General features: G+C 39.8%; 3 protein-coding genes and 2 pseudogenes across 5 annotated transcripts; 1 reads left to right on the forward strand and 4 right to left on the reverse strand.

The window, feature by feature from the left end:
• Window positions 1-238: 238 nt before the first annotated feature.
• On the reverse strand, window positions 239-55,330 carry LOC140462949 (syntaxin-7-like). 3 transcript variants are annotated; one of them, XM_072556485.1, is made up of 10 exons: window positions 55,197-55,330; window positions 39,282-39,483; window positions 33,218-33,287; window positions 26,035-26,125; window positions 25,430-25,567; window positions 12,862-12,911; window positions 11,305-11,398; window positions 5,049-5,121; window positions 1,822-1,904; window positions 239-1,172 (listed from the first exon to the last, which is right to left on the reverse strand). In XM_072556485.1, the coding sequence occupies exons 2-10, from the start codon at window positions 39,388-39,390 to the stop codon at window positions 1,077-1,079; spliced, it is 804 nt and encodes a 267-aa protein (XP_072412586.1). In that variant the 5' UTR covers window positions 39,391-39,483; window positions 55,197-55,330; the 3' UTR covers window positions 239-1,076. The 3 variants fall into 3 exon arrangements, with proteins under 3 accessions (XP_072412586.1, XP_072412605.1, XP_072412596.1); XM_072556504.1 differs by lacking the exon at window positions 55,197-55,330 and adding an exon at window positions 54,800-55,136; XM_072556495.1 differs by lacking the exon at window positions 55,197-55,330 and adding an exon at window positions 54,603-54,719.
• LOC140462944 (trace amine-associated receptor 4-like) lies at window positions 54,671-64,891 on the forward strand (annotated as a pseudogene).
• Window positions 64,892-96,005: 31,114 nt separating this feature from the next.
• Window positions 96,006-96,918, reverse strand: LOC140454171 (trace amine-associated receptor 4-like). The gene is given in 2 exon segments (XM_072549040.1): window positions 96,006-96,615; window positions 96,617-96,918. Coding segments are annotated over 2 exon segments (912 nt in total).
• Window positions 96,919-104,665: 7,747 nt separating this feature from the next.
• On the reverse strand, window positions 104,666-122,094 carry LOC140462957 (trace amine-associated receptor 4-like). Its single transcript, XM_072556518.1, has 2 exons — window positions 121,910-122,094; window positions 104,666-105,888 (listed from the first exon to the last, which is right to left on the reverse strand). Exon 2 carries the CDS (start codon window positions 105,762-105,764, stop codon window positions 104,727-104,729), a length of 1,038 nt encoding a protein of 345 aa, XP_072412619.1. The 5' UTR covers window positions 105,765-105,888; window positions 121,910-122,094; the 3' UTR covers window positions 104,666-104,726.
• Window positions 122,095-123,458: 1,364 nt separating this feature from the next.
• Window positions 123,459-133,454, reverse strand: LOC140454187 (trace amine-associated receptor 4-like; annotated as a pseudogene).
• Between the last annotated feature and the right edge of the window lie 10,725 nt (window positions 133,455-144,179).

The following is a 144,179-nucleotide window of genomic DNA, read 5'->3' on the forward strand; positions in this document are numbered from 1 at the left end:
TCAGTTACTTATCGATTAGCTTGTGTTTAAGAAACAATTCTTTTCACCGTTCCTTCCAAATTTCCTTACTGTAGGCTGTGCAACTGGCCTGAGCCACATGACTTGAATTTAAATATTCAAATGAATATCAATTTGCATTTTTTTTTAAACGTATCAACTTTTGAATAAATTGTGATTTATTTAACGCACTAACTGGTACATCATCTAAAGTTGTCTGGAAACAAGGATAACACAACAATATTGACAAATAGTTTATTTAAGCAGCATTTTTGCATTTTGTTCTACAGTCTAGTCTAATTTTTTAATCCAAATCTGAAAAATCATATGCAAGCATACAATCTCAAAATGGCACAATTTGTATTAAAATGCATAATACGTCCCCGGGAATATAAATATAGTCCTTTCTGCATTGTTCATTAAGATTACACACAATACAAAGGGGCGTATGTGTTACAAAGTCAGACTAAATCTATTCAGTGCAAATGTTGCAAACACCAGACAATTGCAAGTTACTTTTTAAGAAAGGAGTCTATAGATACTATTGATGTAACTGAGTGCATTCTAACTTCATTTAGTGATTATGAGCAGGCACAAAGCCAAAGGTGTCAGCAGTTGACCAGGAATAGAAAACAGGTTAAACTGGCACCATTTTAAAAAATGAACAAAAATTCAGCACTGGACCAGGCATACCTCTATCAATCGGAATGCCTTTTGCCTGGAAATTAGGTAAAACTAAAATAAAATCAACAATCGTCAGCAGAACCTGAATATTAAGATTATGGCAACCTGGTACAGAGGAAAAAAAATTCCTAAGACATTTTGTTACAAGCATCAAGAGACTTAAGATATGTATTATTAAATTGGTGACATTTGAATTTGCAAAGCACAGCATTTTAATTTATAATTTACATTTTATGATTATATTGCTAGAAAGCATACTTTGAATATCTTGTTTAATTTTCTAAATTATTTATTGGACTAAAGTATTAGGCATCAGTAAATAACCCCTCACTCTATTGACGTTTAATGTTATGCCAGAACTTCCGAGTGCAATGTCTATACTAAACCATCTGAATTTATTTTTTCACAGAAGCCCAGATAATGACTCCTAGTATCGCAGCTAAAATTACCAATACCACGATTAGGATGAACATCTTCTTACGAGATTTGCGCTGTGGGGGAAAAAAATGTAGTCAGTCAATCTAATTATTTCTAAACAATGAAGGAAAAGAAAAACATACTTTAAGTGCATCAACAGATAGATCTCAAGTAGAGAGAAAGGCAACTCTATTATCTTTACATGTCACGTGATAATTAAACAATAATTCAACAATTCAATTTAATCAACTATGAAGTGAACTACAAAAATCTATGTGAATATAGATTTTAAGTTGTGAAACAATCAAAGGCACTTATCAGAAGTAACAGAAGTCAAAATATGATGCTAAATCACATAAGGAGATATTACACCAGAAACAAAAAGCTGGTTAAAAAAGGTCTCTTAAAGGAAGAAAACACTGCATTAGAGAAGGATAGGGAGGATACGTCAGATTTGAAGGCAATTGAAGGCATAGCCACTAATGGCTGATCAATTAAATTTGGTGATGAACAAGAGGCTAGAATTAGAGGAGCATAGATATCTCTGAGGATTGTGTGACTGAAGATTATGAGAAATAGAAAGGGACAAGGTCATGAATGGATTTTAAAACAAGAAGAATTTTAAAAGTAAGATGTTGTTTGACCTGCAACCATTGTGAGTAAGCTCAAGGAAGAAAATGAAAACCGAACTCATGTAACTTTCTATTTAGCTTAACAAAATACCTGGTATTCGGCTGCTCTGCTAAGTTGCTGGTTTGCTTGCTGAACTTGTACTTCAGCAGTTTCCACATTGGCTTCTATGCTATCTACAGAAACATGCAACATTGAAGTATCAATTCAATAAAAAAAATTCCCGTACGTACAGAAAGAACTAACCTCTAGATAAATGTCTCAATATCTTCCAAGTTAGGACTGAGATTTTCTTACCTTAATCATACAAACAAAATGAAGTTAACAGTTTCAAATGTGTACAAAAAGGGAAAAGGCATACGTGAATTCAATTTATTATGGTGATCAGTCAGTCAGTGGTGGGGGGGGGGTCGATAAACAATAACGCAGGATACAATGACTTAGTCCCATGGAAAAATGTGGGCTAATTCAGAAACTGTCAGCATGAGTTTAATAAGGGAAAACTCAAGTCCAACCAACTTGTTAAGAGATTTTTGATGGGGTAACAGAGCTGGCTGATGAGGGGAAAGCTATTGATACGGTGTAAATGGATTTCCAAATGCCAACTGACAGATTTGAGAGGAAATTTATGGTCACAAGATGAAATGTACAATAGCAACAAGGATACCAAATTAGCTGAAGTAAAAGAAGCAGAAAGTAATATTTAATTGTTTTTTTTAAGAAGGGAAGGAGATTTGTAGTAAAGTTTCCCCAAGGGCTGATACTGGGGCCCCTGCTTTTCCTGATGCATGTAAGGATCCAGATCTTGATGTGCAGGGGACAACTCCATAGTTTGCAGACAACATAAAACTTGAGAAATGTGAACTGAGAAGACAGCAGTCTCAAAAAGACTGAAATGGCGGAGTAGGCTGATACATGGCAGATCAAGTTTAATACAAAAGTGTGAGGTGTTTCGCTTTGGTTCAAAAACAAAAAGAATTGTACTATTCTAAAGTGTGCGCAGGAGCAAAAAGACTTGGGTATATATGAATGTGAGTCATTAAAAGTGGTACAGCAGGTATAGGGAGCTGTCAATAATGCATTCAGCATTCTAGGATTCATTATCAGAAGCATACAAGATGATGATTTTTCATAAGACACTGGTTCTGGATGCCACATTTTCAGAAGGATGTGTATGAGAATGATTCCAGGGAAGAGACACTTCAGTTATGAGGAAAAATTGGAGAAGCTGGGACTGTTTTCCTCGGACACAAAGCTAGGACGAGAATTGATAGGAATTTTCAAAATCGTGAGAAGTCTGGACAGGTGAGGTTAGGATCAACTGTTCCCGCTTGTCAAAAGTATCAAGAATCAGATGACACAGTTCAGTGTTTTGTGAAAGAAGCAAAATGGGGTGAGTTTTAAAAAAAAACTTTTTCATGAACAAGTTGCTAGGATTTGGAATTGATCGCTAGGAAGTATGGTGGGGACAGATTCAAATAAGGCATTAAATGAAGGATTACAAGGAAAAGGCAAAGATATTTACATTGGTTAGGGATTTAGTGCAGACATGAAGAGCTGAATAGCCTCCATCTGCACAATAACAAATCTGTGATCAGCCTAAAATAATGAGGCCTCTGTAGAGCTACGTGTTAATTCAAAACTCATTGGTGTTAACAACCCACTGAACATAGTGTTAAGTCCCAGGATTTCTCATCAACTCCTTGGACAATATTTTTCCTTTAACCAGCACAAACACAAATTTCACTTAACCTAACAGTCACTTGTTATTTTGCGGTTTTTGGAAAAAAACTCTAGGCACATACATTGTGTGCACTTTAGTGGCACATCCTGCACCACTGGAGCACTAATTCAAAATATTGTGTCATAGTTTAATAAAAACAAAAATTTTAAACAAAGGCTGTGGAAGTTGAAGATACTCAGCCGATTTCAGCAACTTGCTGCATACCACCACCAACAACTGTTTTCTATCCTGAGATCAATTCAGCAAATTCACTGAAGCCTCCCCTTTACTAAAGGACATTATGGAAGCTGGTGTGCAACTTTTAAGTAAATTACTGTCTTTAGAGAAGTCAACAAGAATGAATGGACAGTACCATATTTGGAAGTCTCTTTAAAGTTGCACTAGGTTCAGCTTCCAATGGCACTGAAAAGAGCTGACATCAGCTAAAGTTTGAATTAATACTAACTGAGGGAAACTATTGCAGACTGGAGATAACACAACTGGTTTATCAAATGCAAAGGTCTTCAGAAAATATTTCAGAAAGCAAAAAAACAAATCTTGAACTCACATGAATGAAATTTCTTAAAGAGACAGTATCCTTAGGGTAATTTGGCGCTACTCCAATGTAACAATAATTGCTTACTGGAACTTAAATGTTGAACAAAAGAAGAATTCAACTTCCATCATCTGATTGTTTGCAAATTTGTCAGCTGCTAGCTAACAACTCAGAAAAAACCTGCCTAGGAGGCATAATGTGAGGCGGCAGGCTATATTAGTGCAGAGAGGGGCATTTACCCCTCAATGACAGGAAGGTCTAACCTGTGGAGGTACTAGCCATCCAAAACTGTAATAGATTTAAAAACTTTGACAAGGCATTATTTTGGGGAAAATAAGTAATAAATTTGTTTACAATATGCGTACAAACCACCACGTGAATAAACATTCACCAAGAATTGTCTGTTTATATTTTACACAGCTAGCTTCCTCCTATCATGACTTTGACAATATTTACTATTATAATGCACCAAACCAGTATTTTCCATTTAATTTTGCTAGGTTACTTGTCAAAAGCATTTGCAATCTCTGGGCATGAAGAAATGATTGATCAAGTTTCTTAAGCCTCTGTTAACTCAGTTATCACATTGTCTATACAAAAACAGCTTTCTACTCATCAACTAACCACACTTTTCCTATTTTTAGGATTCAAAAGAATATCTAATCCTATTTTAACAAGCTAAAATTATGTAGCTAATGGAAACTGTAGCAGGGAAGCTATGCTGGAATTGCATAAAACGTTAGGACACAGCTCAAGTATTTTGTGGCAGTTATAAAATTCAAATCAATTCAATCTACTAATTTATACAACAGGAAGAAAACCTTTATGTATTATTTCTGAAAGCACGTACATCGCACCACAATTATACATTTAATTAACTTCTGAAAAGTCAATAAACTATTCACTCATCTCAAAATTTCTGAGAGAAAGTTTTAATCTCAACAGCATATTGAAGTTTTAAAATCTCAATAAAATTGAAGTAAAACAAAGATGGATAAATGTAGCACAGCTAAGGTCACCATTGGAATACAAGATACTTACCAACTAGATCTCCTTGCTCATGAATCATCATTCCCAAGTCTTTAAATATTTCATTAATATCCAGGATATCAGACTGAAATGAACAGATAATTATTTTTAACAAGCTTATACAAATAAAAAGAAATGTTCCAGTCACTATTTGCAGCAAAGTTAGTTGTGTAAAGTTTCTGTTCCCTAATTGGAGAATTTCTGATTAAGAGGTTCCTCTCCCTTCTGATCTAGATCGACATTTCAAATTTGCAGTTCAAATCAGCATTTTCTGATTTTATTGCATAACTAATAAACTAATGCAATAATTGCAAAAATAAAAGCATTTTCTTTTCAGATTTGCTACATTTATGTTTGAAGATTTCCACGGTCTACAACAAAATTAACATAATTTGCTTTGAATATATTATATTCCTCAGACTATAGTTACTATATACGGGCAGGGTAGTCATAGGCCTGGGACTTTTTTCACTGGAGTGTTGGAGATCTTATTGAGACCTTATTGAGGTTTACAAAATCACAAAGGGCAGAGGTAAGGTGAAAAGGGTCTTTTCCCAAGGGTGGGCAAGTTGAAAACTAGGGGGCACATTTTGAAGGTGAGAGGAGAGAGATTTCAAAAGGACGTGAGGGGCAACTTTTCTATTTGAAACACAAAGTGGTCCATGTGTGGAATGAGCTGCCCGAGAAAGTGGTGAATGCAGGTACAGATACAACATTTAAAAACATTTGAATAAGTTCATGAATAGGAAAGTTTTGGAGAGACATAGGCCAAGTACAGGAGGTGGGACTAGTTTAATTTGGGAACATGGTGGGTGTGGACTGTTTGGACTTAAAGGTCTGTTCCTGTGCTGTATGATTATGACTAGAGTGTGTGGAAACTTTGCTATCTCTTCCATTACACTCCCCTCTACCCTCTGACTCTGGTATGATGCTGGTGTTTTCCACTGTGAACATGGTTGCAAAATACCATTCTTTGTTCTCCATTGCTACTTCTCCAACCTCATTTTTCAGTGGTCCAATGTTCATTCTTGCCTCTCTCTTACCTTTCAGATATTTAAACATACTCTTTCAAATGTTCTTTTATATTACTAGCTAGCTTAGACTCATAGTTCTTCTCCTCCCTTATTACATTTTTTAAATATCCTCTGCTGGTTTTTATAGGCTTCCCAATCCTCTGGCCTTCTATTAATCTTTATAATATCGTATGTTTTTATGCTGTCCCTTACTTCCCCTGTCAGCCATGGCTCCCCGAATATTTTTCTTCTTCCTTGGGATGAATTTCTGATATACCTTCTGAATAACCCCCCAGAAACTCCTGCCATTGCTGCTCTATCATTTTAGTTGCTAGGCTCCCCTTGCAATCCATGCTGGCCAGTTCCTCCCTCATATCTTTGGAGTTACCTTTACTCAATTGTAATACTGTTACATTTGATTCAATCTTTTCAGTCTCAACCTGCAGGGTCAATTCTATTATATTATGGTCACTGCCAAAAAGGTCCCTTCACCTTCAGCTCCTCAGTCATGTCTGCCTCATTACACATTACCAAATCCAGAACTGTCTGTTCCCTCATGGGGCTCTACCACAAGCTATTCCAAAAAAAAACCCATCACCTTGTCCATAAATTGTTTTTTTTTTCCGAGTTCGACTGCTAACCTGATTTTCCCAGTCCACCTGCATATTGAAGTCCCCAATATTTATTGTAATAGTAATTTTCTTTCCTACATCCTGACTACTGCTTGGAAGCTGGCACATAACTCCCATTATGGTCTTTTTTCCCTTGCAGTTCCTCAACTCTACCCAAAAATATTCTATGCCTTCTGACTGTACCTTATTTTTTGCTATCGATTTAATTTAATTTCTTACAAACAAGGCCAACCTTAACACCCCAAACCATCTACCTGTCCTTTCAAAAAAGGACATATTCTTAGATATTGTGTTGCCATCCCTGATCCCCTTTCAGATACACCTGAGATATCTACAACATCGCTAATTTCAATCTGCGCTACAGGCTCATTTACCTTATGACATATACTGTGTGCATTTAAGTACAACACCCTTAGTCCTGCGTTGACTGCTCCACTTCTCTTTGTCCCGTCAGCTATGCCTCAAGTTAGATTGCTGACCTTTTGCACACACACTGTCCTACCCTGCTTCACAACCACCTGATGAAGGAGCAGTGCTTCGAAAGCTAGTGCCTCCAAATAAACCTGTTGGACTATAACCTGGAGTTGTGATTTTTAGCTTTGTCCAGCCCAGTCCAACACGGACTCCTCCAAATCATGTCCTATTACTTATTGTGGAAACTTAACTTGTGCTGAGTCCTTCCCACCTTTTACTCTTTTCATAATTTTCTATGCAACTGAAACCTCCCCATCCCCCTGCCCCCCCCCCCGCCACACCGCCCGCCGCCCCACCGCCCCCCCCCCCCATTTAATTTAAAGCCCTGCCCACAGCTGTAGTTATACAATTTGCAATACCTCTGGTCCCAGAAAATTCAGCTGGAGCCAGAACAGCTCCCTCCTTCCCCAACACTGATGCCAATTCACCATGAATTCAAATCCATTTCTCCCATACCAATCTTTGAGCTTGTTAACCTTGGGTAAATTGGCACAATGCTTGGATAGTAATCCAGAGATTACTACCTTTAGTTGTGCTTTTTAACTTGGCCCCAAGCTACTCATATTCCCTCAGCAGAACCTCTTTACACTGATATCGTTGGTTCCTAAGTGACCACAACAACTGGATCTTTCCCCTCCTGCTCCAAGTTCCTCTGCAGCCCAAATGAGATCTCTCGAACCTGGGCATTAGGTAGGCAACATAGCCCTCGGGACTCTCAATCCAGCCAAAGGGAACACAGTCCCCTCAACTATGCTAGTCCTGACTACAACTCCACTTCACTTTTCTCCCTGCTCTTGAAAGACTCTCTATACCAATGCTACGGTCAGTTTTCTCTTCAACTCTACTGGCCTCATTCGCATCCACACACACAGCAAGAATTTCAAATCTTTTGGACAAGCCCAAGGGCTGTAACTAAGTCAGAGTCATAAGTGTAAACCAACCCCTGTACCTTCTATAAACCAGTAAGTCATTTGAGGAAGAAGATCGAGAAGCAGAATTCTGATCACCATAAAAACAATTTTAGAAAATCCTTTGAACAGAGACCACTAAACAGCATCCCCAGGCTTGTCTATCCAAAACACATTTAAAAAAAAGTCTCTGTTTGTGTGCATGCATGCACATGAGTGTGAAAGGGGCTGTTTTTAGGGGAGGGTTGGGGGGGGGGGGGGGGGGAAGGTGGAGTATTAACAGTTAGTGTTTTATGTCAATGGTTCATAAATGTTTACCTGTAGAGGTTATTTACTTAAAGTAAATACTAATTCCTGTTAAGTACAGAAACCAGGTCCATGCATTCTGTCAATCTGGGATTGCAAGATGGGTAAATGGATACTTTGCATACTTCTACATGATCTTCAACTTTTGTGACAACTGCAGGAATACCACAGCTAGGTTTCCAGAGCACCCAGTGAGTGACAAGAACAAACGGATGATAAGTTTGCATTTCCCACAGCACCTTCCCATGCAATTGCAGAAGGCGTAAATGCTTTTTACTTCCTCCCTCCTTACCAAGACCCCAGACAGACTAGTGATTTACCTGCACAATCAATCAATTTAGTTTATTGTATTTGCTACTCACAATGTGGTGCCCTCCATACAGGAAGACAAAATGTAGACTGGGCGACTATCCTACACTCCTGACACACTTTTCAGATGAAGCAACAATTCACCTATCCTTCACTCAATCTAGTCCATCGTATCCACTGTTCACAATCACTGCTCACTGTCTCTTCCATGTTGGGCAAAATAAAGTTCAAAGCAGGTCATGCTTTACAATGCACCTACTTTGTCTGCAAAAGTAATGCCAATCTTTTTATTGCCTGTCACTTCAAATCACCTTGTTCCCTGGCCAATATTTCTATCTCAGGCTTGTTGCAGTGCTCCAGGGAAGCTCAGCGCAAGTTTCTTATTTTCCACTTGGGGGCACTGCAGCCTTTGGGACCTAATATGGAGTTCAATAATTTTAAAACCTGAGCACCTTACTCCAACTCTCTCACTCTCCCAGGTCTGTTGCTATCACAACCAAGACATTATAAGCTACAAATGGTCTTGATTAGCAGCTGCTGATCTTCACCCATTCCTTTGTCTGTTGAACTGTTGTTTTCTCTCTCTTTCTCTCTCTCCCCAACTTCACCTATTGTTTACTCCCTCCCCCTAACCCAACCACATCTTTAGCACATATAATCAACCTTTCCTCAGCTTCAAACCATTGTGAAGGGGGGTCACTGGACCCAAAACATTAACTCTGCTTTCTCTCCTCAGATGCTTCCAGATCTACTGAGTATTTCAAGCAATTTCAGGTTTTGTATCAAAAATATCTAGCCATTCAAGAGCAGGGAGAAAAGACAAATGTAGTTGCAGTAGGGACTAGCAGACTCTGGGGGAGTAGACTGCGTCCCCTTTGTCACGGTGGCTCAGTGGGGCGGTATGGTGGCAGAGTGGGCAGCATGGTGTTTCAGTGTTAGCATTGCTGTCTCACAGCCCCAGGGACACAGGTTCAATTCCAGCCTCGGGTGACTGTCAATGTGGACTTTGCACATTCTCCCTGTTTCTGCATGGGTGCTCTGGTTTCCTCCCATGATCCAAAGATATCCAGGTTAGGTGAATTGGCTATGCTGAATTGCCCACAGTGTTCACGGATGTGTAGGTGAGGTGCATTGGTCAGGGGAAATGCGAAATAATAGTTATGGGGAGTTGGTCTGGGTGGGTTGCTCTTTGAAGGCTCGGTGTGGATTTGTTGGTCCAAATGGCCTGTTTCCACAAGGTAGGGATTTTATGATGATTTCTAAGATGGTAGACCTCCAGCATGGGGTTTTTAAAAAAGGGAAATAACATCTGAAGAATCTGTTGAATTTGAACGTGACTGAAGTTGTGGACAGAACATGTCTACAGGTGCTTTCTTTTAAATGGAATTCCAGAAGGTATTTGATAATGTTTCTCATAAGAAAGGCATTACCAAGGGTAAAGTTCATGGAATTGAAGGAAAATTATTGACCTAGTTAAATTGGTTGAACAGAAGGAGACATCTAGTAAAAACAAAACAGGAGCACACCAAGTAGCAGAACATGACTACTTGTGTCTGCAAGGATCTGGAGTTGGAACTGTTCATTATATCCATTAATAACTTAGATAGAGTCATAGTCATAGAAAGCCAAGTATCCAAATTTGTAAATTTGCTTTTTTTTTCACATGCTGATATCTTTATGATTGCCAATTAGAAACAGATATTGATAAATTCAGTGAATAAGCATGACTGAGGCAAATAGGTTTTAATAGAAGCAAGTGTGAAGTCATCTACATTAGAACTGAAACCACAGAACAAGATTATGTTCTAAATGGTGAAACACAGAAACAGTGCAGTCCAAAAGAGAAGTGGAACCCAGCAACAATAATTAAAATGTTGTGAACAAGTACAGAAAGTAATTTTAAATGCTAATGAAATGCTGATCTTTATATCTAGAGATCTAGGAGATACAAGTAGTTAAGGCAGCATATTTCAATTCTACAAAACTCTGGTTAGACTACCTGGATCACTATCAGCGATTCTAAACATCATGCTTCAAAGGAAATATTCAACTTGGAAATAGTGCACTTATATTTATTAGACTGATATCAGGAATCTGAAGGTTAAGCTACATGGTGTATAGAATGTAGGGGTGTATTCTCTAATTTTGAGGTGAACAAAGGTTTAATCGAAGCTTAGATATTAAAGTGAACCGTGAGGGTAAATAGGAACTGTTGGGGAGTCTGGCATCATGGACATCGACCAAAAAAGAAGAGCCAAACCTTTCAGGAATGAAAGTAGGAAACCCCTTTTTCATGCAATATAGGGCAAAATTGAGAATGTATTTTCTGCAAACAGCATTTGAAGTAAGTTTTAAAATTATAATTAAAACTTGATCCAAGATTGATCATCTTTATTTAGCCAATAGGGAAAAAGGTCAATCAAAGGAGTTAAGTCACTGATCAGCCATTATCTCATGGCAGAACTGACTCAAGGTACTAAATGGCTAATACCCATGTCTCACCATTTAGCCAATGCTCCAACCCAAGATAAGTAAAAAAAAATTCCTGAAGTTATGGAGAAAGAATACAAAACATTGGATCAAAAGTACACATCTTATTAAGTACTCAGCCACAAAATAAATGTACCTCCAGCTGCCTAATTGCAGACTCTCGTTCTTTGATAAGCTCCAAGTCCTCCACTGTAATTCCATCTTCCATTTGATCTTGAACCTGATTTGGACTATATAACATTGAAAACAATTGTTAGTACTGAGATGAGGTTATTTCAAAACATTTCAGCATTACAACACAAAAGCTAGTTCCTCTAATTTTCATTAACATCCATTGAGCTATACTTACATGACACCTAATGTCATTGTTACTAACAATATTATTATAAAAAGTTCTAGATTCAACAGATTTACCTGCACCTAGTGAGATCATGTATACTGTTCTATTGGCAAGCAATGCATCTTTGCCAATTACTTATAATTTGCTTTCATTCAAACTACTTTCCAGCTTCTACATGAAGTCACTCTTCCATGTTTATTAAAATATTATGTTTTCAGAATTCTCAACTTCTGAAAGAATTAGTTATCGAAATAGATCAATGGTGACCAAACTCAAACAAACATTAAATATTAATTGATTCGTGGTACAATTCTTGTTGAAACAGCAGATCAAGAGCTTGAATTCCACTCCAGGATCACAGCACATAGAGTCATAGCTATGTATAGCACTGAAACAGACCCTTCGATCCAACTCGTCCATGCCGACCAAATATCCTAACCTAATCTAGTCCCATTTGCCAGCACTTGGCCTGTATTCCTCTAAACCCTTCCATTCATATACCCATACAGATGCCTTTTAAATGCTGTAATTGTACCAGACTCCACCATTTCCTCGAGCAGCTCATTCCATACATGTACCATCCTCTACATGAAAAAGTTGCCCCTAAGGTCCCTTTGATGATTTTTCCCTTTCACCCGAAACCAATGCCATCTAGTTCTGGACTCCCTCAGCCCAGGAAAAAGACTTTCTCTGTTTATCCTATCCATGCCTCTCATGATTTTTTAAACCTCTATAAGGGTACCCCATAGCCTCTGACACTCCAGGGAAAACAGTCCCAGCCTATTCAGCCTCTCCCTATAGCTCAAATTTCATAACATACTTCTGATAAGGAGACCAGAATTGCACGTATTTTCCAAAAGTGGCCTAACCAATGTCCTGTATAGCCATAACATGATCTCTCTACTCCTATACTCAAATGCTCTAATCAATAAAGGAAACCAAACGTCTTCTTCACTAACTTATCTACCTTGAAAGCAACTCTACTTTCAAGGAAGTATGAACCTGCATTCCAAGGTCTCTTTGTTCAGCAACACTCCCTAGCATTAAGTTTATAGGTCCCGCTCTGATTTACTTTTCCAAAATACTAGGGCAAGGATGTGTGAAGAAGGGACTACATTTTGAACATCTTCAACATATTTGCTTGGGATCTGCAACCAGACAAATCTCCACAACCTATTTACCATTCTTTCAGACCTCGCTGTATATAAATTAGCTGGTAGTTTTACCTCAATAAGTAATTATCTTTCAGAAAAGCATACCTTAGCTGTGAAATACTGAGGAAATGTTAAGGCATTATGCAAAAAACAATTTCTTCTTCTTGGAAGCAGACAATGTACAATCTTTCTTCCTTACCCTTCAATTGACACCAGTTTCCCATCATTTTCATTATCAGGTAAACCTTGCTAGAGAAAAAAACAAAACAAAAGGCTATTTAAAAAGGGATGAAAAAGTAACTGAATTTCCCCTTCAAAGTGTATGACTTTTGAACTAGGATATCTGTAAACAAAATCAGCAATAAATTCAGATACAAGTTCCCACATGAATTTTAAACTATTACTTCTTTTACGTAACTGACTTATGATGCAATTTGAGCAAGTGGTATTTTTTCCATTTCCTAACATTTGCAGCTCTTCTCTTCCATATTCCAAATGTATGCAAATGTTTTTGTAAAATAGGTTAGATTTTGCTACAGCTGATCGGACTGAAAGTAGTGAAAGAAGGGACATGATTGGAGACCCTGATGAAAATAAGCCCCATATGTGTATTTGATGAGTTTGCAATTAATTTTCTTCCCGCAGTAAAAGCATGTTAAGACAAATGAATATCTTGAATGCTAATAGACCTAATGAGCAATCTCGTCAAATTTTCTTATACCTGGTTGGAAAATTGCCCATTATAAATTAGCATAACAGGAAATCTGGTTAAAGTTTCAAACTGGTGGAACAGAAGTAAAATGTGTTCTAATATTTCTTCCCATATTTCATCTCCAGTTTGGAATTTTAAGTATGCTAGAAATGAGAGACAAAATTGTGGAAAAGATGATTTATTAATAGAACTTGGAATAATTAGAGAACAGGTTTATGCTATAAGTTTTATTTTACTGGGAACTGAAAAAGTTTCATTTCTCTGAAACCATATTAATAAAAATGAGGGTATCATTTTATGATTCAATAGACTGATAAAAATTTAGACTGAATAGCCATTGTGGACAGTTTATTGTGTATGAATGATAAGAATCAGAGGTCAGGAATCCTGTAGTGAGTAAATCACCTCCAGATTCCAAAGCCTGACCATCAGTCACAAGGCTCAAGAAAGAAACGTGATTGAATACTTCCCACTTACCTGGATGACTGTGGCTTCAAGAATACTCCAACGTGACACCATCCAGAACAAAGCAGCTCACTTGATTAGCATCACATCCACAATACTCAGTAGCAGCAGTATGTGTCATCTATAAGATGCACTGCAGAAATTCACAACCACTACTATCTAGAAGTACAAGGGCTACACATACATAAGAACACAGCCACCTCCAAGTTCCCTTCCATGCCACTCATGATTCTGACTTGGAAATTAATCGCTATTCCCTCAATGTCGCTGAGACAAACTCTTGGAACTCCATCCCTAACAGCACTGTGGATGTACAAGTTTGGACTGCAGCAGTTCAAGGTACTAATGATTATCTTCAAAGGCAACTAGGGATGGACAGTAAATACTGGCCCAGCCTGCAAAGTGCATATTCCATGAATGAAGAAGAAAATGTCAAATACAAACAAACAATGAAGCCATTGACTAAAAGTAAAAGGTAGCTGAGGATAGTAGGTAAAGGAGTTATAAAATTCACAATTAGGTAGCAGCACAAATGAGATAGGGAAGGCACTTCTGTGGCTACTGTATCAAAGCTGACCAAGAAAAAAAAACTATATGTAGGGATTATAACAGGCTCATGGAAGGTGTGAGATAACACAAGGGTGTACTTTTACTCCAAGGTTTAAACAAAGAACATGACACCACTGAGCATCTCGTATTAAAGGAGAACCTTTTGCAGGACAAAAGTCATCCTATCAATATATCAAGTAGCTTGCCACTGCAACATGATGTTGAACTCTTTAGGACATTTCTGAAAAAGCAAGGCACAGAGGGGTGGAATAAAGAACAGAAGAGCTGAGAATGCATGCCAGCCACATTGCTTGACCCAACCAGAGTGCAGCATACTCATATGTTGTTGCTGTGTAATGAGTGTTTCGAACCCATCTTTAAATTCCCACACCAGCTAAGGTCACCATGAAAGCTCCTGCCTTTAAACTTTCCGGAGGCCTGGTAACCCGCAGGTTAAAACACACAACCAGTGGTCTCTCTCTAATGACAGCACAGCCCTCTGGGACTATGGTGACTTCAGTAAAAAGAACTGCAGATGCTGGAAATCTTGAAACAAAAATAGAAATTGCAAGAGAAACTCAGCAGGCCTGGCAGTAACAGGTGGCCGCCATTAGCAGCCCTTCTTTCTTCCTGGCTGACGATTATCCATTCCTTTGTTTGGTCTTTCTCACCCTCTAGGCTTTGTCTCCACCCACTTTAGGCTTATGACCTAATCCCCATCCACCCAGTGTTCGTCATATACTGTATACTACCATTTCCTAGTTACCACTGGTTCTGAATTAGGGTCACTGGATTCAAAATGTTAACTCTGCTTTCTCTTCACAGAGGGTGAAAGTGAGTACTGCAGGTGCTGGTGAAGGGCTTGTGCCTGAAATGTCGATTTTCCTGCTCTTTGGATGCTGCCTGACCTGCTGTGCTTTTCCAGCACCACTCTAATCTTGATGCTTTCTCTTCACAGATGCTGCCAGAGTTGCGCAGTCTCTCCAACAATTTGAATTTTTGCTCAGGCGATCTTGCTTTACCTAGCTGACTTTATTTCTCCCAATATGACAAACCTGCCAGCTCAGGAATCAAGCTGATGAACATTTGATGCATTCCCTGTATGGCATGTACACCAAAACTTTACACAATATTCCCACTGTGATCTCACCAAAGCCTTGTACAGCTCCATCGTTGTTGATATCATACTAACTGGCCTGTAATTCCTCGTTTCTCTCACTCTCCTTTCTTGCATTGTGGTGTTACATTTACTAGCTTTCCAAATCTGCCCTCTTCTCAGTTCTTCCTTTCTCAACAGCAGTTTGAGTTTATAAATTTCACCATACTGCTAACTTTCTCAAAATTACAGCAAGTCTTACCTAGCAGGTTCCATTCTTTCCCAGCGCTATTGTGTATAGATCTTCATCTATTCTTCATGACTCAGAGGCAGCAATACTGCTTTTCTCTCTTCCATTCTGTATGTAGATGCTTTGAAAGGGGAAAAATCTAGTGCTGTTCTGTTCTACTCTCAGTCCTTACAGGCATGAGAGAGAAAATTTCCAATATCATAATTATGGCTCAGTGATATTTTCTAATACAGCAAGATACTGGCTGTATATACTGTCTTGTGGTTTGGTATATGGCTGTGTGGAAGAGAGATAAGGATTGAGATAAGAACTCACGGTGGCTCAGTGGTTAGCACTGCCACCTTACAGCACCAGGGTCCCAGGTTAAATTCCAGCCTCGGGTGACTGTCTATGTGGAGTTTGCACATTCTCCCAGTGTCTGCGTGGGCTTCTTCCGGGTGCTCCGGTTTCCTCCCACAGTCCAAAGATGTACAAGTCAGGTGAATTGGCCATGCTAAATTGCCCATAGTGCAAGCTGCATCATTCAGAGGGGAATGGGTCTGGGTGGGTTACTCTTCGAAGGGACTGGTTGGGCTGAAGGGTCTGTTTCCACACTGTAGGGAATCTAATCTAAACCAAGAACACACTTTGCTTTAAATAATGTGCCATATCCAATTGTGGATAATTGCATAATGTTGGGTTCAGTGGCCAGCCTCTACTGCACATGCTGTCTTGTTCTCCTGCCTTCGGAGGAGGAATATGGCAGCATCCACACATTCACATGATGGTATAGCAGCTCAGCTGGGTGGTTCAATATTTCCCAGTCTCATGTTTCTACCTTCACATTGTCCTAGCCAATGGGTTGCAAGAGTCATTTTGCTTTTAAACCACATGGGTATTTAACAATTTTTGTTCCCCCCACCCCCCCACTCCCATAATCAAATTTTTCCCAAAGTCGCTAATATGGTTTTCTGTCACAAATCTTCTCCATAGCAGGCTCAATATGGACAATAAACTCAATGAAATTATTCACATTAGTTTGGCCTCAAAAGTTATGATACAATCATAAAATAACCAAAATTTACACCTCGTCAGTTCTGAATTCAAATGGGAGCAATCTTAAATTCTTTAGCTGAGTTTTCATCTGATTATAGTATAGAACCAAGGAGCATTCTACAATATATCTAAGATTTTAAGTTAAAATTAATACTACCACCATAAAGGCAGCATACAATTAGGAGGATTAGGCCATTCAGCCCTTTAAAGCATGCTCTCTCTTGTTCATTGCCTGATCCCCTACCAATTCTTTGCATGACAAGAATCTATCTACCTCCGCCTTAAAATATTCAGGACTCTTCTGCTCTCAACTTTTCAGAAGAAAAGACTGATGAATTTTCAAGAGACGATATTTTGCTTAATCTCTATTTTAAATGGGCCCCTCCTAAACTTTAAACAGTGACACCCCAGTTTTAGATTCTTCCTCAAGAGGAAACCCCTCTTCACACCTACCCTTTCAAGACTACTCAGGGTATAATGTTTCAAATATGTCACCTCTTAGTCTTCAAACCTCCAAGAGATAAAAGCTTCACCTGTCAAATCTTTCCTCATAAGGCAGTACTCCAGATGTAGTCTCAACCGCGCCCTGTATAACCGAAGCATAACCTATTTTTGTATTCAATTCCCTCATGATAAATAACAACAATTTTGAGTGTTTTCCAAATCAGTCTGTTCAGATTTGTCATTATACCCCTATACAAGTGGAAGTTGAACCGAGGTCTCCTAGCCCAGAGGTATGGACAGTACCACTGAACCACAACAGCCACTATGACAGCATTCTACTAACCTTCTTAACTACTTGATGCAGCTGCATATTAACCCTTTTGCAAATAATGTACGAGGACCCAGTTCCCTGTGTGTGTACTGCAATCTCTCAATGCTAAAAAACCCATTTTCTATTCTCCCTGCCAAAATGGACAATTTCACATTATATATACTTGATTTGCCATATTATTACCCACTCGCTCAACCAGCCACATTAAAAATAATCATTGTGTAGAAACTTATCAAACACCTTCAAGAAATCCAAAATACATGCTCTCACTAGTTCTCTTTTATCCATAGCGCAATACAACGTCTTAAAGAACTCCAATACTCTAGTCAAACATAACTTGCCTTTCACAAAGCCATGTTGACGCTATCCAACAATTTTGATTCTCTCCAAATGCCTTGCTAAAGCTTCTTAAACAAAAGATTCTAACATTTTCCCTATGGCAAATGTTAAGCTAGCTGGCCTGTAATTTCCTGTCTTCTTTTTTTGACCAAAGGTGTTGCATCTTCAAATATAATAGGACTGCCTCCAAATCAAAAAACTTCAGAAAAGTAAAGCCAATTGCATCTCACTGGCCATTTCATTTCAAACACAAGGATGATGTCGATCCAAACCAGGGCATTGCCAACCCAACATTGCAACAACTTACTTAGTACCATGCCTCCAGTGACTGCGATTTTCCCATTTTTTTCATCTCATGATTTATCACTGCTTCTGAAATGTTACTTGTATCCTCTTTGATGAGGACATGTAAAATATCAGTTTAATTCATCTGTTGTTTTGTTTTCTGTTATTAGTTCTGCAGTCTGACTTTCTATAGGACCAACACTCATTTTATTATCTGTTTCCTTCTCTAATTTTTTATACTCCTTGTTAGTTTTTTGTATCGGATATTTTCCCACTTGACTAATACTTGGTCATGCTTTTTAAATTTTCCAAACTGCTACCTGTCTGCACATTTAACATTTCGAGTTATCTAGAAATGGTGCATCTATCCCTTGGAGCTTGTTACTTGTTGGAATGCAACTATTTTGTAGGTTCTGAAATATCCCCCTGAATGTCTGTCGATGCTTTAACCTAATTTACCAAAATACCTTGGTCAACCCTGCTTACATGGTCCCACAATTGCCCTTCCTTAATGTTCAAAAGATAACCTCAGATATACTCCTCTCTTTCTCAAACTGACTGTAAATATTAAAACGTTTTTAAACATCTAAACAGCTACAACAATACATGTGCACATTCATCAACTATTCAGGTTGAAGCATGAGGTTTTTACTTGAACAAAGTCTACAGGCAATGGAACCTGGGCATCATTACCGTAAATATAAATGCATAATTATCTGAGGGACACCATTAAAATTTTCCACAAGCTGGCTCTTGATGTCTTTAAAACAGTCTTTAGCACCCAGTAGATAGTTGCGTTCACACCAACAGGTGGGTGAGAAAACCCATTATCTAAATGCTTAAGGGACAGCACCAGAGTTAATTATTATGGCACTATAACTGAACTCATTAAGTCATAATAACAACTTTGCTGCACATAAATGATGGTACTTGCTTCAGAACATTCCAGTTGTTGCTATGTTCTCTATTATTGGTTGTCAACAAGCCAACAATTTTCAGATCAGTTGCCTAGATGTGGCAACACCTATTACCTCATAAATCGAGAAATTTAGTGAATACATTTGTTAGTCTTGGTTTCCAAGCAAGCAAAAAAACCACCAAAAATAGTATCTGTAGACAAAGATATGGCTGACAATGCATTCTGTCTGTTCTAACAGCCCAACTTTAAATGCTTCCCCAGTGGGACTCTACCTTCATCTGTCCAGTACATGAATGCAAAGTCCCCCTTCATCTCCTTGAAAACATTCTTTGGTCAAATTTTTGCTCATCAGCCCGACTATCTCCTTATGTACTTGAGCAAAAAAGGTCTTTGCAATATTATTGCAATGAAGAAACTAGAGATGTTTTACTATGTTAAACTTGCCATAAGGATTAGTTATGGAGCCTATCCTAACCACTGATCACGATTCTCCCAAAACCTAGGTTTTGCACCAAGTCTCAGTTGAATTATTTTCAACCAAAAATTGAGCTACCCGAGAAGAGGGATGGCTACCTTTGAATTCATTGTCACACATCGCCGAAGGGCCTGTTTCCACACTAAGTAATCTAATCTAATCCCTAATTAAAGGAAATTAAGTTCTAGCACTTTAACATACAAAAATGTACTTGGTAATGGTTTGATTAACCAATTGCAAAAATAACTCAATTTCTCAATTAATAAAACAAATGATTTCAGTGTTCCTGTTCAAGATAGATTTCTGAAACATTGTTGACAAATTCTTAGTTTTGGTATCTTGACTGGTTTAACTCAATTCAGAGTTGAGGGGAAAGGATTCCAGTACAGCCAAGACTGGCAGCTACCTGATCATAAATTGTCCAAGTATAGCCTACCCACAAAAATACAAGTCAAACCCAACTAGATCAATTATAGTGCCTTCAGTCTGCTCAGTTCATCTGCAAACTGATGCCAGGGACTGTTGATGGCGCCATTAAGCAGCACGCTAAAGCAATAACCTGCTCATTGACACTCAATTTAGTTTCAGCCAGGGCCGACAGCTGCTGACCTTATTACATCCTTGGTCTGAACATGCTCAAAAGAGCTAAACTTCAGAGGTAAGGCAAGAGTGACTGCATTCAGCTAAATGTGGCATCACGGAGTCCACGCAAAACTATAATGGATGGGAATTGAGGATTGGAGTCATACCAATCACAAAGGAAGATGGCTGTAATTGTTGGAGGTCAGTCATCTCAGCGCCAAGACATCTCTGCAAGAGTTCATCAGGACAGTCTCCTGGATCTAATCATCTTCAGCATACGCTACATTCAATGGCATTACCATCACTGAATCCCTGACAATCAACATCCTGTGGATTACCACTGAGCAGAAACTAACTGAACTAGCCATATAAAAGAGTGGCAACAAGTGCAGATCAGTATTTAAAAACTTGGTAGCAAGTAAAAACACCTGAATCACCAAAGCCTTCCACTATTGAAAAACAACAAGTTAAGAATGCGTTGGATAATTCTCCATTTGCCTGGATGCATGCAACTCCAACAACACTCGAGCAATTTGAAACCATCAAGGACACAGCATCTCACTCGACTGACAACCAACACACAGTGCCAGAAGTGTGCTCCATGTCCAAGATGAACTGCAGCAACTCAGCAAACCTGCTTCAAAAGCATCTTCCAAGCCAACAACCTTTACCAATTAGAAGAATGACAGTGTCCCTCCAAGTCTCACACACGTGATTTGTAATTATATCACTGTTCAAGATTCTGACGCTCTCTACTTTACAGAACTGTGGGTGCCCCTATAGCCCAAGCACTGCTATGGTTCAAGAGGTAGGATACCATAACATTCTTTGGGAAAATTAGAGAGATTGGCAATAAATGTTAGCTTTGCTGGCGACACTTCTATCCCATAAATGAATTTTAAAAACTATGTCCATCCACACTAGAGAATGAATAAATTTAATAAGGCTAACTGGAATAAAACATAAATACTTGGCATCTGATGTGGGAAATCCTACTAACTTCGTACAATAATTCCCAGCTGCCAGCCCTATATTACATGCTTTTTTATGACATTCCCCTCACTGCCTCCTGCTGTCTGAAATCATGAGCTGAATATGTGTGTATTTTTGAAGCTCAAGGAACAGGCAGAGCCTAATGGCTTACTTTCATACTGCTACTGTTCAAGAAATAGGGAATGGCAGCAGCAGGGAAAGTCGGAGAGGAAAGCAACTGCCGTGCTAATAGGAGGAGAGACATATTCACCTGGGGGGACTGGAGCAGGGACAGAGTAAGATCCATTTCAGCAAGCAGCAGGGCATACAGCTTATGAAAGTATTTAAACAAAACAGATTACCACCAAATTCAATTTTATTTCATAATTTTAGTTTGTGCTGAATTAGTGAGAACTGGAATGTTTGGTTCTCATTCAGATCACCTTCGCCTATTTACATGATACACAGCTGTGAATTAGAATGTACTATTCAAAAACGTTGACTCCAGTTCTCAAAACTGTCCCATCAACCTTTGGGGGCAGGGCTTTCAGATCCAGTCAGGAAAATGGAGAAGAGTAGCTGAGAAACCAAGGTAGGTTTTACGTTCACCTGCTGCCCAACTATCTGCCATAGGCAGCACTGTTTTTAAAATCAAAATACTGAAAATGCTGCAAATCTGAAACAAATACAAAAAAATGCTGGAAAATACAACAGGTCTGGCAGCATCTGTGGAAAAAGCAGCAGAGTTAACATTGATTCCGATGTGACTCACCTTCAAAACTGAAGCAATCTCTGAAGAGGAGTCTTTTTTGGATTCAATGTTAACTTTGAGTTTGTTCAGCCTTTTCTTGTACTTGTTTTGGCACCAAATCATATTAACTAGATTCTAGTTACAGAAATATTGATGAAACTGCTTACATTAACATTGTGGAAACTTAATTAAGTAGATGCCAGATTATGATTTTGGTGTACAGTATATTTTTGTTGGTTAACTTGAACTTCAAATTAAGTAAATGGCATCTCAAAACTAAAACTAAATTCACATTCTCATTTATCTGTCACTGCAGAAACATTTCAAGGTTAGTTTTAATGTCAAATCTAGAGATTGCAGAAGGGTCAAAAGCGGTGATGGATAAGGAGCATTGCCAGTGTACCTTTGAAAATTGAGCCCAAACATTGTTGAGTGGCACTATGCAGAGACAGAAGAAGTTTGGTTGGAGGTTTGAGGGTGTCCAAGAATCAAATTTTGGGGAGTTGCAAAGGGTAATGACTCTATTGCGGTATATTGTATGATGAGAGTAAAATCAAGTGAGGACTGGACAGCAGAAGTCAGGCATTAATTGAGGTTGGTAAAGTGAACATGTCAAAGGCTGAAATTGACTAGCAAGCGAAAAGCACAACAGTCAAAAAGACTAACTTTGGTTCAGCCTGTTTCGGTGCTTTTCATGAAAACACACTTCAGATTCGAGCAGAGAGTCGAGTGAAAGATAGGTACGACTATGGGAAGTGATTACATATTTGATATGCTGGACAAGAACCAGGAATTGAAGATGGATCAGTAGCAAAGTTGCCATTTTTGGCAGTGCACTCGTAATTTATCAAAGTGAACATTGCTTTAGAAAGGTTTTTCTTTCTATTGGTACATGCATTATAATTTAAGGGACTTGCAGGATGCTATATGGTTTATAGGGACCATTGGTTAGTAATTTGCAATGACACAGTTAAATATGTGCTTTGATAAAAAGGGGAAGAAAATAGGAACATAGAAACATAGGAGCAGGAGTAGGCTATTCAGTCAATTGAGCTGGCTCCATGGCTAATAATTACCTCTACACCATTCCCCATGCCACCCCAAAATTCCTCAATGACATGAGTATCTTCACAAATTGGTAATCTAGCTGATTGCAATATGGAAAGGTATGAGAATCAAATGTATGCAGAGCGAACTATTTAACACTCCAGCTATCTGTACTGCTCGGAAAGGAAGTTGGCCAATGATAGCAATTCATTGGAAATGGCTTCAATTCAGTAGGACACAATACCTGTAGAGGGGAATGAGAAAGTGATGGTGCAGAAACTAGAAAGAGAGAAAGAATCGGTTTCTGGACCAGAGCCAATTGAGGTTTGGCTTCATGGCCAACAGAAAAACAAGGTAAGTCAGCAACAAAACAACATTATCACTGGTCAGAAATAAAACAATAACTGTATTTTAGTGTTGTTTGTAAGTAATTCTGTACCAGGAAGTGATTTTATTTTAAGACGCAGCTGGAAAACAATAGGAGGAGTAAACCAGCCCTTTGAACCTGCTCTCCCATTCACGGCTAATCATCCAACTCTAATTGGTTCATGGCTTCTCCCAATGTCCACTGATCCTTTTAGCCCCAGGGACTATCTTACTGAAAACATGCCTTTGAGACAGAATTCCACAGGCTCACCACTCAGTGAAAAAGAGTCTCCTCATCTCAGTCCTAAATGGTCTCCTCTGTATCCTTAGACTGTGACCCCGGATGCTTGACTGTAGGTCATCAGGAACATTCTTGCTGTATTCACCCTGTCTACTTCTGTTAGAATGTAAAAGGTTCCTAAGAGAATCGTTGCTCCTCATTCTTTTAAGCTCCAATGACATAGTCCAAACCAATGTAGTCTCATTTCATATGTCAGTCCTGCCATCCTAGAAATCAGTCTGATCAACCTTTGTTGCATTACCTCCATAGACAGAACCCTCAGGTAAGATAATCAAACATTGCATACAATACTCCAAAAGTACTCTCAACAAGGCCCTCTACAATCACAATAAAAACATCTCTGCTTCCGTACTCAAATCCTCTCATTATCAAGGTCAACGTACCATTTTTGCCTTCTTCAGCTGCCTGCTTACTTTCAGCAATTGGTGTACAAACACATCTAGGTCATGTTGCACCTCTCTTTTCCCCCAATCTAACATGCAGATAATCTGCCTTCCTGTTGTTGCTACCAAAGTCAATGTCCTCACATTTGTCCACATTATTCTTTATTTGCAATGTATTTTTCCACTCACAACTTGTCAAAATCACACCGAAACACCTCTATATTCCCATGTTTGCCCTCCCACCCAAGTATGTTAACTGCAAACTTGTAGATATTACATTTAGCTCCCTCATGTAAAGTATATAAATAAAAAAACCCTTTAGGGAACTCAAAGCATAATAAGCCTTGATTATACAGTGTGAATAGCTGGGGTCCAAGTAATAATCCCTGCGGTACTAGTCACTGGCTGCCACTCAGAAAATGGCCCATTTATTCCTATGCTTTGTTTCCTATCTGCTAACCTTTACTCTACCCACGTATTTCCATTCCAATCCTGTCAGCTTTCCAGCTCCTTTGCTATTAAATCTTCTATAATGGATTTTAGCATACAAGGTAATTACGGAGCTTACAAATATCGCTTGCAGAGAAAACTCTGATTAAAAAGATTAATCCATTGGGTGAATTGATAATAACTTACTGAAGAACTTTGTTTATGTTCAATTAAATGCAAAGCATGTACACTTACAAGGATGATGAGGTAATTACCAATGGGTGTGGGAAGCTCAACAGCCAAGTGAGATCTGATTAGAAATGTGAAATGTGCAAGAAAAATCCATGAGATCTACCAGAACATAAACTTAGAAACAACATTAGCCTGCTGCAAATTATTTAACAAGTTGAGAGACGTGTTGAAAACCACAAAAGTTAATAACCTCTTTTGTCCACATTATTCTTTATTTGCTATGTATTTGCCCACTCACTCAAATGGGCAAATTTGAGTGAGTTGGCAAATACACAGCAAATGGTAAAATGGAGCTAAATGATTTGTAAAATTTCAGCAATGAACAACAAGCATTTCCAGTTGAGTTGAGCTATCTTCTGTCTTGTCATAATGAATTAAATACTACTTCAAGTTGACAACTTAACTGTTGTTTTGATTTCTGAATGATCAAGAAGAAGAATGAACTGTGGAGGAGTTAAAACGAAAATGAAATTTCTTTTTCTTATGTAGGCACATCCACAGTGCTGTTAGCAAGGGAGTTCCAAGATTTTGATCCAGAGCCAGTCAAGGACTGACAATAAGTGGCTTAAAAAGGAATGTGAATGTGGTGACATTTCCTTCTTGACAGTAGAGCTCACATATTTGAAAAGGGATTTGGCAAGTTGGTGCAGAGAGTGTTGCATATGGTGGGTCATGACACTGCGGGTTAATGATGAAAGGAGTGAATATTCAAGTTGGTGGAAGAGGTGTCGATCAAGCAGAGTCCTTTGTCCTCAAGTACTGGCAATAAATACTGAATACTTACCGACAGACGCGAGCCAGCACGTACTCTTGCTACAAATTCTTTTTCTTTTTGTGCAGCTTCTCGTTGGATTCTTTGAAAATTTGTTAGTGCTGTAGTGAATTCTGCTACTAAACGATCTTTCATTATCTTCCTTTGCCTCTGAGAAAAAAAACAACTAAAAATTAAGATACATTTCAAAACAGTAATAACGATCATAAACAATATGTTTGATATTGTAAAAAGAAGTGTGGTTTACAAGAAAATTATACTTTCAAAATCAAATTAGTTAGTAATAGCAATGTAAACTACTCCAAGACAACAGCCACATCCACAAATTATGGGGAAAATGGATTTGAAGAATTTTTACTAAGGTTTGATTTTGCTTGTAAATACTCATGTTTAAATGGTTTAAAACTCCTTCTAAAATGATTTTACTTACAAATATTGAAGTCAAATTAATAAAACAGAAATGTTTTGATATAAATGCTCATTAGTATATTGAGTGAATAGCTGCAGTGCCGAGACTTCTGTTTATTAGCTAGAAAAGATGTTTTCAATAATCATCAATACAGTGATACACTGGATTTGAAGATTTGGATACGATGGGGTGACAAAAAAACCATTACCTGGTCAGTTAAAGATTTTATTAATCCAAATTCCCTTAAATTCTTCTCAGTTTCTTTAGCAAGGTGGTTTACTAACTGCTGCTTCTGCTGACTAAGATTAGGAAAAAAAACATTCAATGTATAATCAATAATGTAAAACAATTAGTAGCAATCACAGACAACAAACAGCTCCTGGCAGTAATATCAAAATTGGCTAAAGGTACTTAATACCAACGTTCACATTGTTTGTACATTTAGTTCTAAAGCTGCATTGCATAATCAAGTTTATACAAATAGTAATTTTTAATTTGTTTTCAAGATTTCAGAATGCTGGAAAGGCTACATTTAGTGTTCATCTGTAGCTCGGCTGTGGGGCCTTCCCCAACCTCTACAATTTTTTGTGCTGTTCATGATACAATTAGGTATGGAAGTCTGAGATTCTTTCCCAGCAATGTTAAAATAACAGCAGTTTACATCCAAGTCAGATTATCAGCATGAGCCTTAGAGTTGAAAGTGTTCCTGATATTGCTGCTTTTGCCTTTCTTGTTATAAGGCACAGAGTTAATGGGTACTTTTAATATAACATTATTAAGTTACTCCAAAGCATCCTTCAATCACATAGCATGATGATGCAGGTGTTGGATAATAAATTCAGAAATAGAGGTGGCAATGAAGGAAACCACACTCTCCAGAAAGACACCACACTTGATCATTGAATATTGGGTTAGTGGTGCCGGAAGAGCACAGCAGTTCAGGCAGCATCCAACGATCAGCGAAATCGACGTTTCGGGCAAAAGCCCTTCATCAGGAAGCGGGCTTTTGCCCGAAACGTCGATTTCGCTGCTCGTTGGATGCTGCCTGAACTGCTGTGCTTTTCCAGCACCATTAATCCAGTACTTGCTTTCCAGCATCTGCAGTCATTGTTTTTACCTCATTGAATATTGGGGTTCAGCTGGACATTGACAAGCACATATACAGCTTAACTGTCTCTATGAGAAAGTAAGGACTGCAGATACTGGAGATCAGAGCTGAAAATGTGTTGCTGGAAAAGCGCAGCAGGTCAGGCAGCATCCAAGGAACAGGAGAATCGATGTTTTGGGCATGAGCCCTTCTTCAAGAATGTTAACTGTCACTAGCCACATTTCAGCCCAAACCTCCTTGTTAAAGGCCTTCAGATTTTAACATAAGCTCCACTGGCAGAAGTACTGTGAACTAAGCCAAGCTAAATGGGATCAGAGAACAGCTTCATTATAGACCAAAACAAAACAATGTCATTGATGAATTAGTTAACAAGAGAACTAAGCAGCCCATTGTAAAAAGTTCCTGCAGACATGTCAAGGGTCTCTAATAACATTCCTCCTGTGCATCAGGTATAACTTCAGCAACTGGAGGTTTTTCCCCACTGAGTTTAAGTTAGCAATAGGTGGTGATAAAGGCAACCACTCTCATTTCTGCTTTTGACATTTAGCTCCTCCATCCCAGCTTAAGTGGGAGTAGGCAAACTAAGTAGAATAGCTATTGTAAAGGGAATACATTCCCGCAGTCATACAGAAACATAGGAAGGAGGAACAAAAGTAGGCCACTCAATTAACTTATCCATATATTTCATACATCAGTATCTAAAACAAATTGTTTTTACATATAATAGTTGGGATGCAAATACGGATCTCTGCATTATCCACTTATCACCACTTTCCACTTCCTAAAAGAAACCATTTATTCCTACTCCCTTTCCCGTCTGCTGATCAATTTCCAATACATGTCAGAGCATTACCACCACTCCCATGTATTTTGATTTCACTTACTGACTTTCGTGGGGCTTTATCAGAAGCTTTTTGAAAATCCAGATATAAAACATCCACTGTTCTCCCTCATTTATTCTACTAGTTACGACCTCAGAAAAATTCCATTAAGTGTGCCAAAGACTTACGACAGGGAAATTGTATAAGAGGATATTGTACAATTGTTGTTTGAAACAAGAATCCTTTTATTACATCCTTGATAATAATCTCCAGCATTCTCCCTTCTACTGACGTTAGACATTTTGAAACTGCCAGTTGTCTGTGTCCCTCCATTTTTTAACAGTTGAGTTGGATTCAATCAGTTAGGACTGTTCAAGAATCTACAACATTTGAAAGTTGACAACAAATGTATCCACTATTTCCGCATTCATCAAATTTAAATCCCTAGAGATAGTTTATCAGGCTCCTGGGGATTTATCAAATTTCAGTCCCATTAATTTTTCCAATTTTTTTTTAAACTTAAACTAATTTCCTTTAATTCCACTTCCCCAAAAAACCCTTGCTTCTATAGCACATCTGTAAAGTTCTGTGCGTATTCTTCAATGAAGCAGAACTAAAGTAGTTGTTTAATTGCTCTGTAATTTCCTTGCTCTCCAATATCAATTATCACATTTCAGATGGTGAGGAGACTGTATTTGTTTTCACTGATACTCTTCTTTCTACATACTTACAGTTGTTCTTACAGTTTATGCTCATACCCTACGTTCCCTTCTTAATCAAATTCTTGATCCTTATTTGCTAAATTCTAACTGCTGCCAGTCATCAGGCTTGCTCCTTTCTCGAGCAACTTTTACTTAGGTCCATAGAAAATCTAAGAGCATCCTTAACTTCTTTTGTTAACTACATTTGGGCCAGTCTTCCTCTTGTGCTTTTTTTGCTCACAATGAGTACATAACTGCTGGACTGCATGCATCAATTGTCTAAAAAATAACCATTGCCTGTCTACTGTCAAGCCTTATAATGAGATTACTCAGTTTATTGCAGGAACTCACCCCTCAAACATTCATAATTTCCTTTGCTTTGATTCAGTACCCCGGTTTTGGATTGAACAACTTTAGTTTGTATCACAATGAAGAATTTTATCATGCTATGGTCACTTTTTCCTTAAATCTGTGGCATCAGGATTAGCTCAGCTGCGCAAGAGGGAAGGAAAAAATGTGCGAGGCAAGAATGATAGCAGATTTAATCATAAGGAGAACTGACAGACATTTCTGTGGAAGCAGGCATGACACCAGGATAGTTTGTTGCCATCCTGGTGTCAGAGTCAAGGATGCCACTGAGCAGCTGCAGGACATCCTGAAGGGGGAGGGAGAATACACCGAGGTTGAGGTCCATGTCAGTACCAAAATTATAGAAAAAGGGATCGAGTCTTCAAGGCAGAACGTAGGGAGCTAGGAAATAAATTACAAAGCAGAAGCACAAAAGTTGTAATGAAAATTTGTTTGCATTAGACTAGTTTTACAAACAGATGAGTAAACATCAAAGATTACTTTCAGCTTTATAAAGATCAGGAGTTTTTTTTGCCCGGGGATTCAGTTTGCAGGTGTCTTGGTTTAGGTTAGACATACAGAAGTTTCTCCTAGAAAACGGAGTTAGTATAGGACTGTTAGGAAATAGATTCACCCTCAATGTAAGCGCTTTAATGTAATACATCCAGACGATAAATATTTGTTTAGAACCCAGACTGGCTAATTGATGTTGAGGCAGTCTAAGCTAAGATGTGTAACTAATCGATGAAGAGGCTTGAAAAACTCTCAAGACTTGGAATTAAGAGAAAAGGTCGAGTCAAACCTATAGATGAGAGCGAGAGAGAAGAGAACTTTCTATATGACTCAACCACTACAGAATGATGATATTGGGAGAGATAGGATTGTATTTTATCAATACATTTCAAAAATCTTGCAAATTATATGTGAATAATTTGGTTTATTTTAGTTTTATTACTTTTGCACATTGTTAGAACCAAATCTGCAGCACTGCATGCTTGCGTTCAGTGAAAGACCAAATTGTTAAAACAAAACAAAAACCAAAAGAAAATATGATTCGTCAAGGCAGACTCTGATCTGATTCAGCGAGTAATAACATTATGTATGCATTGTTATGATCCCAGCTAAATGATCAAGCTAAGCAACAGTCACCTAAAGTACAATACCACTGATCATACAGCCTTCAATGTCCATCCAGATTTTAATAATGAAAGGAAAGCCTGCTCTAGTAGAAGAAACCAAAGTTACAATGTCACGAATCATGCTAAAGCATCTTCTGTGTTATGAATGCATAAAAGAATCAGTGATGAAACATTGAGAGTTAGGATATGGAAGATGATATGAACTGAAAGGAGTATGCTATTCATCTCTTCAAGATCTTCCCCAGGCCTCACCTCCTCTTGCACCAACTGCTCATAGCCATCATCACCCCAATATAGTGCAAAAATATATCTACTGCCTCTTTAAATACTTTCACTTTCTTCACATCTCTCTGGGGTGGAGAATTGCAGACATTCACTATCTTCTGGGAGAAGAAATTCCTTTGTTTCTCAGTTTTACATGAGTGTATCCTACACTGTATCTGATGCTCCTATTTCGATACTCCCTCACTAGTGGAAACATCATCTCAACATTTACCCCATCAAGTCTCCTCAAAACCTTGCATCTTTCAACAAAGTCATCCTTCATTCTTCTAAACTCTAAAGAATAAAGGTCAAATAAACCTATTCAGCAATTCTTGACAGGTTAGCACCTTCATCTCAAGAATTATCCTACTGAATCACTTTTGAACTGCCTTCAATACCAGTATACCCTCTCTTAAATGTGGGAACCAAAACTAGAGACAGTACTCCAGGTAAAGCTTCACAAATACCAATATAGTTCTAACAAATCTTCTGCGTGTAGAAATCTAAACTCCTCGCAATAAAGGCCAAAATTCCATTGACTTTCTTAATTCAGAGCACCAGCATGCTTACTTTTATGTTTCATTCATAAGAACATGTCTGTGCTGCACTTTGTTTTGGGAGTCACTCTCCAAATAAATTATCATCTGACTTTTGATTCTTCCTATCTAAGTGCATCATCTCAAACTTTATTACACTAAATTCCTTCTGCCACCTTTTTGCCCATTCACTCAACATACATCCCCAGCAGATTCCTTATGTCCTTGTCACAAAATGCCCTCACATCTATTTCTATATCAGCAGTAAATCTGGATACATTATACTCTGTCCCCTCCAAAACATTAATACAGATAGTAAAGAATTGAGGGTCAAGGATTGATCCTTGTGACGCTCCACTTGGTAAGTCTTTCCAGCCTGAAAAAGACCTTTTATATCCTGACTCACTGCTGTCTGTGTTAACCAATTCTCAGTTTATCCTAATAAAGTTGCCATAAACCCAGAGGATTACAGGTTGCTCTCTCATTCAAAAGAAATATAATTGGCAGTGAGCATTGCCTTAGAGTCCCCATTCCTCAAATGAGGGACAAGGTTGATAAGGTGGCTTTCACCAGCTGAGGCTACCATGAAGATCCCGTCTTCTCAATCACACCCCTCACCTGAGGCATAGTGACCCACCGGTTTAACTCATCGCCAGTCAGCACTCTTTAATAATGAAGCAGTCTGATGATCCTCTGGGACTAGGGGGATTTTATCTAATCTATCCTAATACATTACCCCAGGACCGTGAGCTCCTAGCTTGTGCTAGTACCTTTTGTGTGGCACCCTATCAAATGCCTTCTGGAAATCCTAAAACACTACATCTGCAGGATCCCCTTGATCAACTCTGCTTGTTATATCTTCAAAAGAACCGGAATAGATTTGTCAAATGTGACTGTCCTTTTACAAAACCACGCTGACTCAGAATGTGTTAAGCTTTCCTAACTGTTTGCTGTTTCTTCCAAAATAACGGACTTTAGCATTTTCTCAATGACTGATGTTAGGCCAACAGGCCTACAGTTTCCCAGTATGTCTCCCTTCAGTCTTAAACAGGATATCATAGTGCTGGTTTCCAGTCGGCTGAAACCCTCCTGGAGTCTGGAATATTGTGACCAATGTCTCCACTATCATGCAACACCAGGTTATAGTCCAACAGGTTTAATTGGAAGCGCACTAGCTTTCGGAGTGTCACTCCTTCATCAAATCATGTCCACTATCATAGAATCCTGGAATCCCTATAGTGTAGTAGCAGAACAGTAGGCCTTATGAATCCATACCGACCCTTCAGAAGAGCATCTCTCTCAGACATTCCCCTACCTTGTCCCTGTAACCCTGCATTTCCCATGGCTAATCCACCTAGCCTACACATCCCTGGGCACTATGGGCAATTCAGAATGGCCAATCTACCTAACTCGCACATCTTTGGAATGTGAAGAAATCAAGAGCACCTGGAGAAAACCCACATCCAAGGGGTGAAACTCCACACAGACAATCCCTTTGTCCCTGGCACTATGAGGCAGTCATGAAGCACTGAGTAACCCTGCAGACTACCTCTGTTGCCATGTCTTTTAAAACCCTTGGAATTAGGGACTATCAGGTCTGCTTTCAGTTCCCTTAGAACAGTTAAATACTTAGTCCCCTGCGGCAGCAACAGTTATAAAACTTTCATCCCATTAGCACCTTGCTTATCTGCTGTCTGGTTTGTGAAACAGAGGGATGTCAACAGCATCAGTTCATTTTCCACACCAGCTAAGGCTGCCATGAAGGATCTCCTCCTCTAGCTTTCTGCTCACCTGAAGCATAGTGGCTCTCAGGTTAAACCACCAGACATCTCTAACAAGATTGCTGCCTTATGATCTGATAAGGGCTATGGCAAATTAAAAGCTCCAAAACATGACCGCGTGTCTACAAAGCCACAATCGGGAAACAAATTCACTTTAAGAATGTTAAGACCAAACCCAATTTAATAAACTGCTAAGAAAATACAAAATAAATGCGGATTACTTGGACCTTCACCATAAATCAGTAAGACCATGACTAATCTACCTTCTACCTCACCTTCACCTTCCTGATGTACACATATATTTCCTCTTTGAACATCATCATTGGCTTCCTTTCTGTGCCACAGTGCACAATGACCATCATTCTGTTCTGGCTGACACTTCATAGTGTGTTCTTGAGCGTCCACTTTATTATGCTTTCCACCTTTTTTTCAAAGATTGGTCCACTTCCTCTTCATACCTGTCACAGATTCTCAGTTTCCTGTTTTTGAAAAATTATTCTATGTTCTCACTGTCTTCCTTACTTTACTCATCCTGCATTCACGCCTTTGTGTTATCAAACCAGCAAACAATGGGAACACCTTTTCAAATATTCTCAAATTAATGAGTTCATTTATGAGCATCTCTTTCTGATTGCTTAATTTTCATTGCCCCAAAAGAGTAATCTAGATTTTCAATCCATAAATTATACTCACAGCTGGTGTCGAAGTTCTATATTATCCTCAGGTTTACCGAAGTAGCCCAAAGTATTTTGGATTTCTGCAGCTGAAGTGAAAACGTTACTGAATATTAAGATAATTAAAGACAAAATTAGCAATTTTCAGCAAATGATAGCCTTGAATAAACAACTAATCTTAGAGGATACACCAAGAACTACAGACAAACAGTGACAATCATTAGCAGGTCTACTGAGTGGGGGAGATTCACCTTTCAAGTTTCATTAAAATTCCAAGTTGACTAAACTATAGCGACAGTCAAGTTGCAAATACTGTAAATTGATCCAATTCAGTGTCAGATTATCAATTTCAGCGTGAAATCATCATGTTTTTGATCACACATTGTAAGGTAGGTAGCCTGGAAGCCAATTATTTCAATTCCAGCTCATTTTGCTTCCTTTCCTGAAAAAGGAGTTTGTTTTTTTGACACCAGAAAACATTCGTGTAATCACTGGCTCTCAGGACATCAGATTAGTATCAGCATCAGAAGTTCCTGTAAACTATGAGCAAAGCAAACTCTAAAACAAGAGTTTCTCCAGTTGGACAGTAAAATTATACACATTCACATACCTGGACACACACACTCTCCAAAACCCATTGCCCTACATTTCTTCAATTGCTTAATGAACACCTACTTTCATTGTAGGAGGTTCTAATGAAGAAAGCTTGCAACAGCCAGCTATTTTAATATTCTAAACATCCACTCTTGCATAGGATAGTCACCAGATACAATTCCAACTACTTACTTAAGGCAATATTGTCCAATATAATGAGAATTCAGATTATAGAAAATTGTACTATTAACAAATGTTAACATGAGTTATCAACACCATTATACCTTCTTTGATTTTAGTCATGTTTGCACAAGTGCATTTTAACTTCTGTGCATGTCTATAAAATGGCAAAGCAAAAAACAAATCATTGACAGTTTATATCAACCTAGATGAGGGATCAACTGGTAGATGCGCTGTGCTTAGACTTCCAGAGGAATGTTGATAAGCTTCCACATTAAGATCACTACAAAAAATAAAATAAAATCTCATGGTGAAAGAAGTAGCACACTGGCATGATGAAGATTGGCTGGATACTAGGAAGTAGAGTATAAGTGTAAATGGGTCTTTTTCAGGTTGGGCATGTGATGAGTGGTGTGCCAAAAGGCTCAGGGCTGGGTACTCGACTGTTTACAATTTATATAAAAAACTGAGTTGAAGGGACAGAAAGCATGATTTCCAGATTTGCTAATATTACAAAGATAAATAGGAAAGGACAATGATACATAAAGATATTGATAGGTTAAATGAGCAGGCAAAGATCTGGCAAATGAAGTATAATGTGAGTAAACATGAAATTGTCCATTTGGCAGGAAAAATTATAAAGAACATTATCTAAATGGTGAGAGAGTATGGATTCTGAGGTGCAGGAAGTGTACTGTGCATGAATTGCAAAAGATTAATATGCAGGCACAGTTGGAAATTAGGAAAGACTATCACAGGGTGAATGGAATACAAGAGGAGGAAAATTATGGTTCAGTTATACAGGACAGAATCTAGAGTACGTGCACTGTATTGGCTACGTTATTTAAAGAAAGATGTAAATGTTTGCAGGCAAGTCAGAGAAACCTCACTAGCCATTCTCTGGGATGGTTAGATTTTCTTCTGAGGAAAAATTAAACAGGCTAGGTTTGTGTCCACTAGAGTTTAGAAGAGTAAGTGGCAATTCGACAAACAAAATCAATAGTGACGCTTGACAGGGGAGATATGGGGAGGATGTTCCCTCTTATGCAAAAATCCAAAGCTAATTGTCATTAACTAAAAATTAAAGATCACCATTTAGAAATTAGGTGAATTTTCCTTTTCTTCGATGGTCACGAGTTTACAGGACTCTCTTTCTGAAAGGCTGGTGGAAGCAAAGCCCTTGAATATTTTTAGGCAGAAGTGAATAGATTTGTGTTGACCAACGAGACGAAAGGTTACCGGAGTTAAGCAAGAATGTGGGTTTGTAGTTGCAATCATTTGTAGTTACAGCCATGATCTTGTTTAATGACACAGCTGGCTGGAGGGGATGAATGGCCTATGCCTACTCCTGATTTGTATGTCCTGTTATACTACTGACCTCATCAATCACAATGATAAAGCTGATGTGTGTGGAGGCAGAAGGCTGGGCTGATACAATATGACAACGACGGCTAACCAAAGGATTTCAAACTGCAATTATTAACATATCTTTCTCTCAGAATGCAAACTTTAGAATCTCTGAAATTTCATTCTCCCTGTGGCATTTGTAATAGCAGTTGCAAATCAACTTATACCACTGCTACCCTCTGGTGGTGTAAGCAAAAATATACAGTATGGAGAACTACTGTAGTTTGTTAGTTTAAAAAAAATCGCAACACCAGGCTACAGTCCAACAGGTTTATTTGGAAGCACTAGCTTTCAGAGCGCTGCTTTTTCATCAGGTGGTTCTGGAGTATATACACCACAACCACCTGATGAAGGGGTGGCACTCCAAAAGTTAGTGCTTCCAAATAAATCTGTTGGACAATAACCTGGTGTTGTGAGATTTTTAACTTTGTACACCCCAGTTCAAAACCAGCACCTCCAAATTGTAATTTGTTAGTGTCATTTTTAACTTTCCATGGAGTATGCAATGCATACACAGTTTTAATAATGTTCTTCCTGGCTTGGTAACAAGTCCACTCCTAGTTAGGTTAATGTTAACTGCACATGTGGGACTAGAGTCTCATGAATGCTTGCTTGACAAAACAGAAGCTCAGATCCCTTCTCTGAAGAAGATGAGTGAACCAGTTTTTTTTAAAAATTACAATGACATCTGTATTATTCCGTTCTACTGCCACAAATTGTCAGTTTTACCCAATTTGTTTTCATAATTTGGAATGTTAAATCAGTAAATTATCGTCTCACATAAAAATTATTTTTCTCATGTATATACCTTAAACAAGGCATTACTTTTGTTTATGTACCTGGTCAGTTTCAGTAACTTGTACAATCTAATTAAATGTGATCTTGTATTTATCCAATTAAAGTGCTCCATCAAATTGTCAATCTCATTATTATACTGTCAGTTTTGCACTTCACACCAACTCAAAGTTGATCATTAAATGATAAGGTTGGTCAATGAGACAAGAAGAGTGTAAAGACTTTGAATCCATTCTTTTTCATCATTTAATAGTTTTATAAGCATTTGCAGAGACTCAAGTGCACGTCATTGACAACCTTTGGTCACAGTTGTATACAGACCAGAAGGATCAGTGAGTTAAGAAAAAGATAGTACATTTGTTGGATTATCATAGAATCTCTCCAGTGTGGATCTAGGCCATTCAGCTCATTGAGTCCACACTGACCCCCCCCAAACAGCATCACATCCAGCCCTCTACCCTATCCCTGTAACCTCATTTTTTCCATGGCTCTTCTACCTACCCTGCACATCCCTGGACAATATGGGCAAGTTAGCATGGCCAATCCGCTTAACCTGCGCATCTTTAGACTGTGGGAGGAAAGTTATGCAGACATGGGAGAAATGTGCAAACTCCACACAGATAGTCATTCGAAGGTGGAACTGAACACAGGACTCTGAACACAGCACTTGCTGCAAATCAGCAGTGCTAACCACTGAGCCATGGTTTAGCTCCCTACACTGGGCTAGTGGCACTATAGTGCACATTTAATTAGCTTGTACAAGTTACTGTACATGCCCAACCAATATGAAATCAAAAGGTGGAAAACTAAAATTTCTATAGTTAACGCAAAGGAATTGATAGTCACTTGATGAATGATATAAACAAGTTATATTCAAATAGTATAGCATTGTCAAATACAATAGTCATCACATGTACGATGTGCAAGGCATTTTCAACCAAATTACTTATTACACTGGAATGGCAGTGCTTTTGAGTCCCTATACCTTACAGTTTGTAATCTGCTCCCGAAATCCCATCACATCATTAGAGAAGGTGATGGCCTAATGGGATTGTTAGAGTCAGTCAGAGTCCGAGTCAGACGTACAGCATGGAAACAGACCCTTTGGTCCAACTCGTCCATGCCGACCAGATATCCTAAATTAATCTAATCGCATTTGCCAGCATTTGACTCATATACCGCTAAACCCTTCCTATTCACGTACCCATCCAATGCCCTTTAAATGCTGCAATTGTACCAGCCTCCACCACTTCCTCTGGCAGCTCATTCCATACACACACCATCCTCTCCATCTTAAATCCACACATCGTGGCATAATCAAAGTAAATATTTATTGCTGGACTGTTAATTCAGAAACCCAGGATATGTTCCGAGGACCCATGTTCAAATCCTGCCACAGCAGATGTGGAAGGAAACTGCCTTGCTTACCTAGCGTGGCCTTCCTGTGATCGCAGACCCACAGCAATGTGGTTGACTCTTAACTGCCCTCTATGTAATTTGGGACAGGCAATAAATGCTGGCCTAGTCAGAGATGCCCTTACCCCATGAATGAATCAAAAACAAACCTTTCTTTATTCTTAAGACCCTCTTTAATACCGATCATTTAACCAGGCTTTTGACTGCCTCAACTGATGCCTATTTCTTTAACTTGGTCCCCACTTTACTCTGATTCTGAAAATGTTTTAGAACACTAAAGGCAATATATAAATATAAATTGTACTGGAACTACTTTTGAACTGGCATAATTACAATTCAGAGTCTATTCGAACATGTATGTCAATAAATCCCTACTGGGTTACCCTAGTGGTAAAAATTGTAGACCTGGTTTTTTTGACTACCTCCCAAATTCAGTCCCCATCAGCTTGCTAATACCAATGAACTTAACTATCTTATACAGACTGCAAATCAGGAGTGTAAACTTCAGAGTTCAGAGCCATCAAAACTGTTGCAGAGTAATTTAAGGCACAAAGGGAGGGGGTTTTCAATCCATCGTATTGTTGTAGGTTCTCAGAGGAGCAATCCACTCACTGCTCAAATTCCGTAATCCATGAAAACTTATTTCCTTCAAGTCACCATCCGCTTTCCTCCTGAAATAACTGATTGCTCAAACTTTGACCATCCTTGTAGAGCTGAGATTCTTGAGCATAAATACTTTCTCACATTTCTCCTGTATCTTTTGCCCAAAATCTTAAATGGGTCCTCTGGTCCTTGTACGGTCTGCTAAGGGGAATAGTCTTACCAAAATTTGTCCATCAGTCAATCTTGCACACTTCTGTCAAATCTCACCTCAAACAAGTGGATGTTTTCCATTGTAGGAGAGTCTAGACTCGGAACACAAATTAACCCTATAGATGTGTCTGATTTAAGACTGAAATAAGGATTTTTTGTCACCCCGAGAGGGTTGTTACTTTGTAGAATTCTTGTCCCCACACAGGAGCGAAGGTCGTTTCACTGAATATGGTCAAGATGGGTTTAGACAGAACTTTGATCAACAAGGGAGTCCAGGGTTATGGAGGAGGAACAGGAAGGAGTTGAGGCCATAAGCAGATCAGCCACGATCTTAATGAATGGCAGAGCAGGCTGAAAGAGTTGAATGGCCTACATCTATTCCTAATTCTTGTATTCAAATTTCCCTCTAAATTGAGCAGCTGCTAAGTGAGGCTCTGCACATGCCAATCAGCATGCTGATGCACAGATTTCTAAGAATAGAATTCATGTCTGCACACAGCCCTCAGACACGCATGCACTGGAAAAACAAAGCAGGTACTATTGCTTATGTTGTTTTCGTTCTCCTTTGCCCCAAGAAGTACAAGCCCTTTTCCAACCCAACATTTTCTCTAAAACCTGCCAACCAACCAGCACTTCTAACTACTTATAATTAAGTGATCATTTAAAATTTGATATTCTTGCATTTGTCCTCATAAGCATGAGACAAAAAGCTTTGCCAACAGGTCTCTCTTTTCAGCAATATTTAGGTATTGCATTGCCAACCACCGATAAATCTTAAAATATATTGTTTCTTCATTCTTGCCAGGTCAATATGTTAAGATTTTCTTTTTGAAAACAAATAATTAGTTTAGTAGAAAGGTAGACACTGTATAACTTACAATATTGTGCAATCTTCTGGATATTTGAACTTATAACATGAGCAAGCTTGCGTGCATCTGAAGATGAACTAGTTTCTTCCACATGACTATCGTCCCTGTTTGAAATCATGGCTGGTTAGTAGTTTAAATACAACTCCAGTACGAGATTCAGTCAACCAACATCAGAAATCCAAATAATCTTCCCTTGGATTATTCCTGAGACCTGGAAAACAAATTAAAATATATGAACATAAAAATCACAAAAAGAATTCAATAGGGGAAGGAAGATTTATCCACCTGTATTCAAAAGCTTGGACTTCAAAAGTAGGGCTAATTAATACAAGTTAGTCAATAATAAATCCAAAAAGAAAGTCAGGAGAAAACTTTTAGGAAGTGGTGAAAAAGATAGATTCGAAAAGTTGACATTCTATGGAAGATTAATTTCATAATTCATCAATTTTAATTCAGAATTAATATTTTAGTCCAATCAGCATTATTAACATCATTAAAAGCAATGATCAGATCATTTATCCCCTTGTTTATAGGACCTTGCTTTGTGCAATGTGGATGCTACATTGAGTTATTATAAAGATGGTGACACTTCAAAAGCACTTGACCAACAGCAAAGTACTTTAGGATATACCAAGGTCATGAAAAGCACTACTTAAACACAAAATAAATGAAGGAGAAAATGAAAATAATTATGTACTTAATACAAGAGTGCTGAGACAGAATAGATGTGCAGAATGCAAACCTTTTTCAGATATCAGTTCATAGTTCCACAGTAATAGAAGCATTTGACCCATCAACTTGTCCCACTATTTGTTAAGATCATTGCTGATCTATCCATCGTCCTTGCTCTTCCTAACTGCATTAGACCCTTAATTCCCCTGCCATGCAAAAACCTATCCAACTGTGTCTTGAATACATTTAATGAAGTATCAGAACTTTGTCAAATTAGAAACATAGGTACATGAGCAGCATTTCAGCCCCTCAAGCCTATTCCACCATTCAATGAGATCCCGACTAATCTGTGACCTAATCCCTTAATACCTTACATCCAACCCAGCATCCACTGCCCTCTGAGGAACAGCGTATCAAACATCTACCACATTTTGTGTTATAGAAGTGCTTCGAAACATCTCTCCTGAACAGTCTGACCCTAATTCTCAAACTCTGACCCCTAGTTCTAGAATCCCCAAACAATAGAAATAGCTTATCTTCAACCACCCTATCTTCCTGTTAATAACAAAGAATTAAAGATGAAAAACTATCCAATCAATAAAACAGCCACACACCCCAGGTTTTGGTTAGAGATCACAGCTGTTCATTCCCTTTAAATTTATCAGTTACATTGAATTAACTGATATATTTCAGACCAACAAATCATACAATCCCTACAAAGTGGATAGAGGCCAGTCAGCCCATCAAGTCTGCACGAACTCTCTGAAGATCATCCCACCCAGACCAAGAACCCCACCCTATTCCTGTAACCCCACATTTACCATGGATAACCCATCCAGCCTACACATCCCTTGATACCATGGGGCAACTTAGCATGGCCAATTCCTCTAACCTGCACATCGTTGACTGTAGGTGGAAATTGGAACATCTGGCAGAAACCTACATGAACAGGAAGAACATTACAACTCCAAACAGACAATCACCCAAGGCTGGAATCAAACCTGGTCCCTGCTAACCAGCGCCCAAATCAGGCTAGGAATTAGACCATTCACAAGGTGAAGATGATGCGACAAAATGAACTGACTCGTCAAATCATCACTGATTAGTCATCGAGAAGTTTCTCTTTGCAGATATATAGGTTGATCTCATTAATAGCTCATAGACTCAGCAAAAATAAGTTTCAGTGACAGAATGGGGGATGGGCCAGTGGAGGAGTCAGAAATAGCAATAGAAGCATAAATTCAGTGGAGACAGGAAATGGTGTGCAATATGATTAGAAATAAACATAGGTCACACCGTCTTCAGGACCCTGCAGATAAAATAATGAGCATCCCATGTAACATAATGAATGCAGGCAGAAAAATGGAAAATCTGAAAACTTTAACTAAGGGAGCAACAAAGCACATGTCAGGGAGGTGAAAAGCTAAGAAAAGCATACAGAAATCAAGACAGAAGGAAAATAGATTATTAACACCAAGCAGCAATTTCCCTCCTGGCTATGTACTGCAAAACTAGTGAATAAGCCAGAGGATCGTAATCAGGGAGGAAAGAGGAAATATTTCTACTGAACAATGATAAAGCTGGGTTCGATAGGCGAGGAGAGCCAATAGGAAGATCCATTCCAAGGAAAAAGGAACCAAGCAATGGAAAAAGTAAGCTGAGAAGGGATAAAGTTAAAAATCACACAACATCAGGTTCTAGTCAAACAGGTTTATTTGGAAATACAAGCTTTTGGAGCGCTGCTCCTTCGTCAAGGGGCAGCACTCCGAAAGCTTGTACTTCCAAAGAAACCTGTTGGACTATAACCTGGCATTGTGTGATCTTTAAACTTTGTCCACCCTAGTCCAACACTGATGCCCCCACACCATGAGAAGGGATAGACTGAAGTGATTCAATGAGTGGAAATTTTGCGATAGTAGTAAGCTACTGGGGAGTAAGGGAGTTAAATGCAGATGAATGATGTGGCCCACTTTTAATCAAACACAGACAATAACAAAAGTAAAAGAAGAATGCAGACAGCATACAACTGGAGTATCAAAATGGATCAAACCAAAAATGAGACAAAATGTGTGAATTAGAATCAGAGCGTTAGAAAACTCCTGGACAAATTTGAAGAAATATCACAGCATTCTGTAACCTACTGAGAATACTGTCGAGGAACATCGATTTATTACGGTTATGTACATTCCAAACATTTCCCTTGAGCATAACACTTCCTGAAACTACATTTGTTATAATTTAACATAACATGTATTTCTTTGAATCAAAAGGTAATTATGTTAATTATATTGGCATTTTCTTCACAGTGCAAAGATTAGATTAGATTCCTTACAATATGGAAACAGGCCCTTCAGCTCAACAAGTCCACACTGACCCTCTGAAGAGTAACCCACCCAGACCAATTTCCCTCTGACTAATGCACCTAACACTGTGGGCAATTTAACATGGTTAATTCACCTGACCTGCACATCTTTGGATTGTGGGAGGAAACCGGAGCACCCGGAGAAAACCCATACGTAAACGGGAGGTATGTACAAACAGACAGTTTCCTGAGGCTAGAATCGGACCCGGGTTCCTGGTGCTGTGAGACAGCAGTGCTAACCACTGAGCCACCGTGCCACAAAGCATAGTATACTTTAAGAAATACAAAGAAGTATTATTTTTATGTACTATCCAGTGGACCATAGTTCGTGCATGAAGACGTCCTTTCACAAAACCAAATGAAAACACACCCTCATTTGGAGGCATCTCAAAACAGATTTTTTCCACAAACATTAATAAACACTGCTAGGAGCAGCCAGCAAAAAAAAACTTTGAGGAAAGCTCTTGTGGCCTTTGAGCTAGCCAGTCTAGATATTAATATAGCAGCCCTGAATGAGGTCCATTTCTCGAAGCAAGTTAGCCTGATGGTGCGCATTGGTGGCCACATCTTCTATTGGTCAGTTAAGTCACAGAGTGAACAATAACTCTTTAGTCTCAGTTTCATAGTGAAGTATTGCCATTCAACTTTCAAGCTTACAGATTGGCCAATCACATGAGAAATCATGTCCCTGCACCTCACCCTCTCAGACCAGCACCATGTAACTGTCACCAGTGTTTATAGTCCAACATTGAAGTCTGACCCAGTTCAATAAAGATCAATTCGATACAGATGTCTCTGAACTGATCTGTAATATCCCTTTCAAGGGAAAAATTATCATCCTTAACAATTTCCACAGAGTTCACCACTACAGCCTAGCATGGAAAAAAGAAAGAGTACTTGGAAACCTTGGAGTTTTGGAAAGTGCAATGACTTTTGGGACTGTGCAGAAAAAAAGACCTGGAAACAACCCAAATCAACTGAGTCAGCAATGACTACCACCATCTTGCTGTGATTTTTCTTCATTCACGAGATGCCCACGTCACTGACTAGTCCAGCATTTATTGCCCATTCCTAATGGCTCAGAGTGCAGTTAAGAGATAACAATCTTTCTGTGAGTCTGCAGTCACATGTAGACCAGACCAGGTACAGCAGTTTCCCTCCTAAAAGAACACTGACAAACCAGATGGATTTTACTGACGATCACAGTCATCATTAGACTCTTCATTTCATATTTTTATTGAACCCAAACTTTACCTTCTGACACCATGGGATTCAAACGTGGGGCTCTCAATTAACAGTCTGGTGATAATGCCAGTGGACAATCATCTCTTACTAATATCACGCAAACTTACAGATCAGAGTGGAACACCCTGATCTCACTGTGGTTTCCAATCCAGAAGAACTTTGGGAACAAAGTAGCAGCATTGGATATTTCCAATGAAGTCTTCAGACCCAGCATGGTCACTACATAGAGTTTTCATCTGACCACAGTGCTGTGAAGAATTGAACTGGTCTCATTGCTGCTAACTGCTCCAAGTAGCTGGACTGTTCCATATCACCTGTCCTTTGTGGAGAAATTAGCAAAGAAAAACACCCGTGACCACAAGTCCATCAGGAAGTGGTCATCATTTGGCCACCTCAAGACTCTGTGGGGAATGGAGAGGGTGGATCATGTTGCATGGTGCCCTGAGGAGACTATCAAAGTCATTTGGCAGAATGCCTCATCACCAGAACTTTGCAACAAGCACCAAAACATTATGTGGTGATGGTAAAAAAGGAGCTACCTGTGAGATCCTTCTTGTATGCCCAGTTGGTCTGCAGCACTGCACGCTGCCCTCGAAGCAGCTGCGAGAGGGTAGAGACTGTCACACAGTTCCTGCGGGAATGTACCTTTGCAAAGGAAATTTGGAGAAAGATGCAGGGGGTTTTGTCAAGGTTTGTCCCAAGCAGCTCTGACACAGGACTCCGTGCTCTACGATCTGTTCCCCAGGACGCACACCGAGACAAACATCAACTGCAACTGAAGGTCCATCAATTCAGTGAAAGAAACTGCCCGAAACTTTTTGGTTTTCCAGAGAAAGGAGTTGGCCTTGACCAAGAGTTTCAGACTGGCACATTCCAAAGTCCAGGACGATGTGCTGAGGAATGCACTAACGCTTGGGGGCAGTGGGGAGACACCATTGAAAGACCTTAAATGCACATAAATATAGCCTGGTTCAAGTAAGAGATGCCTTCAGTTTGTTTGGATAGAGTCAAACTCTTAATGTCTGTGGTTTCCTTTAAATACTACAGTAAAGAACCAACCTGCATTTGGAACTATATATAGTACAGGAGATTTTATTTGTCATTTCTACCATATAGAATTGGCATAGTTAAAAAAGGAGAGACAAAGCGTTCCTCCAGGACCAAGGTGCTACATGGACAGCACAAACTAAACAATCATTCAAAGAACAGGATAAAAGTGCATAATAAGTGCAAAACACACAAATTACAGGTGTAATAAAAGAATGATAATTCACAGACATTCTTCTAGCAGCAATTTGAAGTCATGCAAGGAATTTCAGATGGAAAAGAATCTGATCATAGAGTGTTAAGCAGCCTGTTGGCTTGGGGGAAGAAACTGTTGCAGTCGGGCCGAGATATACCGAATGCTCCACTATCTTTGATCAGATGGCAGGAGGGAGAAGAGTTTGAGTGAGGGGTGTGTGGGGTCTTCCACAATGCTGTTAGCCTTTCGTATGCAGCATGTGGTGTAAATGTCTGTAATGGAGGGGGGAGAGACCCCAATAATCTTCTCAGCTGTCCTCATTACCCGTTGTAGGGTCTTAAAATCCGAGGCGGTGCAATTCCCGAACCAGGCAGTGATGCAGCTGTTCAGGGTACTCTGAATGAACCCTCTGTAGAATGTGGTGAGGATTGGGGGGGGGGGGTGGGGGTGGGGGTGGGGAGGTGGAGGGGGCTTTCCTCAGCCTGCACACAAAGTAGAGATGCTGCTGGGCTTTCTTGGCTACACAGAGTTGGTGTTGAGTGACCAGGTGAGATTCTCTGCCAGGTGGACAACAATAAATGTCGTGCTTTTCATGATTTCCTTGTGACAGCCGATGTCCAGCAGAGAGTGGTCGCTCCATGCCCTCCTGAAGTCAACAACCATCCCTTTCATTTTGTCCATGTTCAGAGACAGGTTGTTGGCTCTGCAGCAGTCCGTTAGCTGCTGCACCTCCTCTAGGTATACTGACGTGTCGTTCCTGCTAATGAGACCCACGACAGTTGTGTCATCACCGAACTTGATAATGAGATTTGAGCTGTGCATCGCTGCACAGTCGTGTGTCTGCAGGGTGAACAGCAATGGACTGAGCACACAGCCCTGGGAGGGAGCCCATGCTCAGTGTGATGGTGTTGGAGATGCTGTTCCCAATCCGGACTGACTGAGGAATCCCAGTCAGAAAGTCAAGGATCCAATTACAAAGGGAGGTATTTAGGCCCAGTAGACTCAGCTATCCAATCAGGTGCTGAGGAATGAAAGCGTTAAATGCAGAACTGAACTCTATGAACAGTAATCTGACATAGGTGTCCTTCTTTTCCAGGTGGGGAAGGGCCAGATGGAGGGTGGTGGAAATGGCACCATCAGTTGAGTGTTTGGGACGATATGTAAACTGCAGGGTGTCCAGCGAGGGGGGAAGCAGAGTCTTAATATGCCTCATCACAAGCCTCTCGAAACATCTCGATGATGGGTGCTAGCACAACGGGGCCATAGTCACTGAGACAGGACGCTGAACACTTCTTTGGCACAGGGACGATGGTAGTGGCCTTGAAGCACATTGGAACTATGGCACAGCTCAGGTAGATGTTATAGATGCCCGTGAGAACATCACCAGTACATCAGAGCATCCTCTGAGCACTCTGTCAAGATTGTTATCTGGTCCAGCAGCCTTATGTGGGTTGACTCTGCACTGGGATTTCCTCAAGTCGGCTGCGGTAAGACACAGCACCTGGTCATGGGGATGGGGGCATGGACTTCCTCAGTGCCACGTCATTTCATGCCTCAAACCATGCATAATATATTTCATGAATACAGTATATTTTTTAAACAAAAAGGGATGAAAATGACAAAGAAATGGATAACTTATTTGCAACTTAAAAGTTGGTTTGTCATTCTCAGCCAGCCAGTCAAGAGGAAAAGATAGCTTACAGTCAAGCATACAGCACCCTTTAAAATGATTTGTGGAAGTGATAGTGTCCTAGGTACAAAGGAAATATGCAAAGCAGTAAATTTACATACAAGTATGCAATTAGCCTCAATCCTTTCCCTTTACCTAGCAAAATGCAAGGCAAACATACCTGGAAATGTCAAGTGAAGCTATGCTAAGCTAAACAGGAATGGATTTGAGAATGAATTCACAAACAACTAAAAGCTGTATTGAAAAATGCTTTAGTCACAATCTAAGTCACAGCAAGTGCTTGTCTTGACTATTGCCAAGCTTAGGTGGTCACCTGGATTGGCCATGTTGACTACTATATACCAAAATCCTGTACAGTGAACATACCCATCTCTGTTACAATGACAATGAGATGTGGAGATAATAGGAAAATAAAATGTTGGAGAAACTCTGAGTGAGTCTGGCAGCATCTGTAGAGAAATGAAATTAACGTTGAGTCCATTATGACTCACCTTCTGAAAGGAGTTGAAAATGATAGGTTTTATACTATTAACAGAGGAAGAACGAGAGGAAAAGATTGCAGGAGTACACAGAACAAAAGACACAGGCAGCGAAAATGTATGTAAAAGGAGTACTAGATAAGTAAAATAAGTATAAATGTCAGCTGTGAAAAGCAGAAGAGGTCTGCCTGCTGAGAGCAAAATCAAGGCACAAGGAAGGAAAAACAATGGAGTTCAGAGGTCATACTCTTGAAGCTGTGCAGCTCAGCACTGACCCCTAGGGACTGTAAAATGCATAAGTGGAAAATGAGGAACTGCTTTCCAGCCTGTGTGGAGATTAAATGGAACCCTGTAGCAAGCCTGAGACAGAAATCCTAGCATGGGAGCAACGTGGTTTATCGAGGTGGCAAGGAACTGAAAGGTCAGGGTCATTCCTATGGACACAGTAAGTGTGTTTGTAAAGCGGTCACCCAGTGTGCATTAGTCTCACCAATGTAACAGAAATTGCATTACGAGCAGCAAATAGAGTACACTGATCAAAGGACAAGCAAAATGCTGCTTCACCTGGGAGGTATGTCTGAGGGCCTTGGACACTGAGGAGACACAATGTGAATGTGAGTTACACATTCTGTGATTACATGGGAAGATGCCATGGGGGAAATGGGGAAGAGTTAGGAGTGATGAAAGAGTGGATGAGTATGTCATAAAGGGAATGGTCCCTGCAGAATGCTGACAGTGGAGGTGAGGAAAAGATGTGTTTGTGGTAGCAACCTGCTGGATCTGGTGGAAATGCAGAAAATGATCCTTTGAATGTGGAGACTGATAGTGGGATAGCAGGAACTCTGAACCATGTCTAACCTATTTTTCACACCTCTGCCCTCACACTTTCCCCTACCTCCCAGAACAATGTTAATGGTCCCCTCTGTGATATTGTGCTCTACATTTGCTTCACTCCTACCACTTCCTTACATCCCCAGTTCCCATACAATAGCAGAAGGTGTAAAATCTGCCTATTCACATCCTCCCTCCTCACTGTCCAAGGTCCCAAATACAACCCCCCCAGGTATAGCAGTATCTTACTTATGCTTCGTTCCATTTAGGCTACTGTATTCACTTCTCAGGTGTAGAATCCTTTACCTTGGCAAGATCAAATGCAAATGCAGGCTGGGTGAACCAGAACATCTTCACTATTTCCACAGGAATGACCCCAAACGTCCAGTTCCTTGCTATTTTAATAATCCACACTGCTCCCACTTCTGTCCTAAACCTGTTACTCAAAGAGATGTACAGCATGAAAACAGACCCTTCATTCCAACTCACCCATGCCAGATATCCTAAATTAATCTAATTCCATTTGCCAGCACTTGGCCCATATCCCCTCTAAACCCTTACCAAAGATACCCATCCAGATGCTTGTTAAAAATGTTGTAATTGTACTAGCCTCCGCCACGTCCTCTGACAGCTCAACCCATACGCGCACTACCCTCTGCATGAAAACGTTGCCCCTTAGGTACCTTTTAAACCTTTCCCCTCTCACCCTAAACCTATGCCCTCTAGTTTTGGACTCTCCCAACCCAGGGAAAAGACCTTATCTACTCAACCTATCCATGCCCCTCATGATTTTATAAACCACTGTAAGGTCACCCCTCACACTTCGCGCTCCAGGGAAAACATTCCCAACCTTATCAGCCTCTCCCTATAGCTCAAATGCTCCAACCCTGGCAACATCCTTGTAAATCTTTTCTGAACCCTTTCAAGTTTCACAACATCCTTCTGATATACTGTGGAAAAAGTGAGAAGAAACAAAAAGCTCCTCAAGAGAAGGGGAAAATAGAGGCAATCAAATTGTGTACCTTCACAACCTACTGTCTTTCTCTGCAGCAAATGCAACACAAACATTACACCAAAATGAGATTCCTGAGCCCCATCCGTCAATGTTTAACAGTTGACAATATCAGTGTAAACTATGTTCTTTAGAGTCAGACAGTTAACTTCAGATCAGGAAGTCGCCAGTGGCAAAGATAGGACTACACATATTTGTTCAGTATATTAAATTTGACAAACCTGTAGCTCCAGAAAAATGATCCAACTTTTAGTTCATGAAATCTAGAAAACTCTTAGTGAAAGATTATGGAAAGGTGCCAAACCTGTGATAAAAGTTCAGTATTTCTTCAAAACAATTCAGTTTTGAGGAACAAGTTTCAAAAAAAAAAGAGGAAGCTATTATACTTCCTTCTGTAGTAATTAACTCCTTCAGACAGAGAGACATTAGTAAAGAAATTAAACTGCGGGTGCTATTCACTATGTCAATGTGCATGTTCATGGAAAGGCTTGTCTACAATAAACAGATTCACAGAAATAGTGCCATAAGTAGACCAAATACAAACATCTGCAAGATCAACGATTCAATTCTGAGCACATTCTTTTCTACTATCACATGGTTTCTGAAAAACATTCAGACGTGTCACTAAAAAAGCAAACCAACCAGCAACAAATTGGTTTGCTACAGTTTTAGTAGAGGGGAAAGTGAGGACTGCAGGTGCTGGAGATCAGAGCTGAAAATGTGTTGCTGGAAAAGCGCAGGTCAGGCAGTATCCAAGGAGCAGGAGAATCGACGTTTCGGGCTCATGCCCGAAACGTCGATTCTCCTGCTCCTTGGAAGCTGCCTGACCTGCTGTGCTTTTCCAGCAACACATTTTCAGCTACAGTTTTAGTAGACCCAATCATTACATTGTCTTTGATTTGTCATTTCCTCATTAAGAAAAATGTCCAAACTTTACATAAAGTTTACAGTATCTACTAAGTTTATGCACTAAACTGCTTCAAAGTGGTTTGCTTCGTCAGGCATTGTCCATCAGAATGTACCATTATGCTCTGCAGATAGAGTGAACATCTCCTAAGCCTCTTGACAAACAATTCCTTTCATAATCCAAAACTTTCTCCAATTACATTTCCCAAATACTAAAACAAATGTTAGGATCAAAGAAGCATAGAATCCCTACAGTGTGGAAATAGGGCCATTCAGCCCAACCAGTCCACACCAACCCTCCAAAGAGTAACCCACCCATACCCACTTCATACCCAATGCTCTAGATTTACCCCTGACTAATGCACCTGCCCTACACATCCCTGAATACTATGAGCAACTTAGTATGGCTAATTCACCTAACCTGCACATCTGTGGATTGTGGGAGGAAACCAGAGCACCTGGATGAAACCCAAGTAGACACAGAGAATATGCAAGGAGGATGATGAAATATGGATTATTAATTTTCAAATTTTAATACCTGGAACTCAGTCTAAAAAGGGAACAAAACATTGACTTAAAATGGCCAGAGCAATCACCTGACCACATAGTTAGCCAGATTTCGCAAACCAATATGGAATAAACAATACAGAGTTGAAATTAATATTTTATTAAAAGGCACCAAAATGGAGTCAAGCATAAAAAAAGTTAAAAAAAACTCCTATTATTTTTACACATTTCTGGGACTGTTTATTGGTTGAAGATGGAATTTTGTCTACAATTTGCAAACTTGACAAAAAAACACGGGAGATGGAATAAACAAAACAAGTGTGCATTTAAAGAGCAGAGCTAGCTTTTTGCTTGCCCAACTGCAACTAGTTGTAGAACATATTGTTTCTGCCTCATGAGGCAACAGAATGCCCAGTACGAATACTGACTAAAAAGAAACATTATAACACTCATGACTCAAAGGATGAATGAAAATAATTACCATTCCTGATGAATCAAAGCAAATGACCGTGGCCTCAGGTTAGAACTTCAGTTAGAACTTGGTAGCTCAGTGGTTAGCACTGCTGCCTCACAGAGCCAGGGACCTGGGTTCAAATCCTGCCTTGGGTGACTGTGTGGAGTTTGCACATTCTCTCTGTGCCCTCATGGGTTTCCTGCGGGTGCTCCCAAAATATGCACAAATACGCAGGCCAGGTGGATTTGCCATGCTAGATTGCCCATGGTGTGGGTGCATTAATCAGGGCTAAATCTAGGGTAGGGGAATGAGTGGGTTGCACTTTGGACAGTTAGTGTGAACTTATTGGACCGAAGGGCATGTTTCCATACTGTAGGGAATTTAATCGTCACACCTCAAAGACATCCTAAGGCTTGTGAATTGTAAAGAACATAGGAAGCAGGAGGAGTAGGCCACTCAACACCTCTTTCATATCAACTCCTCACAGCCCTCAACTCCTTGATATTTCAAAAATCTATTTACCTCCTCTTTAAATCCATGCAGTGATTTAGACTCTAATTCTCTCTTGGAGAGAATTCCAGATATTTACTAGACTCAGAGAGATCAAGTTCTACAACATCATGATTTTAAATTAATGACTCCTTATTCTATAATTGTGCCCCCAGTTCAAGATTCCCCACTAGTGGAAACATCTTTTCAACATCTACCCTATGCATTTCATTTAGGGGTTAGAAGAATGAGGGTGATCTCATTGACTAAAAGGCTTAACCCATTTTAGCCACACTAATAAATTAACCATTTCATCCCAAGAATCAGTCTAATGCGTCTCTTTTGAACTTCCTCCAATAAAATTATTTCCTTCCTTAAATTCAGAGACTAAAATTATTCACAGTACTCCAAATGTAGACTCATCAACACCCTGTACAGTGGAAGGCTTCAATAGTTTTAAAAGCCACTCCCTAGCAATAATTCCAGCCAAAATTCCATTCGTATTCTTAATCTGCATCTGTAACGCTAACTTGATATTTAGTGAACAAGAATATTCAAATCCTCTTTGCCGCACTATTTTGGAGTCTCCTTTGATTTAAACATTTGCCTACTTCTTGATTCTTCCTATCTAGTGCACAAACTCAATTTCCTACATTAAGCTTCAGCTTCCAAGCTTTTTGCCTATTCACTCAACCTATCTATATCCCCTTGCAGATTTCTTGTGTCCTCATCATAACATGCCTTCAGGACCTATTTTTATATCAGCAAAACTGCATACATCATACTCTCCTCCTTCCTCCAAGTCATTAATATAGATTGTAAACAATTTAGGCTCTAGACCTGATGCTTGTGGCACTCCACTAGTTATACCTTTCCAACCTGAAAAAAGCTGATTAATCTTGACTCTGCCTTCCTTGTGATCACTAATCTTAGGTCCACGCTGATACAGTACCAATACTGTGAGCTCATATTTTGTGCAATTAGCTTTTACGAGATTCTTATAACCTGCTAATTTAAGAATGCCATATGAAGCTACCTTAAATTATAGCAAAGTATTTATTTTAAGAATAAAAAATGTATACAAATGAATTTCAAATACTTAATACGCTGCCAAATGAAAATGACATTATACTTTAAAAGTAGGGGAAATTGAAGTTTTCCATGATTGTGTACAGAACAGAGACAATTGAAGAATGTTAAAGAACCATGCCAGGGATATCAACTTCAGTGAGTCTGCAGAAGGATCATAAAGAAACTACACTTGAAATGTGTAATCCGCAAGTCCTCATGACAATAATTTTTAAAAACATTATATAATACAGCCAAACACAAAATAAAGTTTACTAATCACAAGTCACAGGAAATGTAATGAAAAAACTGTAACTTCCACCACTGAAGTTTCAATTTTCATGTATCCATTATTAAAAATAAGCAGCTCATATTTTGTTCCTGCCAATACTGTATAAAGAGAAATAAATCTAAAGAAAAAAAGGTTTAACATAAGGAATAGGCAACAACGTTGTAACCTAATCAAGAATTTCAATACATAACACATGAACTTCACTGATAATTCAGACCTGTGTTTTCACACCAGGCAGTCAACCTTACAACTCAATTCTGCCTTCTGACAACTCAGTAGAAATACAAGTTCAAAAGTGCTAGTTACTACCCATAATCTAGCACAACAGATAGATAGGATAGTGAAGAAGGCACCTAGTATGCTTTCCTTTATTGGTCAGAGTATTGAGTATAGGAATTAGGAGGTTATGTTGTAGCTGTACAGGACTTTGGTTAGGCCACTTTTGGAATACTGTGTGTAATTCTGGTCTACCTGCTATCGGAAGGATATTGTGAAACTTGAAAGGGTTCAGAAATGATTTCCAAGGATGTTGCCAGGGTTGGAGGATCTGAGCAAAAGGGAGAGGTTGAATAGGCTGGGGCTGTTTTCTCTGGAGCGTCGGAGGCTGAGGGGTGACCTTATAGAGGTTTATAAAATCATGAGGGGCATGAATAGGATTAATAGACAAAGTCTTTTCCCTGGGGTGGGGGAGTCCAGAACTAGAGGGCATAGGTTTAGTGTGTGAGGGGAAAGATGTAAAAGAAACCAAGGGGCAACCTTTTCATGTACAGAATGAGCTGCCAGAGGAAATGGTGGAGGCTGGTACAATTGCAACATTTAAAAGGCATCTGGATGGGTATATGAATAGGAAAGGTTGGATGGACATGGGCCGGGTGCTGGCACGTGGAACTAGATTGGGTTGGGATATCAGGTCAGCATGGATGGGTTGGATTGAAGGGTCTGTTTCTATACTGTACATCTCTATGACCCTGTGACAACAGAAACACAAGATAATACTCTCCCATTTATTTTCCACATTGCTCCTCCTCTGCTCCTTCACTGTCAAGCCCCAAGAGAAAATCATGTATTTTCATAATATTCTTCTTCGCCCCAAAGAAAGAGAGGATTTGAATGCATTTGTACAGCACTGTTCACAACTTTAAGACAGTCTAAATAAGTGTTTACAGTAAATCAAGTATTTTTGAACTGTAATCACTGTTATAATATAGGAAAACAATTTGCACAAAGATGTGACAAACAGTTACATAATAAAAAGCATTCAATCTGGTTTTGGGTTGTTCATTGAGAGGCATATTAACCTGGATACTAGGGATAACCTTCACCATTTCCACCACCTACAAATGGTGGAAAAGCCTCATCTTCCACCTCGGGACCCTCCAACCCCAAGGCATCAATGTGGATTTCATCAGTTTCCTCATTTCCCCTCCCCCACCTTATCCCAGGTCCAACTTTCCAACTTGGCAACACCCTCATGACCTGGACATCTTCCTTCTCACCTATTCGCTCCACCCTCCTCTCTGACTTATCACCATCACCCCCACCTACATCTACCTATTGCACTCTCAGCTACCTTCCCTCCAGCCCCACCACAACCCCCTCCCATTTATCTCACCACACCCTAGACTCTCAGTCTCATTCCTGATGAAGGGCTTATGCCTGAAATATCAATTCTCCTGCTCCTCAGATGCTGCCTGACCTGCTGTGCTTTTCCAACACCACACTCTCAACTCTAATCTCCAGCATCTGCAGTCCTCACTTTTGCCCTGCTCTTCAGAATGGTCGTGATGTGTTATTGTTGGGGTGGGGTGGACAAAGTTAAAAATCACATAACACCAGGTTTGAGTATAACCAGGTTTTGTGCGATTTTTAATATTAGAATAATGCCATGTTTTAGGTCCAAACCAACAGGGCAGACAGCGCCTCCTCAGTATTGCAGTCGAGTTTTAATCTTGTGTTTTGTGTTCAAATTCCGGGATGGCACTTTAAACCCAAATCTTTCTGTCTCATACGTCTGAAAAATACCACTCAGTCCGACAACTAATAGGAGATTTTACTTTTTCCTCGTACACCCGTCACTTACAATTCTTTGCTAAATAGAGCACCGTCACAGGCGAGCTTGACAGTAGCTGTCAAATGGGAGAGTTTCGAAAGCCCAAGCCGTTCTTGATTGCGTGTTGAAATAAACAAGCTGAAATCTCAGCCTTGTGGTGGTGACACGGAAAGACAGACGCCCCCGTGAGAGCTGCCGAACACGGTGAGAAATCTGAATAATCTTACCGCCAGCCAGGGTTAGGGTCAGGGTCAGTTAATTCACCCTCAGAGGGGGAAATCAAGCCTGGGACTGACTGTCCGATGGATTATTCTTGTCGGTGAGGATCGGTTCCTCCATCAGAATATCCATCAAGAGATTTCCCTGGCTCGGTTACCCCCTTCCTCGGAAACAGCAGTGTCCAAGTTACAGGGTGAGGAAAGCGGGATTGGGGGAGAGAAGGAGGAGCTGATCTCTCCGGACCCAGGGAAAGGGGCAATCGGCAGAAACACGGGGAGGGGCCGGCCGCTGCCGAGGCCCGGCCACAGCTCCAGGCGGATTCCCTCCCTTCCTCCCCGGACTCGGGGGGGGGGGGGGCCTGGCCTAGCACCGGCAGCGAACTGTACACTCGGTGACGGATCCTACCTGCTCCGGGGCGGACACTCAAACCCCACTCCGTCTTGTCTGCACCGTCTCGACCTCTGACCCTGAGTCAGCCCCGCCCCTTGACCCTCGGGATCCCAATGACGAGACGCCTCCTGACGCTGACCTCGTGCTGGCCCCGCCCCGGCCTCTCATACCTGGCCGCCTGGCGCGTGCCCAGGTTGTCACTGCTGAGGCTGGCAGCTGGAGAAGGGGATTCCCAAGTGTTAAAATACTGTCAGATACGTGCTTTCCTTGCAACGAAAAGGCAGCAATATGTCTTCCTTACCCCGGCCACAATTGGAGTCAAAGAAATGCCTACACTTACGCAGGGCTTTTCACAATCATCGGCTTCCAAACTTAACTGATGAAGTGCTTTGGAATTGCAACACAGGACATGCAGCAACCAGTTTTGTACAACTCCGCAATGTGACACTGACTACCCTGTTTAATGTCCGTTGAGGAATAAATATTGTCAAAGGGAAAAGATAACTTCCATGGAATTTGTCAACATACTGCTGAGATCTTTTACACGTACCAGAGACAAATGGGCCCTCAGTTAGGCGTCTTAACCAAAAGACAACACTTCTAGAAGTGCAGGATTTTATCAAATCCACCATTGGTGTGTGCACTTTGTCCTCATAAAGATCCAGCCTTGGTATAGGCACTGAAGTACTGAAACAGGATATATCACACAATCACTGAATTCTTATGGTATAGAAGGAAACCATTCAGATCATTGTGTCTGCACAGGCTGTCTGGGCAGTTTGACTTAATGCCAATCTCCTACCTTTTCTTTGTAAATCTGCACATTGTTCTCATTTAAATAATCACCTAATACCCTCAATTGAACCAGCATCATAGACATTTCCAGGCAGTGCATTCTAGACCTGAACCATGCAATATGTGAAAATGTTTCTTCTTACCTCATGTTTGCTTCTTTTCCAAAACACTAAGTCTCCTGCCCTCTGGTTCTTGATCCTCCTACAAGCTGAAGCAGTTTCTCCTAAGTACTGGATTCTGTTGAGACCTCTCGCGATCTTAAAAACTTTCATCAGGTCTCTTCTGAGTGTCTTTTCTTCAAGGAAAGTAGTCCCAATTTATCCAATCCATCTTCATTGAAGAGCTTTCTCATCCCCGTAACCAATCTTGTCAATGTTTTTGTTATCATTTCTAGTGTATTTGAATCCTTCATGCTCAGACTCTATTACTGTCTAGCTGAGCTCTAACTAGTGCCTTAAATAAGTTCAGCATAACATCCTTGCTCTTATACTTAGTGTCTCTATTAATGAACCAAGGATATAAAATGCTCTATTAACCTCAATCCTCCACTGTCCTAGTGCTTTTAATATTTTATTCACCTATATGTCCCAGTTTCCTCTGCTTCTGCACTTCACTTAGAATTGTATCCTTTTTATTCTGTCTGTCTGTGTTCTTTATACCAGAATGTGTCACCTCACAATTCTCCAAATTGCACTTCATCTGCCACCTATTCAACCAACTTGTCAAAATCCTTTGAAGTTCTGTTACATACTCCACACAATTACTTTACAAAGCTTCAAAATTTTTTATAGTCCACAGACTCTGAAATTGTCCCCATACATCTACATTTTATATATATTAGAAAAAGCTCTGAATTTTATTTTGTGGGGAGCATCACTACGAAGTTTCCTCCAGCTCAAAAGATAATCATGAGCCATTACTCTCTGGTTCCTATCATTCATCCAGTTTTGAAAACATTTTATGACTAGGACATTTATTCTATGAGCTCTAACTTTGCTCACAGGGCAATCATGCGGTATTGTGTCATAGCCTTTTGGAAAACCATGTATACCACCTTACCCTCATCAATTCTCTCTTTTGCATATTCAAAGAACTCTGGTGAGTTGGTTAGATGTGATTTTCCCTTAAGAAATCCATGCTGGCTCCCCTTAATTAACCTACAATTGTCCAGGTGACAATTTGTTCTACTTCAAAATATTATTTCTAAAAGTTTCCCCACCACCAAAGTAAAACTGACTGATTTATAATTGCAGGACTTTTCCTTACATCCATTTTTGAAAAAGACAAAATGTTTGGAATTATCCAGTCTTCTGGCACTGCTCCTGAGTCTAAGGAAAATTTGTCATTTGGTTTTGAAGTGATTTAAAGGCCAAATGCCACTTGAAGGAACAAATAGTCAAACACAATCTAAATGAAAATTTATTGACAACATACATAAAATAAAATTAAACATGCACTAGCATAGGATCTCTGTCATATGCTTTTTAAACCACATGACTTTAGTATTATCATGTACTTGATATTTAGCACATACAGTGAATATTCTAAAACATCTTATTAGTGTTTTAACACTGGATCCATGTATTGATTGTGAGATAACCCAAATAAATGCTTCTAGTTTCTGGATTGTGCAACCTGGTGTTGTTGATTCAATCCACCATGTGATATCCAGATATATAATTCATGTGACTCAATATCCAAACATAGCACAAAACTGAAGCACAATCTCATTTAACTTAAAGAAAAACACAATACTGTGCTTTGCAGGTATAGAGCTCGAGAATTAGTGCTAAGGATCAAAACTCCACCCACTTCATTTTCTATGATTGATCTACATGAAATCACTAACACATCCACATAAAATTTAAAACTATTTTATGTCAATCAAAATGATTTTCATGTTTTATTCTCTGTAATACTTTGCCATTTAATTTGATTAGATTAGATTGCTTACAGTGTGGAAACAGGCCCTTCGGCCCAACAAATCCACACCGCCCCGCCAAAGCGCAACCCACCCATACCCCTACATTTACCCCTTACCTAACACTATATGCAATTTAGCATGGCCAATTCACCTAACCTGCACATCTTTGGACTGTGGGAGGAAACCGGAGCACCCGGAGGAAACCCACGCAGACACAGGGAGAATGTGCAAACTCCACACAGTCAGTCACCTGAGGTTGGAATTGAATCCAGGTCTCTGGCGCTGTGAGGCAGCAGTGCTAACCACTGTGCCACCGTGCCGCAAGAAATCTGTTACATAAATTTGCAACAATTAATGTGATTAATATTTTCTGATCTACATTGTATAGAGCTATACAATTTTCTGATCTGCCTTAAACACAAACTTAGCACATTCTGAAGTGTCTTAGTCCAGGCTATTCGCTGGATTGGTGCAAGTAACACTATAAGTTTTACACGAAGCCACTTATCAGCTTGTTACTTCATTTAGTCCTTCTTGTGATGATCAGATTTTAATTTAAATGCACAAATAAAACAATAATGTTGCATCATAACAGCATTCTATTTCCAGATTTTTAAACTGAATTTTATTCTCAGACAACCTTGATAGGATTTGTACTCACTTTTCTTGATTAGTAATGTAGACTGATGGATTATGAGTCCAACAGCAACAATTTCTATTTATGGTGAAGTGGGAGTTGGCATGGGGCATGCTGACACGTGGCACACAAACACAAGATGGTGCTGAGCCATAATTTGGTAACTTAGCACACAAGATGGCCACTGAGCCATTACATGGAAAAATACAGCAAAGCCCACACAGATATTGCCTGAGGCTAGAGGGTATCAGCACAGTAGACACAGAGTATAGATGATTAGTTTATGGTAGGTGGGGAAGAGATTACACATCAGTAACGTCTACTGCCCACCGAAGTGTCTGAGTCCAGCCACCACCTTCAACAGAAATGCTAGCTACCTGACACTGCCTGAGTACAAATGTTAATACGTCAGATCTTCAGTAATGGAAAACGATCTTCCTTCTCAGGAAGAACGATCATGACCACTGAAACTGACAATGATTTTGTGATGTTTTCTGTAAGTATACCATGCTGTACAAACAAAGGCTGGATAGTTGAACTATTGTACCACGAAATGTATAAAATATTATGACATGTGCTCCCATAGTGAGAGGAGGCTCACAGCTGACAGCCGTACTGATGAACATCTCTCTCTCCCCAGAGCTCTGGTTTCTTTGTACAATAAATTCTGTCATTGATTCTGACTCCGAGACTGGTGATTTTCCCCATAACTATGGAATACTACTAGCACAGTAAAATGTTTCAATGTAACTCTCAATGACATTATCAAACAAAATTTGATATTCAACCAAATAAAAATAACCAAGACAGATGTCCAAAAGCTTAGTTAAAGATGCAGGGATAGAATTTTCACTTTGGGTAGAATTGCCAGTTTTGGCATTCATCACATCCAAAAGTGAACCTGATCTGAATTTTTTCTTTTGCCTATGGGAGGAATCCTATTTAAGCCTGAATGACAGAACTGGGCAATTCACATGAAAAGTCCATCCAAACCTTTATTGACATCGGGTGCAGCTGATTGCATTTTCCAACAGAATTCCATGGGATTTTTGCAAGGTATAGCTTCCTACCTCTTACCACAAGGAAACTCGATGCTGAGAATTTTCCACATGAAAGTTTGAGCAGGTACTTAGCATCTCCAGCTCATCGCTTCCACTTCCAGACCTCTACCCTGGACACCTGACACCAAACCTCAGAACACAGTCAATGGGCAGCCGATGTCCATGGACCTTGGCATTGGACACTTGTCATCCTCTTTAAATAATCATGGCACATCACCAGTCTAGTTGAACCATGCTGCTGCAAGGCCATGCTGTACCTCAGGGTACACCAACAACTATCATTGTAACACTGTGCAAGGACACTTCGTGCACATGGACAGACATCCAACTCACGGATTTAATCTGACTGCATCTTATAATTGCTCAGTTGCTATCATTATACTCAAACGAGCCTATCTGGATGCTCATAGAATTTCAGCCTTTTATGTCTTGCCTTGCTTTTATGCTTTGCCCCTCAGCCAGAGCTCCTGGCTGAGGGGCAAATACCCCTGCCTTACTTTGCAATTTAGCTCAGTCATGAAGCCACAAAAGATACATAATATACACAAAAATGGAAACAAGAAGAAAATAAACAAAGTAAGTTTTCTGGACATTGAACTCAGCTTGAAAGATCTTAAAATACACAACAAAACAAAGTGTCATCTCATTTCCCAATACTATCTGCCATGGAGATTCAAATCTGGCGAAATTATTCATCTCTGTCAGTTTGTTAACCTAAAATTAGCTGATTCTCTCAAGTTCTTTTCTGTGAGCTATGAAAGTTTTTTACATGATCACTCACAAAGCTGAGACCTAGACTTCCTCAGCTTTTAGTAACTTGCAGATTTCTACTCAACACTCCTATTCTGGAAGAGGCACAACATCACTTTATTACTGATGTAGCTATGCTTTCCCTGAATTGCTTTATATTTTTTCTCAGAAATAAGCTGGGAATTGGTTGGCTGGATTGTTGGCTTACAGAGCAGTATGATGCCAACTGTATGGGTTCAGTTCCCATCACTAGTCTGAGGTTACTATGAAGGAGTCTCCTTCTCAACCTCTCTTCCCTTGTCTGAGGTCTCGTGACTCTCAGGTTAAATCACCACTGGTCACCTCTCTCTAATGAAAGAGCAGCCTCTGGCAACACAATGCAGGAAATAAGCTATATTTTCTTTTGACGCCTGTGAGGACTCCTCTGACATGCCCAAAACTTTTAATCTATGGGTATTCTAAGTTAAAATTAATCCTTGATTATGTTGAACCAAAAACAAGCAATGACTCTCAATGAAGCAATTTTCTATTTTCACTCCAGGGTCTCCCTACTCACTGTAAATGTTTGCTATAAATTCTGTGCCTTATAATTGTGGCCTCCACAACCACCTGATGAAGGGGCGGCGCTCCAAAAGCTAGTGTGCTTCCAATTAAACCTGCTGGACTATAACCTAGTGTTGTGTGACATTTAGACAAGGCCTTTTCCCTGGGGTGGGGGAGTCCAGAACTCGAGGGCATAGATTTAGGGTGAGAGGGGAAAGATATAAAAGAGACCTAAGGGGCAACTTTTTCACGCAGAGGGTGGTGCGTGTATGGAATGAGCTGCCAGAGGAAGTGGTGGAGGCTGGTACAATTTCAGCATTTAAAAGGCATCTGGATGGGTATATGAATAGGAAGAGTTTGGAGGGATGTGGTCCGGGTGCTGGCAGGTGGGACTAGATTGGGTTGGGATACCTGATTGGCATGGATGGGTTGGACTGAAGGGTTTGTATCTGTGCTGTACATCTCTATGACTATGACTCTATGACTACTGACTCTTTAAGATGGCAATTCTGAGGCATTATTGACAGAACAATGTACTTTTTAAACACATACTAATTACTCCTATTGACCATTTCTTTTTTGTTAGCCTTATCCTGAATGTCTCTCATTTTCTTTTTCTTTTGTTCCTGATCTATTTTCCTCTATAAAGACATGTCTGAGGATAGTTATAATGCGCTCCATTGTAAGTGTACCAAAGTGGACGGGTGGAAGGAAACTGTTTGAAGTATCCTTTCTTTGTTGAATATTTGAGTAAAAAGCTTACTTTACATAGGAAGTTTGTGAATAGATAAAGCCTGTGAATTTTCCGTTAGGCAAATCTTGTTTGGTAACTTCTCTTTCTCACAGGTTTCAGTTTTGTTTTGGGTTTACTTGTTGACATTTCTTTGTTGACGAATTTTCACCTTATTTTGCTAATATTTGCATGCATCCACCACTTTTGAAATGAGTGCATCTTTGGCTAGTATCCACTTCCACTGAAATTAGGAACACATTTAAGAAAGTGTGCAATCTGATTTATGGTCCAAATTTTAAGTTCCTTTTCAAGAAATAATCTATCTTAGATTCCAGAAAGCTCTGAGAGTTTCAGCTCATTAAAACAGACATTGAACGGTATGTGGTCGTGATGATATTAATGTTGCCTTCACAATTAATAGTTAAAATCTCTGAAAAATATTCTACAGATGTATAAATTTGATCGGAAGAATGATCTTATTGAAACATACAAGAACCTTCAGGGACTTGACAAAGTAGATGCTGAGAGTGGGAGAGTCTAGGGCCAAAGGTCATAACCTCATAATAAGGGGTCATACATTTAAAGCAGCGATGAAGAATTTCTTCTCTAGGAGTGAAGTGATTTTATGGAATTCTTTACTGCAGGGACTGTTGATTCTGGGTGTTAACTGTATTTAAAGCTGAGATAGATTTTTAATGAGTCAGGAAACCAAGGGCTACAGGAAGAAGACAGCAAAGTGGAGTTGCTGGTTATCAAATTGTCCATGATCTCAATGGATAACAGAGCAGACTTGGGCTGAATAGTCTACTTCTGCTCCCATGCCACTGTTTAGCCAGTGTGCCAAAACTTGCTGCATATTAATCATAGAACACACCCTTAAAACCAGGCAGTCTCTTCACTGAGGCATTGTAAACAAGTGTCACATTGGCTGTGCTTTTCTACGTCAGTAAACTAAGTACTTCAATTTCTACATAAACGTGTGGGAGTGTCTCAGATTGTCTCAGAGGCTGTTTGTAATTTCTGCAGAAGTATAAAATTCAGAATCTACAAAATGAAGATTTAGATATCTCATTCTATGTTGGACTAACATTAGGAATCAGTTTCCAGATTCTAGCAACATTCATCAAAGATGTGATATATCTACGGTAAAGAATATGACATTTAAACTTATAATATTTATTGTACATTGATTATAATTAAATTGTAATATTTGGAAATCATTTTAAGTATTTCTAATGTTTTACATTGAAACATTACATGATTACTTCCTGAAAAAAAATGATCAATTGGTGTTTTAAACATGAGGTAAAATAAATTGGATTATTCAGACCAAATGTACTTGGAGCAAGAAGTCTTCAGCGTTCAGACAGATTGAATACAGGACTACTAAATAGATGGTAAATGCATTATATATTGTTCTCTAAGTTAAAAATCATAAAGATTAAGATCTACTTGTTCTAACATGCTAGAGTCAAAGCTCTTCCAAGGATATAAATAATGAATTCTCAATGGACTCAACATTAACATCTGTGTTGTACTGTAAGTGCACACTTAATTGTAAATCAAAGTTTTGCCAGTTTTATTCAATGATAATCACAAAGCTATTGGCAAATGTCATTGAGACAATTTTCCTAAAATGTTCATCAGATTGACACAATGATGTTTTATTGCACATTGAAATTTGTTTTCCCAAACAATCAATAGATTAAGAAGAACATTGTCTCTAAAATTACTTTCAGCAAATACTTTATGAACCGTCAATCTGTGTTTTTTAGGATGTTCTGAGGAATGGAGCAGAAAGTGAACTCATCGTATCCAGTGATGACAGAACATCTAGAACTGTGCTTCGACTTTAGTAACACGTCTTGTCCAAAAATGGCAAGGTCCACAACAAACCGAGCAATACTTTATGTTTGTTCCTTAAGTTTGATATTAATCACTGTTCTTGGCAATTTATTTGTGATTATTTCAATCTCCCATTTCAAACAACTCCATACTCCTACTTAATACCTTGTTCTTTCTTTAGCTGTGACCGACCTTCTACTGGGATTGGTTGTTTTACCAAACTCCATGATTTATTCTATTGAAACATGTTGGTATATAGGGAATATTTTGTGTGACATTCATATAAGTTTATCTGTGACACTGACAATAGCGTCAGTCTATCATTTGGGCTTTATTGCAATTGTTCGTTACTTTGCGGTGTGTGATCCTTTGCACTACACTACAAAAATCACAGTACCTGTAATCATCACAATTATTATATTTATTTGGGTATTTTCTATTATTTATGGATTTGGTTTAGTTTGTTCAAAAATAATTAGGAAGGGAATATAGGATTATATTAGGACAGTTTCGTGTCATGGTAGCTGTGTACTTGTATTTAATAAGCTGTGGGGGCATTTGAACCCATTCATTGGATTTCTTTGCCCGACTGTAATCATTTTTGGTATTTACATTAAAATCTTTATTATAGCAAGAAGGCACGCTCGAGTCATTAGAAACATGTCAAGGAAAGCCCACTCTAAAGAGGAAAATAATAACCCAGTCAAGGAACACAAGGCTGCCATGAAACTGGGCATAGTAATAGGAGTCTACATAATCTGCTGGTTACCTTATTGTATGACAATTGCTGTTGATCCACATATTAATTACAGCACATCTAGAGTTTTATTCTCTGCTACTTTGTGGCTAGGTTTTATTAATTCCGCTTTTAACCCTATTCTTTATGCTTTCTTTTATCCGTGGTTTCGCAAAGCTCTAAAACTTATCCTTTCCTGCAAAATACTTAACTCTGACTCTTCAACAATAAACTTATTCCCAGAAAATTAGAATGGACCATAAGCATGCGAACAATTCAGAAGTTGACAGTCAAGTAATCAGTCAGTTTTCTTCAAAACTTTATGTATGGCTTCTTGAAGGCTTCAGGAGTTTACATGTTCACACCCTGTCTGTGTGGGTTTCCTCCGAGTGCTCCGGTATCATCCAGCTGTCTAAAGATGTGCAGGCTAGTGGATTAGCCATAGTAAATGCTGAGCTATAGGGACTGGGTAGGGAGCTGGGTCTGGATGGGATGCTTTTTGGATGCTCTCTCTGCACTGTAGGGAATCTATGATGCGAGAATATATGATGTGTAATTAGATAAGTATTGTTAAATTTAATTGTTTATTCAAAACATATTGGAAATTAAATTATCTGAAACTAGAATAAAACTTTCATATATTAGGATATCCAGATAGAATACTTTTGATATAGTTGACCTGTTGCTGTATCACTGTTGTATTATATTCAACTTGTTTTATCAAGATAGTTGTAAGATAAAGCCTTCCATGAAAACAGCACGTTTTCACGCATTGTTTTATTCTTTTCCTGATGAATAAAGTTATAGAATACCTCATTGACAAAATCAATACTTCCTGTACTCCAGGGACATGCCAAGAAGTGAGAATTCTGTAAAATGGTGAGGCAAGAGAGGCCAGCTTGTCCATTGTCCCCTTACCACCAAAGCATCTCACAAGTAATGAAGAAAGTGGAGGATGGTTCTCTTGTCCAGAGACTGCAGCCCCACCCCATCATCAGCCACCTTGGGACCTCCCCAAAACCCACCCCTGAGCCTTGCCACATATTCACTATCCCCCTGACCTCGAACTCTCTGAGGCTAAATGGTCTGTCCTCAGGAAAGGGCTCAGGTTCATGATCCTCCGTCCTCACCTCAATGAATTCCAGATCCGCCATGACGTGGAGCTCTTCTTCTGCTGCCTCTGCCTCTGCGCCTTCTTCTTCGACAAAACTTCCCAACCTCCCTCTAAGGAACCTTTCTCCCGCCTTCTACCTTCCTCCTCCACTTGGTCACACCCTCCCCCCCCCCCCCCCACCCCACCCCCGCCATCCTTGTATCCACCCTAGACTTCTTCATTGCAGACTTCCGATGTGACATCAGTCGCCTCAATTTCTCTATCACCCCCCACTCACCCACTCCAACCTCACCCCAGCTGAATGTGCAGCACTCCATTTGCTCCGCAACAATTCCATCAAACCCACCATCAAACCCACTAACAAAAGCGGGGCAATGATGGTCTCATGAATGGACTTCTATATTGCAGAGGCCGAATGCCAACTTGCCGCTATCGCACCCTACCTCCCCGTTGCCCACAACCACACTGCGACCCATCAGGCCAAAAATCATTTGCATTCTCCACGCCCTCATTGACTCCAGTGACCTCCCCTCCACTGCTTCCAAACTCATAGTCCCCCAGCCCCACATTGTCCCGTTCTACATGCTCCCCAAGATCCACAAGCCCAACCCCCGACCCATTGTCTCGGCATGCTCCTGCCCCACCAAACTCATCTTGTCCTACCTTGACTTCATCCTCTCCCACTTAGTTCAGGCACTTCTCACCTATATCCATTAAACCAACCACACCCTCTATCTCTTCAGTAACTTCCAGTTCCCTGGCCCCGAGCACTTTATCTTCACCAAGGATGTGCAGTCCTTATACACATCCATAACCCACAAGGATGGTCTCCAGGCACTCCCCTTCTTCCTCTCCAACAGACCCATCCAATCCCCATTTCCAATACCCACCTCTGCCTTGCCAACCTGGTCCTCACCCTCAATACCTTTTCCTTTAACTCCTCCCATTTCCTCCAAATCCAGGAGGTGGCCATGGGCACCTGGATGGCCCCAGCTAAGCCTGCCTCTTTGTCGGCTATGCTGAACAGTCCCTCTTCAGTACCTATACAGACACTGTGCCCCAACTCTTCTGCGGTTACATCAATGACTGCATTGGTGCAGTGTCCTACACCCAGGCGAACTGGAGCAGTTTACTGACACAACTTCCATCCCAGCCTCAAATTCACTTGGTACATGTCAGACACCTCCCTCCCTTTCTTGATCTCTCCATTTTTATCTCTGGTGACAATTAGATGTTTACGACAAATCCACAGACTCCCATAAGTACCTAGACTACAGCTTCTCTCACCCAGTATCCTGCAAGAACTCCATCCCATTCTCCCAATTCCTCTGCCTCTGCTGCATCTGGTCAGTCGAGGAAACATTTCACTCACAAGCATTCCAGATGTCTACCAATTTTGAATAACATGCTCTTCCTCCCTCTGCCATCCAGCCATCCCTCTGCTGCACCACTTCCATTTCCTGTTCCATGCTCTAATGCCCCCCAACACAATAAAGACAGAGTCCCTCCTGCATCCTTAAACACTTCCGCCAACTCCAACTAGACCCCCGAACCAAGAACATCTTCCCCTCTCCACCCCTCTCTGCTTTCAACAAGGACCATTCACTTTGACAGTCCTTGGTTTGCGCCACTCTCTCCACCAATGCACCCCGCCCTCTGAACCCCCAGATACCTTCCCCAGCAACTGGAAAAGAAACAAACCATGCCGACATTTCTCCCCCCCCCCATCCCCCCCACCCCTCACTTTCATCCAGAGCCTCAAACAGTTCTTCCAGGTGAGACAGAGGTTTACCTACATCTCTTCCAACCTAATTTGATGCATCAGGTGCTCCCAATGTAGTCTTCTCTACAGCAGGGAGACCGAACGTAAACTTGGGGAATGGGTCGCTGTGCCCCAGTCACCACCTATTTTAATTCCCCTTCACACCCCCTTTCCAACATGACCCTCTTTGGCCTTCTCCATTTCCACAATGAACCACACCACAAATTGGAGGAACAACACCTCATCTTGTGTCTGGGCAGCCTACAGTCCAGAAGACTTAATATTGAATGTTCCAATTTCAAATAACCTCTCATCTGATCGCCCGAGTCCCTTCCCAGCCCCTTCCCCTCCTCCTGCTCCTTCCTGCCACCAACTGGATTAATTTCTCTTATTGACCAGCCCGGTTGTACCCTCTGCCTGTCTTCACCTATCCCCACTTCACCACTCTGCCCCCGTGATGTTGCTGAAACTGAAGAGCTGTTGACTATCTAATTGTACAGCGGCACTTGGAGGTGAGTTGCTATCCCCTTAAGAGGAAAAGTGACTTGATGGTAGCAAATTGCTTTTGAAAGTTACAGTCGAACCTAGATCTACTAATCTATATTTTAACTAGCTGCTGCATGATAAAATATTTTCCTCATGTCATTATTGCTGCTTCTGACAAAACAATTGATGTTGTCTGATTCTTAACTCTTGCACCAACAGGAACAATTCTTCCCTATCTGCTTTGTTTAGACTCCTCATTATAACAGCGGTATAAATCACCTCACAGACTTTGTTAACAATAACAATCCTACATTCTCCAATCCTTATAAACTTTATGATCTGTGCAGTATTCTCATAAACCTTCTTTGCACCTTTTTGGAAATCTTCACATACTTCTGAAAGCACAGCGTTCAGGTTGCAGTGCAATATTGCACTTGAAGTAAAACCAGTGTTTTATAAATATACTTCAAAATGTTCCTGCTTTTGAAACACTTGGGTTAACTTTTGAGAAATTGGCTAAGTGTTATTTATGTCTAATTTCTTGAAGAAATTCTCTCCATGAAGCCGAGTGAGTTTTTCATGTGATTGTTCCAAACTCTCCTTATAAATTTCACACCATGTTCTGTGGCTACCTACTCATCTGATGCTGGGTCAATTCTCCCCTTTGCTGTAGCCAGAAGTAATTGTTGCAAATAGGATCTCTCTGGATCGCACATGTTGACATCATCTTTGAGACCAGGCATGCATTTGGTCAAGTTGAGGTAGGAGGCTGGGATTGCTCTTTGCCACGAACATAATGGGACAGTATCAACAAACCAATGCAATAGGTAGCACAGCTGATAATTCCATTCTATGTTCTCTCCAATTTCTCTGCTGTGTAGAGCTCCAATATCCTTGTGCAGCATCATCTGGAGAAACTGGACGTGAATGTGTTGGTACAGCATCGGAATGCTGAGCGACTGCATAAACCCACACAGTGACTGCAGTTTAGAGAAAACATTGCTTCCTTGCACACACAACTATGCCTTCCTATACCCATTGATGCTTACGCAACATACCACACAGTTTAACTGTCCTTAGCCACATCCTATCATACAACCCTCTCTATGTCACTGCTAAGCTTTTTCGAATGCCCAGTGTAGGCTAGCATCCTATTATTGTTCAACGTGGGACTGTCACATATAGGAAAGCTGTCAAAGCAGTCACTTCTATTCACTAACACCAAAAGCTAATATAAATAAAACAATCACAAGCTGCATTTGTCTTTCAGAATGGAAGTGGGTTGCTTGCCTTTCAAGCACTGACAATTTAACAGTTAATGAATAATAACTGTACCCAGCTCTCATCTACTGAATGTGAGTATCAATTAAGCCTTGTCTGACTTATAATGCCCTGTGTTGACTCTACTGTGTTCTATCATGAAGAAGCTGATTTTCATCCTGCTCAATGTTCTCATCATTCTCTGAAAACTGCTCTCAGACTCCAGCTCATCAACTTCCATGACATCACCTCTTTCCTGTTCCAGATGTGCAGAGCACAGCAGACTAGGATTATGCGGCACAATCTGTCCACACTGTTCTGTAAGGCCACCCCCATGTTTGATCCAAACAGTGGATCTGCATCTTCAGCAAGTCTGTTGTCTGCTCCACAATATCCCTGATTCAATAATGAGTTGTATTGTATCTTTTCTCCTCTTCATTTAGCGGTTGCATCAACAATGGTCACAGGGGCTGACCCTTGTTCTCCATTAACCATTCTTGCAAGTCATTTGGACCTGCAAGCACAGTAGAAACCTTGCAAGTTATCAAGAATAGAGGGATCACAACAGTTTCCATGGTACTGGGTTCAAATGCTAAGGATGTGATGTCATTGTGATGGTGATTGTCAAGAAAACCTGCAGCATCTGATGTCCTCCAATGTATTATCGTATACCCCCATGTGTCAAATCCCACCCCCTCTTCACTGACCATTTCCCCTCTGCATCTCAGGTTACTGCCTCAAACCCCCAGTGTTAAAATTCTTCATTTCCACACCCATACTGTTGGGTAAACTAATATGGCAAGGGAGGGAACCAATGCAGGAAGTCGGAGTGAAATGGGGAAAAGTGAATGTGGAAGGCAGACGAATCAAAATCAAAAATAAAAAAAAGGGCCATATTTCACCATAATTCTAAAAGGGCAGTAAATATTTTTAAATAAACAAGCCTGAAGACTCTGTGTCTCAATGCAAGGAGCATTTGAAAGAAGGTGGATGAATTAATCACACAGATAGTTATTAATGGATATGATGCAATTGGATCACGGAGACTTGACTTTAGGGTGACCAAGGACGGGAACTCAACATCCAGAAAAGATAGACAGAAAGGAAAGGGATATGAGGTAGTGATTCTGGTTAAAGAAAAGATTAACACAATGGTAAGGAAGGGTATTAGCCTGGGCGATGTGGAATCTGTATGAGTGGAGCATCAAAGGGAAAAAACATGAGTGGGAGTTGTGTACAGACCACCAAACAGTAGTTGTAAGGTTGGAGATGGAATCAAATAGGAAATTAGAGGTGCATGCTCTAGGGTACAGCAGTTATTAGGGCGGCACGGTGGCACATTGGTTAGCACTGCTGCCTCACAGCGCCAGAGACCTGGGTTCAATTCCCACCTCAGGTGACTGACTGTGTGGAGTTTGCACATTCTCCCCGTGTCTGCGTGGGTTTCCTCCGGGTGCTCTGGTTTCCTCCCCCAGTCCAAAGATGTGCAGGTTAGGTGAATTGGTCATGCTAAATTGTCCGTAGTGTTAGGTGCAGGGGTACATGTAGGGGAATGGGTCTGGGTGGGTGCGCTTCGGCGGGTCGGTGTGGACTTGTTGGGCCGAAGGGCCTGTTTCCACACTGTAAGTAATCTAATCTAATCCACTAATATCATTGTGGGTGACTTCAATCTGAATATTGATTTGACTAACTAAACTGGGAGGAATACGATGAAGGAGGCTTTCCTGGGATGCATGAGGGATGGCTTCTTAGACCAATATGTTGAAGAACAAACTGGACAGCAGGCCATTCAAGACACAGTATTTTGCAATGAGAGAGGATTAATTAGCAACACAAACTTTGATAGTATGAGGCATGTATTGCTAGGATAAGCTGGTCAATGATACTGAAGGGTTGACAGTGGAGAGGCGATGGCAGATACTTAAATAATTGAAGAACACATGGGTGAACTTGAACAATTGTACAAACCTATCTGGTGTAAATTAAAATGGGGAAGATGGCTCAAATATGACGAACAAGGGAAATCAATTAAAGTGTTAAAGCCAAAAAGGAGGTATAAAATTGGCTAGAAAAAGCAACAAACCTGAGGACTGGGAGAAATGTAAAATTCAGCAGATGAGCACAAAGGATTTAATTCAAAAGGGGAAAATAGAATACAAGAGTACGCACGTGGAAAACATAGAAAAACTGACTGCAAAGGCTTCTATAGACATGTGAAGGTAAAACGATGAGTGAAGACAAATATAGATCCCTTACATTTAGAATCAGGTGAACTCATAATGGACAACAAAAAGATCACAGACCAGTTGAACAAATACTTTGGATCTGTCTTCACTAAGGAGGTAATCATGATTTGTAGGAGCCGATATTAGACAAACTTAAAAATCACATAACACCGGGTTATAGTCCAATGGGTTTAATTGGAAGTACTAGCTTTCAGAGTGCAGCTCCTTCATCAGATAGTTGTGGAGCAGGACCATAAGACCAGAATTTATAGCAAAAATTCATCTTTTAGAATTTACATATTAATGAACCAAGGCTAGCATTCTAAAAGATGAAAGAATGAAAGACAATCTCAGTTTGTTTAATATATTTCAGCCACATGACACTGTAGCCTTTTGCTATAAATTCTGGACTTTTGGTCCTGCTCCACAATCATCTGATGAAGAGGCAGTGCTCCGAAAGCTAGTGCTTCCAAATAAACTTGTTGGACTATATCCTGGTGTTGTGTGATATTTAACTTCAATAATGAGTACGTAAATAAACTTCCGGATATGCAAGGGGACAGAGGATCAAGCATGAAGGAGGAACTGAAGGAAATCTTTATTAGTCATGCAATGGTTTTGGGAAAATTAGAATCATACAGTCGTAGAGATGTACAGCATGGAAACAGACCCTTCGGTCCAACCCGTCCATGCCGACCAGATATCCCAACCCAATCTAACCCCACTTGCCAGCACCCGGCCCATATCCCTCCAAACCTTTCCTATTCATGTCTCACAAACTTGATTGAGTTTTTTGAAGAAGTAACAAAGAAAATTGATAAGGGCAGAGTGGTAGATGCGATCTATATTGGCTTCAGCAAGGCGTTCGACAAGGTTCCCCATGGGAGTCTGATTACCAAGGTTAGATCTCATGGAATACAGGGAGAACTAGCCATTTGGATACAGAACTGGCTCAAAGGTAGAAGACAGAGGGTGGTGGTGGAGGGTTGTTTTTCAGAGTGGAGGCCTGTGACCAGTGGAGTGCCACAAGGATCGGTGCTGGGCAATCTACTTTTTGTCATTTACACATCTTCTTTGAACCTTCCATTTTAAAATTGAATGCATGCATCTCTGCATTAGACATTTCAATTCTGGAATAAAGATTCTTACTGTCAAGCCTATTCAAACAACTAATTTTTGTAGTTGAGAGTGCAGTGCTGGAAAAGCACCCCAGATCGGACAGCAGACTTCTCTCAAGTCTCCTCTTAGCCTCCAACACTCCACAGAAAACAATCCAAGTGTTTCAAGCATCTCCTGAGAACTCATATCCTCTAATCCAGGCAGCATCCCGGTAAACCTCTACTGCACCCACTCTAAAGCCAAATGCAACACTAACTGTGACCTAACCGAGATCTTATGAAGCTGCAACATACATCCTGAGTCTTTTGTCAATTCTCTAACCAATAAAGGCAAGCATGCTATATGTCTTCTTACCACCCTACCTACCTGCAGGTCCACTTTCAGGGAGCTTTGGACTTGAACCCCAAGATCCCTCTGTACATCAGTGTACTGAGTGTCCTGGCATTAACTGCATACTTTTCATTAATATTTGATCTCCCAAAGTGCAGCACCACATAATTACCCGGATTAAACTCCACCTGCCATTTCTCTGCCTACATTTTCTACTGATCTATATTCCACTGTATTATTTGACAATCTTCTACACTATCCACAATTCCACCAATCTTTTTGTTATCTGAAAAATTACGAACTCGCTCAACTACATTTTCATACAAGTCACTCATATGTATCACAAACAGTGGAGACTGATGGGATTAAAACCCAATAAGTCTCCAGGGCCCGATGCTCTGTATCCCAGAGTTTTAAAGAAGTGGCCCTAGAAACAGTGGGTGCATTGCTGTTCTGTAGACTCTGGAACAGTTCTAATGGATTGCAGGATAGCTAATATAACCCTACCTTTTAAAAAAAGGAAGGAGAGAGAAAATAGGGAATTATAGGCCAGTTCGCCTGACATCGGTGGTGGGGAAAATGTTGGAATTGATTATTAAGGATGTAAAAACTGGACATTTGGAAAGCAATGACAGAATTGGTCCAACTCAGCATGGATTCACTAAGGGAAAATCATGCTTGACAAATCTTCTGGATTTCTTTTGAGGATGTGACCAATAGAGTGGATAAGGGTGAATCAGTAGATATTGTATACCTGGACTTTCAAAAGGCTTTTGACAAGGTTCCACATAAGAGATTAGCCAGCAAAATTAAAGTTCATGGTATCAGAGGTAATGCAATGACATGGATAGAGATCTGGTTGGCAGCCAGGAAGCAGAGAGTTGGAATAAAAGGATCCTTTTTAAAGTGGCTGGCAGTGATGAGTGGATACTGCAGGGTTCAGTGATGGGACTCCAGCTGTTCACAATATATATTAAGGATTTAGATGTAAGAATTAAATGTAATAACTCAAAACTTGCAGACGACACTAAGCTGGGTGGCAGTGTGTGCTGTGAGGAGTATGCTAAGAAGCTCCAGGGTGGCTTGGACAGGCTGGCTGAGCAGACAAATACTTGGCAAAAGGAATATAATGTGGATAAATGTGAGGTTACCTACTTTGGTTGCAAAAACAGGAAGGCAGTTTATTATCTGAATGGTAGCAGTTTAGGAAAAGGCGACAAGACTTGGAAGTCATGGTGGAACAGTCACTAATGATTGACATGCAGGTGCAGTAGGTGGTGAGGAAAGCTAATGGCATGCTGGCCTTCAAAGCCAGACGATTTGAGTAAAGGAATAAAGATTTCTTGCTGCAGTTATACAGAGCCTTGGTAAGGCCACACCTTGAGTATTGTGTGCAGTTTTTGGTCTCCTAGTTTGAGGAAAGGCATTCTTGTTATTGAGGGAGTCCAACAAATGTTCACAAGATTGATTCCTGGGATAGCAGGACTTTCAAATGAAGAAAGACGGGATCGACTGGGCTTGTACTTACGGGCATTTATAAAAAATGAAGGGTGATCTCAGATAGACATGTAAAATGTTGATTGGGCTAGTCAGGCCAGATGCAGGACGAATGTTCCAAGTGTTGAGGAAATCCAGAACTAGGGGTCACAGTCTAAGAGTAAGGAGTAAGCCATTCAGGACTGAGATGAGGAAGAATGTCTTCACTTAAAGAGTTGGGAACCTACAGAATTCTCTACAACAAAGAGCTGTTGGGGCCAGTTCATTAGATATATCCCTGGGCATGGCCCTTGTGGCTAAAGGGATCAAGGAGTATGGAGAGAAAGCAGCAATGGGATACTGAAATTACATGATCAGCCTTGATCATGTTGAATAGTGGTGCAGACTCAAGGGGCCAAATGGCCTACTTCTGCACCTATTTTCCATGTTTCTATAATAGTAAACCCTGATACCACCCCACCTTGACTTTCATTCCACTGACCCCTGGACTGAATGCACATCCCTTCCCCCACCAATCAACTTAAACAAATGGTGACTGATCAGATCCCTGGCCAATCTTTGTACAGCACCCTGATCAATGATATATGAATCCCCTGACAGCTTGTTCTAGACCTGCAAGACTGACCATGGCCCAGTCCCAGACTGTAATGATGCCTGACCCCGACTGCCCCAAGCAGGTGACTGACTGTGTCCAAGCCTTTCATCTGTGAGCAGACACTAGCATTGTACAAGGACTCCCTGATGAATGGCAGTTCTCCTTGACTTACCTAAGGGCAACTTCCCTTCGCCTTTAAAAATTGTCCATTTGTTGCTCCATATGCAGTGTGTTTGGCACAAAGGCTGCTGCATATGCTGTAGGTTTAAGATTGACTTTCCACCATGTCATCCAGTAATATGTCCTCCTCTTTGACTGAAGACTGCTGACAAGCATGACAAACTGCTTGGCTTTGTTTTTACACTGAACAGCATGATACAACAGCAGTATTGTGGGCCTTTGAGGATCTGGCTGAGGGAGTAAGGAAAGGAAGGACAAGGTAGGTTTGCAGTGAGCATTGAAATCAGCACAAAGTGAGTGAGCTGTAAGAGCATGAACAATCAATCCTGTGGTTCATGAGCTGGGTGTGTGTCCCTGTGCACAATGTGTCCTTTCAGCACTATTTCAATGAAAGATTCTGAAGTGTAGCACTGAAGAGCACTATCAGTGGATTGGAGATTGGAATAGAATAGAATAGCAATTTATTGTCACTTGTACCTTTTACAAAAAAAAGTGACGTGCTTAAGTTGCCCTATTCTGGCACCTTTTTAATAATAAATTATATATTTTAAGAAAAAGAAAAAATTAAAACTATGTCCATCTTAGTTCAATTCAAAGCTCCAGGGTTCCTGAGATTGAGAAAACCCGACAGCGAAGCTGCCGCAAGGAATCCCAGGCAGGGCCGGGCTCACCATGCCCTGCCAAAGATGCTGCAGAAGCCATCGTAAGAAATCTCAGGCCATGGGAATCTGGATCCAGACCCATCTTGATGCCGAAGCTGATACCGAAGAAGCCCAAAGCATTGTAGGACATGGCTGCAGAGTGTCATGATGTTGCCGGGGGATAGTACAAGCTGGCTGCCGATGTCCATTTATGTTGGAAGTGTGTGCTAACAGCCCATAGACAATAGACAATAGACAATAGGTGCAGGGGTAGGCCATTCTGCCCTTCGAGCCAGCACCACCATTCATTATGATCATGGCTGATCATCCTCAATCAGTATCCTGTTCCTGCCTTATCCCCATAACCCTTGATTCCACTATCCTTAAAAGCTCTATCCAACTCTTTCTTGAAAGTATCCAGAGACTTGTCCTCCACAGCCCTCTGGGGCAGAGCATTCCACACATCCACCACTCTCTGGGTGAAGAAGTTTCTCCTCATCTCTGTCCTAAATGGTCTACCCTGTATTTTTAAGCTGTGTCCACTGGTTCTGGACTCACCCATCAGCGGAAACATGCTCCTGCCTCCAGAGTGTCCAATCCTTTAATAATCTTATACGTCTCAATCAGATACTCTCTCAACCTTCTAAACTCTAGGGTATACAAGCCCAGTCGCTCCAATCTTTCAACGTAAGATAGTCCCACCATTCTGGGAATTGACCTCGTGAACCTACGCTGCACTCCCTCAATAGCCAGAATGTCTTTCCTCAAATTTGGAGACCAAAACGGCACACAATTTTCCAGGTGCAGTCTCACCAGGGCCCTGTACAGCTGCAGAAGGACATCTTTGCTTCTATACTCAATTCCTCTGGTTATGAAGGCCAGCATGCTATTAGCTTTCTTCACTGCCTGCTATACCTGCATGCTTGCTTTCATTGACTGATGTAAAAGAACTGAAAAATGTATTGCTGGAAAAGCGCAGCAGGTCAGGCAGCATCCAAGGAGCAGGAGAATCGACGTTTCGGGCATAAGCCCTTCTTCATGTAAAAGAACACCTAAAAGAACTTGTTCAAGGAGCAACTATTGAGTGTCCTTGATAAGTACGTACCTATCAGGCAGGGAGGAAAGGGTCGTGTGAGGGAGCCGTGGTTTAATAAGGAGTTGGAATCCCTGGTTAAATGGAAGAGGGCGGCCTTTGTAAAGATGAGGCGTGAAGGTTCAATAGGGGCAATTGAGAGTTATAAGGTAGCCCGGAAGGACCTGAAGAGAGAGCTAAGAGCAGCAAGGAGGGGACATGAAAGGTCCTTAGTTGGTAGGATTAGGGAAAACCCTAAGGCTTTCTATAGGTATGTTAGGAATAAAAGAATGACTAGGGAAGGAATAGGTCCAATCAAGGATAGTAATGGGAAGTTGCGTGTGGAGGCTGAAGAGATTGGGGAGGCGCTGAATGAATACTTTTCGTCAGTATTCACTCAGGAACAGGACATTGTTGTCGATATAAATATTGAGGCACGAATAAGTAGAATGGATGGCTTTGAGATATGTAGAGAAGAGGTGTTGGAAATTCTGGCAAGGGTGAAAATAGATAAGTCCCCTGGGCCTGATGGCATTTATCCTAGGATTCTCTGGGAAGCAAGGGAGGAGATTGCAGAGCCATTGGCCTTGATTTTTGTGTCCTCTTTGTCGACAGGAGTAGTGCCAGAGGACTGGAGGTTAGCAAACGTGGTTCCCTTGTTCAAGAAGGGGAGTAGGGATAATCCTAGTAACTATAGGCCAGTGAGTCTCACTTCTGTTGTGGGCAAAGTCTTAGAGAGAATTGTAAGGGATAGGATTTATGCACATCTGGATAAGAATGATGTGATCAAGGATAGTCAGCATGGTTTTGTGAAGGGCAGGTCGTGCCTCACAAACCTTATTGAATTCTTTGAGAAGGTGACTAAGGAGGTAGATGAGGGGAAAGCGGTAGATGTGGTATATATGGATTTTAGTAAGGCGTTTGATAAGGTCCCCCATGGTAGGCTACTGCAGAAAATACAGAGATATGGCATTGAGGGTGAGTTGGAGGTTTGGATTAGGAATTGGCTCTCTGGAAGAAGACAGAGGGTAGTAGTTGATGGCAAAGGTTCATCTTGGAGTGCCGTCACTAGCGGTGTTCCGCAAGGATCTGTTTTGGGACCATTGCTGTTTGTCATTTTTATAAATGACCTGGAGGAAGGGTTAGAAGGTTGGGTGAGCAAGTTTGCGGATGATACGAAAGTCGGAGGAGTTGTAGACAGTGAGGAAGGATATGGCAGGTTACAGCGGGATATAGAGAAGCTGCAGAGCTGGGCAGAAAGGTGGCAAATGGAGTTCAATGTAGCTAAGTGTGAAGTGATTCACTTTGGTAAGAGTAATAAAAAGATGGATTACTGGGCTAATGGTAGACTACTTGGTAGTGTGGAAGAGCAGAGGGATCTTGGTGTCCATGTACACAGATCTCTGAAAGTTGCCACCCAGGTAAATAGTGCAGTGAAGAAGGCATATGGCGTACTGGCTTTTATTGGTAGAGGAATTGAGTTCCGGAGTCCTGAGGTTATGCTGCAGTTGTATAAGACTCTGGTGCGGCCGCATCTGGAATATTGTGTGCAGTTTTGGTCGCCATACTATAGGAAGGATGTGGAGGCACTGGAACGGGTGCAGAGGAAGTTTACCAGGATGTTGCCTGGTATGGTAGGAAAATCCTATGAGGAAAGGCTGAGGCACTTGGGGTTGTTTTCATTGGAGAAAAGAAGGTTTAGGGGTGATTTGATAGAGGTGTACAAGATGATTAGGGGGTTAGATCGGGTTGACAGTGAGAACCTTTTTCCACGTATGGAGTCAGCTATTACAAGGGGGCATAGCTTTAAATTAAGGGGGGGTAGATATAGGACTGATGTTAGGGGTAGGTTCTTCACTCAGCGAGTCGTAAGTTCATGGAATGCCCTGCCAGTAGCAGTAGTGGACTCTCCCTCTTTATGGGTATTTAAGCGGGCATTGGATAGGTATATGGAGGATAGTGGGTTAGTGTAGGTTAGGTGGGCTTTGATCGGCGCAACATCGAGGGCTGAAGGGCCTGTACTGCGCTGTATTCTTCTATGTTCTATGTTCTATCTCATTGTACTGCCCCTTTACCGATCTTGACTCCATTTAGGCAGTAATCTGCCTTCCCGTTCTTGCCATCAAAGTGGATAACCACACATTTATCCACATTAAACTGCATCTGCCATGCATCTGACCACTCACCTAACCTGTCCAGCCAGGTCACCCTGTAATCTCCTAACATCCTCCTCACATTTCACCCTGCCACCCAGCTTTGTATTATCAGCAAATTTGCTAATATTACTTTTAATACCATCATCTATATCATTAATGTATATTGTAAAAAGCTGCGGTCCCAGCACTGATCCCTACGGTACCCCACTGGTCACCGCCTGCCATTCCGAAAGGGAGCCGTTTATCACTACTCTTTGTTTCCTGTCAGCCAACCAATATTCAATCCAAGTCAGTATTTTGCCCCCAATACCATGTGCCCTAATTTGGGACTTTATCAAAGGCTTTCTGAAAGTCCAGGTACACTACATTCACTGGATCTCCCTTGTCCATCTTCAAAGGTACATCTTCAAAAAATTCCAGAAGGTTAGTCAAGCATGATTTCCCCTTCATAAGTCCATGCTGACTCTGACCTATCCTGTTACTGCTATCCAGATGTGTCGTAATGTCATCCTTTATAATTGACTCCAGCATCTTTCCCACCACTGAGGTCAGACTAACTGGTCTATAATTCCCTGCTTTCTCTCTCCCTCCTTTCTTAAAAAGTGGTACAGCATTAGCCACCCTCCAATCCGCAGGAGCTGATCCTGAATCTATAGAACATTGGAAAATGATCACCAATGCATCTAAGATTTCTAGAGCCACCTCCTTCAGTACCCTTGGATGTAGACCATCAGGTCCCGGGACTTATCAGCCTTCAGACCTAACAGTCTCTCCAACACCAATTCCTGGCAAATATAAATTCCCTTCAGTTCAGGTCCTTCAGCCACTATTATCTCTGGGAGATTGCTTATGTCTTCCCCAGTGAACACAGATCTGAAGTACCAATTCAACTCTTCTGCCGTTTCTTTGTTCCAAGTAATATATTCACCCGTTTCTGTCTTCAAGGGCCCAATTTTAGTCTTAACCATTTTTTTTCCTTTCACATACCTAAAAAAGCTTTTACTATCCTCCTTTATATTTTGGGCCAGTTTACCTTCGTACCTCATTTTTTCTCTGCATATTTCCTTCTTAGTTATCCTCTGTTGTTCTTTGAAAGCTTCCCAGTCCTCCGCTTTCCCACTTATCTTTGCTATGTTATACTTTTTCCCTTTTGACTTTATATGTTTCTTAACTTCCCTCGTCAGCCATGGCCACCATTGTCTCCTCTTAGGATCTTTCTTCCTTTTTGGAATGAACTGATACTGCATCTTCTGCATTATACCCAGAAATACCTGCCATTGTTGCTCCACTGTCATCTCTGCTAGGGTATTGCACCATTGAACTTTGGCCAGCTCCTCTCTCATAGCTCCATAGTTCTCTTTATTCAACTGAAATATTGTCACTTCCGATTGTACCCTCTCCCTTTCAAATTGCAGATTAAAGCTTATTGTATTATGGTCACTTCCTCCTAATGGCTCCTTCACTTCGAGGTCCCTGATCAAATCCGGTTCGTTGCACAACACCAGATCCAGAATTGCCTTCTCCCTGATAGGTACCAGCACCAGCTGTTCTAAGAATCCAACCATAGATTGTGCTCCTACATTCTAGGTGTTCAAGATGGGAGTCTTGAGGCAAAAAAAAAGTGAGCCAGGGCCACAGGTAACTGCTCTGACCTTCATACCAGGAGTTCTTGGCATTTGGTTTCTATCTAGTGGAAATAATGAAATAGTGAACTGCATGTTAAAGAGTCATGATAAATAATACTGAGGGTGATACTGAGCGACAGTCCATGCTAATATACCTCCTGCCACTCACCAACAAGAACCTTGACTTGATGTCTAATGTTTGTTTGGACTTTTTTGGTCTTGATGTACAAGAAGGTCTCTACAGATTTTCAACCTGGTTATTCAAAAATTCTTGCCACAACTTACATCATTCAGAAGCTGGGAAGATTCCACCCTATGTCTCTATTTATACCAAATTGGATCCTAATGCCTTTTTAAAAGACTTTCTCAACCTGCCATCTTCAATGATTTGTGCATACAGATCTCAGGTCACTTTGTATCTGCTCTTCCTTCTAATTGAACCCTTTTAGATTCTTCCTCGCAAAAATATCAGCTAAAATTCAACACATTAGAACTTATCTGTCAAGTGTTTACCTGTTTCACCTTGTTCATGTCCTCTTGAAGTTTACACACAGTTTAAAATACTTCCACCTTTTGTGCTGCTTATAACTTTGAAATTTTGCCTTGCGCACTGCTGTCCACATCATGCGCGGTCACAAGAATATCAGTAATACCAGTAGAGGGTGGATATATTTAAGCAGGGAGGGAAGGATCTTTTAATGCTGGTTATCCGTTTCTTACACAAATTGCCATTCATGTTTAAGGTCTGCCTGATGCAATTTTCTGCGTGTCTGCAAACAGGCATGCGGTATAAAAACCGAAAGAACTGTGGATGCTGTAAATCAGAAACAAAACCAGAAATTGCTGGAAAAGCTCAGCAGGTCTGGCAGCATCTGTGCAGAGAAATCAGAGGTAATGTTGAGACTCTGTTGACCCTTGCTCAGAAAGGGACATGCTGCATGTCTGCCTGGAAATACGCAGCAATGCTGCTTAAATTTGTACCCCATTTCAGATTCAATTGAAATAGCACATTTTGTCCAATTATAGCAGGCCTTGAATCACGTAAGAAAAGATTCTTTAAAAAGGCCAATTGAGAAATATCAACAGGCAGCTCAAAAAGCCTTAAATTTCCATGAGGCTTCCCTGGACCAACTGATCTCCTCACCCACAACCTTGACATCCCACACAGTTCAATGTCAGAACAGGACATTTACTAGCCTTTCAAAAGTAATGAGCTGGAATGAGCTGTGAGCTGCATCAGCAACTTACCAAAAGCATGTCAATGGGACAGTAGGAAGAATAAGCAGAGAGGTGGCATTACTGACTTTGTGTCCCTTTTGCATGCTGATTACAAACAATAATCTTCCTATTGCTGTGTTCACAAAAATAATTCAATGGTCTTCTCGTCTTTAGTGTTTCTACCTGGCTACCTTACTGGTTGTTCATTTTCACCTTGATCTTTAACTATCAATATCAAAAATATGTCATTACAAAACTTTTGAGATGATGCTTCTTTTAAAATGGAACAAGCACTTTAATTTTGTAGTTTCAACACCAGCACAGCAGCTACATGGTGCAAATAAAATTAGGCTTCTATTTATCATCACTTCCTTTCCCATAAAACATCCCTGGCCCAAAAACCTGCTTGTACATACTCCTCAAGTATGTGAAATAAAATACTTAAGTTTGAATGTTCCACAATAAACTCGTTCACAGAATAATAACAACTCATATAAACATATTTCGGGTTGGGGATGGTAGGGAGATTTTAAATTGTACTGCCAAATGAGAAATTAAGCAGCTGAATTAATAAATGCTCTTTGTAAGTTACTTTGACAACTTTATTTCTTGTTCTATCATCATATATAGCTTCCATAATTGAAAATTATACAATAGTGTAGATGACTTTTAAATATCCAGGTGTTAAGCAGAGAGCTTTAATCTCTGAGGAAGCATCTGAGAACAGAAATTAATTAACGGAAGCTGTGGACTTTTTGTCCACCACTTTTGAGTGAAAATTCTAAGGTTTCACTGTTAAAAGCTAATTTCAAAGGAACATCTGTCATGAGACTTTGAGCTCTGGTCATGCATTTGAATAATAAGTCCTCTACTTAAAACACTTGTGGAGTTGAGAACATACATTTAGTGTTTTGAAGACCATTACATATAATTGTTTCGAAAGCAAAAACTAAGTTTGTGATATTACAGAAAAATCACTTCTTCAGACTTTTTTTCTTTCCACACAGAAATTCATAATGATTAATGATTAATGAAATAGTGTATAATATTATATGAATCTATCAATGCTTTTCCCAATAAGTTTTCAAATGGTGCTTTCATGCTTGCAATAGCTTATGAGCTTGGAGGCCATTTCCTAGAATGAGGTGAATATTTTGAAAAGACCTGTGATACTAAGGATATGTAGTTTATTGCAGTGGAAGTGTAGCTAATAAAGAATGCAGCAGTGATGTAGAAGTTCACTGATGGTGTTTTTACATCACAATCCAATATCACTGATTTTGAACAGATCTCAAAGTCATCACAGATTGCAATTCACGATTGATGCAAATCTTCCAAGCAGAACTAGGCAACCAAACGAATCTTCACTTACAGAGTATAACTGTTATGCAGTAAACCCTTCTGTTAATTAAACTAAGCATCCAGAAAAGCTCACCTTGCCTTGTAATCTGTTAGAATATGAGTGACAGAGAACTCCCAAATTCCACTATTTAAAGAAATAATATCAATTTATTCCTTAATTCTAAACATGAAAATTAATTAACAACTATTCACAATTCTAACCCTCCTTTTCTGAACTGCTTATTATCTGCCTCCAATTCTATAACAATATGCTGTTTCAATAAACACTTATTAAAATTACATCAACTTAATTTTAAAACTGTACAGTGGCTGTCATTTGCAATGTCTTTCTTCTTTTGGCTGAAGATCACCCCGGGTCATCTTCTTTCTTTTACTGTGAATATGTTTCGTATAAAAAAGTATCTTTGATAGAGAGTGTTTGGGTCTGTCTCAATGACAGTTACTCTCGATGACACTTACTCTGTCTGACTTTCAAATGACTGAAGTGCAACTTCCTTGGTGCATAACTGAAATTGTTCCACTTTCCATAAGAGTGTATCATTTATCTGGTACTGAAAGCTGGGGTTTGCACATACATGCTTCATGTATATGCTTCTTCAATATTCCAATGCACTTCAATCTTGTACCTTTGCCCATCAAAGTGACACTTAGTCCTCTGATTTTGGGAGTTGTCTGAGCCATGTTTCAGTTGCATTGCACATTTAGCGAAGAGCAAACGATAGCAAGGAATATGTTTTTTGGACTAAAAACTGGTTACAATGTGTCCATCTTTCACATTTAGAAGTGATAACCCTCTTAATTGCCTTCATACTCCAAATGTTAAAAGAGATCTAAATTTCCTATTAATGATTCTTGAATAATAAACATTTCACTCACAATTACAGGAAGCAGAATGTTTAAGAATGCAGGAGAAGAACTTGGACAGAAATTCAGGGTGGGCTGTGAAACTCAGTGTTATGTAGTTATGTCAAAATTACAAGGAACTACACCACTACGATGAAGCAAACTACTTTACGGCTCTTAATTTAGTACAAATAAGTGAGTATTATTCAAAGAATTAAATGCCCACAGGTACAAGATTGTATATAAACTTATTTCATGTCATTCCAAACACCATGACTCATTTTAATATTCCTTTATTCTGTACTTGAGAAAGACATAGAATTTGAACTCACTGCCAATAAAATTCTGTGTTCTTTTTCAGGACAGAAAACCAGGCTGTTTCTTAATGAAAATAAAAAGTCATGATTTGAGTCATTATTTCAGCACAACAATTCAGGATAGATGTCTTTGGTCTTCAAGTTACTAGGTATTTGTATTAAGCTTTATGAAGTATAAAACATAATAAATGCATTCTCTAAATAATTACACTCAAGTTTACTGTTTTTGCAAGTGTTATGGATCAGACCAGACCCCTTTAAATGTTTTAAGAAGGTAGCCTAGGCCCTACCTTTTCTTATGTTAATGGCAAACATAAAGTGCCACGGTCCAAATAAAGATTAAAAAACTGCAGATGCTGGATTCCAAGGTAGACAAGCAGGAGGCTGGAAATATACAGCAAGCCAGGCAGGTGGAAAAGTCAATTTCTTGGATATAATCCTTCTTCACAACTGTGGGTGGGGTTAAGGGGAGCTGCAGATAAGTGGGGTGGGGTGTGGGATGGTTTTTGGGGAGAGGGGCAGAGTGGTGAGGTAGTGATAGGTGAAAACAGGAAGAGGGTATGGCCTAGTTGGTCAATGGGAGGAATGAATCCCGTTGTTAGCTGGAAAGGAGGGTTGGTCAGAGGAATGGAAGGGAGGAGGAAGGACTGGGAAGGGAGTTGGGGAATGGGAAGGGAGATTATTTGAAATTGGAGAATTCAACATTGAGACCTCTGGGCTGTTAACTGCCCCGGCGGAAGATAAAGTGTTGTTCCTTCCATTTGCAATATGATTCACTGAAGCAATGGAGGAGGCTGAGGATGGTCATGTCAGAGAGGGAATGGGAAGGGAATTGAAATGGATGGTGACTGGGAGGTCAGGTTGGTCCCTACGGGCCTGGCTGAGATGCTCGGTGAAATGTGCCATTAGTTTACATTTGGTCTCACAAGATAGGTCAAACTACTCAATGTTAAGCAAAACAATTATCTAAACACTATAGCTTAAATACAACAAAAGAAAGATAGATTTAGAATAAGTTAACTTTATTGGAAAACTTAACAGAATAATAAACACAGTAACTATTACTAATTAACTGTTCTAATATAGTAATATCTCATAAACACACGCCTTGGCAAAAAAGCAAATTCAGAAATCTAATTTTTGGATTTCTAGCAGAGAGAGTGAAAAGTATCAAGCCAAAACTTAGGGAATAGCTTTGCTGCAGCTTCCAAACCTGTTGAGACTCCAACTGTTGAGCCTGTTGAGTCAGCAACTGATACTGACTCTCAAAGTTAAAAAAGGAAAAAACTAGAAAGCCTGGTTTGTGAGAGCTGACCACCCATTCAGGCTGCCTATATTGTTTTAAGCTGTTTACTTTACTGGCATTTCAACTTGACAGCTTGACACCTCTGTCTTAAAACTTCTCTTTAGAGAAACCAGGATAAAATAACCTGTTAAAGCCACAGCATTGTCACACAAGTATCAGCTATATGAGCACATATTTTGCCAAGATGGTCATCACTAATTCTTCCCAAAACTGTTCTGCTTTTTTATCTCTATGATCATGTTATAAGGAAAAACATTTAGCTATTTATAGAGGCATATTTAGATCAGGGAAAGCTTAAATCCAAACTCAAGATAATTTGGGTAGTGTGGCTTCTACTGCTTATACAGGATTGGCAATAGAACATAGAACATTACAGTGCAGAACAGGCCATTCGGCTCTTGATGTTGCACCAACCTGTGGAACCAATCTGAAGCTTTTGTATCCTACACTATTTTCATCCATATGTTTATCCACTGACCATTTAAATGCCCTTAACGTTGGTGAGTCTACTACTGTTGCAGGTAGTGCGTTCCGTGCCCCTACTATTCTCTGCGTAAAGAAACTACCACTGACATTTGTCCTATATCTATCATCCCTCAATTTAAAGCTATGTCCCCTCATGCTAACTATCACCATCCAAGGAAAAAGGCTCTCACTGCCCACCCTATCTAACCCTCTGATTATTTTATATGTCTCCATTAAGTCACCTCTTAACCGTCTTTTCTCTAATGAAAACAGCCTCAAGTCCCTCAGCCTTTCCTCATAAGACTTTCCCTCCATACCAGGCAACATCCTAGTAAATCTCCTCTGCATCCTTTCCAAAGCTTCCACATCCTTCCTATGATGCAGTGACCAGAACAGTATGCAATACTCCAAGTGCAGCCGCACAGGAGGTTTGTACAGCTGCAGCATGATCTCATGGCTCCAAAGCTCAATCCCTCTACCATTAAAAGCTAACACACCATATGCCTTCTTAACCACCCTATCAACCTGGGTGGCAACTTTCAGGGATCTACGTATATGGACACCGAGATCTCTCTGGTCATCTACACTATCAAGAATCGAACCATTAGCCCAGTACTCTTTATTCCTGTTGCTCCTTCCAAAGTGAATCGCCTCACACTTTTCTGCATTAAACTCCATTTGCCACCTCTCAGCCCAGCTCTGCAGCTTATCTATGTCCCTCTGTAACCTGCAATATTCTTCTGCACTATCCACAACTTCACTAACTTTAGTGTCATTTGCAAATTTACTAACCCTTCCTCTGTGTTCTCATCTAGGTCACTTATAAAACTGACAAACAACAGTGACCCCAAAACAGATCCTTGCGGTACACCATTAGTACCTGAACTCTAGGATGAACATTTCCCATCAACCACCATCCTCTGTCTTCTTTCAGCTAGCCAATTTCTGATCCAAACTTTTAAATGACCCTCAATCCCATGCCTCCATATTTTGTGCTATAGCCTACCATGGGGAACCTTATCAAATATCTTATTGAAATCCTTAAACATCACATCAACTACTTTACCTCTTCCAACTGTTTGTTCACCATCTTAAAGAACTCAATAAGGTTTGTGAGGCATGACCTACCCTTCAAAAAACAGTATTGACTATCCTTAATCAATTTATTCTTCCCTAGATGATTATAACTCCTATCTATTATAACCTTTTCCAATACTTTACCCACAACCAAGGTAACGCTCACTGGTCTATAATTACCATGGCTGTCTCTACACCCCTTCTTGAACAAGGTACAACATTTGCTAGCCTCCAGTCTTCTGGCACTATTCCTGGAGACAATGACAACATAAAGATCAAAACCAAAGGCTCTGTAATCTCCTCCCTGGCTTCCCAGAGAATCCTAGGATAAATCCCATCTGGCCCAGGGGACTTATCTATTTTCACACTTTCCAGAATAGCTAACACTTCCTCCTTGTGAACCTCAATCCCACCCAGTCTAGTAGCCTGTATTTCAATATCCTCAATGGCAACATTGTCTTTTTCCAAAGTGAATACTGACAAAAAATATTCATTTAGCGCTTCCCCTATCTCCTCAGACTTCATGCACAACTTCCCATTACTATCCTTGATTGGCCCCAATCTTTCTCTAGTCATTCTTTTTTCCTGATATACCTATCGAAAGCTTTAGGGTTTTCTTTGATACTATCTACCAATGACTTCTCATGTCCCCCTCCTGGCTCTTCTTAGCTCTCTCTTTAAGTCTTCCTTGGCTAACTTGTAACTCTCAAGCACCCTAACTGAGCCTTCATGTCTCATCCTTATATAAGCCTTCTTCTTCCTCTTGACAAGAGATTCAACTTTTTTAGTAGTCCATGGGTCCCTTACTTGACCTGCCTGAAAGGTACATGCTTATCAAGGATATGCAGTAGCCGTTCCTTGAATAAGCTCTCCATTTCAATTGTGCCCATCCCCTGCTGTTTCCTTCCCCATCCTTTGCATCCTAGATCTTGCCTAAACACATTATAATTGCCTTTCCCCCAGCAATAACTTTTGTCCTGCAGTATATACCTATCCCTTTCCACACTAAGTAAACATAACCGAATTGTGTTCACTATCACCAAAGTACTCACCTACCTCCAAATCTAACATCAGGCCAGGTTCAAATCCAAAGTGGCCTTGCCCCTTGTTGGCTTGTCAACATACTGTGTCAGGAAACCATCCTGCACACATTGGACAAAATCTGATCCATCTAAAGTACTCAAACTATAGTATTTCCAGCCAATATTTACAAAGTTAAAGACTCCATAACAACTACCCTGTTACTCTCGCTCCTACCCAGAACTATCTTTACTCTCCTTTCTTCTACATCTCACGAACTGTTTGGAGGCCTATAGAAAACTCATAACAGGGTGACCTCTCTTTCCTGTTTCTAACCTCAGCCCATACTAACTCAGTAGATGTATCCCTCAAACGTCCTTTCTGCCACTGTAGTACTGTCCTTGACTAACAATGCCACACCTCACCCTCTTTTACCATCTTCTCTGTTTTACTGAATCATCTAATTCTCAGAACCTGTAATAACCATCCCTGTCCCTGCTCTATCTATGTCTCCAAAATAGCCTCAACATTGAAGACCCAGGTACTAACTCATACGCAAGTTCACCTACCTTATTTCGGATATTCCAGATTAGTATAATTCAAACACGCAGAATCATTGAATGTATTTATTTCTTTAATCAAATCCTGCTATCGCTGTGTATAAAAGGATATATATCAAGAAATATACAATGTAAATGGTTTGGTTTATTCTAGTACACTGATGTGCATATTAGGACTGAAATTGGAGAAGCATACTGCTGTTCTAGCCCTATGACTCTGTGAGTTACAATAAAACTATTTTTCCCAGTTACTAAGACCAAATTAAATGTTTACCTGTGTCAAGTTTTCAACAACATGTAAGGACTAAGGATGAATTTAATGTAAATTCAGCTTTAAAGCCAAATTTCTTAATAAATGCAATTACCGATTTAATATTAAAATAAATGCTGTAAAATACAATAGATTATTATAATCACAGGGTTTAATATAGAAGTATAAATGCATATCATTCTAAATATCTCCAAGCATGCATGCAAATATAGCATACATTCTTCTGCAAAAGAGGAAGAAAACACTTGATTTGTCCACAATGTTTGGCTTTGTGAAAAAACACACTTTTTCCAAAGGGTTGTTCTTAAAAGCAGAAAGAATGAAGCACAGAACTCTCCAAAGTATGTTGCTTTGATGTTCTAGCATTTGTGCTCGTTGTTGTCACTGGATTCATACAGTTTTAACTTGGTCAGGGAGTACAATATAAAGATAGTCCTCTCAAATACTCTTCCAAAACAATAATTATGTTTCATGCTGAGCCCAACAAGAGCGATTTCTCCAATGCATACAGGAGGGTGGCTAACACTGCTAAATTGTTAGCTTAGTGCTGGGTTTTGATGTCCTTGTCATCAAATACTCTTCTTCAGATGACCAAAGGCTGCAATAGCACACTGGCGGCAATGTTGAATTTAATTGTCAATGTTCCCAAAGTAGGAGAATTGATCCATGTTGTTCATTTGATAGTTGTGGGACAGAGTTGCATAACATGAGCAGGCAGTTACAACAACTTTATTTACCAAACCTTTAGCCTCGGACCTATTTTCTGGTACAGTTCCATGAATGGATCATCGATGGATTGGTGCTTGGCCTCTGAGTGTGCACACATACAAGTGCCATGTGTATATAGCAACTCAATGACAGAGCTAGGGTAGTATTGGTTCTGAACTAGAGGTGATACATGTTGAAGAGTTTTCTGCTCATCAGAAATGTGATAGTGAAAATGTCAGAACTTTAATTACTGTTCATAAATTGAAAGCAGCAGCAATAACTCTGTCTGGAAAAAAAAACCTGTTAAGGGATAAGGACAAACTTATAGAGGGATTGAAATCAATTAACCGTGTCTGGGAGAAGAAGGAGTCAAAGTGATATAAGCAAAACTGTTTAACAATTGCTTGATAACGTGCAGCCTTATCCCACAAGGACAAATGATTGCCCTGCAGAAGAATTTAAGAAACTATTCACAGGAAAGCTGTATGTTCAAACAGTAAGCCAATACCAAATGTAATAAAGAACAAATAAACTACTTCTGATAAGAAGACAAACTGCAAACTCAATGGTTTCAGAGGAGTAGTCAATATTGTAAATGAAGGAATTTAAAAGGTCATCAATAATGTTACATCACAAATGCGAAGGACAGAAAATAGTATCAGAATTCAATTCCAGGGTTCCTTGGAAGCAGAATTCCACAGAACAAAACTGTACAAGGATTGGATCCTGGACACACCCAGAGACTGATACTATGATTCCAGGTTGGAATCATATCGAAATTCCACCATTAATTGGGTTGTAGCCAAATTGAGTTGTGAGGCTCAACTTGCTTACTTGAGGGATCTTATTTTGGTTGCTACATGCAATAAAGTTTAAATAGTTGTTTCAGTATTTGATTGTCTGTGAGATTTCTTAACAAATGGCTGGATTAATGCTATTTTGCGGTAATTTACACACTGTAGAAGCACCACTCCAGCCAGAAGCTTCATGGATGTGGGGTCAAATATTATGGTGATAATGTTAGAAAAGATCTTAGGCATGATAACGTAGCCTTTGCATTGTGATTGTAGGAATCCATTAGTGAGAATGATGACATGCATGTCATCGTGCAGCAGCTGGAGGATGGGGACTAATTTATTATTCCCTCTCTAAAGGCACTGTGGGTCAACCCACAGCAGGTGACTGCAACAGTTCAAGAAGGCAGCTCACCACCATTTTCAAGAGGGTAACTAGAGATGGGCAATCAATGCTGGCCAGCCAACGATGCCAACGATGCCAACATCCCACAAATGAATAAAGAAAATCAAATTCTGTGGGAAGCTTGATTTGTGGAGAATGTTCTGTAATCTATCCTGATTGACAGAGACTAAAGTCTTTGTGAAGGTGAAGAAGGCAGTGAATAGAGGTGTTGCTGCTTTCTGCAGTCGAGAGTGTGGTGCTGGAAAAGCACAGCAGGTTAGGCAGCATCCAGGAACAGGAGAGTAAACATTTTCGGCCAAAGGTCCTTCATCAGCAACCTGCTTTCTTCATCTTGTTGAATTTGTTTTGGCATGATAATCCTGTTATCTCTGCCTCGTGTTGCACAGAATTTGAGTTTGATTTGGGAGCAGCTCTTCAGTCATTGGAAGGAGATGGTGGAGGAGAATTCTTGTACTGACCTTCCCTGCAGCAGAGAGAAGAGAGACTCCTCTCAGTTACCTCTCAGTTGGTATGGTCCCCTTTACTGAAAATAGTACAATTATGATATCTTGGAGATATCTTGGCATGCTCTCCTCCCTCTAGATAAGGGAGATGAGGTCATGTTGTAATGTGAAGAATTTTTTTTCTATTAACTTACAGTATTTTGAGGAGAATTCCATCACAGTATGTCGAGAATTTCCTGACACAGTATGTCGAAGTGCCGACAAGAGGGGAGGCCACACTGGATCTGGTGCTTGGTAATGAACCAGGCCAGGTGTTTGATTTAGTTGTAGGTGAGCACTTTGGAGAGAGTGACTATAATTCAGTTACGTTTAGTTTAGTGATGGAAAGGGATAGGTACATGCTACAGGTCAAGAGTTATCGATGGGGCAAGAACAATTATAATGCGATTAGGCAAGAATTAGGATGCATGGAATGGGGTAGCAAAATGCAGGGGATGCAGACAATGGAAATGTGGAGCTGGTTTAAGGAACAGATATTGTGTGTCCTTGATAGGTATGTCCCTGTCAGGCAGGGAGAAAGTGATAAGGTAAGGGAACCGTGGTTTACTGCAGAAATTGCATCTCTTGTTAAGAAGAAGAAGGAGGCTTATGTGTTGATGAGACAGGATGGTTCAGATGAGGTAATGGAGAGTTACAGAGCAGCTAGGAAAGATTTAAAAAGAGAGTTAAGAAGAGCAAAGAGAGGACACAAGCAGTCTTTAGCAAATAGAATAAAGGAGAACCCTAAAGCTTTCTATAGGTATGTGAGGAATAAAAGGATAATTAGGGTAGGAATAAGGCCAGTCAAAGACAGAAGTGGGAAGTTGAGTGTGGACTCTGTGGAGATCGGAGAGATGCTAAACAAACATTGCTCATTGATTTTCACTCAGAAAAAAGAGAATATTGTAGAGGAGAAGAATGAGGTACGAGATATTAGACTAGAAAGATCAAGGTTAGTTACGAACAGGTGTTATCAATTCCAGAAGGAGTGAAAGTAGACAAGTCCCCTGGGCCGGAAGGGATTTATTCAAGGATTCTCTGGGAGCTAGGGAGGAGATAGCAGAGCCTTTGGCTTTGATACTTGAGTTGTCATTATCTACAGGTTTAGTACCAGAGGACTGGAGGATTGCAAATGTTGTGCCCTTGTTCAAGAAGGGTAGTAGAGATGACCCAGGTAATTATAGACCAGTGAGTCTTACTTCTGTTGTAGGAAAGGTTTTGGAAAGGATTGTAAGAGATAAGATTTATAATCATCTCGCAAGCAACATTATGATTTCAGATAGTCAACATGGTTTCGCCAAGTGCAGGTCGTGTCTCACAAACCTCATTGAGTTTTTTGAGAAGGGGACCAAGCATGTAGATGAGGGTAGGGCAGTTTACGTGGTGTACATGGACTTCAGTAAAGCCTTTGATAAGGCTCTACATGGTAGGCTGTTGGAGAAAATTCAGAAGCATGGAATTGAGGGTGATTTAGTAGTTTGGATTAGAAACTGGCTTTCTGAAAGAAGGCAGCAAGTGGTGGTTGATGGAAAATATTCAACCTGGAGTCCAGTTACTAGTGGTGTGTTACAAGGATCTGTTTTGGGACCACTACTATTTGTCATTTTTATAAATGACTTAGATGCGGACATAGGTGGATGGATTAGTAAATTTGCAGATGACACTAAAGTTGGTGGAGTAGTGGACAGTTTGGAAGAATGTTACAGGTTGCAGGGAGACTTGGAAAAAACTGCAGAATTGGGCTGAGAGGTGGCAAATGGAGTTCAATGCAGCTAAATGTGAGGTGATGCACTTTGGGAAGAATAACGGGAAGGCAGAATACTGGGTCAATGGAAAGATTCTTGGTAGTGTGGATTTGCAGAGAGATCTTGGAGTCCATGTACATAGATCCCTGAAAGTTGCCACCAGGGTGGATAGTGCTGTTAAGAAGGCAAACGGTGTGTTAGGTTTTATTCATACACGGATTGAGTTCCGGAGCCGCAATATCATGCTGCAACTATACAAAGTGCTGGTGTGTTACAAGGATCTGTTTTGGGACCACTTGGAATATTGTGTACAGTTCTGGTCCCCATATTTCGGGAAGGATGTGGAAGCATTGAAAAGGTGCAGAGGAGATTTGCCTGGTTTGGAGGAAAGATCTTTTGAGGAAAGGCTGAGAGACTTGGGTCTATTTTCATTGGAAAGAAGAAGGCTAAGAGGGGATTTGATAGAGACATACAAGATGATCAGAGGATTAGATAGGGTAGACAGTGAAAGTCTTTTTCCGACGATGATGATGTCAGTGTGTATGAGGGGGCATAACTACAAATTGAGGAGTGATAGATTTAAGACAGATGTCAGAGGCAGGTTCTTTACACAGAGAGTGGTAAGGGCGTGGAATGGCCTACCTGCCAATGTAGTCAACTCAGCCACATTAGGGAGATTTAAACAATCCTTAGATAAGCACATGGATGGTTTTGGAATTATGTAGCGGGGGCAAGCTGAGAATAGTTCACAGGTCGGCACAACATTGAGGGCCGAAGGGCCTGTTCTGCGCTATATTGTTAAAGTAAAAGTGGTGGTGAGCTGTATGATGAATTTCATGAAGAGGTTCAGTTGTTTTCTAGATTCTAAGATCCAGCTTGTTTTTTCAGTGTTTTTAAATTCTGAATTATTTAAAAAGACAGTAGCAGTTTTGGGACATCCTCTGGATTCCAAAGCTTCCAACAGATAGGCAGCTAAATAATACATTTCACTTGGACCCTCATGAGAAACCAAATGAAAGCTGAAGACTTGTAATATAACAACCATCTCTCTCATTTACAAAACATTATACCACCTTACCTTATAAAAACATAAACCACATATTTTTAAGATATTAAACATTACTAATTGTGATTTAGTGGCAGCTTTCTTACTTCTAAGTCAAAGCTTGTGGATTAGGGTTCGGTTCTACACTAGATATCTGCACTCTCTTGTAAAAGTTGTTGTGTCACCATTTGAAGAAAGGAAACAGAAATTTCCTCGGCTAAATGTTTATCTTTCCACTGCTAAAACTGATGATTTGCTCATTTACTTCTGTACAATTTGCAGGAGTTTGCTGTGGGCATGCATTCATTGTCTAACACTTTCACAACTGATTGAATTTGTGATCAGGGCATACATTACAAAGCTCAAACAACTTGAAACTAATTTGATTCCTTCTGCCTGATCAGTATTGTCACTTTCTCCTCACAGACCCTCTGTGTTGTGGTTCATTTTCTTGAGGGCAACGTGTTTCACAATCATATTTCAAGTGAAATTTGAAACACTTGTAGACCATGCTCTGGCAATTTCCGGTGTTTGTTCTTCTGTTACAGTTCCTCAATCTATGTATTCTGCATAGTTGCCGAAGGTGCCTCTGCCTCACTTGGTTATGAACCTTCTTTAATATTAATGCCAGCATATCTGGATGATCTAGAAATATCATTACTATTGAATCCTTGTGTCATGAAAACTGCTGGAAATATGTATTTTTACTGGAGTTTTAAAAATGCTTAAGTTTTGTTTCAGTAGCGAGGCCTTTTTTGAAAATCTAAGTTCAATCAATATTGGGAATCTATCCATGTTTGACATGCTATGTCAATTCAACTATTTGAAGGCAAATACTGACTTAGAAATCTTCAATATAATTTTTCCAGTCTTCAATATATTCTGTTAAATTCACTTATGCATTCTTCAATACTATAACTATCCAGCTCTCTTATCAAAGTCTTACCATGTCACATACACATTTAATAGTTTGGTTTTGTTTTGAATTTTGTCCATAAATTTTAACACAATTTCCAAACTTTCTTCAGTATCAAATTGCTGAATTTTTAGCTCCAAATATACTTTGTCCCTGATTTCGCTTTGATTAGGAAATGCTAGCGCTAAGGCTTGATTATCTCTCAGTGGAAATGTGACCCAAGTCAACAAATCCACTTAATTTCAATGGTAATTATTAGGGAACATCTTCACAGAACATTGGTGGGAAATCAAACCTCAACACTTCACGCTCAGTATCAGTCAATGTTCTCCAGATTAACTCCAGTTACTGTTATATAATTCAAGGTAAATTTACCATTGTCCCATAAGGCTGCTCCACCATTACAGAGAGATGACAGGCAGTGGTTTAAACTGAGGGTCATTACACCTCAGGGGAGGGGTGAAGTTGAGAAGGTAGAATCTTTGAAGTGACAAATACAGAAATTGAAATGTGCTGTTGGCATCAGTCCATACTAAATACCAGTCATTCAACCAACTGAGCTAACAGTATTTGAAAAGAAAACTCAAATTTCTGGAAAAATTCACCAGGTCTGGTGAAATCAGTGAGAAAACAGAGTTAACATTTCAAATTCAGTGATCTTTCTTCAGAAACTTCAAATTTCCAGCGTCCGTGGTTCTTTGTTTTATTGAAGTACCTGAAAGGATTAGCTGACATCATGAGTTAAGCTGCTCTGATGCGATATAAACCATTGATCCCCGAAGAAATTGATGTTCCAGCATTCGGTTCAAGTTATCCCGATGCTAAGTCAGAGTAGTGTAATATTCCCAGCTGATGGTAATTTTGGGCAAGTCAGATTCCAAAGTGAAGTCTGGCTTGATAGACATAAGTTTTAAATTTGCAATTTAGTTACCGTGGTAGTCAGTCAGTGAACATATTTGCATTGTGGCTGCCAATGTAATCTTAACAAATCTCCAAAGTTTATTCCATGCATAAATTTGAACAGACTAATTGTAACAATTGCAGGTTGACAATTAGACTTTATAAATACAGTTTCCTATGTTAATGATATACTATAATTCAATATATTATGAAATACTAATGCCACTAAATGAAGAAGCAATCCCAGCAGAAATGGCTCACTAGTATCACAAAATAAACAATTCTCATTTTTGCAAAAGGTTGTCATTCCAGGTACACGTTCATCATCAGAGAGTGTTGATCAAATATCTTACAAGAAGTGATCATTTTTAATGCTTTGCGAAACCAGGGATAAAAAAAGCCATATAACATTGGATTGCAAGTGGAATTAAAATAACCAAGCCACACAAACACTTCAAACAATGCAGAGAAACCAATATAAGGATCAACAATGGTAATTATGAAAAATGGCAGCCAGCAGATTATGAAGACTCCTATTACAATCCCCAGTTTTACAGCAGCCTTGAATTCATTTTTATGGAAACTTCCTGTGTTATTTTGCTGGTTTGAGCTCATTCTGTGCATCATATTTCCAATTGCTCGAGAATGCTTCCTTGCTACAAAATATATTTTGAGGCATATATATACAATAACTGAAACAGGAACAAAAAATGCTATCAGTGGATTCAGATGGTCCCATAATTTATTAAATATGAGTATACAGCTGCCATGGCAAGAAATAGCACTGATATAATCTTCAGTTCCATGTACGTTAGCATCTGAGAAAACTAAAGCAAATCCATAAACTATAGAAAACACCCAACTAAATGTAACAAATAAACCGATGACAGGCAGTGTGATTTTTGTAGTGTAAAGGTTTGCACACAGCATAATAACGGTCAATGGCAATAAAACGTAAGTGATAAATTGATGTTATTGTCAGCACCATGTCCAGGCCTGAATGGATTGTACAAAATATACTTCCAAAATACCAGCATGTATCAACAGACCTAATCATACTGTAAGGAAAAACTACCAACTCCACTAGAAAATCAGTTACAGCAAGTGAAAGAACAAGAAAATTGGTGGCTGTCTGTAGTTTTCTAAAATGTAAAATTGAAATAATCACCTGTAAGTTGGCTATTATTGTAACCATTACAATAACTGCAAATAGCATATATAACGCTGAATGTACAGCTGTTGACTGGCTGTCTTTGTGACATGAGGTATTGACAAATTCAAAGCAGTATTTTGTATTGGCCTTATCCTGTGATTGGGTTGAATTAATTTCCTTTGCTCAGTGTAGTCTTGAAATAGGAAAGACACAATTCATGAAAGAGGAATTTACAGTAATATTGAGCCAGGAAGTCCTCTATATTTTAAAATAGATGTTGATCCTGTGGAAAGGAACATTTAGTACAATTTAATACAACCATTTGTTTAATTGTACAAATGCTGCTGTCACTCAGTTCACAAAGCTTCACAAGACATAATATTCATAAATTCCAATCATAAAATCCATACTATGTGGAAGCAGGCCATTCTCCCATCATGTCCACACAAGCCTTCTGAGGAGCATCCCACCCAAGCCCTATCCCTGCATTCCCCATGGCTAATCCACTAACCTACACATCCCTTGAAACAGTGGGCAATTTAGCATGGCCAATCCAACTAACCTACACATCTTTGGATCATGGAGGAAACCCACCCAGACAGTCACCCAAAGATGGGATTGAACCTGGGTCCCTGGCGTTGTGAAGCAGCAGTGCTAACCACTGACTCACCATGTCAATTAAAAGCAAAGGCAAAATTATTCAAATTTTCTGTTAGTTAACTATTGCTCTGTGAGACTCTCTAGCTGGGCAGCCATTGAGGAAACTCGTAGTTTTCATTTCTATACTGGACAGATTTGGCTATTTAACTAACATAAAGATATATTTATAATGAAGCTAAAAATAAATAATTTCTCAATACTTTTAATTCAGCTTTGGTAAGCCCAAGAAGTGCCATAGTTGTCAAATGAAATTTTTTTGATCCATCTTCCACACTGTATTGAAGTTAGTTCATGTTTCTGAAGCTCCATTGTTACTTTCATAAGTAAATATGTTCTTGAAATACCGTTGTTTCATCAGTTGTCAACGTAAACACAATTTTCAACTTTAATTAGAATGAGCCATTTTAAATAAATATTATTACTATTATAATGACTACAGAATTTTTAAACTGGAAGTAAACGATCACTTCACTTCAATCATTCAATATTCATCTCAAGTCAAATTGATTCACAAAGATACTGGACTTATCACATCACATTTGACAGATTTTCACACATTCTCACTGCAGCCACATGATGACCTTAACTAAAGAATATACTGTAATTGTGTTTGAAGAATGCTTCTGGCCTCTTGATGGTGAAATCTGATAAGTGCTGCTCTAACTCAGTTCTTCGTTTTCATGGATTCCTTGTTATGATTTCTCAAGAAATATCTTAGATCCAGTGCATGTATTGAACAACAGGAACATGCTCCTCGATGTAACTTGAGACTCATCATGTTTTGGTTTTGAATTTCAGTCTAAATGACGTAAAATTATGCAACCAATTAGATATATCTTGTTTTCATCAGAGTTCCAACCAATCTCTTTCATTTCATTAAAACAAAGTATGTATTGCTCCAGTAAATAAGAAGCGCAGAACAAGGAAAGGATACAGGAGTGCCGGTATTATAATATACTTGGATTGTCAATGCTTATTCATACTTAAAGGGGACTACAATATGTTTTGTAATCATTATTAATCCTCATTTTGAACAATCTTTTCAACCTAGCTTTACTGGAATTAACAAATACTAAAGCTAATTATTTCAAAAGAGTTATCTTTTCATTGGTGATAAAGGTGCTTTTGAGATTTGACTATTGATTTCTCTTGTTTATGCCTAATTATTAATACAACATTTTATTTTGTCAATACATCAATTATTCAACTTGTTTTTGCAATTCATTGTGCTTTCCTATTGTGCATATTTTAGTTATTTTCCCTGTCTCACTTTATTATCTCTTCCCAAGTAACTGGTCAGGCTTCTCATAATGCTTTTCCTGATTCTACTCTATACATTCAACATAGGATTCAAGGAAAAATGGGATAAATAGCCAAGCTATTTACCTCTTTAAAAACTGAAAGAACTGCAGATGCTGTAAATCAGGAGCAAAAACAGAAGTTGCTCAAAAGGTTCAGCAGATCTGGCATCACCTATCCAGTTTCACCGAGCATGAAATGTTAACACTGATATTTCTTCACAGATGCTGCCAGATCTATTTACCTCTTTATTTGGGAATGCTGTGATCCTTGCCCAAAGATTGGGAGCATTATAGATAAAATTTCATTATAGAAAATCCATCAGAATTTTAATATTGAGTGTTCCTTGAAATAGCCTCAGGAGGTTGTGGTGTTGAAATATTGCCTCAATATTACTTTTTTTCAATGGAAAATGCACTGAAACCATGGAAAAATTACAGGAACAGATCAAAAACCCTTTAGCCATAGATTCCACATGATGCCCTCTAAGAGTAATGTCAGGAGATCAAAAGAATGGAAATTCATGGCCCTATCAACTTTGGATGAATTTGGAATGATTGGAGAACCAATGAGAATCCCATACCCTTTGTCTCCAGGAGGTCTGATGCCATCACCACAAATCAGACATTTACCTGAACAGGGCTGGACCTCCCACAGAACTGCTGACCAATCAGAAGAGTTGGGATTTCCAGAAAGTATTTAATAATGTGGCACTTCATAAATTATTGTGGAAAATAAAAGCTGGTGGTGAAGCGATAGCATATTGGCAAGCGTAGAAGACTGGCTTTGGGAAACTTAGATCAAACATAAATAGATAATTGTTTTGGTTGGCAAGATGTAACAAGTGGTGCACCGTAGGCATCAGGGTTGTGCCATCAACCAATTACAATTTATATCAATGACTTGGATAAAAGGACCACAGGTATGGCAGCTATATTTCTGATGAAGCAAAGATCGATTCTAAAAAAATGTGAAGAAGACATAAGGAAACTACAAAGGATTAAGAAATGGTAAAGGCGTGGCAAATGTAGGAAAATGTGAGACTGTTATTTTTGCAAGGAAAACATAATGTCTAAACGGTGAGTGATTGCAGATCCCTGAGATACAAAGAGGAGAAAGTGAGGACTGCAGATGCTGGAGATCAGAGCTGAAAATGTGTTGCTGGAAAAGCGCAGCAGGTCAGGCAGCATCTAAGGAACAGGAGAATCGACGTTTCGGGCATCCTGAAGAAGGGCTGATGCCCGAAATGTTGATCCCTGAGATGCACAAGGATCTGGCTGTCTTAGGCCAGAAATTAAGAAAGATTAGCCTGCAGTTACAACTAGTAATTAGGAAAACAAATAGAATGTTATCATTTATTATAAGGGGATTTGAATACAGAAGTAGAAAGTTTATGCTTCAGTTATATAGGGCATTGTTGATACCACAATTGGATTACTGTATATAGTACTGGTCTCCTTATTTAAGGAGGGACATAAATGTGTTCTGAACAACTTAAAGAAGGTTTATTAGTCTACTGTGTGGAATTGGTATGGTGTGGGTTGTATTTTGAGGGAAGGTTGAAAGGATTGGACTTCTATCTATTAAAGCTTAGAGAGTAAGAGATGGCGTGATTGAAACATATCGAATCCGAGGGTTGTAACAGTGTGGGTATGGAAAAAATGTTTCCTCTTGTGGGAGATTCTAGAACGAGTGGTCACTATTTAAAAATAAAGGGCTGCTCCCTTAAGGCAGAGATGGGGAAAATAGTTCCCTCACAGAGGTCCGTGAGCATTTGCAACTCACTTCCCAAAAAAGACTTAGGAAGCAGAGTCTTTGAATGTTTTTCAGGCAAACATAATTAGATTCTTGATAAACAAGGGATGTTCTGATATATGAACCATAAGGAGTAGGTACAGTTTTCTCCCTGATAGTCGATATGCACTAGAATGGGAGGGGGCCAGTTACCTGAATCTGCTGGTTGCATGAACAATATTACTGGTGGCTTGGAAAACTCAACTCATCACTGCCACAAAATGAATGCGTTTTAAAATCAAGTGGCCATCACCATTCATAAGTACCAGTATACCTGGCTGCGATGAGTGATTCTGCCTTTATTGATAAGGTGCGTATTGAGCTAGACTTAATTATAGAACCTATGCTCCTACATTCTTTCTTTGTTCTGTGCTTCTCTTCTTACTGCTATATGCTTTACATTAATGAAACAAAGAAATTGGTGGGAATGCTGATGAAATCAAGATATGCCTAATTGACATCAGATACATTATTCTCTTCCAACTGCCAATATCAGTAAGGACCTCATTATCCAGATTCCAAGCATCCAGAATTCCCTTATTGAATCTTGGATGTTGGTTGCATTTAGAATTCTGGATGCTGGAAATCCGGAAAACAGGAACTTGGCAATTAAGAAGCCTAATGGGATGCTATTGTTTATCACAAAAGGAACTGAACACAAAAGTAAGGATGTTATGCTTCAGACTTGAAATGAAACTACAAAATTTCAAGGATATAGACATCATGGCAGTTTCCAGGTTACATAGAACATAGAACATAGAACATAGAACAATACAGCACAGAACAGGCCCTTCGGCCCACGATGTTGTGCCGAACTTCTATCCTAGATTAAGCACCCATCCATGTACCTATCCAAATGCCGCTTAAAGGTCGCCAATGAATCTGACTCTACCACTCCCACGGGCAGCGCATTCCATGCCCCCACCACTCTCTGGGTAAAGAACCCACCCCTGACATCTCCCCTATACCTTCCACCCTTCACCTTAAATTTATGTCCCCTTGTAACACTCTGTTGTACCCGGGGAAAAAGTTTCTGACTGTCTACTCTATCTATTCCTCTGATCATCTTATAAACCTCTATCAAGTCACCCCTCATCCTTCGCCGTTCCAACGAGAAAAGGCCGAGAACTCTCAACCTATCCTCGTACGACCTACTCTCCATTCCAGGCAACATCCTGGTAAATCTTCTCTGCACCCTCTCCAAAGCTTCCACATCTTTCCTAAAGTGAGGCAACCAGAACTGCACACAGTACTCCAAATGTGGCCTAACCAAAGTCCTGTACAGCTGCAACATCACCTCACGACTCTTGAATTCAATCCCTCTGCTAATGAACGATAATACTCCATAGGCCTTCTTACAAACTCTATCCACCTGAGTGGCAACCTTCAAAGATCTATGTACATAGACCCCAAGATCCCTCTGTTCCTCCACCTGACCAAGAACCCTACCATTAACCCTGTATTCCGCATTCTTATTTGTCCTTCCAAAATGGACAACCTCACACTTGGCAGGGTTGAACTCCATCTGCCACTCCTCAGCCCAGCTCTGCATCATATCTAAGTCCCTCTGCAGCGACCTGGTGCGAACCTCTATAATGATCGCAGCGACTTGTAAATTGACCTGAATAGAATACTTTGCTGTTGATGAAACAAGATGAAACAGTGTGATTAAGCAAAATCTCCACAAGGTTTATACATATAAAAGGAGGAAGAGGGTAGCTAGGGAAATGGTAAGTCCATTCAAGGACAAAAAAGGGAATTTTTTTCTTGGAGCCAGAGGAACTGGGTGAGGTTCTTAATGAATACTTTACATCAGTATTCACAAAGGCAAAGGATATGGTTGATGATGAGTCTTGGGAGGAGTATGTTGCTATTCTAGGACATGTCAATATAAAAAAGGAGGAGGTGCGGGGTGTTTCGAAAGCCTTTAAGGTTGACAAATCCCCAGAACCTTAAGGGATCCCAGAAGGCTGAGGGAGGCAGGCGAGGAAATTGCTGGGGCCTTGTATGAAATTTTTGTATTCTCTTTAAACACAAGTGAGGCCCCAGAGATCTGGAGAATAGCTAATGTTATTCCTTTGTTTATGAAGGGCAACAGAAATAATCCAAGAACTTAAAGGCCTGTGAGCCTTACATCAGTGACATGGAAATTATTGGAGAAGGTTCTTAGAGACAGGGCTTACTCATATTTGGAAGGATTTAGATTTATTAGCGATAGGCAACATGGTTTTGTGTGGGAAAGGCTGTGTCTCCCAAACTTGATTGAGTTTTTTTGTGGAAGTGACAAAGATGATTGATGATGGTAGGGCAGTAGATGTTGTCTACATGGACTTTAGCAAGATCTTTGACGAGGTCCCTCATTGCAGGCTGATACATAAAATAAAATAACGTGGGATCAGCAGTGAGCTGCTAAGATGGATACAGAACTGGCTTAGTCATAAAAGACAGAGAGCAGTGGCAAAAGGACATTTTTCAGATTGGAGGTCTAATCAGTGATGTTCTGCAGGGATGAGTGCTGGGACTGTTATAAATGATCTGGAGGAGAATGTAGGTAGCCAGATTAGAAAGTTTGTGGACAACATAAAGATTAGGGTAGCTGCAGATAATAAGGAAGATAGTCAGAGGATATAGAATAGGCTGGAGACCTGGGCAGAGAAATGGTAGATGGAGTCTAATCCGGACAATTGTGAAGTGATGCATTTTAGAAGATCTAATGCAGGAGGGAAGTATGCAGTAAATGGGAAAATCTTTAGCAGCTTACAAAGGATCTAGGTGTACAGGTCCACAGTTTTCTGAAAGTGACAACACAAGTAGATAAGGTGGTCAGGAAGATATATAAGCATACTGGGGTATAGAGTATAACAACTGGCAAGTCATGTTGCAGCTGTTTAAATTTTAGTTAGGTGACATTTGGAATATTGTGTATAATTCTGTTTGCCATACTCCATGAAGGATGCAGAGTCTTTGGAGAGGTTACAGAAAAGGATATTGTCTGGTTTGGAGGGTATTAGCCATGAGGAGAAATTGAATAAACTTGGTTTGTTTTCACTTGAATGTTGAAGGCTGAGAGACGAATCGATAGAAGCTTACAAAATTGTGAGAGGCATGGATAGAATAGATAGTCTGAATCTTTTTCCCCAAGAGTACAAATGTCAATTACTTGAGAGCACAGGTCTAAGGTAAAAAGGGGTAAGTTTAAAGGACATGTGAGAGGTAAGTTTTTTTTACAAAGAGGGTGATAGTATCTAGAATGCACTATCTGAGGAGCTGGTGGAGTGGACACAATATCAATGTTTAAGAGGCATCTTGACAGATATATGAATAAGCTGGAAATAGAGGAAATACAGTGCCTGTTCCTGTGCTCTACTGATCTTTGTTCTTTGATCTGGCATAAACTGCATTCATAACAGACTTGATATATTTGTGGGTTGAGATTTGAACAATCCCACACAGGATCCCCAGCCAGTTAAAGAAACATTCAGTGCATCTGTCAGCTTGATGGCACTCGAATAGGATGGCCACTCACTCCTTCAGATCACAAGATCTGCTCCAGTAGAGCTGGAATGAGAAGCAGCCGTCAACATAGCCATCGAAGGGTGATGGATAGCAGATGCAACCTCCAGATATGGATGTCAGTGAAAAATAATCAAGACCACTTCTGTCAAATAAGCAGCCATGAATCATAGTGGCAGGGTGCTTAAGGTATAGTGAGGTACAGAGTTGTGCGCAGCCTCTTAATGGGTCCTACCACAACAAAACCCTACAACAATAGACCAGCAGATAACTATGAAGGTGAATGAAATGTTGCAGCCTTGTCCTCAACCTCACCTGGTAATTGAAGGCACAGTAACTATTTATCAGGCCTCCCACTCCAAAAGACAACATGTAGAAGTCCTTCTACAGATTTGTACAATAGGGAATGTAACAGATACATTAGTTTGTAACATGAAACCTGTCTGTGTCCTTTTCAGGAGCACTTCTACATGCTCGTCAGAGGCAAGAATGCTATAAATGAACCATGACTGGATTAAAGGCAATGAAACACTTTCCAACACAACATATTTTAATTATTTATTGGTTGCATTTCTTTGATTTTTCTACATCATTTCTGTATTTGGTTACTTGGAAAGAATATTAACTGTAGAAGGATCGCAGTTAAATATCTGACAAGAAAGTATAAGTTTTAGTGATTTGCGAAACCATGGATACAAGAAAGCATAAAGCAAAGGGTTTAAAGTGGAATTAAAGAATCCAAACCATGCAAATACACTATCTAAAACTGATGGGATTAAGAAATCAAAATATGGATTAAGAATGCTATTTACATAGAAAGGCAGCCAGGAGAATGTAAAAATTCCAATTAAAATGTCTTGCTTTCGAACAACTATTTGGTCCTTTTTATGCATAAGTGTGACATTGTTTTCTTCAGTATGGTGGCTTTCATTTGGCATATTTGCAACTTTTCTACAATGTTTGCACCTTGCCACAAAAAATATCTTCACATATATTCCTAAAATAATAAAAATTGGTATAAAAAATACAATCAATGCATCTATATGCCCCTCAAACTTGTGATATGCAATACAGCTGCCCTCACAGGACCTAACAGCCACATAATCATCTACAGACTTTTTACTAAAGTCTAATAAAAACACACTAAATCCATAAAAGACAGCAAACAGCCAAATCAGTACAATTGTCATAACTGTTAGAGGTAGAGTGATCTTTACAGTGTAAAACAAAGGGTCACACATAGCATAATAACGATCAATGGCAATAAAACATAAAGTATAAATTGAAACAACAGTTAGCACAATTTCTATAATTGAGTGAATTTTACAGAACACTTCTCCAAAATACCAGCATGTTTCCACTGACCTAACCATACTATATGGCAATACAATAAAGCCAACCAGAAAGTCTACAACAGCCAAAGATAAGAGAAGAAAATTGGTGGGTGTCTGTAGTTGTTTGAAATGTAAAACGGAAATGATCACCACTAGGTTTCCAAATAAAGTAATGAGTATTGAAATGGTAATAAAAATATAGAGTGCTACATTAATAGCAATTGACCTGGTGACTCTAGGACAGGATGTGTTGACAAATTCAAAACAATATTGCACATTTTCTGAATTCTCATGGTCTGATAAATTCATTTTCTTTCACATCGATAAATTCCTTGATCACGGTGAGACAACAAGGTTGTTATTTCAAAATTATTGATTGAAGGTATCTTTATCAAGAATATGATTTTCTTCATTTGTAGTTAATCTGTGGTTTCTGTAAAAAATATCCTATCGTCAGTGGCATATTTGAAACAAGGGAAGCACATGTTCAATAAGCATGAAACGATTTTTAATGGTCAGATATATTTTAGAGTAGAAGAACCTAGGTTCTGAAGAATTGAAATCCCAGAAGCTGGAAATGTCCCATTAAAGAAAAGACACAATATAAAAGCTTTAATTTAACAAGACAACACATCATTTGTAATAGCTTTGCAATTTATTTATGTACTATTTTATCATGATTCCTCATCAGCTGTTTTAACCAGCGTAATTTGAAATCACCACAAAAATATCTTCCTAAACAAATAAAATGATTCAGAATTTGAACTGAATGACAGAAATAATAATAATTACCATTGAATTCAAAAGATCATTTGGATTATCAATGTAACATTTTACAATATTGCAAAAAAATTAAATGAACCCAACGTTTCTGCTCACAAACAAAAGCAGATATCGTTGGAAAAGCTCAGCAGGTCTGGCAGCATCTGTGGAGAGGAATCAGAGTTAAGGTTTCAGGTCAACTGACCCTTCCTCAGAAAAGGTCTTGTCCAATGTTCTGATCCAATGTTTCTTCTGTTGACCTGATCACTTAAGGCCATAAAATGTAAAATATCATGCCTGGATATACTCTAACATTAATTAAGACCAATTATGAGGAGCCATGCTTTGATATGAGTTAACATGTATTTTGTCTTTATTCATTTGTATATTTTTAAAAATAAATTATTTCTATGCTAATTTTTTTTGCTACATAATTTCCTTTTCATCAATATGCTGTTTGAATTAATTAGGTGTAACTATTAAGTAGGCATTGCATTGGTATCTGATCCACTCCAATGACATTTATCTTAGCTTAGGCTATGAGGTCAGTGAACAGAAATACCTTTACCCTCATATCAATTTCACTCAACAGTTCTTTTTTTCTTCCTAAAATTAAACTTCTTTATTTGTTTAAAAATAAAATGCATGGTTTCTGTCTGCATTTTTCTTTATTTGTGGCTGCATCCACACATCTTCTTACCTGAACATGCCATTGCCTCTAAATATGCCATGAAGTTCAATGTGGAGAAATGGGAAGTGATACATTTTGGTACAAAGAACATGGACAGACACTATAAAATAAAGCGTACTATTTTAAAGGGTATGCAGGAACATAGAGACCTAAGTGTACATGTATGCTAGACATTAAATATAGATCGAGAGAGCTGTTAATAAAGCATGCTGAGTTCAAAGTTCATAAATAAGCATGTAGAATACAAGAGCAAGGATGTTAGGATTAACTATATAAGACACTGATTAAACCTTAGCTGGATTGTGTACAGTCTAGGCACCACCCATTGAAATAATGTGAACACATAGGAGAGACTGCAGAGGAGGTTTACAATGGTTCCAGAGTAAAGACACTTCAGTTAAAAGGAAGATTTGGAGATGTTGGAGTTGTTTTAATGGAGAGGAGAGGGCTTAGAGGAGACTCAATATGCAAGATCATAAGAGGACTAGGGAGAAACTGTTCACACTTGCAAAAGGATCGAGATGCTGAGAGTACAATTTTAAAGAAGCACATGTGAGGTAAGAAGAAACTTTCTTACTTAGTGAGTCTGGCAGGTACTGCATGGAATGGAAGTGTGGTGAGGGCAGGTCTAATTGCATCTTTCAAGAGGCCATCAGATGATAATTTAAATAGAAACAATGTGCAGGGATAAAGGAAAAGGCAGAAGATTGGCATTAGGTTAAAATTTTCAGAGACATGGTGCAGAGACAAAGGCTGAATATTTTCCTTCTGCACTGCAGTAGTTCTGTGATTTTATGCTGATGACTGTAATTAGAATTTTGATTATTAACGAGAAAAGTTCTTTTGTTCTACATTTCAAAATTCGACTTTTGGGTTCTTTTGTAAAATAAACTCAAATCATATGAGGAAAGGCATTCTCAGGTAGAAATTCCATTTGCATTGTAAAGCTGCATGACAATTCATGGCAAAAATGTGGCAGAATTCAATATTACTAACTTTTCCCTCCTTGCATTTTACCCCATATGGAGGGACCATTTCTTCTGCTCTCCAATTAGATTGGAAAGCAATTTCAGACCTTATCTGGGGAAATGTGGGGAGACATCTGAGTTAACCTACAAAATCTATAAAGCTAACCCTTGATCAGCACATCTACTCCTTTGCACTTGGACAGAGAATTTCAGTTAACATGAAATACAGAAAGAGGAAGTTACCAGCCTTCATTGCTGTTTTGCTATTCAATAAATTATGGCTAATCTGTACCAGAATTCTATTAACCCACAACTTTTCCATATCTCTTGAAACAATTACCCAATAAAAATATATTAACAATAAAACAGCAATTTACTTCCATATACAGAGGAATCTTGACTATCTGGAATTCGATTATCCAATATCGGATTATTCAGCAAGATCACAAGGTCCCAATGCTCAGCTAAGCTATGTTATCCGGCATTTGGTTGTCCAGAATTCGATTAACCGACCGAAATACTCCCTGCCTGTGTCCTTTGGATAATAGAGGTTCCTCTGTAGACCCTTTAGCATTGTAAAATATCCAAGATATTTCACTAAAATGGGGCAGAAACTGACATCAAAACAAAGGAGGTGACATTAGGTTTGGTAACCAAAAACTTTGCCAAATTGTAGGCTTTAAAGCGAAACTCAAAGGAGGAAGGAGAGATAAAGAGAGAGAGAGGCGGAGAGTTGAAAGGATTTAGGGTAGGAATTCCAGCTTAAGTCATTGGTTCACAAGAGATCCAAATTTGAAGGGTTTTGGATAAGGTGACATGGATGAGCCTGAATTTTATCACAAATCAATTAAGTGTCAATTTGGGATTTCCACAAGGGTGTCTGTCAATGATCTCTAGTGAGTTATTGCAGAAGTACCTCCACTATTCTCTTCAATATGTATGTACCATTCATCTATGGCACCTCACTTATGCAATTGTGCACTCACCAGTGACAGATGTACTTGGTTCTGCCAGGGGCTATTGGGGTTTCTGCTTCATATTTAAAATCTAGTTGTGCACAGGGCCATGTGCTGCCAAGCATACCCAAACCTGTTATAATGCTTGTAGTGAATGAGAAAAACACAACCTACCTGGGGCCATTGATGGTCCGGGTTATAATTAATTGCAAACAGAAGACTACAGTTGTAAATATATTGTTAGTTTAGATTCTCAGATATCTGATCCACTGTAAATGTAACTGTAGATGTAAGAATGATTGTACATAGACTACTCATTGTTATCACCATGCCAGGTTAGAATTCTGTCTAAGGAAGAGTTACACTTTCCCTAACACTTAGCATAGCACAGCAACTTAGTGGCTCAGTGGTTAGCACTGCTGCCTTACAGCACCAGCAGGGACCCGGGTTTGATTCCAGACTCGGGCAACTGTCTGTGTGGAGTTTGCACATTCTCCCCGTGTCTACGTGGGTTTCCTCCAGCTGTTTCAGTTTCTGCCCACATTCCAAAGATGTGCAGGTTAGGTGAATTGGCCATGCTAAATTACCTCAGAGTGTTCAGGGATGTGTAGGTTAGATGCATTAGTTGGGGAAAATGTAGAGTAATAGGGTAGGGGAATGGGTCTGGGTGGAGGGTTGATGTAGACTTGTTGGGCCAAATGGCCTGTTTCCACATTATTGGGATAATATGATCGTAACATTGTTCCATGTTGAAGCATCGCATTTTAAAAGTGTTTAAACAGTTGAAAACTGGAACTTTTATTGAACAACAAAAAGTAAAGCAAAACCAAAGCAAAGTAAGCTGAACATGGTCAGGGAGGAGAGATCACATTTGGAGAGAAACACAGTCCAAGTGACTATGTGGTTCAGGGAATTTATAGGCAGTGTGGAAATTCAGTGCAGAGGCAAATAGGTGCTTTTACTTAATTATTTTAGTTCATAGTTTGTCAGATTTTTACTTAACAGGATAAAATAAAGCCCATGATCAGGGACAAAACACCAAAGAGAGAGTGACATCACAGAAAAACTGTAAGTTCATTGGCTGGTAGTTACTGCTACTTTGACTATCTGTTATACCTTACTTTCAGATTGACGGTTAAAAACAAGAAATATTTATAGGTTACAAACTAAAAAACCAGTAGGAAATAAAAAAAGAACTAAATAAATAAAATAAGAGATGCAGGGCCAGGTGATGAGTTGTACTTGTATGATGTGGGAGCTAGTGGTCCCCACTGTTGCTCATAGTAACCACATCGGTATAGGTAGACAACCCTTTATCTGAAATCCCAAAATCCGAAAAGCTCCCAAGTCTGAAGGTTTTATTGTGAAGTTTTTTTTTCTCATTAACAAGGTTGTTTGGCGTGCAAACAGTTAACACAAGTCGAAACCCATTTGATGCGTGCCACCCAGACGTGACGTGAAGTGGGTGTTGCCCAGCACTGGCAGGCCTCAATTCTCTCTCAAGGCCCATTTTACTCAGTGGGTTTTCTCCTCCGGTAAGGTTTTTTAAAATTTCACCATCAAACTATCACTTATTCTAACATTCAAAAAATTCTGAATTCCAAAAACCAGCTGTCCCGAGCATTTCGGATATAGGATTACACACTTGTAGTAAGTGTTGGTTGCTTGAAGAACTCCAGCTGAGTGTTAATGATTTGGAATCTGAGCTTCAAGTGCTATGATACACCAGGAGGGGGAGAGTTACATGGACACTGTGTTTCAGGAGGCAGTTGCACACCTTAGATTAAGTACCTTGAAGTCAGTCAGTAGTCAGGGACAGAGACATGTGTGACTTCAAATAAGGCAGGTAGAGGGAACTAGGAGATAGTGCTAAAGGAGCCTCAGCCTCTGGATTGGGCTAATAAGTTTAAGGTTCTTGCTCCCTATCTGGAAGAGAGTTGGCATTCCAGGGAGGATGGGCAAACTGACCATAGCACCGTGGTATAGGGAATAATTCAAGATTAGGGAGAAAAGAGGAATGTTGTTATAATCAGGGATAGATTGTAGGGAATGAGGGGAATAGACACTGTTCTCTGTAGCCAGGATTGAGAGTCCTGAGGGCTGTGTGTGCCTGCTTGAATATCTCATCTGGGCTGCAGGGGAATTTTGAGTGGGAAGGGAAAGATCCAGTTGTAGTGGTCCATATGGGTAGTAACGGCATAGGTAGAAAGAAGAAAGAGGTTCTGCTGAGGGAATATGATCCAGCAGGGGCTAATTTAAAAAGCACGACCAAAAAGATACCACAGTAGTCCCGCTGTACTCATGGGGGATACATTCTAGGACCTACCGCGGAAGCCCGAAACCACAGATCGGAGCCAACCCATTCAATTAAATGGGAAATGTACCTTCCTGGCAGCCTCCTGGTCCCTGGTTCAGGAACGTTCTCTATAATATATTCTGGCTGCATTAAACCACAGGTAACTGAAACCGTAGGAAACGATTCCGCGTAAACGGGGGTCACCCTGTAATCTCTGGATTACTACCTGATCCATGAGCAAATTGGCACAGGGTCAACAAGATTAAACAGGTAAATGTTTACCTGTAAATGTGGCTCAATGATTGGTATGGATGAAATGGCTTCAAATTCATGGGATATTGGCACCAATATGGAGGGAGCTGTTTCAATGGAATGGGCTCCACCTGAATCATGCTGGGACCAGACTCCTGATGAATTGTATAATTGTGGGCTTTAAAACTAAATAAGATACAATCTAATCATCATCACTTGACATTCAATGGTGTTACCATGACTGAATCCCCCATATCAACATCCTGGAGGTCATCATTGACCAGAAACTCAACTGGACTCATAACATAAACACAGTGGCTACATGAGCAGGTCAAAGGCACGGAATAAAGTGGTGAGTAACTCACCTCCCGAACACCCAAAACCTATGTATCCTCAACAAGATACAAATCAGCAATGTGATGGATGTTCCCCACATTGCCTGGCTGCATACAACACCAACAACCTGCAAGAAGTTTGACACCATCCAGGACAAAGCAGCCTGCTTGATTGGCACTACATCCATGAGTATCCACTCCCTCTACCACTGATGCTCAGTAGCAGCAGTGTGTACTAGCGACAAGATGCACTGCAGAAATCCACCTTCCGAACTCACTTCCATCTAAAAGGACAAAGGAAGCAGATACATGGGAACATTGCCACCTTCAAGTTCACTTCCAAGCCACTCACTATCCTGATTTGGAAATATATCGCCGTTCCTTCACTGTCATTGGATTAAAATCCTGAATTCCCTCCCTAAGGGCATTGTGGGTCAAATCACAGCAGATGGACTGCAGCAGGTCAAGAAGACAGCTCACCACCATCTTCTTAAAGACAGCTAGGGATAGGTAATAAGTGCTGGCCAGCCAGTGATGCTCACATCCTACAAATGAATTTAAAAAGGCACTATTACAATAATCATGGGAGACATCAGTGGACAGAGTAAAGCAAGTTGGTAGCAGACCTCAAGTAAAGGAATACTACAATAATTTATTTACTAAATAAAGTTGTTGAATACTCCAAGATTTTATTTTGGAGCAGCTTGTGATAGGCCCACTAGATAACAGGCCTTTGTCAGAGATGTTCTCTGCAACTTTCTCCAAGTAGACATCCTGTCTCTCTACATCGGGAGCAACGGATACAGTAAATGATATTTGTGGAAGAACTTTTGCCTGAAACATTAATTCTCCTGTTCCTCAGATGCTGCCTGACCTGCTGTACTTTTCCAGCGCCACACTCTTGACACCACTAGGCAACAGGCAATTCTTGATTTGGTGACGTGTAATGAGGCAGACTTGATTAGGGAGCTTAAAGTGAAAGAACCCCTAGCAGGGAGGTGACGATAATATGACAGAATTCGCTGTTCAGTTTGAAATCAGATGTAACAGTATTACAATTGAATATAGATGACTACAAAGACATGAGGGAGGAAGTGTCCAGAGTTGACTGGAAGGGGAGCCTAGCAGGAAAGGCAATGCAGTTGTAGTGAAATAGTTTCTAGGGATAATTCAGGAGGCAGAGCAGAAATCTATCCCAAGGAAGAAGAAACAAATTAGGGGAAGGACAAAACAACCATGGCTGACAAGGGAAGCCAGGCACAGCATAAAAGCAAAATAAAAAGCATATAATGTGGTGAATATTAATGGGAAGCAGAGGATTAGAAAGTGTTTAAAAACCAATAGAGGATAACCAAAGAAGCAATCAGAGAGAGGGGTGGGGGGGGGGGGGGGGGGGGGCGTGTTCATGAAATATGATAGTTAGCAAGCTACTAATATAAAAGAAGATTGCAGGAGTTGTTTTCAATATAGAAAATATATAAAAAAGGCAAGAACATTGGACCACTGAAAAATGAAGCTTGAGAAGTAGTAATGGGGAAAAACGAAAAACTGGAGGAATGGAAAAGGTACTTTGGATCAGTTATCACAGTGAAAGACACCAGCAGCATACCAGAACCTCAAGTCAGTCAGGAGGCAGAGGTGAGTGTGATGGCCATCACTAAGGAGAAAGTGCAAGGGAAGCTGAAAAGTCTGAAAGTGGGTAAATCACCTGCACTAGATGGACTACACCCCAGGGTTCTGAAGGAGATAACTAAGAAGACTGTAGAGGAATTGGTGGTGATCTTTTAGAAATCACTGGAGAACGAGAAAATTGCTAATGTAACAATGTTATTTAAGAAGGGATGTTGACAGAAGACAGGAAACTATAAGCCAGTTAGCCTGGTTGCAGTTGTTGGTAAAGTTTAGAGTCCATTATTAAGATGGGATTGCAGAGTACGTGGAAGTGCATTGTAAATTAGGGCTGAGTCAGTACAGCTTCATCAAGGGGAGGTCATACCTTAAAAATCTGTTAGAATTCTTTGAGGAATTCATGAGCAAGTTAGACAAAGGAGAGCCAGTGGACATGATCCATTTGAATTTCCAGGAGGCCTTTGAAAATATGCCACAGAGGAGGCTGTTGAATAAAATGAGAGCCCATGGTGTTAGAGGCAAGGTACTGGCATGGATAGAAGATTAGCAGATGGCAAAAGGAAGAGAGTCTTTTCAAGATGGCAGCCAGTGACTAGTGGAATTCTGCAGGCATCAGTGTTGGGACATAACTATTCACATTATATGTTGATGAGCTGAACAAAACAACTGTTGGTACTATTGCTAAGTTTGCAGTTGTCACAAAGTTAGAGAGACAGGTAGTGCTGAGGAGGTTGAAGGCTGCAGCAGGACTTGGACAGGCTGGGAGAATGGCAGAAGGAATACAATGTGGGAAAGTGTGAGGATATGCATTTTGGTAGGAAGTATAGAGGTTTAATTATAAGTTGGGAAATTGTTTAGGATTCTCTTAAGATAAACATTGCAAGTTCATTTGGCAGTTAGGAAGGCAAATGCAATGTTAGCATTCATTGCCTGAGGACTAGAATACAAGAGCAGAGATGTACTGCTGGGTCATATAAGGATCTGGTCAGACTGCATTTGGAATACTGTGAGCAGCTTTTGGGTCCCACATTTAAGGAAAGATCTGCTGGCATTGGAGGGGGTCCAGAGGAGGTTTATCAATATAATCCCAGAGATGATTTGGAGATACTGGTGTTGGATTGGGGTGCACAAAGTTAAAAATCACACAACACCAGGTTATAGTCCAACAGGTTTAATTGGGAGAGCACTAGCTTTCGGAGCATCGCTCCTTCATCAGATGGTAGTGGAGGGCTCAATCCTAGCACACAGAACTTATAGCAAAAATTTACAGTGTGATGTAACTGAAATTATACATTGAAAAATTGAAAAGTCGGGACAGGCAGCAGCGAAAAGTGGCCAGAGCAGAAGTTGATAGCTAAGTTCGGTACCCATAAGGAGGGCCTCAACCAGGACCTTGGGTTCATGTCACAGTACAGGTGACCACCATTGCACTACACACACACACAGATACTCCTACACACACACACACTCACACACACACACAGGCACTCCTATACACATATACACATGGACACACACATACACAGACGTGCACACAGACACCCACACACACCCTTACAGACACACACACTCCCACATGCAACCCCTCACAGACTTAAGGCACTTTGCACTCACTACACACACCCATACACTTTCTCACACTCACAACCCCCAAACCAGACAGACACACACACACACACACACAGACAAAGACCTACATGCACACATATATTTTGTGGGGTGAATTTGTACTTTCAGAGTTACATTGTACTTTGCTCAAAAACTTCATGCATTCATGTAAAACTCCATTATCTCTTTTTTTAGATTAGAATCAATCTAAACATCATGGCATAGACAGAGAACACAGGGGGCTAACACCTTCAACATATTGTCTAGCTATCACCATTGTTAACAGCTAACCCGAGAATGCAACTTTGTAAAAATAGGTTTTGTGATTTATCCATGAAAGAAGTGAAACTATCATGGTGTTTTAACAGATGAAAGGCCTAACAGACAATGAATTTTTCAATGTATAATTTCAGTTAGATCACACTGTAAATTTTTACTATAAATTCTGTGTGTTAGGATTGAGCCTTCCACTACCGCCTGATAAAGGAGTGACGCTCCAAAAGCTAGTGTGCTTCCAATTAAACCTGTTGGTCTATAACCTGGTGTTGTGTGATTTTTAACTTTGTAATCCAGGGATGAAGGGCTTGCCATATGAGTCATAGAGTCCTATGGAACAGAGACAGACCCTTTGAACCAAACTGGTCCACACCAATGAAAATGTCCGTCCATGCTAATTCAATTTCCCTGCACTTGGCCCATGTCCTTCTAATCCTTTCCTATCCAGGAATCTCTCCAAATGCCTTTTAAGTGTTCTTCATGTACCCACCTCAACTACTTCCACTGGCAGCTCAATCCATATGTGTATCACTCTCTGTGTAAAAAAGTTGCCCTTTAGGTTCCTTTTTATTCTTTCCCCTCTAACCTTAAACTGATGCTGTCTAGTCCTTGATTCCCCAACCAGGGGAAAAAGACTGAGTGCTTTCACCCTATGCATGCTTCTCATGATCTTATTCATCTCTATAACATCCTCCCTTGTCTCCTACGCTCTTAAAAAAAGTCCCAGCTTGTCCTTTAACTCAGACCATTGAGTCCAGGCAACAGCCTTGTAAATCTCTTCTGCATTCTTCTGCACACAGATGAAGGAGGAATTTCTTCAGCCAGACATTGGTGAATCTGTGGAACTCATTGCCATGGGGGGAATGTAAAAACCATGCCTTTGAGCGTGTTTAAGACAGAAACAGAAAGATTCTTGATTTTTGAAATTTCACTCATTGGACATGGGCATCGCTGGCTGGCCACAGCATTTATTGCCCATCTGCAATTGCTCTTGAGAAGATTGTTGTAGGTTAACCCAAACTGTCCTTAAGGAGGGAATTCCAGGATCAACGGGAGCATGGGTTATGAGGAGAATGGGGTTGAGAAACATATCAGCCACAATCAAATGCCTGATCACTTCGCCCAGCTCCAATGTATTGGAAGTGGGTGTCAATGACCTGCTGTATGGCTTGTTGCTCCTGACACTTCAGCACTGTCACGTGGTGAAGAAGATGTTCCTCCTGCTGAATGTACTCATCTCTTTCCTTGGAAGACTACTGTCACTCTCCCAGTTCTTCAGCATCCATTGCACCCCCACTTTTCCTGCTTTAGTTGTGCAAGAGGGTAGGATTATGTGGCAATTTACTTTCAAGGATAAATGGAAATACACACCAAGGTCGCTCCAATCCTCCGAACTTCCCAGGATTCTACCAATCAATGTGTATTCCCTTGCCCCCTTTTAGTCCTCCCAAAATGCATCATTTGGCACATTTCAGGTCTAAACTCCATTTGTCATTGTTCAGCTTATATGGCCATTCCATTCTTATTCTCCTATACTATAAGGCTTTCCTCCTCACAATTTACCACATCTACAACTTTTACATCATCTGCAACTTACTGATCATACCTCCTATGCTTATGTGTCAACTAGTGTGGTGGAATATTTCCAAAAGCCTAAACACCATCTACAAAGCATGGCGCAGGGTGGAGATGGAATACTTGCCTGGAGTACAGCTGCAACAATAGACAAGAAACTTGACACCACTGAGGCAAAGCAGCCCGTTTGATTGGCAACACTACCACAAACCTTCTCTCCCTCCACCATTGACACTCAGTAACAGTGATGTGTAGTATCTACAATGTGAATTGCAGAAATTTTCCAAGATTCCTTAGACAGTATCTTCTCAACCCATGACCACTATGTTTACAAGGCCAAGGACACCAAAACCTGCATATTCCCTTCCAAGCCACTCACCATGCTGACTTGGAAATATATCACCATTCTTTCAGGGTTGCTGAGTCAAAATCATGAAACTTCCTGATGGCACTGGGTGTCTGCATACAGCACATGCATTGCAGTGGTTCAAGAATGCAGCTCACCAACTTCTTAAGGGCAACTAAGGATTTATAATGAATGCTGGCCCTGCCAATGAAGCCCACATCCCATGAATAAATAAAAAGAAACACATACGCATGAAATTTAGTTTTTGATTTGGTCAGTGGTCAGGGAAGTGACAAAGTCCTTGAATCAAGCAGATATCAGTTCTATACTGGACCTCATACAATGTAAAGAGATATGATTAATTCATGTTCTCATTGTGAAGATATCCCTAAGTAACAGGGACAATAATGCATCTATTTAATTGAGAAAAAAAAGGGCCTGAGAAATTTTTTAAAAACTTAAATCAGAGCAATCATGAAGGCCTTAAAGCACAGCTGGCTAAAATGAATTGATAAATTATGTTAAACAACAGATCAACAGAGATGTAATGGCTGATACACGAGGAGATATTTCAGAATAGAAAATAGGAGCAGGAATTGGCCATTCAAACTTTCAAGCCCAGGATATCATTCAATATCATCATCCAAATCAGTATCCCTTTCCCAATTTCTCCTTGTACATTTTTATCTTGTTAACCCCTAAAAAATATATCTAACTCCTGAAAATATTAATGTTTTGGCCTCAGCTGCTTTCTGCAGCAAAGAATTCCATTAGCTGACTACTCTGGCTGAAGACATTTCTCCTCATCCCAGACCTAACAGGCCTGCCCTGAACCCTGAGACTGTGATGCCTAGTTCTGGACTCCACGGTCTTTAGGAAATCCTTCTTGCTTTCACCCTGTATAACCCTATTAGAATTTTATAAGTTTTAGTAAGATTCTCATTCATTCTTCTAAACTCCATGAATATAGTCTTAATCGATCCGTGACTTGGAGGTGCCGGTGTTGGACTGGGGTGGACAAAGTTAAAAATCACGCAACACAGGGTTATAGTCCAACATGTTTCTTTGGAAGCACTGGCTTTTGGAGTGTCACTTTTTCATCCTGATGGAGGAGCGTTGGTCCGAAAGCTAGTGCTACCAAATAAAACTGTTGGACTATAACATGGTGTTGTGTGATTTTTAACTTTAACCAATCCAATCTCTCTTCATACATTAGCCCCGCCATTCCAAGAGTCAGTCTGGTAAACCTCCATTGCACTCCTTCCATAGCCAGAATATCTTTGCTCAGATAAGGAGACCAAAATGCACACAAGACTCCACGTTTGGCCTTACAAGGCTCTGTGCAGTCACTGCAAGATATCACTGCTCCTGTACTTGAATACTCCCACTATGAAGGTCAATATACCATTTGTTTTTTTCACACCTGCTGCACCTGTAATCTTACTTTCAATGATTGGTGTACAAGGATACCCAGATCTCATTGCAGTTCTGTACTCAGTGATTAAGAGTAATTCCAGAGCCAAATCCACTATTCATGTTTCATTAATAAAGTTAAAAATCAAACTAAAATAAAAATATCATACAATTGTGCAAAGATACATGGGATGTCAGAATATTTAAAAAAAACAAAGACTGAGTTTAAAAAGAAGGATAAAAATTAGATAACATGAAAAAGCTTGCCAGAAATTTAAAAACAGATAGCCGAATTTTCTGTATCTGGAAAAAAAAATTAACAAAGTAAGTATTTGTCCAACAGATAACAGAACATTTGGAAAACAATAACATGATTGACAAGACCTGTATGGGTTTATGGAAGGCAGATTATACTTAACAAATCAGCCAGAGGTTTTTTTGAGGATGTAACAAGTAAAATAGATAAGGGAGAATCTGTGGATGTGGTATTTTTGGATTTTTAAAAGGATTTTGATAACCTCCCTCATAAGATATTAATGAGACAGTTAAAGCACATGGGATAGTAGGGAATATATTGATGTGGATTGAGAATTGGTTGACATACAGGAAACAGAAAGTGGGAATAACTAGGTCTTTTCTTCGAGTGGTAACTAGTGATCAGCAAAGATCAGTGCTTGGGCCCCAGGTATTCACAATATATATAAATAACCTGGATGAGGGAACCAAAGACAATGTTGCCAAGTATCCTGACCTTTTGAAAAATACACATGAAAAATTATTAGGAGAATTGGTAGAAAGGTAGCAGCATTCTTAACATAGTTAGAATATTCCTGCCTAATGTATAGCTGAGAAGTACAAATTGACCTTTTTCAAGTTGACAAGGTGTAACGAATGGTGTGTTACACGGATCAGTACTGGGATCTTAACTGCTTACAATGTATTGAATGACTTTGATGAAGGGGTGTAAGGTAAAGTTGCCAGGTTTGCTGATGGCAGTCAGATAGATAGTTAAGTAAGTTAAGAAGAGGACATAAGGCATCTACAAAAATATATAGATAGGTTAATTGAGTGAGAATAGATTGGCAAATGGAATAAAAAGTGATTAATTGTAAAATTGTTCATGTTGGCAGGAAGGATAATAAAGAAGCATACTATCTCAATGCTGAGAGATTGAAGAACTCTGAGATACAAATGGATCTGGGTGGCCTGGTGTATGATTCACAAAATGTTAGTGTGCATGTACAGCAAGTAATCAGGAAAGCTAATAGAATATTACCATTTCCAAGGGAAGCCCACTGAACGACATACCATTCAGGCAAAGTAAGGCCAACAGTACATTTTCACTTTGACCCCAGGGATAAAAGCCCCACCCAGAGATCTCAACTAAGGAGAGGCCAACAGCACTTGTGTGCAGCAGGACCACAGAGGCAGCAATAGCAGCAAACAGGAGCCTCAGGATTGTGGGGGACCCAGGACTGGGGTATGTCATGAAGGGCTGAGTGCACATGCACAACTCTTTCTGATTCCTTTCTGGTCATAAGCAGGAGGAAAGAACATTATTCTTCAAATTAATTCGTAAATACATAAACTACATGAATCACTAAAATCATAAATGAAATAGAGCATAAACAAAATAAATCAAGCTTATACTTTAGGGTTAGTTTTGATAAATTTTGTTAAACCTGTGACCAATCTTAACTAGACCATACAAAGTATCTGGTGTATTTTTGGTTATTATATAACACAAAAGATATTGAAGAAGTGAATACTTACAAGGGTGGTGTGAGTACGAGCAAAACTAGAGGCCACAAATAGTCACCAAGAAGTTAATAGAGAATTCAAAAGAAATTTCCTTATCCAGAGAGTGGTGATAATATGGAACTTGCTTCCAAAAGGTGTAGTTGAGATGAATTTTACAAGTGCATTTAAAGCTCAGCTAAATAAGCACATGAGAGAAAGAGGGAGAGAAGCTTATGCTGATAGAAGAGGAAAAATGAGAGAAGGTTCAAATGCTGCATAAATGATACTGGTTGAGTTGAATGGTTTTTTTTATGCTCAATGTTATTTTTGCAATTAATGGTCAATAAGTTGAAGAAAATATTCCAGCTCTACAGCTGATTAAATATTGCCAATGTACCTGAGACATTAGGTACAATGTGTATTCACAAAACTGAATAAGATGTGTTTCAACTAATGGTCATAAGGATCAAGTCAATCCCAAGGATATGGAGGGATTGAGGATTTTAAATTAAAGGTAATATGAAGTCATGGTTAAAGCAAAACCAAAGCAGGTCAAGCCAGACAATTGAATCGACCAATTTACATATACGTCGTTGTAAAATACACAATTATTTTGACTTTTTAAAATCTGACTTGAAACCATATTTTGCACATTAGAATTTTCATTACTCAGAAAAAAACTAACAGATGTGTTCATTGTTAAAATTATTTGTAGCAAGAATAACATATAACACCACCTCGCAGTTTGTCATTTAATCATTGCTGGTCATTTAACATTGGACTTCAATTACAGCACACATGATGCATGGGAACAGCTACAGTTAAATAATATCATTTTAAGATTGAAGTTCATGTTTGTAAAGTTTACATAGCAAATGTCAATGCAACAAATTACATTGGTTTCTATTTCAATATCTGATTGATACATGTAAATGATGCTTATCAATTCAAATTATTGCTCTCTATATTGAAGATATTCCTTCATATAGATTTATGTAACAATGATTTAATATACATTCGAAGAACATTTATGTTTATATAGCAAAGGAAGCATATTACATTTTTTCTGTTTATTTTTTTTTCTTGCTATTATGATAAAATGTGAAAGTATTTACATGAACTTCACTAAAATAGCATTGTACATGATCAACATTTTTCAGACATTCTTGGTAACTTTTAACGTATAGAACATAAATATATTTGAAGAAAAATGTTTTCTATTAATTTAAGGAGCTAATATCTAAATAGATGTATATTTCTACCTTTATAAATGTAGCATTTTACAATATTTAAGTAGGATTTCCTGAGCTGATTTATTATTGATCTTATGGATGAAATGTTACATCTCCTACATATTGTTTTGATATTTTCCTATATGTTTTGAAATGACTGAAGGCCAAAGCAGTCTCTCAAAAATCTAACAAAGATTTTTTTCAGTTTATCAATCATTTACTGAAACATTTTTCAAAGTGTGTAATTATGTACCAATATTTCATGAGAAATGAATATATAAGAGGAAGGTTTGAAATATTTTAATATACATTTTAACTTTCTGTACAATAAATCAGTATTAAAGAAGTAAAATGTTAAGCGGTTAACATTCTTACCTTTCTGTAGATGTTAATTATAAAACCACCTGAAACGTTCTTGACATTATCATCATGGATATCATCCTGGAGAATGCTCTCAGATTCAGAACTACATAGCCAAAGTTGATTAATACCGGTTCAAATGTGAATTTTATGTTCTTACTGGTAATTTTGTGTCCTATCTCTGAATGTGCATATGAACAAGTGCAAATATTCAACTACAGATAGAAGTACTTTAAGGAGATTAAAGTATTTGTCTTATGTCCCAATCTTAACAGCAGAGCCAATGGGATTTTTATGATCCATAAGAGACCTGAATAACCTTCACAGTCTTTTGATTCAATATTGTATCATTATATCATTGATAAAATAGTCACAAAAAAACATAAAATATTAATTATTCATCACATAATTAAGATGGATGTATACTTTATCAAGTCTGCTTAGCATTTTATTAAGTGGCAACCTCACCTCAATAAAAGTATTCATGTTTTTGAATACAAACTATTATCGGTCAAAAGATTTTGTGTGCATAAGCTCAGTTGATGCTTCATTTTAAAGATTCCACTTTCCAAGGCACCATCTGTGCTCATGACACCATTTAAAGGAAACCAAGGGAGGAATACATGCTAATATTTGTCCCTCAACCATCTCTACTAATACAAAAAATCTGGTCAGATACGAGTGTACACTTTGCGGATGTAAAATAAATTCTACAATTTTGGGGGCACAATGTTCCACATGTGATCAGCACTTTTGGCACAGGGGCTGCCATATTGTGATTTTCCCAGGTTCCTGTGTGGACCTATGTAAATGACAGTGCTAATGCCTATCCAGGATAGGAAATCCAATAACGCACAGCAGAGCAGAGCAGCCATTAATATCTACCACCAAAAATGTCACCTCTATGTTCTTGAGTCAGGAGTTCTCCCTTCAGGCTGATGGTATTCCTGATTATGGCAATGATTAGTACCCAATCCCCTTCCCATTTTTCTTATCTCTCCTAAGACTTACTTGACAGTTACTAACAGAGAGACAAATAGTCCAAGATTTGTATTCATTCAGTGGATGTGAGCTTTGCTGACCGGGCTAGCACTTATGGCCCATTCCTAATTACCTTGGAGAAGGTGATCGTGAGCTAACTTCTTTAATTGCTACAGTCCATTTGGTGTAGATATACCCACAATACCATTTGGTAAGTTCCAAGATTTTGACCCAGAGGTCGGGTAGTGGAAATGCATTAGATTCTCTTGTGTTCACAATTCTTATTACAATAAGGCCCGAGGATTGATTTCCATTACACTTCAGCCCTTCCCTCTGTTTTCATTGCATGCTAGATGTATGCTTCAATAATAGTCACCAAATTGACCATGAATTAATTTTGCTCCAGCCAATTATTTTAAAATGAAATATTTATCAGAATTTTTTAATCAGTCATGGGATGCAGCCATTATTGACATTGGTTGTTTGTGAGATGTAGATATCAAACTTAATTGCTCTGGAGAAGCTGATGGTGAACTGTCTTTTTGAACACCTCCAATCCAACAAGTTCAGCAGATTCCCATCACTATCCTGAATGTTTTTGCACTCCTGCCCTCTTTACTTCTTTGGCATGTTTTCTTGCCATAAAATAGATGTTGTTATAAGTATCCAATATTATGACATCTGGAATAAAAAAGGTATTTGTTGGAGCTAATATTCCCCACAAGTCATTGAACATATGAACACAACTACCTACACAAGAACTGGAAACAATACACCCGAAATACCCTGTAGATCCATTTCAGAAGACTACACCAATGCAAATAATGCAGGAATTACCCAAGTAGCTGTGATAAAAACAGCAATTACAAGACGTGTAATTTTTGTCAGGTCAAGTAAAGAGTCACACACAGCATAATAGCAATCAATTACAATAAAACACAAATGGAAAATAGATGTTGTGCTCATCATAACATCTAAGCTTGAGCGGACTTTTCAAAATGTACTCCTGAAGTACCAATATGTTTCAAAGGATCTCACCAAATGGTATGGCATGACCAAGCAGTGCACAAGAAAATCTGCAACAGCCAAGGCAAGTATGTAATAATTAGTGGGTGTCTGGAGCTGCCTGAAGTGTGAGATTGAAATGATAACCATTAAGCTTCCAAACACTGTGATCAATATCAATGTTATCAGGACAACATACAGTGTCACCTGGAATTCACTGTGGATACAATCACTGTTGCTGTTAACCTGACAGTTCTGGGGCAAGAATCATTGACATTCAAAACAATACTGCAGATTTTCCACAGGTGCAACAGATGTTGAGTTTTTCATCTTACTTTCTGCTAAAAATTTACAAATCAGTTCTACTGAACAATTTTTTTGCAGATTCTTATGGTAAAAGAGTTGTTTCCTGGAAGTTCTAGAAAAATCATAAATGATCAGTACATTTATACTGTTAGAAAAACATACTTTGAAATGGTTAGAACTTGCATATTTATTGATGCTATATATTGTAACTCTATTTTATTCATTTTATCAGTTGAATTCCATTATATCCTGTGTGGTAAACTACATAGAACAGATTGTATACTGTTCCAAAAATTACACTAAGTGCAAGTATCTTTCTTCTACCCACACCAACACAAACTTGTGCTAAAATGTCACATTTTGATATTTAGAACTTTATATATCAATAAATAGCCACCTTCATATGTAAGGCGAAAGTGGGTACTGCAGATGCTGGAGATTAGAGTCAATATTAGAGTGATGCTGGAAAAGCTCAGCAGGTCAGGCAGCATCCGAGGAGCAGGAGAATTGACATTTCGGACAAAAGCCCTTCGTCAGGAATAAGGCTGGGAGCCTTGGAGGTGGAGAGATAAATGGGAAGGAGGTGGGGCTGTGGGGAAGATAGCTGAGAGTGCAGGAGGTGGATGGAGGAAGAGGTAAAAGTGATAGATCAGAGAGGAGGGTGGAGCAGATAGGTGGGAAGGAAGATTGAAGATGGGACAGGTCATGAGGACGGTGCTGACCTGGGAGGTTTAAACTGGGGTGAGATTGGGGGGAGGGGAAATGAGGAAACTGGTGAAGTCCACATTGATGCCTTGAGGTTACAGGGTCCCAAGGCGGAATATGAGGCGTTCTTCCTCCAGGCGTTGGCTGGTGGTACTGTATCCATTGGTCGTGATGTGGTCTTCTTTACACTGGGGAGACTGGATGCCTACTCTCAGATGACTTCAGAGAACATCTCCGGGACACCCACATCAATCAACCCTACCACCCTGTGACTAAACATTTCAATTCCCCCTCCCACTCTGCCGAGGACATGCAGGTCCTCGGCCTTCTCCATCATCACTCTCTCACCACTTAATGCCTGGAGGAATTACACCTCATCTTCAACCTTGGAACCCTGCAAACCCATGGCATCAATGTGGACTTCACCAGTTTCCTCATTTCCCCTCCTGTCACCTTACCCTTGTTTCAACCTGCCAGCTCAGCACCATCCTCATGACCTGTCCTACCTGTCAGTCTTCCTTCCCACCCATCTGCTCCACCCTCCTCTCTGACCTATCATCTTCACCCTACCTCCATCCACCTATTGTTCCCTTGGCTACCTTCTCCCCAGCCCCACCTTCCTCTCATTTATCTCTCCATCCCCAAGGCTCCCTGCCTTCATCCCTGATGAAGGGCTTTTGCACGAAATGCTGATTCTCCTGCTCCTCGGATACTGCCTGACCTGCTGTGCTTTTCCAGCACCACTCTAATCTTCATATGTAAGCCTGAATGATGATCATGCAGATATTATTTTAACAAGGACATCACAGCCAAAATTCTGTCTGTAATCAAATTCTTCACTCCAATACTTTCAATGTAGGTCAACTGCACATGAAGCAATTGAGTCAGTGAAGTCGCAATCCATGCAATATTTTATCTTTCAAGTATTTCAATCATTCCCATTTGAAGTTGAATTCTGTATCCACTGTGAATTCAAATTCCAACCCACTACTTGTGTGTTTTTTTCCTAATGCCACCTTTCTTTCCTGTGTAAATTCCTTTAAATTTACACATTGTATTAGCCCATCAACATTTAGAAATATATTTTGTTTATTTATTCAATCAAAATAATTCTTACCAACTCTACTCTTAGCCTTTTTTGCTTTGAGGAGAACAATCTCACCTCCTTCAATTTACAGACATTACCATAATTCTCAACTCTGGAACCAGTTTAGAAAAAAATTATTTTATACGGTCTCTAAAACAATTGTACCTTTCACAAAGTGCCAGAAATGGACATGATACTCCAGTTAGATCTTAACTAGCGTTATACATAGGTTTAGCTTAACTTCCTGGCTTTTGTATTTTATACCTCCATTTATGAACCAGAGAAATCTGGAACAAGTTTGGTTTTTGTTTTGCCCAAATTTAACTACAGTTTATTTAGTATCAAATAAATTACCATGAATTTAATCTTTTTGTAAACAAATGACATTAAAATAGTATTATTGCAACAGAACTATGAATCCTTCATGAAAGGATTGTGGAATTGAGTCACATTCAGGCTGTGTTTTAGAACAGAATTGAATTGTACAGTATTAAAGAAATGAGTTGCAGGAAGGTCAACTTGTGAATGTTCAAGAAGAAGTCAAATATTCAGACCTCTGTTTGACTGTCAATAAACATAGAGAGTCATTTTTAGTTTTGCTGCTTGTCAGGTGGCAAATTAGTAGAACTGATCACCTAATCATTATAACATCTACTTGTTTCTCATTTCCTTAGCTGGCTTCATAAAACCACTTCACTCAGAAACAAACAAACAAACAGCCATTCAAAGCAAACTTTTTGATTACTTTCAGCTCCAATAATACTTACTGAATATTTCTCTTGACAGGAAACATACAGTATCCCTTCGGTTAACATGATACTTGATTTTTTAAAAAGTTAGTCGGGGTCTAGTTTGCTTATTTAAAGCAGGAAGCTGGTTTCCCACTCCTCAGTAGAACAGCTTAAAACTCAAGACCACATGAAAAGCGAGTTTCATGCCAATTCTTATTGCCCCAGTGCTCACTTCTCACTGGACAATCACTGTTCAATTCACTTACTACCTATGAGACAAAGTTGCTGAATAATTTATGCTGAACCTTTTATTTTCAAAGATTGTAGAAACACACTTCAAATCACACATGAAGGACATGGTCCAGAACACATTATTATATCTCAGGGTTAAACTCAGGGTCAGCTGTCATATACTTAGATGTTGGTTTGTATTAGCATATTTCTAAACAGCTGTGCTCAAAGGAACCACCAAGGCAGATGGAAAACTTGTATAATGCAACAACATCTAAACATATGAACAAGAAGAAGGAATTGTCCATTTGACTCATCAATATAGCACCATCATTTAGTATCATCATGACTGATATCATTTTCCACATCCATGACTACTCTCAATAAATTTTCATCCTTTGTTCATCAAATATCTTTCCATCTCTGCCTTACAAATATTCAAAGATTTTGCTTTCACTGTTTTTTGAGGAAGAACATTTCAAAGAAATATGACTTGAGAGAACTTTTTTTTTGCTTCACCTTTGTCCCATGAGTGGGTAACACTTTATTCTTAAATAATTACTCCTGGTTCTAGGTTTTCCCACAAGAGGAAACATCCTCTCCACATGTATCACGTAAAGATCCCTCAGTGATTTATTTCAATTTAGTCACTCTTAAAAGGTAGGGTGTCCAAATATTCCTCATCAAACAACCTAACCATTTCAGTTATTAGTCTGATAACCCTTCCCTATACTGCTTCTGGCACTCTTTCCTTAAATAAGGGGTATAATATTGCACACAGTACTCCAGATATGGTATCACCAGAGCTCTGCACAACTACTTTAGTATTCAATTCTCTTCGCATTAATCACCAACATTCCAACTTGCTATATCTGCATACGAGTCTTTTACGATTCATGCTTTAGGGCACCCAGATTCCTCAGAGCTCTGCAATCTCTCTCACAATTGGCATTTATTCGCTCCCCAAATGTTGAATTCCTTATTGTCAAATGCCGCCCCTTCTAAATACCACAGGAATTTACCGCTCCTATACTAACTGCTGTGCTGTGTACATACCACCACAAGCAAAGGTTCAGGAAGCTCTGGATGTGCTGTACTCCGCTACTAACACCTTGGAGTCAGAACACCCTCAGGCCCTGTTTATTGTAATTGGCAACTTCAACCAAGCCAATCTAAGGAAGGCGTTTCCCAAGTACTACCAGAACATTACCTGCCCCATCAGGGGCCCGAACATTTTAAACCACTACTACACCACTGTGCACTGTGAAAGACGCCTACTGCTCCTCATTTTGGGAACTCCAACCACAATGCCGTTTTTTTTCTCCTGGCTTCTAGGCAAAAGAAAACCCCTCGCAGATACAGGTCCAGTGCTGGTTGGAGGAGGCAGAAGATCAACTCCAGTGCTGTCTGGAATCGACTGATTGGGCCATGTTCAAACATCCGCAGGCACCTTGGATGACTACATCACCACCGCCAGAGACTTCATTTGCAAGTGTGTGGAGGATTGCATACCGAGGAAGTCAATCTGGGTGTTCCCCAACAGGAACCCTGGATGAATCAGGTCATACAGAATTTGATTGAAGGCATGAGGCCTTCAATCAGGAGACCCACTCAAATATATGGAATCCAAGTATGACTTTCGCAGAGCCATTAAGACAGCCAAGGACCAATACCGAACCAAACTAGAGACCCAGACAGACACCTGGCGACTATGGCAAGGGCTGAATGACATCACAGGTTCTAAAAAGAGACAGTGCAAGATAGCAGATGATGACATATCCCTCCCAGATCATCTCAACGCCTTCTGTGCTCGCTTTGAGCAGAAGTTTGGTAGAGAGGTAACACCTTTTTCGACAAGTCCTGACAAACCTATCCCAACAGTCACTGCATCAGAGATCAGATCAGTTTTCCTTCATGTGAATCCAAGGAAAGCGATGGGACCAGATGGAGTACCAGGCCGTGCACTCAGAGCATGTGCAGATCAACTGGCAAAGGTCTTCTCAGACATCGGCATTGTGGCAGCGTTGCTGTCTCATAGCGCCAGGGTCCTGAGTTCGATTCCAGCCTCAGGAGACTGTCTGTGTGTGGAGTTTGCATAGTCTTCCTGTGTCTGCATGGATTTCTTCCGGGTGCTCTGGTTTACTCCCACAATCCAATGATGTGCAGATTAGGTGAATTGGCCATGATAATTGCCCATTGTGTTAGGAGCATCGGTCAGGGGTTAAAACAGGGTAGGGGAATGGGTCTGGGTGGGTTCCCCTTCAGAGGGTCAGTGTGGACTTGTTAGCTGAAGGGTCTGTTTCCATACTGTAGGGAATCTAATCTAATCAGACCACTGTCCCTGCCTGTTTCAAGAGGGCCAACATCATCCCTGTGCCTGAGAAGGCTCATGCAGCATGCCTCAATGACTACCGCCCAGTGGGCCTAACTTCAGTGGTCATGAAGTGCTTTGAAAGGCTGGTCATGGTATTAATCAACTCCAGCCTCCCCACTACTCTTGACCCACTCCAATTTGCCTATCGGACCACGTTAGATGCTATATCACTTGCCCTTCACTCCTCCCTAGAACATCTTGACACCAAGAACAGCTACGTAAGAATCCTACTCATTAACTACAGTTCAGCCTTCAACACTATTATCCCCTCGAGACTGATTACTAAACTTAGTGATCTTGGACTAAGCCCCACTCTCTGCGACTTGATCCTCAGATTCCTGACCCACAGGTCACAATCAGTGAAGATTGGGGACAATATTTCATCCTCACTAACATTCAACACTGGAGCCCCCCAGAGGTGTGTATTCAGCCCCCTACTGTACTCACTGTATACCCATGACTGTGTCGCCAAATACCAGACTGTTGCCATTTACAAGTTCACTGATGACACCACCATAGTCGGTCGAATCTCAGATGGTGATGAAACAGACTACAGATGGGAGGTGGAAGACCTGGAAAAATGGTGCACTGAGAACAACCTAGCTCTCAATGGTGATTAAACCAATGAACTCATTGTTGTCTTTCAGCAGATGTTACTCATGCCCTCCTACACATTAACAGCACAGAGATGGAATGAGTGGAGAGTGTCAAGCTCCTGGGAGTGGTCATCCACAACAAGCTTTCTTGGACTCTTCATGGTTACAAAGGCCCAATAACATCTCGTCTTCCTCAGGAAGCTGAGAAAATTTGGCATGATGGGGAATACCCTTGCCAACTTTTATAGGTGTGCCATCAAGAACATTCTGTCTGGATGTATCATTACCTGGCATGGCAACTGTCCCATTCAAGATTGGAGACGGTTACAGAGAGTGGTGAACTCAGCCCGGACAATCACAAAGGCCAACCTTCCATCTTTGGAATCCATCTACCAGGCCCGCTGTCAAGGAAAGGCTGCCAGCATTCTCAAAGATCCATCCCATTCTGGCAATGTTTTTCCACAACCTCAATCATCGGGGAGAAGGTACAGAGGCCTGAACACATGCACCAGCTGGTTTCGAAAGAGTTTCTAATCTACTGTTGTTAGAATACTGAATGGACTCTCAAACTCTTAACATTCACTTACACCCGTGTTTTTGTTTTTGCCACTGCTTACCTATTATTTACTTATCTATGCTACTTAACTATGTGATCTGCCTGTATTGCTCACAAGACAAAGCTTTTCACTGTGCCTCAGGACATATGACAATAAATTCAATTCAATTCAATATTTGCTATGCTTTACTGTCATTGCCAAAATATACAATTTCATATTTTTCCACACTATGCTCCATTTGCCAATTCTTTCCCCACTCAATTACCCCATTTATTTTTCTTTGTGGACCCCATAGGTCCTCTTCACAACTTAATTCTTACTTGTCTTTATGTCATTAGCAAATTTAGTAACAAAGCCTTTGTTCCCTATATCCAGGTCAGTTATACGAATGATAAAAAAAATTTAAGGGCCCACCATTGATCCTTGTTGCACACCACTCATTACATGTTGCCAACCAGAAAAAAACTTATTTTCGCTGACTCTCAGTTATCCTGTTAGGTGGCCATGTCCATGATAATATATTATGACCTATGCCATGAATGTTTATTTTCTGCAATATCCGTTGATGTAGCACCTTATCAAATGCCTTCTGGACATTGCAGAACTGTACGTCCATTTGTTTCCCTTTGTCCAGAGCACAAGCTATTTCTCAAAAGAATTCCAATAAATTGATTAAACGTAATTTCCACTTCAAAAAATCATGTTCACTCTGCCTGATTAATTTTTTCTAACTGAGCTGCTATGACATCTTTAATAAGAGCAACTGCTGACATTTTCTCATTTGAACAGATGATTAGTTAACTGCCATTTTGTGTCCCACTTTGTGTCCCTTCCTTTTTGAATGATGAAATTCCACTCACTTACTTGCATGTTAGTACTGAGGAATATTGGAAAGTTGATGACAATATATGATGTTTTGATTTAGCTACCCAAGCTTTGGTATAGTTGCTCCTTAAAGCAAAAACAATATGCTTGATAACTCACTACATTTTTAAAAAAAAACTTATTTGGCTTAAAACTCAAGACTGGCAAGAATAAATACAAATTTTGTCCACCGGAAGCTACTGCAATAAATCTGCATTACATTTTTACCACAAATTGTTCCCTGAAGAAATCTCTTTATCACTGAAACACTTCCTCTCTCCACATGAGGCTTGTCTGCCATTTTGAAACTGGGAATAGAGCACCTGCTTGGGGAGTCTTGTGGTCATGTGAACATACCCAGCTCATCGCAACTGATCAAAGGTGGTCAGTGCCTCTGCTGGGGATACTGGCAAATGCTCCACAAAGCCAGGTCAGGTTGGTGGAGGATGTACACCTTGCAGATATTCAGGGGGTGAGATCCATGCACTCATAAGCCTCCGTAAAGGTGCTGACGATCATCTGGAGTACATTCTTTAAGAGTGCACATGTGCAAGCATCATACACATACTGCAGCTTGATGAAAACGATGGTAGAATTAATATTGTCAGTATGATTTTCACTCTCTTCTACGTATTTATTTTATAAAGTTGGTTCTGACATAACACAATAGTTCCATTCTCATCCGATCTCATGTTATAAGAAAATGGTTTGGTGTACGTTTATAAAAATTTGTAAAACGTTTTTAATTACAGTTTGATAAATGATAAGAAATACAAAGTTTTAGTTATGTTTGTGATTCAGTCAAACATTATTTAGTTGAATTTCCATCTCATGGTTTATAGTGTCCCTGAATTCCTTAATGAGAACAATGTTATTTAAATATAATCTGGAATCTATTTTAGATCTAAAACATACAAAAAATCAGAAAGACAAAGTTCTTTCAGATTAAACCTGTGTAATTAATGAGTATGCAGTCATATTTTCTACATTCCCTGGATAAAATGTGATGGAATTGAGCTTTTAATAATTTTGTAACAGAATATGTACTTCTAATTGCTACATATTTTTATATTAATGCCAGTTTAACTTCTAAAGCAGTTATATTCAGAAATGCTTTTAATCGATAAATTCATGAGTCAATTTTCTATTATTTGTCTTATTGAATAGAAAGTAATTAAGGGACAATATCCTAACTTTACATAAGTTACAAACCCAAAGGAGTGACCATCTTATGTGGTTGTCAAAAAAAGGGAATATTTAATCTTTTTATGAACAGTTTGCATTCAGTGGGTCACAGTGCATTTGCAGGTGCAAATCACATCTGCAAAATAAACATGTTAATGTACTGTTTGTGGTAAACCTCAATAAATGGCCCAAGAACAGCTCCAGGCTTTATAATAAAATATATTAGATTGGATTATTTACAGTGTGGAAATAGGCCCTCTCAGCCCAACAAGTCCACACCGACCCACCGAAGCGCAACCCACCCATACCCCTACATTTACCCCTTACCTAATACTACAAGCAATCTAGCATGGCCAATTCACCTGACCTGCACATCTTTGTGACTGTGGGAGGAAACCCACGCAGACACGGAAAGAATGTGCAAACTCCACACAGTCAGTCGCCTGAGGGGGGAATTGAACCCAGCTCTCTGGCGCTGTGAGGCAGCAGTGCTAACCACTGTGCCACCGTGCTATATTATAGTGTTTGACCACTGGTAGAAAGAAATAACTTGCACTTATATAGCATCCTTCACAAGCTCAGGATAAACAACTTACCAATAATAGGCACACTAAAAGCATAGGCACATCTACACCAGAGTTCACAATTAGATTATGGCGGATCCATATCTTACCACATTTATGTACTTGGGTTCCACATGTCTTGAAATCCCAGTCTAACATAAATCTCAATCATGAAAATTTCAATTGATCCATTATCAACACCCCTTTGTGGGCAAACTGTTTTAAACGGAATTCCTTTTTGTGCAAAAAGTACTTTGTGATTCATACCTCACTGGTCAAGTTCTGGGTTGTAAGGTCAACTTCATTTGTGCTGGATTCTCCCAACAAAGGAAACAGTTTCTGTGTATCTACCACATCCAATCCCTTTATGTCCATTTTGGTAAGATCAGCTGTCAATTTTGATATGTGGAACAGTCCATCTTCCGCAGCTACACTGTCACCACCCCTCACTTTTTCCTCCGCTACATCAATGACTATATCGGCGCTACCTCGTGCTCCCAACAGTTCATCCACTTTACTAACATCTTCCACCCCGACCTCAAATTTATCTGGACCATCTCAGACTCCTCCCTCCCCTTCCTAGACCTCTCCATTTCTATCTCGGACAACCGACTCAACACGGACGTTTACTATAAACCGACCGACTCCCACAGCTACCTAGGTTACACCTCTTCCCACCCTGCCCCCTGTAAAAACGCCATCCCATATTCCCAATTCCTTTGCCTTCGCCACATCTGCTTCCAGGAGGACCAATTCCAATACCGAACAACCCAGATGGCCTCCTTCTTCAAAGACCGCAATTTCCCCTCAGACGTGGTTGACTATGCTCTCCACTGCATCTCCTCCACTTCCTGCTCCTCCACCCTTGAACCCCGCCCCTCCAATCGCCACCTACCACCTCACCAACCTCCAGATACATCGTATCATCCTTCGTCATTTCCACCACCTCCAAACAGACCCCACCACCAAGGATATATTTCCCTCCCCACCCCTATCAGCGTTCCGGAAAGACCACTCCCTCCGCGACTCCCTCATCAGGTCCACATCCCCCCACCAACCCAACCTCCACTCTCAGCACCTTCCCCTGCAGCCGCAAGAAATGCAAAACTTGTGCCCACACCTCCCCCCTCACTTCCCTCCAAGGCCCCAAGGGATTCTTCCATATCCGTCAGAATTCACCTGCACCACCACTCACATCATTTACTGCATCCGCTGCACCCGATGTGGCCTCCTCTACATTGAGGAGACAGGCCGCCTACTTCCAGAACATTTCAGAGAACACCTCTGGGACAGCTGCGCCAACCAACCCAACCGCCCCGTGGCTGAACACTTTAACTCACCCTCCCACTCCGTCAAGGACATGCAGGTCCTTGGCCTCCTCCATCGCCAGACCACGGCAACACGACGCCTGGAGGAAGAGCGCCTCATCTTCCGCCTAGGAACCCTCCAACCACAAGGGATGAATGCAGATTTCTCCAGCTTCCTCATTTCCCCTCCCCCCACCTTTTCTCACTCCCAACCCTCAGACTCAGCACCGCCTTCTTGACCCGCAATCTTCTTCCCCACTCCCTCTCCAGCCTATCACCCTCACCTTAACCTCCTTCCACCTATCGTATTCCCAACACTCCTCCCCCAAGTCCCTCCTCCTTACCTTTTATCTTAGCCTGCTTGGCACACCCTCCTCATTCCTGAAGACGGGCTTATGCCCGAAGCGTCGATTTTCCTGCTTCTTCGATGCTGCCTGACCTGCTGCGCTTTTCCAGCAACACATTTTTAAGCTCTGATCTCCACCATCTGCAGTCCTCACTTTCTCCTTGTCAATTCTGTTACACCCTGTATTAGAAAGCATTGAGCGAAAAATGTAAACATTGACAGAATTGACTAATTGATCGGCAGCAAATTTAGAAAGAAAATCACGACTTATTTTATACGATGAAAGGTGAATTGGAGCAAAAATGGCAGCATATATTTTATAAAGTCCTGGATATTGAGGTCCCTTAAAATTGAATTTTTCCAATATTTATCGTGTAGCATGAGATTTCATTTAACAGGTATTATAGCAGGAATTAACTTTCCAATGAGAAATAGCAATGTGTTACTGGAACAATTATGAAGTCCATATTGCCCTGCAAAGGGGACATTTGGAAGAAATAAAAGTGAGTTTTGAGAAAGGCACACAGGTTACATGTTAAGGTTCAGCAGAATAGTCAGAGAATTGAGTCAGACATTAAAAACATTACGGAACATTCTTGGTGGAATGACCTCTGGATTTTGGGTTCATATTATTTCACATCTTGTAGCTCTGCTAATCTGATAATCTTAAAGCTGGAAAGGGTGATGCATACAACATGTTTATTAATCTGTTTTTGTTATATGCATGTTTATTACACTATTTTTGGTTTGTGACTTATTTACTGATCATTAATCTGTAACTCATTTATTGGTTTGCATATATCTGCACCACATAATGAAATGGTATATTTTAAGGTTGTGCATCGTGTAGCAATTCAACTTGGCTACAGCCAGATATGGTGGAAAATACCAATTATATATGTATTTGTTCATCATATTAAAAATAATTAACAAAGAGGAGAGACAGTGATAATGTAATATCAGAACTTTAATAACTACTCATGGATTAAAAGAATCAACAAAGATATACTGTTACTCATGGAAAGAAACAGCAATAGCTTTGTCAGGAATGAACTATTACAAGACAAGGGCAAACTTATACAAAACAATTATCCATGTCTGGAAAAAAAGGGAGTCAAAGCTGCATGAACAACACTGTTTTGACATCTGCTTGATAACTGGCTGCTCATGCCACAAGGACAACTGATTGCCTTCCGAAGGATTTAAGGAGTTAATCACAGGAAGGCTGTGTTTTTAAACAGACAGTTAAGCCCAAATGTAACCAGGAGCATAGAAGTTACTTCTGATGAGAAGACAAGCTGCAAACTTGCAATATTTTGGATGTAAGAATATAAAGAATCATCAATAATATCACATCACAGACCTGAAGGATGAAAACATGTATATGAATCCAACACCAGAATTCTTCTTTGGCAGATCTTCTTCGAACAACACTGCACAAGAAGAGAACCCTGGACACTTCCAAAGACAGATACTGTTGGTGGAATCATAGCTAAATTCCACCATTAATCAGGTAATAGCCAAATTGAGTTGTGAGTCTTACTTTGCTTACATGATGGGTCTTATTTTACTTGCTACATGCAATAAGTTTAAACCATTGTTTCAGTACTTGATTGTTGTGACATTTCTTCGGTAGCCGAAATAAAGGTAGCTTGTGGTGATTTACCCACAACATGGCCAAGGGGGCAATGGCCATCCAACATCATCAGTAGCTGCCACATGGCTATTGGCCAGAAGGGTTCGGACAGTTGATTAACATGGAGAAAATAAACTGTCCCTAGAAATATGACATAACAATAAACGTTCAGGGGCCGAGGGGAGCTCTTTCTGGGGAGTTCCCGTCAAGCAGACCTCATAGGCAGCAGTCCTCATCAGGTGGTCCCCAGAGAATAGTCCTCATCAGACAGATGGAAGACGGACCAGAAGAAGTGGAAGAAAACCCGGGCAAATGTTTCTAACTGCTCCGTGCCAACGCTTGTATCAATGAACAATTGACAACCAATTGTCACAATTATACACCTTCCTTTACACTAACTAAATAATGTACCATTTCCAAACTGCTGTTTGCTATAAATAGTCGACTGTTTATAATAAGTTTCTGCAATCATGAACTCCTAAAATCAACAAATTAACAAGAGGTACAAGGAAAAGTACACAGGCCTCGAATTTCACAACAGAAAATCATGTCCATCAGAGTGTTACACAATTGGTAAGAGTTTAAGACCAAGACAAGTTTACAGTGATACAGAAAGCTGAATCAAAATCTGTTGGCTGGCTCGACATTCCACTCTATGCAAGGACAACCTTTGATCAAAATACATTTTAAAATTCATGCTCAAATGTTAATCCAATTTTACTGTAAGCAAAGGTCCAGCAGGATAGTTATCTCTGTAAAAATCAGGTCTAATGGAGTTATGTGAAAACTTTTTTTAAGCTTTTGTAATATTGTTGCAGTTATATTTGAAACAATGAGGCATGTTTTTGAAATGGTCTCATGCAGTTTGATTGAAGATGGTTCAATCAAACCCCTTTGCAGCAAATCAGTTAGTATAAACATTGCTGACATAGTAGAGCTGGTAAATATGGACAGAAGGTTTCCAATGTGGACAATCTCCATATGAGAGGTCATAGTTTTAGGATAAAGGGTAGCAGATTTAAAACAGGTAAGGAGAAATTACTTTTCTCAAAAGATGATGAATCTGTGGAATTCACTATCCCAGAGTGTGATGAATGTCAGGAGATTGAGTAAATTTAAGGACGAGATAGACAGACTTGTAATTAGTTATGTGTTAAAAGATTATGGAGAGCAGCCAAAACAATGAAACTGAGGCTGAGATGAGATTAGCCATGATCCTATCAAATGGTGGATTAGAATGGTGGAGCAGATTAGAGGACTGAATGGCCTACTCCTTCTCCAGTATAAACTGATACGTTTACTCTAAATACCCTCTCGCATGTTGGCTTGGGATACTATTCAAAAGTTTTCCGTGTTCATCAGGATCGTTTTGGAACAAACGTACTCTAATAGATACTGAGTTTGAATGGCTGTAGAATTAAAGTTAGTGCATTTGCTTTCACAAGCATTTGCAGCTGAAGTTGCAAAAGCAGTCTTTACTGTATAAGGCTGCATTCAGACTATTTATATTGTCCTAATATTGTACTAGTTAGAGAGAAATGTTGTGTTCACATTTGTACTGGTGTTAAATTTTGCACAACTGATGTCATTTGAACATGAACTGTTCATAAGCATGTTACAAACAACATCCTTATTTATAAGCATGAGCAAAATCCTAAATTACATGCTTCACTTGCTGCCTGACACTAATATGGTGTAAATCACTTGCTACTTGAACAATAGACTTGGAGTGGGGCTCTAAACAACTGTGTAAACATTATCATCCAATTAATGTATTGTGATATTTATAGTCAAGTGTCATGCAAACCAAAAAGTCTTATCACCAGTTGGTTCTTATTTCTCATTTAGATTTATGTCAAAATTCTCATGGGTATCTTAGCTAAAAACAAACACGCAGCCAAAATTAGGGCAAAATGTGGTATATCAAACTAAGGGAGCAGTTCTGTTGGAACCAAAACCTTAAGGTTTCAAAGAGTTCGGCAAATTGGAAGTTATTTTAAAGGCACTGTGGTGATTCTTTTAGCCAATTGTGTAAGTGGTACATTAAAATATTTGAGATGTTTAAATTAAGTGTTTGAGTTGAGCTTTTGACAGTACCTAAAAACAAGAATGAAAAAATCTCCAAGTTGCTGCTAAGTTAAGAAATGTTGTATGACTATCATTTTGGTCACTGTGAGAGTAATCAATAATTTATAATAATTCAGGCAGTAACATACTTTTTTTGTTTATTCACTGAATACAAATAATCAAACTATAACAGCATAGAGTACATTTAAAAGTGCCAATTAAGAACCACTTAAGGATCTTAGTTTACACTGCTGGGATTAACCAGCCTGTCACTGTGCAGCATTCCCATTAGCATTTTGCTATCTCACCTTGGGAAAGTGAGGGGCATTTGTGTCAATCCAAGGCAATCAGTCAAGGGACTGAAATTGGGCAGTGGTGTACCAGAGCTGGGATTAACCCCCAACTTGCTCCCAAGAACCCTAGCCCCCTCTCCTCATGAGTCCCTTCTCAACACTTCCCCAATCCCCACCAACATCACTTACCTTTGTCATCAGTTCTCTTGGCCCTGAGACTCTGGGAGTGCTTTTCTATAAAGAGCCGTAGCCTCCCCCGTGGAGGCTGGAAGCAGTCTCTGGGAAGGTTGTCGGCCCTTGTGCCTTGACTTCAGAAGAAATCCCACCAATGGCCTTGCCACATTGGGATATGTTTCTTTGAGCCTTCCCTGCAAGAGTTACCATGGGTGCCTCATCAAGTCTCTAGCTGATTGATGGGACCAATGACACCCTTTCAATGTTTATTCTTTCATCAGATGTGGGTGTTGCTAGCAAGGCCAGGACTTTACCTATCCCTAATTGCCCTTGGCCTGAATGGCTCACTAATCCATTTCAGAGGCCAGTTAAGAATCAATCGCATTGTTGTGGATTTGGAGTCACAAACTAGTCAGACGAGATAAGGATGGCAGATTTTGTTCTCAAAGGGCATTAAGGCCTAAACAATATTCCACTCAATGTTTGCTAAACACTCCAGGGCAGAATTTCCAAGGCAGTGCCCCAAGTTGTGCACTGTAATATTGACAAGATTGATGGAAGTCCGAGAGAGATGTGGTTAGTTGTTGTTCAAATGTTATCATGACTGATTGAAACATTCTGTGAAGATTGCTGGTATCCTTTTGCTTACTCTTTTTAGTTTTTTAGTTTATTTTGCTGTATCATGTGTTTTATTATTTGATCTATAACTTGGTGACACAGTGGCTCAGTGGTTAGCATTGCTGCCTCACAGTGCCAGAGACCTGGGCTTGATTCCCACCTTGGACGACTGTCTGTGTGGAGTTTTCACATTCTCCCCATGTCTGCTTGAGTTTGCTCTGGTTTCCTCCCACAGTTCAAAGATATGCAGGTTAAGTGAATTGGCTGTGCTAAATTGCTCATCGTGTTAGGTGCATCAGTCAGGGGTAAATAAAGGGTAGGGGAATGGGTCTAGTTGTGTTACTCTTCGAACAGTCAGTGTGGACTTGTTGGGCTAAATGGCCTGTTTCCTCACTGTAGGGAATCTAATCTTCAAAATCTAAAAATGCATCCAAAATTGCATAATTATCAGAGTGGAAAAGTTGTTGATGTTAATGGACGGAGGAAGCATTGATTTACTTCAATGGATTTTTCAGCCCACTAGCGAGCAATAAATGAAACCATACAAATTTAAGGCTAAGTGACTTGTTCTATTGGAAAAACATGAAAATCAATTATTCTTTACTTGCTTTGTATACAGTACTTGGATTATTGAATTTCTTATCAGAATTATAATTCTTGACATTAACCATTAATCAGCTTATGAGGAGGGACCTAATAAGTGGCATAATTTCATCTGACAAATTAAAAATGACAAGCTGCACTGCAGTGGCTGAAGTGATTCAGGTAAGAGATGGATTAGTTATGATTAGCACTGATCATAGTTAAAAAATCAGTTGGTTTTTCTTTCTTTAATTTAAAATCATTTTAATTTGAAAAGTCAGTCAAAATACATGGGCAAAGGATTTTAATGTTGTCAGTGGTGATCTGTGTTTTTTTAGTCATTATTCTATCACATTGTGTTCGAAAGCAATTTGACCTCTAGTGTTAAGTTTGTTGTTAGAATTGCCACAAATGTTAACTATGCATAATAAATGAAAGAATCATGATAGAGCAGCATCTTTCACATCCTCAAATTATCCCAAAGCACTTCAGTCAATTTTTAGCACATTACAATGTAAGAAAATGCAGGGAAGTCCTACAAATATGAAAAAACAATGAATGCACCAGTAACAGGGATGAGTTTTCCAGGATTCTTCAGACCGAGGCCTCTAAGTCAGCCTAATATAGTCTTATGTAGAAGCAAGAATATAGCCTATGTTTACCTCAAAATGACATCTTTGTCAAGGAGATAAAGTTTGTGTTAAGAATGTTAAGTAGCTTATTGTCACTTAGATAGTCTGCAGGGCATTTTGGTGAATGTAGCTCTCAACAGTGACTTACCAAGGTAGCTAGTGAAATTTAAGTTCAGTTAATAAACCTGGATTATCAAGCTATTAAGTAAGAGTAGCATTAACAGCTATAATTGTCATTAAAAATGTTTAATCTTTTCTCACATGTTCTTTTAAGGAAGGAACTCTGTTATCTTCACTTGTTTTAACCTACATATGATGATCTGTAGCAATTTTTGTTGGTACTAACTATTATTAGTTCATGAGCAATTCCAGATGAGCAACAACTGGTGGCCTTGCCAGCAATGCCCTCATTCCATGAATGGAAAAAAAAGTTAGCTTTTAATATAAGTTCATATAACTTCCTTGCTCCTCAATGCTAAATGCCCTCTTGACAAATTATTAGATCCTAGACCACTGTACAATTTATTAATTACATGCTCTACCTATCTTGCCACCTTTAGTCACTTATGCACATATACACTTGGGTCACTCTGTTCTCTCTTTAGGGTAGTAAGTTTCATTTTATACTGCATCTCCTTATTCTTCCCATCAAAATGCAATACCTTACACTTCTCATTAAATATCATCTGCTACCTGACTGCCTACTCCTTAAACTTGTCACTGTCTTTTTGTGGTTTTATACTGTTTTGGACGAGGCCACGCCCTTCAAAACCTTCCAAGAAGGTAACCCTTTGCTAGTTGTTTTATTAAAGGTATTCCAGGAGGGATGCTGCTGGTCAAACCACTTAGTTTTAAACAAAACAGAATTTATTTACAAATTACCAAATGAAACACAAAGGACAGAAAACAAAATACCGAATAACTTATCCTATCCAAAATCCCACTTAATGATGCTGTTCCAAAATACTTGCAACATACCCCATAAACACTCCTTGGCACAAAAGGTAAAATCAAACACAAATTCTTACAGGATAGGAGTCAAAGAGAGAGAACCAGCCTGAGCTTGCTTCTGAATTCCAGCAATGTTTCCACACAACTGCTGCCACTAAAAAAGCCAAACCAGAGAAAAGCTGAGCTGGGAGAACTGGCCACTGCCCTTTCTTTATAAAAGTTTTTTTTAAACTTGAAAGCCTTCTTCCTGAGGCAGAGTCTGTTAGCTGAAAACAAATTGGCCCTAAAACCCTTCCAAACTCAGATTTTCGGAACCTGTGTTTTTACGACCTCCTGAAGAGAAAACCAAAGACGACCTAAGCTTGTTAAAGGACCACATCTCCCACCTTAAAAAAAATGAACCACCAATATCCAAAGATGGCTTCATTTTAAAACCCCTTAAAAACGGTTAGTACTCTAAAACACATACATACATTACACTGACTACAAACATACAGACATGCACACTACATTCCACCTCAGGAGAAAGTGAGGACTGCAGATGCTGGAGATCAGAGTCGAGAGTGTGGTGCTGAAAAAGCACAGCAGGTCAGGCAACATCTGAGGAGCAGGAGAATCGACATGTCAGGCATTAGCCCTTCATCAGGAATGAAGGGTTTATGCCTGAACCATTGATTCTCCAGCTCCTCAGATGCTGCCTGACCTGCCGTGCTTCTCCACATTCTTCCTCAGTCTGTTGTACTCCTGCCACCAAATGCCTCCATTTCTCATTCAATCAATAAGCACATCGACCTGGACCCAATATACCAACCACTGCAACGGACAGCTGGAACTGACAACCGGAAGCAGCAGATTCAAACCACTATAAATGCCGGAGGAAAGATCACAGAAGTGCTTCACAGGAGGCTCCCAAGTACTGAGGATGTCCCCTAGACAGGGGACGAAACGTCTGCAACACAAATTCCCAGCTCGGCGAACAGAACCACAACATCACCAAATTATCTATGTAAATGACACAGTTGGGTAATCTGGCAATAACCTTATTGCTTATTCTCTGAAGTGTGGCCAGTGCATTTTTCATGTCAAATGGCATGACTGATATAATCCATTCAGCATTACAAAAGCTGAAATTGCTTTTGGTCTTTCTGACAAAGGTACCTGCCAGTATCCTCTGAGCAAGACCAACTTAGGAAAATAAGTTGCTTGTCCCACCTTTTCAACTCAGTCTTCGAACTGCAGAATCAGACATGCATCCATCTTTGTAACTGCATTGACTTTATGACAGTCAACACGTAACCATTGGGTATCTGGTTTTGGCGGCACTACTATGGTTGAGCTCCAGTCACTGTAACTCACTTCGATTAAGTCGTCTTGGAGCATGCGTTCAATCTCCTTTTGAACTTGTGCCAACTTTACAGGGTTATGTCTATAAGGATGTTGCTTAATTGAACCAGCATCTCCTATATCTGCATCATCATAATTAGGTTGTACTTCTCAGCTTATTTCCACAAATCTCCCCAGGTGATAATAATCCTTCTTTCAGGTCATTTTGATTTTCCTTAGGAAGGTAACTCAATAATTTATCCCAATTTTTGACAACATCCTCATTGTCCAATTTACTTTAAAGAATGTCCAATTCAGAATCTTCTGAACTTGATTCTTCCCTCTGTATTGTATTCAATATCACCTGTGAGACATCTTTCTGTCTGGAGTCCTTATCAAGTAGTTCACCTCACTCATTTTCTTTTTGACGTGATGAGGTCCACTAAACTTTGCTTTTAAAGGTTCACATATCACTGGAAATAACACTATTCCCGATAGCAGAAGTGCAACTTTTTGATTTCTTTCTGCTTCTTGCTTTATTGTATGCTGTGATACTTTTAAATGCTGTCTAACCAACTCCCCAGCTCTATTTAATTGTTTCCTAAAATTTGACACATAGTCCAAATATGTGGTCTCTGACTTACCAATTTCCCCTTAATCAATTTTAACAGTCCTCTCACTTCATGCCCAAAATCTAATTCCAATGGACTGAATTTGGTCGATTCATTTGGTGCATCTCTGATTGCAAAAAGCACAAACGGAATTCCCTTATCCCAATCATCTGGATAGTCCTGACTATAAGCCAGGTCTTTAATGTCTGATGCCACCTTTCTATTGCTCCCTGGGTGGTATGCAATAGATTTGTTTTATTCCTAAATTGTCCATAACTTCCTTGAATAATTTTGATGTGAAGTTGATCTGATCTGATTGTAACTCTGTTAGTAGTCAGTATCTAGTGAAAAAATTGAGTAATTCCTCCACAATCCTTTTAGTTGTGATTTTGGGTTATGAGACAGCCTCTGGAAAACCAGCCAATACATCCATTATTGTTAACAATTATTGATTTCACACATTTTGTTTGAGGTAGGGGACCTACGCAATCAATTAAGACTCTTGTAAAAGGTTCGTCAAATGCAGGAATAGGTAATAAAGGCGTGGGTTTTATTACTGC

This window comes from Chiloscyllium punctatum, chromosome 3 (assembly GCF_047496795.1).
Source record: "Chiloscyllium punctatum isolate Juve2018m chromosome 3, sChiPun1.3, whole genome shotgun sequence".
Taxonomy (NCBI): Eukaryota; Metazoa; Chordata; class Chondrichthyes; order Orectolobiformes; family Hemiscylliidae; genus Chiloscyllium; species Chiloscyllium punctatum.

Excerpts from the sequence above, each read along its gene's own strand:
- LOC140462949 (XM_072556485.1), bottom strand. The coding sequence starts at position 39,390 with ATGATTTCAAACAGGGACGATAGTCATGTGGAAGAAACTAGTTCATCT. Across the intron at positions 26,126-33,217 it reads ATAGAACTTCGACACCAGCT|TCAGCAGAAGCAGCAGTTAG; the intron begins GTGAGTATAATT and ends TCCTAATCTTAG. Across the intron at positions 11,399-12,861 it reads AAACTGGTGTCAATTGAAGG|TCCAAATCAGGTTCAAGATC; the intron begins GTAAGGAAGAAA and ends AATGTTATATAG.
- LOC140462957 (XM_072556518.1), bottom strand. The coding sequence starts at position 105,764 with ATGAATTTATCAGACCATGAGAATTCAGAAAATGTGCAATATTGTTTT.